This window comes from Acartia tonsa, chromosome 7, assembly GCF_053477335.1.
Source record: "Acartia tonsa isolate MP-2025a chromosome 7, ASM5347733v1, whole genome shotgun sequence".
Taxonomy (NCBI): domain Eukaryota; kingdom Metazoa; phylum Arthropoda; class Copepoda; order Calanoida; family Acartiidae; genus Acartia; species Acartia tonsa.
Genome location: NC_137266.1, coordinates 28,354,500 through 28,476,395, shown reverse-complemented (window position 1 = coordinate 28,476,395; position 121,896 = coordinate 28,354,500). Strand labels below are relative to the sequence as shown.

The 121,896-nt window shown below is 33.1% G+C and overlaps 7 protein-coding genes across 11 annotated transcripts in view; 3 read left to right on the top strand and 4 right to left on the bottom strand.

Moving 5' to 3' along the window:
* Positions 1–708: 708 nt before the first annotated feature.
* LOC145324249 (proton-coupled folate transporter-like) lies at positions 709–3,580 on the bottom strand. Its single transcript, XM_080166869.1, has 6 exons — positions 3,451–3,580; positions 3,082–3,155; positions 2,737–2,773; positions 2,261–2,390; positions 1,413–1,493; positions 709–928 (listed from the first exon to the last, which is right to left on the bottom strand). Exons 1-6 carry the CDS (start codon positions 3,562–3,564, stop codon positions 744–746), a joined length of 621 nt encoding a protein of 206 aa, XP_080022995.1. The 5' UTR covers positions 3,565–3,580; the 3' UTR covers positions 709–743.
* Positions 3,581–9,189: 5,609 nt separating this feature from the next.
* On the top strand, positions 9,190–26,401 carry LOC145325199 (putative peptidoglycan muropeptide transporter SLC46). Its single transcript, XM_080168084.1, has 16 exons — positions 9,190–9,249; positions 9,789–9,862; positions 11,189–11,262; positions 11,799–11,835; positions 13,075–13,204; positions 14,011–14,091; positions 16,304–16,419; positions 19,658–19,679; positions 19,987–20,090; positions 20,360–20,480; positions 21,226–21,326; positions 22,101–22,164; positions 22,653–22,693; positions 22,912–23,066; positions 25,163–25,261; positions 25,849–26,401. The coding sequence occupies exons 1-16, from the start codon at positions 9,198–9,200 to the stop codon at positions 25,991–25,993; spliced, it is 1,416 nt and encodes a 471-aa protein (XP_080024210.1). The 5' UTR covers positions 9,190–9,197; the 3' UTR covers positions 25,994–26,401.
* A 1,687-nt stretch (positions 26,402–28,088) lies between these two features.
* Positions 28,089–53,591, bottom strand: LOC145324248 (hemoglobin-3-like). Its single transcript, XM_080166868.1, has 11 exons — positions 53,533–53,591; positions 49,042–49,104; positions 47,907–47,990; positions 47,510–47,533; positions 46,572–46,634; positions 33,828–33,894; positions 33,275–33,382; positions 31,417–31,493; positions 30,827–30,921; positions 30,173–30,227; positions 28,089–28,403 (listed from the first exon to the last, which is right to left on the bottom strand). The coding sequence occupies exons 1-11, from the start codon at positions 53,580–53,582 to the stop codon at positions 28,364–28,366; spliced, it is 726 nt and encodes a 241-aa protein (XP_080022994.1). The 5' UTR covers positions 53,583–53,591; the 3' UTR covers positions 28,089–28,363.
* Positions 53,592–62,895: 9,304 nt separating this feature from the next.
* Positions 62,896–94,330, bottom strand: UGP (UDP-glucose pyrophosphorylase). Of its 3 annotated transcripts, none has more exons than XM_080168111.1 (16): positions 94,189–94,330; positions 91,339–91,508; positions 73,285–73,407; positions 72,564–72,671; positions 72,147–72,262; positions 71,230–71,349; positions 69,965–70,099; positions 69,191–69,287; positions 68,768–68,872; positions 68,469–68,552; positions 67,781–67,931; positions 67,080–67,264; positions 66,802–66,875; positions 66,069–66,153; positions 63,699–63,812; positions 62,896–63,204 (listed from the first exon to the last, which is right to left on the bottom strand). In XM_080168111.1, exons 1-15 carry the CDS (start codon positions 94,202–94,204, stop codon positions 63,705–63,707), a joined length of 1,677 nt encoding a protein of 558 aa, XP_080024237.1. In that variant the 5' UTR covers positions 94,205–94,330; the 3' UTR covers positions 62,896–63,204; positions 63,699–63,704. The 3 variants fall into 3 exon arrangements, with proteins under 3 accessions (XP_080024237.1, XP_080024240.1, XP_080024239.1); XM_080168114.1 differs by having other exon boundaries at positions 73,166–73,407; positions 94,189–94,322; XM_080168113.1 differs by lacking the exons at positions 91,339–91,508; positions 94,189–94,330 and adding an exon at positions 82,655–82,716.
* A 10,958-nt stretch (positions 94,331–105,288) lies between these two features.
* Positions 105,289–108,655, bottom strand: cni (protein cornichon). The gene is made up of 6 exons (XM_080168115.1): positions 108,240–108,655; positions 107,831–107,902; positions 107,372–107,481; positions 106,803–106,887; positions 106,582–106,640; positions 105,289–105,533 (listed from the first exon to the last, which is right to left on the bottom strand). Exons 1-6 carry the CDS (start codon positions 108,318–108,320, stop codon positions 105,506–105,508), a joined length of 435 nt encoding a protein of 144 aa, XP_080024241.1. The 5' UTR covers positions 108,321–108,655; the 3' UTR covers positions 105,289–105,505.
* Positions 108,656–109,239: 584 nt separating this feature from the next.
* On the top strand, positions 109,240–118,345 carry LOC145325198 (syntaxin-1A homolog). 3 transcript variants are annotated; one of them, XR_013881414.1, is made up of 10 exons: positions 109,240–109,454; positions 111,592–111,948; positions 112,298–112,371; positions 112,598–112,718; positions 112,886–112,952; positions 113,532–113,630; positions 113,996–114,124; positions 114,450–114,487; positions 116,289–116,347; positions 116,673–118,345. XR_013881414.1 is itself a non-coding variant. In XM_080168082.1 (9 exons), the coding sequence occupies exons 1-9, from the start codon at positions 109,401–109,403 to the stop codon at positions 116,820–116,822; spliced, it is 1,110 nt and encodes a 369-aa protein (XP_080024208.1). In that variant the 5' UTR covers positions 109,268–109,400; the 3' UTR covers positions 116,823–118,345. The 3 variants fall into 3 exon arrangements, 2 of the variants coding, with proteins under 2 accessions (XP_080024208.1, XP_080024209.1); XM_080168082.1 differs by lacking the exon at positions 114,450–114,487 and having other exon boundaries at positions 109,268–109,454; XM_080168083.1 differs by lacking the exon at positions 114,450–114,487 and having other exon boundaries at positions 109,427–109,539.
* Positions 118,334–121,896, top strand: part of LOC145325197 (beta-1,3-galactosyltransferase 1-like) — a 6,485-nt gene continuing 2,922 nt past the window's right edge. Inside the window, exons 1-5 of the mRNA XM_080168081.1 lie at positions 118,334–118,404; positions 118,831–118,866; positions 119,188–119,259; positions 119,674–119,791; positions 120,296–120,397. Coding sequence (XP_080024207.1) covers positions 118,842–118,866; positions 119,188–119,259; positions 119,674–119,791; positions 120,296–120,397 — 317 coding nt within the window. The 5' untranslated portion in view covers positions 118,334–118,404; positions 118,831–118,841. The remainder of the gene's footprint in view (positions 118,405–118,830; positions 118,867–119,187; positions 119,260–119,673; positions 119,792–120,295; positions 120,398–121,896) is intronic.

Sequence of the window (121,896 nt, the reverse complement as noted above, 5' to 3'; positions counted from 1 at the left end):
CTGATATAGAGAAAACTTGAATATAGCTGGTAATTATTCCACCTAACTGTATACCTATTTAATATTTATATCAAGAAACTATAATAATTAAACGGAATGAAGGGATGACAAATTAATCAATATTATTTTCAAAAAACGATTTTTATTCGTTAACATAAAACTCTTACTAAATCTTGACTGATTGGTTTATACTAGATGTCAAAACTTTTCAATTGTATTCTGCAGATAAGATAATTTTCTTTACTTTCATTTGGAATATACATAAAATTATCGCCGTTTGTTTAAACTCTCAATTTCCCATCTTTAAAAATTAAACTATGAACACATTTTACATCTTAGTGAGACTTAAGCTTTACACTTCCCTAAAATTTGTATGAAGGGGTGTGGCAAAATTATGTGCACGCCACAGATTAGGAGGACGTAGAATGAAAATAAAAGTAATAAAGAATCAAACAATATGATATATTTAAATTATTATATTCAACCTATGAGAAATCCAAGATCAAAATGTCCTAGAATGTGTTTTAATTGTATTTTTGTATTGTATCCATTTTTAACTTAAATTACAAATATTACAAAAAAGCAGCACTAATAAGAATGTTTGCTATTATCAAACACTAAGTTACTAAGTTAACACTAAATTAGTATTACTTATAACATAATTTTATGGTATGGGTTTATAGAGTTAACTGAAAAACAAAACAGGTAGTGGTGGTTGTAGTTTTCAATAAACAATAATTCTCTCAACCATTTGCTTTATTTTGTCTGTTTTGTACATAAAACCTATTATTTTCTAATGCAATACAATTAAACAATCCTGTAAGTAGTGACATTCTGAAAGTCCTATCTTGTTCTGTAGTAGTATCTGCCAGGTAGGAAAAGAGTCCCATATTGAAACACATGGCACCTCCAAAGAACCCTTCAATGCCTAAAATATATAGATATTGAATCAAGGAGGTGCTTCTTATTCTACACTGAACTGGTGGAAATTTTCCAGTGGGGATAATTTAACCGCACTACCTACCGTTTCTTTGTTGGGAGTAAATCCTAATGTTTTTGTGAAAACCAAGGACATTAAATAATATGAACAACCAAAATAATTTTGAGTGGTTTCAGTGGTAATGGGGGATGTCACCTCCTTTCCCCCTCCCCCCCCCCCTCTACCAAAAAAACTTAGGGTAAAATTTTGTTGGCGAGTGTGGGATTAAATTTAAAACTTCATAAAGTGTAGGTTTTTTTATAAGATTTCAAAAAGAAAAGAGCTCAACACTTGAGAAAAAAGAAAAAGAAGACATAACTGTTTTTGACCTTATTTTAACTCTTCAATGGAGTTTAGAGCTGGTACATATAAATAAACAAGTATATTGCAACAGCTTTTTTAATGTTACATCCTTGTATGTATTTATAATTACCTATACCAAGAAGATATATTGGTGGGAAAGTATCCCACCATGCAACAATTATAATCAACCATATGGAACTAAGAAAGCAACCTAAAACAAAAATTATGTCACTTGTTTTTTTTTAAGAAATGTAAAAGTGTTTATTTACATTGTTTATGGAATTGGAATAATCTATTTTGTCTGCTAGCTCGGGGGTCAAGGAGAAGTGAAATAAGATGGTGTTAGAGTACACTCAAAAATTTATTGCGGGGTTTTATGCTATTCCCAGGTGGGAGTGAGATATGTAAGTTAAATCACCATCTTTATAGATGAACTTTTAATAATATGTATATTACCAAAAAAAAAATAAGAAGAAATCCACTATTACTCAAATTGCTTTCGAATTAATGGAATTCCTGAGACCAACTTTTAAAATGCATATTTCGGACATCCTAATAAGATTGTGCAGTTCTATGGTATGTTATATGTGTGATCATGCAGTTTCATCGGTCGTCTAATGGTACACAACAATAAAATCCATTGGTGTGACCGCCCTGAAAGGTTAACATTGAAAATTTCGGGAGGATGGGATAAAACACAAATTTTTATTTACTGTATGTCTGAACAAAATTTTGCCAATTAAGTGCATGGTTACCTCGCCAAACGTCTACAACCGACAACCAACCCTAAGATTATATGACCTTTGTCTTGAATTCCCAACTGTGCATGGTAACAAGTTGCACATCTTTTTAGCTAAGGCATTCCCCTTACTCTAATGCGTGTTGTTTGAATGAGATTCGAAATTATTTTAAAAAGTGTGGATGCGCTACATATGACGCCACAGTTGCCGGTTATATTTTATTATAAAAATTAAGAACCTACGAATGGAATTGCCATAAAAACTGTGCGTCCAAATTTATCAGAAAAGTATCCGGCCATGATTGAAAACAGGATGATTGGAAGACCGCCGATTAATCCACTATATACTTGCAGCCGTGAGACTTGTCTCTGAAACAGAATAATTTAGTCAAAAGTCAAAAATAAAAATAATAATAAAATAATCATATTGTTAGGTTAAATTACGAATATACAAAAGATCCCAGAAGGGGTTAGGCATTTAAAAAAAACTAAAAGTTGTTAAAAAAAGGAAAGTGAAGGAAAGGAAGCAATTTGCTTCCTAAAAGTGATCAACAAAATAATCTTTGTGTATGACAAATTATCAGTAAGCTAATAAATGAGAAATAATTATAAACTTTTAGGTTCCAATATAATTAATACTAAAATACTTCCTTATTAAAAACACAAACATTTAGGGAATCTAAGCTTCATAGAAAATTCTTTGAATGATTAAAACCTGAGTTTCTTCTTCTACTTCTTTGAATGTTTCATTACTAAAGAACAATCAAATTTAAGGTGTGTTCACTGTTCAGTAAGATCTCATATATAGCTGGATCAATAATAGATAATATGAAATGTTTGACTTTGCATAGGTTCAGTGCAGGATTAAGGTTATTTTACAAAGGGTTAGGACATTACTTCTTAGAGAGCCCCCCTTACACCACTTTTTGGATTAAACCTGTATGTAACAACATGACAGTCTTGAATCAATATTTTTAGATATTGTTGTTATTGGTCAGTCAGACAGAAATACAAAGGACTTAATAGTAGCTGGACTAGTAATTATTAATTTTTTGCAAACCTGGACATTATGCTGCATACTTCAGTGGTTAAATTTCTTTCAGACAGAAATGTATCAATCCCTAACTGACACACCTAAAAAAAAACCATTTCATCAACAACAAAAAAAAGGAAGGATGTTTGGTTTTTTTACTGGGTTGATTAAATTTCAGGGTTTGCTTGGAATAGGTCCAGGTCGGGGTTTTTCATCTATTTATCTATTTAGAAGAAGGAAAGGACAACCCTAAATAATGTTTTTAGAGGCCCCTAGTTAGAAACCTTTCCTAGACCTATAAGTAGAATCACTGTAGAGGCAACCTATATCGGTTCGGTTCAGCGGTTAGCAAGATCCATCGCTAAAAAAACTTACTACTTTATAAGAAATGATTACCTTGTCTATGTATATTTTGTCCTTTGGTACAATAACAATAGAAACCATAAGAACATTCAATAGTAAAACTGGTTCTGCAAATTCCCGCCATTTTGTGCAAGAATATGCCTCCATTTTGATTCAAGTACCTAAAGAACAGAAGACAAACATTGAAAGAAGGGTTTAATATATCTTTAAACAATTAAATTATATCTTAATTATAAATGTATATGATTTCTAATGTTTATTTTTTAACTTTATCACTTAGCTACTACTGTTTATGTATTTTAGAATATCTTTATCTTAGTTGTCAAGATGACAAGTATTTATCTATCTTATTCATAATTCAGTCTTCTCGAGTAGTAGAAGGAATTATGCTTGCATTTCACACAAGCACCAGCTTAAAAACAGATAGGAAATTAAGAATTAAAATAAACGTCTGATCGCTTCAAGTAAAGAAATAATAATAAGGAGAAAATAGCTGACTTACATTGGTATCAAATTTCATAATAAACCCCAAGTACAATGCCGTACACATTCAAATAAAAATGGAAGATGACATTTGGAATAAGGAAAGAAGTCCAATCATTTTGAACAAAGGCTTTGGGTAGAATAGCATTGAACCTACCAAAACAACATTAGAATGATCATTAACTTTAAAATAAACCCTAAATGTGCTCTACAATAAAATTGTCATGCAAAAGATTAAATCGTATTTTTGTGCACAGCATGTTCTATATGAATACCTGACACCAGAAGTATCAGATTTCGTTTAGATACCAGGGAATTTTTGATGGAGGTAGGGGACAATAGGCTGTTTATTACGCTTGTCTCCAAAGTTTTATAATACGTTTTCTTATTCGTTGACATAACAATTTTGTGGACTTTTAATAAATCTTATTGGTTGTTATTTGGTCTATAAGGTATAGTTCTTTTCAATAAGATATAAAACTATGTAGTAAATATTAGCGTTCTAATCCTGTTTCAAATTCTTAAAACTCACCCCTTCCCCTTTTTTTTGAAAGATTACATATATAGGTTCTAAAGTGATGAATGATGACAAATAAGAAAAGACTAAAGATTAGACAAATCAGCAAATTCCAATGAATGGACTTTAAAAAAATGTGATGTTTAAATTCTAAAACGTGACAAACTGTATTGAGGTCAATATTACTCCTTTTTTATTGAAACCAGGGGCGTGCGGTCGGGGGATGTAATGGGTGTCATCACCCTCCTTAAAAATGAAATTGGGAAAATCTGCTTTCCCCTTCTTTACCTTCTAATGTTTCACACCCCAATGGTAAATTGTTGTGCACGCCATTGCTTCCAATCCTGTTGAAACTGGCAATATTGTGTTATTATTATACAGATATATCAGCCCATTACAAATAAGGTAAGGGGCGTCGGCAAGGTTTAGAATCTACTATGAGACAATGTGCTTGAACGTGGAGCTTGAGCTGGCCCTGCTGGCTATACAAAAGTGTCTCGTCCTACTCCATGACTAATTATTTAGGTTAACACTAGGAAATTATAGCTTTACACACACACACAAACACACTAATAAGCGCGTTACTGAAAATAAACCACATATTTTAGAGCCTTCCACAATACAATAAAACAATATGATTAAAGTTGAGTAGGGTATAATCATTTTGTAAGGTCAGCTACTCTTAGGGGATAAATTGTTAATACAGCATATTCAATATATTTGTTTTGTACAGTAATATTTAATCTTAATCTTAAATCAAATCAACAAAAAATGATTTATGATCTATATAATGTATAAGGTAAAATAACTAGTTTGCCTCTACCTTACTCACAAAACAAAACAAACTCAAAAATTGTAAAAAAAAAATTTAACTAATAGTTAAAAACAATACCTTTTTTTCTTATGAATGACAATTTATCAAAGATCTTAAATTTTTAATCTCGGCGGCGGATTGGTTGCGGCATTGACCTCTTAGATGCAATTAGCAGCTATTTGAGAATACTGCTACATTTGCAACTGTTTGTATTTATTACAAATAAAAAAATACTAAAAATTAAGTCGATAGTTATTATTATAACCAGGGGAAGCTCTTTATATTACCTATAAAAAGAGGGGTGTATTAAAAAACTATTGACCGAGAAATCCCAAATGATGTCATATTATAACAATGGGCTATTCTAATTTGACGTCATTCGGGATACTTTAGCCAAAAGTTCTTTAATTAATTTCCTTTTTTTATAGGAACTATAAAAAGCTTCTTTACAGAGATGCTCCGCATAAAAAAAATTAACTCATATTATCACTAAGTACTGTAAAAATTAAATAAATTAATTGAATGAATTTTCCTTACTTGTTATCAATTTATATAACTACAAGTTAATAGATATCTATTGACAATTGAGGACGAACAATGTTCTATGCAAACGAGATAAAACAATGATGACAACATCCATAAAAGCGAAGCTCTGAAACAGTTTGACAGACGAACATTAACTCTTGTGAACTAAATATACAAAATATAAATGTATATGTTTTGACAAAATTATACGTTTTGTTGCAAAACTTCTTAAATACAGAATTCTGTTTAAGGACATACTTACAGTTTTAGGACTTGATTATAGAGATGGTTCGCTTATAATATTTTACCTTATTGCAATAGGAATCAGTACTCCAAAAATCAGATCAATCAGATTATTATATCCCATACAAAATTGTTGTTAAAAAAAGTTAAAATGAACGTACGGACATTCTTGTAACGATTATATAGTTGCTACACTTTCTTAATCGTACCTAACTACTACAGGAATCATCATGCAAAGTCTAAAATCGATAGGATAATTCTAACATGCTTAAATTAACGAAAAAGCTTTCGGTTACGGACGGACGGATCGACCCAAATTATAGAAGAGCTTCGGCTCTAAAAAAATATTTGGAACTGGAAGCGAAGCTACTTTTTAACTCATTTTGACAGTCTTTAAGTATGTCAATAACTCTGTTGGTTGAATGCATAATATGTTAGCCGCACATTCAGACGCGCTGTTGCGGTTACGGACGGACGGATCGACCCAAATTATAGAAGAGCTTCGGCTCTAAAAAAATATTTGGAACTGGAAGCGAAGCTACTTTTTAACTCATTTTGACAGTCTTTAAGTATGTCAATAACTCTGTTGGTTGAATGCATAATATGTTAGCCGCACATTCAGACGCGCTGTTGCGTCTGCGGCTGATGCTAGATGTTAGTAATTGTGGCTTTCAGTTTGGTCAGCGGCTTCTAGTGGCTAAGGGTGGCTTTAGCTTCAAATGGCTTATTCTTCCTCCAAGCCTCTTTCTCTTTTAAACTCATATTTTATGTCCTTTAAAAATAAATCATTAATAAAAAAAATAAAGTTATTGCGTGTACACAAAAGTTTAACATTTATAAACACTATATGATTACAGCAAAATAAGCAAATTTGCACAACAATAATGACTTTTAGAGAACCTACGCACATTGAAACACCTGAATTATTACTTAATCTTTTCTTATTTTTTAAGTTACATCTTACCATATTATAAAACAAACAACAAAAGTCAAATTGTTTAGGAAAAAGTTGCTCTATAAATTAGTTTTGTTGCTTTCAATCTTATCCGTAGTTTATGACTAACCACACTGAACTATTACACTCGCACAATAAAAACAAGGATGACAGCATCCATAAAATCGATGGTCTGAATTCAATATTTGAAACTGAATAAGCAGACTATTAAATTATATAAAGTCATAAACAAAATAGTAAATAAAACTTGTTGCACTGATTTTTATGACTATTAATTTGATGCTTCTCTTAATCGTGTACCTTGTTGTCCTAGGAATCATTGATTTAAAAAACAGATAAATAAAGTTCACTAAAAAGGTAAGCTGATTTTGTTTTAAGTTTTCTTGAGACCAGCAGAACATGGACCTGGAGAATTTTGCTAATCCTAAAATTTAAAAGACACATGTTTTCTGCTTTTTACAGTAAAAATGATAATTTACATTAAACCTATATAAACCAGGGGCTGCTATTCAGCCAATTAATTTCATTTGAAATTGCCGAAAATTATATATTTTGTTAGAGTAAAGTTGGAGTAAAACTTGTTTTATGTGTAACTGAAAGAGAAGTGGGTAAGAAGGTGAGAAAAAGGGAAGGGGGTTGAGGGAAAATTTTCAGTTAGAATTTTTTATCAGAATCACATTCACCTTTCCCTGATATAAAAAAGCAAGATTTGCTGGTCGTAAGGATAGTTTTGTATTTTGTTTTTAATTTGTCTTCATTGACAACGGACATTTAACATTCTTGTTTAAAATGTGAAATCAAGACTTCATAAAAAGTACTTTAACAATATAAAGTTTGTATTTATTTTTGTTAAGTAATAAACAAAATAGACAGGGAGCAAATAAACAAATAATTTTATAATCTTTTTAAGTAGCAAAGCTTCTTTATAACCTATATGTGTCTGTCTGTAGTGTTATGAGCCCCTCAAAATTCAAAAAAAAATATTTAATAATCTCTTTATTTTAGACTAGCAGCTATGCCCCATAGAGGCCTCTAGGGTCAATTGAGGGGGGGAGAGTCAAATTTGTTAACCCGATTTATCATTTTGTATTTTAAAAGAAAAAGTAAAAAAAAAATTGGTGGGAGAATTTTTTTTTGGTGGGGGGTGGGGTTCCCAACCTCCATTTTTTTATTTTTTTTTCTGGGGGGGGATATTTTCATGGGGCGATTTCTTTTGGGAGGTTGGTGGTACCCTAAACCAAAATAGTTATAAACCTTCCTGGGACCTATGAGAAGCTACCCTGTTAAGGATGACCCAAACATACAAACACACAGACAAATAGACAAATAGACAGACAGACATCCCGTTACTTTAGTATAAGGATTTACATATTTCATTGATTTAAAATGAAAACATCTAGGGAGGCCCATCGACTGCATGAAGTGGGAATTTGAAAACTGTATTCTTGTTGCGTTATTTATGAACATTACCATCCTTGTTAATTTCTCTGGACGTATCAATCAGAATTGACATTGAAAATGCAAGATAAAAATTCTAAAATGATTCAAATTTCCAAAATACTTTTATTGTTTATCTTTTTATGGCAGTAAGCATTTTACAATCGTATAAGCTTTAATATATTGTCTTTTATTTGATAGATATGTGAATTTCCATCTATCATTTTAAGATAAATAGTTTTCTAGAAATCTAGCAGACTGAAAATTTTTCTAAATTTGGTTTGATCTCATATTGTCAGAAATGGAAAAGGAATGTTTTTACAGAAAGTCTTAATTTTTTTATAAGGTATCTAAAACTTCTTCGCGAATTTGTTTACAATTTTAAAGTAAAATCCTTTATTAAGGACTATCGGCTACGCCCCTAGAGTCCTGTAGGGGCACTAGAGGGAGTTGAATTCGATAACCCAATCTATTATTTTAGATTTTTTGGGAGGGGGGAATTTTTTTATAATGGCGATTTCTCTTGGGAGGGTGGTGTTACCAATTATGTTGCTTAAAATAAATGGTCGAAAAGTTTTGACAGTTCTAGTTAACCAACTAATTTGGGTTTATTAAAAGTACCAACAGTTTTAAAGCCAACTAATAAAAGAACGTGCTTATAAAACTTTGGATAACAGTAAAATAAACAGATTAATATTCCCTCTCTCCCCGTTTACATAAATTTTATAAATGAGTGTAACTACATGTTAAAAATGTTTCCTTGAGACTTTATTGTATAAACATCAATATATCAAAAGGCGGAAAAGATGGAACAAATTGTAGTTAAGAGAAAGCCCTTTTGTTGGCGAGAATATGCAGGAATTTATCCTATTCTTATGCTGTAATAATAATAGAGTAGCTGTACTTCTTGGAGACAGAGTATTAACTATAAGTAGCAAAACTATTCCTTAAAAAATATATTATTCTTTTTTAGAAACTTGAAATTTATATTATAGTAAAGGAAACTGATATACACAAAGATACCTAAAGTGTCAAATTTTGTTGCAAAATAACAATAACCTATAGCGTTAAAAATGGGTATAAAACCACTGAGGATAATTATAAAATTGCTAGGCTTTCTTGGCACTACCTTAAAGTTATAGTAGAATCTAAATAAGGTCCAAAATTACTATAGTTATTTATCGCATTGTATGATAGACAAAATAAAAAACTATATGGTTAGATTCACTTTTGTTAGCACGGAAGGGCCGAAGGGCCGGGCTAACAAAATTAGTTTTAATTTTAAGATTTAAGACTATAATACTTTTCTAATATCTGTTCTATCTATACAACCTACGAACCCCGACACCAAACAACTTAAAATCACGCAATATAAAAAGGATAATTATATTACACAGAGCCAGTTCAGCTGATTTATGTTCTCATGGTATCCACAGTTATAGTTCCTAAAGATAAAATTTACATTGATAAGGTAAAGTGTTTTTTAATTGCCCATTTTTGGGTCTATTAGTAGTTCTATGGTTGTTGTTTTCTCCAATATATTAAAAATATCATAATGATCCACAACTTTTTTGTTCGGTATTGGTTATTTTTTTCGATAAGCCGTAATGTCGGGCTGACAGTCGAACATTCTCCAATGTTATACACCAATTTTTATCTATTAATTCAAATCCTTGTTCATTTAAGTTTTTCTGTTTTTTTTTGTGTTCTTTATAAGCTTCCCTGCAATTTCGATAATTATCATATCAAAAAGTAAACTACGCAATTATTCTTTTTTTGTGTTTTTTAAATCTTTTGTAGGTAAAAAATCTGAATATTTTTCTCTTTCATTTCATTGAACTATAAAAGCTCTTTGACTTTTATTAAAACAAAGAAAAATCATGTTCCTAAGTAGTGCAGCTTTAGTAGGAGTTGTCAATAAATCACTGATCAATTTTATTTATCACTGAACTAATGTGTTTCAGTCTCACTTACCCCTTCCCAAAATATATGCAGGCAAGGGGAAACTTAGCGTAGTTGAACCCAACCTATTCATAGAATTAATTTTATTTTGTATCTAATTTTGGTAAGTATATTTCTTTGTCTACTTATTGAAATACAATGTTTTGTGATTTTGTATCTCAGAAGCGATGCTTATATGACTATTGGGGTGTCCGTCTGTACGTCCATCTCTTATCGTTGTAACTCGAAGACCGTCTTAAATGAGTTGACGAGATAGAAAATGAGTGAGAGAAAATCATAATAAAAGGGTGAATTGCATCTAAGAGGTCAATAAGAACTTTTTGAAAATGTGAATTTCTATTTTCTTGTTTAATCAAAAGAAATATTTCACCTAAACGTCAAATTATACCGAAACAAACAAGGATACTAAGTTAACAACAAATTGGTAATATTTTATAGAATGCTCATATTTTGAAGTATAATCTCACCTAATTAATTATGTCGATGGGGTTGGATTCTCCTTCGATTCAAAGTTATCATCTTGACAAGCCAAAGCATCATCCGCTTGCGAAAATGGAATGTGTATAGTTAGCCCATTATAGGGTATTAGTTTGATTAACATCCAACAGACAACCAAGACTATTGTCTCTGGATGATAAAGATTTGAGCCTGTTTATGAGCCAAAATATTCCACTATTCCAACTATTAGTGTCACGTGCCAAGCATAGCAGAAGTAAGTTTAAAAATTTAACGTCTTTAGTATGGTTTAGACTCAACACATCCGTGAAGTCATGCAGCCATTAGTGCTTCTTAAATAACGAATCTTTATCTTCAATTGAAGTTTTTATGTTTATAGGTGTGTAAGATAGATTTAAAAGAATATCTTTTCGAGAGAAATCTAACTACAGAAGTCTGTGACATCATGTCCAAGTAAAATCTATTTTATAAGTTCATCTACTCTTTAACTTGTATCTAAGTATGTCAAAGTAAAATCTATTTTTTAAGTTCATCTACTCTTTAACTTGTATGTAAGTATGTCCAAGTAAAATCTATTTTATACGTTCATCTACTCTTTAACTTGTATGGAAGTATGTCCAAGTATTGGCAAAATGACGGCAACTTGAATATTTACCGACGATGCTTAAATCAAACAATGTATCAAACAAAACAAAAAGCCATATGAATTTCTGAAATATTTGTTAGCTTTTACATTTTTATTTAAAGTTTTAGTACTTTTCTCCTACTAAACTCAATGAGGACTTAACTGTGCTACTTATCTTGATAAGTGCAGCTTCTATTCATAAACTTAATAAGTTGCATATTTGGTTTTTGATTATGTTTTTAATATTCGAAAAAATTATTAAAGTTTTTTTTTTGCAAACGATTTAAAAGGTCTATAAAAAGTTCAAGAGAAGATGCAAAATATGAAAACTACTTTGAAAACTATTAACTTTTTTTTATTTTAGTGATGATCAATACAGTTTTGTTGAAGAAGAAACACAGGTTTTATTTTTAAATATTTTAAATGTTTGTGCCTCTAATGATTTATGTTATAGGATATTCTTATATAAAACTAATAGGATGTTTGTCTGTACAAAAGGATCAATCTAAACCGATAATGTTCTCCTTTACAATTTTACTTCTAATATGGGTCCAAGGAAGGTGTATATCAATTTTGGGGGAAGATACCGCAACCATCCGAACAGAAATTGCCTCTAGAAAAATTAATTAGATGGTATAATTCTATTAAAAAGTATGATTTTCTTTTCTCAGTTGCTTTTAAATGTATGTAGATTTAAAATATTTAAGTTTAAGATTTTAATTACCAATAAGAATCTATTCTTTAACTCACTTTGTTCGTTTGAATTTCATTCAAGTTTCTTTAGCATTTTAATGTGTTTTCCTATTTAAGGATGTTATTATCCTTGTTTATTAAATATTTACCTACTGCAAATATTTGTTTGTTTGCATATTAATCTTTATCATAAAATAAATAATTTTAGTGCAAATAATTATTATTAATTAGTTATCCTCATTTTTAGTTATTATTCAATAAACCAAAATACACAGAAAACTAAACAAGCTTTCTTTCAAACAAGGACAAAAATGTTTATAATAAGTTCAGCAATAATTTTTTTTTCTTTAGATTATCTCCTAAAGATCAATTTGATGCACAAACAATTTATGATCACATTTTTAAAGTAAGAAGAAATATGTCCATTGAAACTTGAACATTCTAAGCAATCAATATTTTATATGAATAATAACATGTTAACATGACAGGGGGGAGGGAAAGGTGAAGTTGAAATTCATTCATTTTTTGCACTACTAAAAAAATTGGGCAGTCATAGCATAAAATGAACGAGAGGAGAGACAGAATTTAATATAATAGCTTTGATATTGTAAAACATCATCTTTTTTCTTTTTTTTAATTTATCTTAACAGTTTTGGTATCCTATCAACCAAAAAAAAAATACGGGAAAAGTTTTTACACAAATATTTAATTAGTCTCATTTGTCCTCTTTTATCTTTTTCTAATGGAAGACTTATGTTGTGGTATTTTTAAATAAAATATCATAACTTTATCCTATACATTCAAATAAAAATAGGGGTTATTTGTTTATCATATTAGAGGGGGGGGGGGTGTACAGAGTACATCAATTCAATATCCATTGTCTTATCCTTTAAGATCTCTGACTTTCTGTCAAACTATCAAAATTAAATTAATTAATTTTATTTTAGAGACACGTAGCGCAGCTGAAAGTGTACGAGGGTCTGATTCTTAACCTTCCCAGTATGTTGTTTGCACTAGTCGCTGGCAGCTTGGCTGATTCTGTGGGTAGAACTGTTTTCATGGCCATACCTTTCATGGGTAAGCTAATTGAAATGCAGCTGTTCTAAAACTAAAATAGGTCTTTTATACAATACGCCAATAAGAGTAAAAATACAGCATTGCTCTAGTAATGTTTTTATTTTTGACTGAGCATGGTGTTAAAAGCTATCTGTCTGAATGAAGGCCTGTCTGCTTGTCTTTTTTTTATGTTTTATTACAAAAAATCCTTATTTTTATGTGGACGGAATATTCATAATTCACAACGTATTCACACATTAAAGTAATTAATAAGCAAAATTTAACAACTTGCAAAAATTTGACGAAATTTTAAAAAAGTATAAATTGTAGTCTAAATGTATTACAATTCAATTAGTTTTTTGAACACATCACGTATAAATTTGAATAATAATGTAAATGTAAATTTAATAAGATTTCTTAAAAATTTTTATCAAACATTTATCTTAATATAAGAGAAGATTTTTGTTTTGACACTTACATTTTCATTTTTCCTTACATTTAAAATAAGATAAGGAAAATTACATTTAGAAGAAGATGCAATGCAATTATATATATCAGGGATCTAAAGGGATAAGACAATGGCCGATAAATGTACATCGCCAGTGATAAACACAAAATTGCCCCTCCTTTGGATTGCAATGAATGGATAAAACATCTAAACACTTAACTAAATGATCCAAATAATCATATTCAATATAAGTCCCCAAGGTTGGTAAGCCAACGAATAAGAAAAATTAATTTTAAGACTTTGGAGACAAGTGTAATAAACAGCCCATTGTCCCCTTAATCCCTACCATATATACTGTTTAAAAATATGTTATTTGTAGGCGGTGTTATAAGCTCAATCTGGTTGATGATTTGTGTCATTTGGTGGGATCAATTCCCTCCCGTTTACCTTCTGCTTGCAGGTAATTACACATTTTTTCTGTTTGGGGGGATAAGTTTCCTTCCTTTACCTTTTTTAACAGGCAATTATGGTGGATTATTTGTATTTTTTGGTGGGTTCTTATTTGTATCTTTAGTTGAAAGTAATTATGGAATTATATTTTTGTGATTTGATTCAATTAATTTTTCTTCCTAACCATTCTAATAACAGGTAATCATGCAGAATCATTGTTTTTTTTGTTGGAATAATTCTTTACCTATACATTCTTACAGCAGGTAACCATTGTTTTTTTGTTGTGGGATAGATATCCTTCCTGTAACTTATTTTAACAGGTAATTATACTGAGCTGGATCTTTAAATCATTTAGTGGTGTTAACAGGTAGTTATACTGGATTATCTTTCTACCTAACAGCAGGTAATCATACAGAATGTTTTTTTTTTGGTTGGATGAATTCTTTACTACTCATAAACATGACTATCCTTGTTTATATAACGATCCATTTCACTTTGGTGGAATCTATAAATCTAAATATCAAAAGCATGTTACAAAAGAAATCTTATTTTTATTCTCTACAGTTGCAACCAATATTAACATAAATATTTCATTTATTGAGAAAGAAACATTGCCAAAAATACACATAAACAAAATAATTCCAATATAATTCCAATATACAAAAGTATTTAGCTGTATGTATAAATGTATATGTAGTGTTGGTCTATTGAGATCTCTCCAATGAAATCGAATGATGTAGATATAAAGGGACTCAACTACATCACCCCCTACTTAAAAAAACCATCAAGAATAATCAAATAATCAGCCACTAGATTTTTTAAAACCAATTTTAACTAACCTTATTTCAGGGGGAGGGGCCGTGCTCCAAATAATGACTATTTCGGGAATGCCATCGAGATATCTAAGAGATATTAAGACACCAATAAAAACAAAATTTGAAAATAATTTTAAGAATCGTGTCACCACTATTTACCAATTCAAACAACGATAATGGTAGAAAATCTAAAACAGTAAAAGAGGTGCATACAGGGATCAGGGATGGGAAACCTGACCGAAAATTAGGTCTCAGCCTCCTTTTAAAAGTGATGGGGCAACTTTTCTTTTTTGCCTATAAAATCAACTCATTTCCCCCAGTTCCTCATTGGCTGAAGGCCAATATCCAATAGCCTGAAACTTGCTTTTAGCATTAACCAATTAATTAATAACAAACGCATCCCCAGTTCATTATTGGCTAAATTAATTCAAGCAAACATAAATTTCTGCTATTAGAAAGACAACAATGGAAACTTTCTGCTATTGAATGACAACAATATATATGACGTTCAATCACATCAACTTATTATTAAATTTACACATTAATAAATGTCCATATAGCAAAACATAAATTGAGAGATCGTTTTTTGAAGACTGAGTAGGATTCAACATTTTATACTTTAGAACAATGTGAAAAACTCATGTCTTTAGACAATTTAAAAGTTACATTTCATGTGGAATTGATAACCCATCTAAATGATCACAAATACAAAACTAGTTCAATATGTAAATAAAAGTGTACTGTGTTTTGTTAAAAAAAAAATTTCATTAATTTTGGTAAAAATTATTGCACACTTAATTGAACTTTTCTGTTAATATTTAACGTAAAATAAATCTTTTTTTTAAATTCTTAATTTATATGTTTGCTATGGAACAATTAGTTGATAGAATGTTACCCATGTACTTATTCAATTCTACTTAATTTATTTATTAAAGCTGGGGAGCTAAAGCGGTGTTTATTTCTATATACAAATTTTGGGATGAAGTAGATCCCCCCTTAAAATGTTTGAAAATAAATCAGATTTAACCATCTCAAAAAAAAACTTTTTTTTAAATGGGGGGGGGGGGTTGGCGAAGTAATAACGGGATTCTACTTAAAGCAACTAACATATTGGTTCTTTGAAAAGTTTTTATTATATTTTACGATAGGTGAAATCAACTACCTGAATTCTATTCTATACTTTTTTTCTTTGCATTCATATAATAGCTATTTCATCATTGTTCATAGTTTTCAAATCTAACTACTGCGTCATCCCGAAACTAGTTTTTTAGGCCTAGTTGGAAAATAGGCCTGGAATAATATTTTCTTACGTTTCCCATCCCTTATCCCTGGGTGCATAAAAGAGGGTTAACAATATATTTATTAGTTATCAATTTATTTTTATAAAATACTAATGATTTTGCCCAGGTATTGAGGGATGTTTTGGCGGATACATGTGTATGAACCTGGGTCTCTACTCCTACACAGCTGATAATTCCAGTGATGAAAACAGAACTTGGAGGATGTCGGTTCTTACAGGAATCATTCACTTATAAGACTTAATACAGATTAATATGAATGCCGAAACGATGTCTTGCAACCAAGTATTTTTTTAAAAACGTAACATTTTAAGCCTTGACAGTTTTATGATCATTTGTCCTCTCACAAAAATTGCCCGATGATCACTTATTTTTGAAATAAATTAAATTCTAGTTCAAAGTTTTTTTTCCTATGCCAAACACCTATGCCCTAACCTTGTTTATTTACCAGTAAAAAATATTAACCTAGCTAATCTGACCTAAAGAAATAAATAAACAATCCAAAAATTACCCCAAAAAATGTTGATTAAAGCTCAAAATACACTTTGTGTAAAAAGGCCGGATCATATATATCTGATAAAAATAGTATATTATGACAAGCATTTTTAGGGAGGCAAGATAAACACCCTTGAGATTTGTCAACTGTAGTTCTGTTCTTTTCAGAATTGAGAAAAAAATAAGAGGATTGAATAATAATTGAAAATTTTGGGTTGGAATTTTTTTCTCCAAAATTGTTTAATTTCCAGAGGTCTGTTTTGTACTTAAATAAAAATAGAATTAGAAAGGAAAACTGTACATATTATACAGATAAATCTGGTATTTAGTTATTGCTAAAGTTATACAATAAGATCAAACGGTATTTTATACCTTTAATCTGCAGTGAAATACATATAACTTTTCCCTTTTATAACCAAACATAATTATTTCGTAAGCATCATTTGCAACAATTAATATTTTGGAGTCATATATTGCAAAAGAAATTCTAATTTCTGGCATTATTTGCAAATATACATACAATTAAAGTTATAATAATTGATATATGAAAAAAAAAGTAAGAGTATTTCCTAAACTTACATGAATGTAGTTACGTTTTATCTTTAAGATAAAAACCCTATAGGCTATAGACTATAGAGTTGCTGTGCTACTGAATAAATAAATAACAATATGGGGGGGGGGGGCGATTAATTAAATCAAGTTGTATAAAAAGGAATTTTACCAATGAGAGTAATGCAAAGCATCTCTTTAATATTGGTCATGCAATGTTTAGATATATAGAACACATCATTATATTCTTTTTTAGTTGTGCAGCTTTTATAAATCTGGAACAGCATTATTTCCGTCCATTCATGTCAAAATGATACTTTGACTCTCTTGTTTAAGGTATTTTTTAAATAGATAAGTTATCTTTAAAAAGGACCTTGAGGGATAAGACAATGGACGTTAAATTGCTTTACATATCTAATTATGGTAATAACAAAATTACCCCTGTTTATTTAAACGCTTCTTACTCCCTTAATATTTGAGCTATCTTAGAAAAATAAAAAGTATTTGGCAGTTTACTATTGATCATTTTATAGGATAATGATGAAAAATCCACAAAATAAACAGGAAAAAATCTACGAGGTATTACATAAAAGGTTCATTTTATTGAATTTAGACTAACCCACAAGAAAATATTTGCTTTGTGAACTTTAAGATTAGTTTGGGTCCAAACTGCTGGTCGCTCAGACTTTCTAAGCACAAAAATAGAACAATCTTGACATGGCATACTAGAAATTCTCAATATTCAAGAATCTAAAGTGTAATATAAGTGAACAATATGTAAAAATAGGCATATTATTGATCTTCTTTGTTAATTTTTCATGTGAGCTCGCTTTAAATGCAAACAAGATCCTGAAATATACCAGATTTGTTAATTAGACTACAATGCCAGCTCTTATAATGTCAGAGTAAGTCTTTGTGATCCACCGTTTGACCACCAGCTGCTTTAAAAGTTAACTAAGGCATATTTTTCTTGTGGATTAGTCTTATATTTACAGAAATCAGCCTGTTATGTATTACCTTGTAGATTTTTTCTGTTAACTTTGTGGATTTTTCATCACTATATCATTAAATGGTCAGTAGTAGGCTGCCAAATACTTTTTAGTTTACGAAGATAGGTCAAATATTAAGGGAGTAATAAGCGTTTAAAAACAAACAGTTTACGTGGGACACCCTGTAGTAAAATAGAGTGTACTTTTAAAATGAATCAAAGATTAATGGTTTTTAAAAGAATTGTTTGTCTCCAAATAACTAAAAATATTTGTGACGTTTTCTAGTTTACAAAATGTTTAAACAAATTACATGCAGAAAATCTTAAAAATAAAATGTTTTATAACGTATTTTACGAGTAAAGGGGTAGTTTCACGTAATGCATTTGAACTTAATTTAGTGAACCGCCTATTTTTTGCTATTGAATGGGTTAAACTATATTTATATGGCATATAATTGAAAAAATTTCAAATATCTACCACGTAGTTTTGAAAATATCAAGACTTGAACATCGTCTTTTTGTGATATATGCAATTTAAAAAGACGATTTTCAAGTCTTGATATTTTCAAAACAACGTGGTAGAAAATTGAAATACTTCCAAATAAATGTCATATAAATGTAGTTTAACCAATTAACCAGGAAAAAATATGCGGTTCACTAAATTAAGTTCAAATGCAATTCGTGTTACTACCCCTTTGATAATTAATTTAATGTTAGTAAAACAAAAGCTTTGTTTTAGTCAAACTAACATAAACTGTACTTTTGGTGCTTTCCCTCAAATTTAGTCTTTGCCACAGAAACCCATCTCCTTTTTATTAAAAAATATAAAGTAGGAGAGGGGGCTAATAAGAAGGTAAAATAACGAAAAGGATGTGTATACCCCATTCAAAGTTACGACAATTTTTTAACTGAGCTGTTAAACGTCAATTTTAAGGTATCCGTTCGCTTGAATAAAAAACGTTTCTTTAGCTTTTTAAAATTAATCTACATTGATATTCAATGGGTTATTACATTTATTTTTTTCTTTAACAAATTATTCTTTTTGAAATAAAATATAACAATTAAGATATTTAGTTTGAACCAGCAATAACCAAATATCGCATGAGAGATTAACAATTAATTATTCTTCTTTAAGGAGATACAACCATGAATCTTAACAAAAATTGCTAAATAAGAGATTAGAAATAAAGTGATTATTTGAAAGATTTTTGTACATACACACCCTTATACTTCAGTTTAGAAATATATTTTCCATCATGGTTTTGAAACCGATTAGTATCCACTGGATAAGAACCGGTTCTCAGCCATTCTGAAAACTCATGTATAGCATCGTATAACTGACAATTTTCCACGAATATTAAAAACTGTTTCTGTTACCCCCGATGAAACTTTTAATAAATAATAAAGTCAATGATTAAATTTACAGGAATCTTCAATGTTGGATATCTTTTAGGTAAATAATCTATTTAATCAAATATAATATTAAAAAAGCAATAATCCATAAAAATATGGCCATATTTATAAGCAATATTCTTTTAATTTACTTTAGATTGCCTACTTTTTTCCGCAATTTATGGATACGACAGTCCTTGTTTATAATAGGCATCAAGGGACTCTGTATTCAAAATGGGAGATTAGGGCTAGACTTTAATCGGAAAATGAAATAGCCTAAAACCATCATAGGATCCATGTTAAATTTGCCTAAAAAATCAGTAGTCTTTGATATAAAATTGTATAATAGAATAATCTTTTAATCTTAGGTGTTCAGTTGGGAGGTTATGTAGACAGCTATATATTTGTGTTTGCCTTCACTGGTGGGTTAGGTGTTCTAGGCATTGTATACTCTACTTTTGTTCTAAAGGAATGTTTTGGAGTCTTTCTCATAGGTTTTGATAGAATAACTACAAACTAGCATTTATCCGTGTTTTTTTCCTTTTTTAAAAGAAAAACATAATCTTATATGTTCATTTTATTACTTTATGAAAAGTCATTTAAATTTTTTTAGGAAGAAAGTGCTTCATAGCCTGAGTAAAAAATATTTTTACGTAAGTTTGTTTGTGGTTGATTTTCAATAAAATTATAAGTAGCCTCGCTAATAAAATTATCTTCTCAACGACCCAAAAACATTAGGAAAGTTTGAAAAAGCCAGAACCACAACTAGACGAATTTTCAAATCCAATTGGAGAACTTGAAAAGAAATCTTTGCTGACAATTCTTATTGATTCTGTTTGGGCTCTCCTCAAATCACGACCAGGTATATCGTCTTCATATCATTGTGTGAGGCTCAGTTTATTATGAAATATCCAAAGTAGGACTGTAAAAGAGGATTCCAAAAAAGATGGCAACATTCATATACCAAATATACCAGACAGACAAATGTACAAAGTGAGCTAAAGAGCAGATGTTCAGTAGCTGTAAAAGGAGAATAATGAAAAAGATTTAGATAATAGAAAATCACGAAACCTACTTTATATCAATATATATAGATGTCTTATTTAGCATTACCGACGAGCTAACAAACTAAGCAAGTAGCATACTGGATGCTTTTTGGTTAGGGGTAACATAATAAAAAAATCAGCAGTTTATCTTAAAAAGCAGCAGAAAAATCGCATTTTCCCATACTGTGATTGAGGGACGGATGGACAATAGATCTATAGTATAGATGTATAACTGACAACTACCTGCCCCCCTTTTCCAAGGGACTTTTTCGTCTGCTAGCAAATTATTTTCTGCTACTTCGCAATGTTAATATTTTCGACACTATTAGTTGATTTTCAACGACCCAATTGTGAGTTGGCACATGGTACGTTGGATGGGGACATACAGGTAAATAACCCCTTCCCCCTCTTGTGTTTTACTCTAATGGATGGGCAGACAAAATGAATTCTAATTATGAACTATAATATTTTTCTTGGGAGGATGCGCTCTAAAGGAGGACCATATCGGCTATGTGGTTGTCAATCTATCCGACCATCTATCTAGAATATTTATCTATCTAGGATTTACCAGAATGCTGGGACTGTTGGCTTTTCTAGAATTCAACACCTTGATGTTGTGTGTTAATACTCAAGAATATGATTATTTGATGACCAGAATAAAGGTAAAGTTTTGTGGCGTAGCCACTCTCAAATTACCGTATGGGTTTGTCACATCTTATGGCCGTCAGAACAATTGTCACTAGAAGTAGGTTGCCTAGAATATTCTTGGCAATGTACATCTAGTTTATAACTTACTTAGATCTGCTATTTCTATCTCATTACATGCTAGTAGGGATTGGGTATCCTTTTCAGGAAGGCTTTATTAATGTATTAGGCTTGTGCTTAGATACTTCCCTAACCTTCCGCGCCCGTCCCTTCCTAGAAGTGGCGAAGCGAATATAATTATGACACAATAATCATGCTTTGATTTTTTTTTGTATTTTGATAGAAATTTATCCATTAATATTTTTCTCGATGTGTACAGGATGAATTATTTGATAAATGTCAAATTCGAGACAAAAACAAATTTTTTATATTATTGAAATATTTTGTATTTGTAATATTTGTAAACGTTCAAAACATCCTGGTTGGTTTGTGATAAATTCTTGTATAATAGTAACCGGATGTTTATATCTGTCTGACTGTTCTGAATTATATCGCTTAACGTTGTACCGATATTTTTCTCCTTTGCAATATAGCTTCTCATGGGTCATGGGAAGGTTTATAACTATTTTAAGGAAGGGATACTCAACCCTCCGAGAACTCTAGGGGCGTAGAACAAGATAACAGCCCAATAAAAAGAGAAAAAAAGATGTTCACAATGATAGGTAGACAGTTATACTACACAAGTCTTTAAAACACTTGTAATGAATGTTTTCATCCTTGTTTTATTTTAGTTTAATTGGGACAGAGAGGACTATAGTTTGTATCTGACTGTTCAAAGAGTTTCCAGAATCATAGGTAAGAATTGAGCATTTTCTTTGAAAGCATTTGGAAGTCTACAAGGACATCCTAGGGGGTGAAAGGAGACTTATCCCCCAAATATATTTTTGAAATCCAAAACCAAATATCTCACTTGTTAAATTGGACTTAACTAAACACCGTTTTACTCGTTATAAAACCTTCAACTCCACCTTTAACGTTCTTGGATGAATATATATCAATTGTTGGAAAACTTCAGAAATATTATGACAGAGACTTGTATTTAATACTAACAACAGCCAAAGGCTATTTCCATTTCTTTTAAAAGAACAGTTATTTACAATATATCTTTTTTTTTAAATTTTGTAAGAATGAGATTTATTTATAATTTATCATTATTTTAGGTCAAATAAAGATATGATGTAACAAAAAAATAGGTCATTTAATGAAAAATATTTTTTAAGAAGCACTTATTGATATTATTGTTATATATAATCATTGTTTTTATGTAAGTTATTTAATTTTAGGTTTATTCATCTTGCTACCAATCATATCCAGATTATTTAAGGTAATTTTTTTTCCTCCTTTATCAAAATATTGCACACATATTCCTCTTTTTTTTATATGGCTTCATATATGAAAATTCCTCTGATTAAATATTATTTTTATTCTTAGAGTTGATTGTAGATATGTTATTCTTATGTCATCTTGCCGAGTTTTTGAAAATATCAAATAAATTAATGTTTTTCTTTGTTTTTTTTTAACCCATTGCCTTTATTTCCTTAGATATCAGATGAAGTTGTAATCTTCCTGGGAGTGTTGACAACCTTGTTGAGCTATGGCATGTTGACGATAAGTTCTCCAACCTGGGGACCTATGAGCTGGCCAGTCTACCTGGCTGGGGCCACACAGATGATTCCTGTGGTCACCTCTGCTATTAGGTTAGTTATCAGTATAGATGGATCAATAGATGGATTGATAGATGTATCGATAGATGGATCAATAGATGGATCAATAGATGGATCAATAGATGGATCAATAGATGGATCAATAGATGGATCAATAGATGGATCAATAGATGGACCAATAGATGGATCAATAGATGGATCAATGGATGGATCGATAGATGGATGGATGAATTGATGGATCGATAGATGGATTGATAGATGGATTGATAGATGGATTGATAGATGGATTGATAGATGGATTGATAGATGGATTGATAGATGGATTGATAGATGGATTGATAGATGGATTGATAGATGGATTGATAGATGGATTGATAGATGGATTAATAGATGGATTGATAGATGGATTGATAGATGGATTGATAGATGGATTAATAGATGGATTGATAGATGGATTGATAGATGGATTGATAGATGGATTGATAGATGGATTGATAGATGGATTGATAGATGGATTGATAGATGGATTGATAGATGGATTGATAGCTACCTAAATTCCTTTCCACCATCGTACGAGTTATAGATTATCTCCACTACTAAAATCTTTAAAGATTATGATTTGTAGGTTTCAGTTTAAACTTTCTAATTAAAGTTTCCAAGTTTCTACAACATAAATGTCAAAAGATAATTAAAATAGGTCAAATTAAAAAGATTAATTATTCCATATTATATTGTGCAAATATGCTATAAAGATCAGCACATCATAGGCGGCGCTGGTATTTTTTGTGATTTCCTTGGGAGAGTGGTGGTACCATCTACCAAAATAGCTATAAACCTTCCCAGTAACTATGAAAAGCTACACAGAAAAGAAGAGCCATATCGGTTATTAGATTAGCAAGATCCTTTGGTACACAGAGACAGACAAAGATCCTGTTACTTTTTGTAATACAGGAATACTGGTTCATTTTTTGAAAGGAAATATTAGTAACTTTTGGTAACATCCAAACTACGTACCTAGTCAAAGAGATGCTAACAAGATTTTTATAATACCATATTTTTAAATGTTTTAATATATTTAATGTCATAGGGAAATAATAATTCAAAGATAACTCAATAATGATAAAAAAAATTATGTTATTAATCTCAACTCTTTATTGATTCTTGATAAATTCATATTGTTCATCATGCAATCTTAATATGGGTTATAGCCAATTTTCATATAATTAATATATAGATAATCAAGATAATTTTATCTAATAACGAAGCAATGAATATAAATTGTTTAGTGTTTTATTTAAGAGTTGATAAGTAACGTTGTTTTGATAGGTATGAAATGGCCTTTCATGAGTAGAAATACCAGAAAAAACATTCAAAAAGCAATTAAATCAAAACCTTACAGTTAGAAAAATATTATGATAAAAAATATCTTAATAGTTATTTCTTTCATCGTATTATAAACGGCTTTCCGCGGATATAGAATGTACAATTATAAGATAAAACCAGTTTTTTAGCCCCGAGATGCCGAAGGCACGGGCTAAAAAACTGGTTTTAATCTTATGATTGTACATTTCTATATTCGTAGAAAACTGGATATAATGCGATGCTAGACAGGGGCGTCCAAGCTTTTTTTTTGGGGGGGGGGGGTAAAATTTGTTTAAGGGGGGGTAATTTTTTTTTTTTGGGGGGGGGGTAAAATGGCGCGCGAAGCGCGCCGCGAATTTTTTTTACCCCCCCCCCCCTCCCTAAACTTTTTACCCCGGGGGTAAAATTTGCTTGGGGGGGGTAATTACCCCCCCTGAAATCTGTTGGACAGAGTTTTTTGTGTTCTAATTATCCGTTTGATCTGATTTTTGGTATATTGATTCCTGGGACAACAAAGTACAATATTATAAGCGAAGCAACTCTATAATCAAGTCCTAAAAATGTATTTCCATAAATATTATCCTGTATTAAGCAGTTTTTAAAAAAAAATACTTACAATTTTACTTCGACACTTAAAATTCTGATTATTCAGTTCTGACACCTATAGGTGTTAATGTCCGTTTTTCCTACCGTTTCAGTGCTTCGATTTTATGGATGTTGTCATCCTTGTTGTTATATTTTTGTCACATGTATATCAATTGTTTTAGATCTGTTATGAGTAAGCTGTTCGAGGCTAGTGGAGATATTGGAAAGATCTATGCTTTGATAGGCATTGGACAGGCAGCTGTTGCCCTTATGGCACATAGGTATTTTTTTTATTTTAGGGTAAGGGATAAACAAACAGAATTTAAATAGAAAAATCACCAAACCTTAAAAGAAAAAAAACTAAGATGAACATTGTAATAACAGATGTTTCCCTTATGGGCTATGTTAGAACAAATCTATTTATAGTGCCAATTATAAAAATGTCAGTCTAAATTAACAATGGCAAGCCAGTACACACTTTAATTGACCAATGGTAGGCCAGTATGACGTCATTTTTATAGACACTATAAAAAGTTTTTTCGGTTAGAACGAAGAGAGTACTATCCTTATATATAAAGGAGTAAGCTTTTTTGTTTGTAGCAAAGGATCACGCTAACCGCTGAACCGATATAGTCCTCCTTTACAGTGAAGCTTCGTATAGGTCTCGGGATGTTTTTAGACTATTTTATTTTTTATAAAAAGTACGGGTAGATAGGTTTTAGACTAATTTACTACCCTTCTATATTCCTTAGATATAGAGCCCCTAGATGCTCAAACCATTTGATTAAATCTTTGTCTGAATGTCAAAAAAATAGAATTTTAGATGGATAAATAGATGTTATTTTCATGTTTTGTTTTATATTTTCAGTTTGCTGGGAGTTATCTACAAAGCAAGTTTGGATTATTTCCCCACTATGTATTTATTACCAGTAGATATTATGTTAGTTATTTCATCTATTACAGCATTAATTGCCATATTCAAGTCAAAAGTTCAGTTCACTGATGATTTTTAATAATTTTGTATTTATTTATATTTAGCTAGGTATACGCAGGAAGGAAGGGAACAATCTATCTAAAATTAGTTACTCAGTGACTCACCCCTCCGATCCACCTCCCAAAGTATACTATAGCCCAAATTTCATGCTTAGACTTTAGGGTTTGATTTATTTATCTTTTATTGCCCAATCCCTTAAGAATTCATTTAGTAAGCATTTTAGTTATTTTTTCAGTGATTTTTTAATAAACCCACCAATAAATTCTAGTTGTGAAGTATTTTTACTATTCCTTTATGCAATCTATTCTAAACAACAAAAACCAAAAACAATATAAATGTTTTTTACTGTTCTTTCTTATCAAACTACTGTCAGCTTGCTAATGATGCGCTATCTATACAAATTTGTCCTTGTTTTTATCAAAAGTATCTGTAAAACCAAATTTTTAAAAATAGTAATCTTTATTCATACATAATATACATTTCATTTTTATAAATAACATTATATTTGACATAAAAATAAAATAATTGAAAAATTTTCAGGCATATAGTTTATTTGTCAATGATTACAATTTTATTTTGAAGATACATTAATAGTTATTTATCGTATTTTCGTAATATTCATCATGCTATTATGAGTATTCCAAATGTTCTGTAATATTTGACCACATGCAAAACTTGAAACTTCTCAGTGCCCTTCGGAGATGAAATAGGTAGAAATTAATATTTTTCCATTTGATCACTAAAATAATTTTGAAACCATTTTCCCAAAAGTGCAATATTACAAAAATACATTACATAATTTTGTCGTATTTTAAGCGAAAATGTATGAGTTACAGTCTACAAAACATACTGTAATTGATTTATTATCGTTTAAAATACAATATATATATTTCTATTTGTAAAATTTCTACTTGAAAATCATACTCAATTTTAAAATATGCATTCAACAAGGAATAAAAAAAGATTAGGCTCCACTACATTATTTTATAAATAATTTAAATTATATATTTAAAACTTATTTTTAAACTTTTTTTAACTTTGGTAGTTTGTAATAGTAAAACATTTTTAATAATTAATGAATATTTTTTAAAACTCTTACATCTTTCACAAATAAGCTTTAGATTTTTTATGTTTGTACATTGTGATACTGATTAAATAAAATATAAATAAACATATTATTAAATACTATATAGATATCTTATTAATAAATATACATATATTACTTTTTTTAGGATAGCCATTAATTTATTAATAAAATTCTTCATAAGATGTACATAAATCTTAAAGACAGTCATGCCAAGTAAATAGAGAAATGCGCATCAGTCAGCCATATCTTGACTGAAAATATCAGCCTATTTAAGTAAAAATAGACAGACACAGAAAATTCACCCATCTTTACAATTTAGCAGCCGAATACAAAAATCTTTCTTCCAGAAATCTATAGTTAGAATATTTGACATACCATGTAAATTATATACTTGATGCTCATTAGAGATTCCTCACAAGAAAATTCAGCAATCTATCTTGAATATCATAAGGTGTTTATTTACGTTTTCCCTTGCCGTTTGTTACGAGCGGACATTTCGAATCATAGAGTAGCTTCTGCTTCAAAAAAATAATTTAAGAGGACTCAAAATCTGGAGTCTGTGGAAAGCTAGTAAAAGTGGCTGACTCAGATTATGACGTCAAAAAAATTAACCAATGAGAGGCCAATATACACTGTAATTGACTAATGGTAAAATTGATAGTGGCCTCTCGTTGGTTATTTTTTTTTTTGACGTGATAATCTGAGTCAGCCACTTTTGCTAGCTTCGTCTGTGGTTATTTATTTGTGCTTTGTTTAGTCATTTGTCATGTTTTTATTACGAAGATTATGTCAAAATAATCCAATTGATGATAAACAAAATTACAACTTCTGCAGATTAAAATTAATGGTAAAATTAAAACACTACAGAAACCGACCAAATAAAATTCAATAAATACCCAAAGTTTTTGAGCCAACAAAAAAGATAAAACATTGGGTACCAGTGTAAGTCTATATACAATTATAATGTTTATGTCTACATTATGATATAAAATGACATAATATCGACTTATGATAATATTTATGTCGACACTATGGCATTTTATAAAAGTAGTAATAGCTTACATATTAGGCCAAATTTGGAAGTGTGGGTTTCCTAAACTTTAGCCTTATTAAGTACTTTTTATCTTTGTAACGCTCAGAAAGCCTTAGGCTAGTCTGGGCAATTTTAAGAGATTGAACAATATTTTAATGACATTATGACTTTCATTATGCTGATAAAATAATTAAACACAACTAAAACAGGTATTCATTTAAAAAAACGTATCTTCAGCCATCCTGTGCAAAATTAACGTTGAATTTGTTTCAATCGCACGTGCAGTTTCCATCGTGGGCCAGTATTCCTCTGAAAAGAATATAGATCTATGAAAGAAAACAAGGATGAAAAGATTCAAATTTAATATACAAAAATCGTCATTTTATTTTTGTTTTCGCCCTGCAGTAATGATATTTTTATAAGGAAGTAGGGTACATTGAACAATAAATATAAACTCGATCTCTCATTAACGTGTTGACCTCTATCAAATCCGGATTTATTGTCCATTGTCTTATCCCATAGGATTTATGAATTGATAATCTTATTTTGAGTTTCTTGACCTTAAAGACTATAATAAGCAATTAGTTGGCTCTAATGGCTCTAATAGCTGCAAACCTTGTTTCAATTTCAATTTAATTGTGAAACTTTTATTGATATTTCGTTTGGAAAAAATCTACGGACATTCACTAAACACCTTAAGAGTAGCTTTGCTAACATATTAATTTTTCTTTTGATCAAATAATTTATAATTTCCTTGCAACAATTAAAATGCTGACCTATATTTTTTCTTTGAATTCAATACATCAATAATAAAAGAAAATTTAACTTAACAAAAGAAAAATATGACAAAGTAAATATAGAAGCTGTAGGAATAAACATTCTTAATACTATTTTGTACTAGAGGTCGCGGGCTATAATCATCCCGCTATTGGCTAGACATATTTAATGTTTTGTTTACTTTTTTGGTTTTATAATATAAAAAAACTGATATTACTATAAAAATCTTATCTAAAATTGTATTTTCATCATGATACCCGCATTTTTTACAAATTATTAGAGATAGCTCTTTTTTCAATGCTCTCGCTCTTTGCTTTAAAAATTTGCCTTAAAAAAGCTCATTTATAGACATTTATTTCCTATATAGATCTGACATCTATCTTAAAACAATGAAGCAGGACGTTTTGTAAATGTTAAAAATTGGAATATTCTTGTATAAAACATAAGTTATCGCGAATATAGTTTAGAATAAGAAGGAATAGAAAAAGAGAAGATAATTATTATCCCTAAATCTATTAAAACTGCCATCCCATAGCCACAATGGGTATAATAGCTAACCTTCTTACGACCAATAAAAATCTTTTCCAAAATGAAAAACTTTATTAGTTCAGTCGATAGTGAGATCTCAATGGACAGACAAAAAACCTATATACTTGATATTTTAGGTCTAGTGGTTGCGATCTTATTATCCAGGGGCTTTTTTATCTGCATTTAAAGGAAAGGGAGGTAAGAGAAAATGTCCTAAGTCTTTCCAAGACTTAAAGCTAAAACATAAAAATCCTAAAACAATCCCAGAAATTTTATAAAACTTTCTGTACAAATGGAGAAATTATCGAATCACTTGTTTATCGAGATCTTAACGGACAGACAAAAAAACCCTTGCTACTTAGTTTCATAGGATTAAAATTCAAAGAATACATATTCCATATCGTTGAATAAAACAGGATCATTGATCTTAATAAAAATACTGCGTAGGTAAATTCTAGATTTTTCTTTTGCATTATAAAAATTCTGAATTTCTTATAACAATGCTTAAAGACTCTAAGACTAAAAATTTACTGTATCGACTTACAAAAGATGATAAACTTTCCTAAAATAAAGTAATCAAAAATGGCTTGAAACTTTAGGTATTTTTTTATTACATTTTATTGGATGTTTTAAACATTTGAAGGGATAATTCAATTTAGTATAATTGGGAATGTACATCACTTTATTGTACGTTGTCTTATCACTTAAGATCTCTGATTAAAATGAAAGTGTAGAGTAGCCACTATACTAAAAAAAAGTTGAACAAAACCTACCTTACTCCGTTTTTGTTGAAAAGTGCTGTCAAAAACTCCACCGATTTTTCGATAACTGAAATTAAACAAAATATTAATATAAAAAGTTATATATGTTATTGTTATGAATTATGGCTTATAATTGTAAATCAACTTTTTTCAAAGCAAGGATGACAACATCCACAATCATAGCAGCTCATAATATGAAACAATTTATTGATGTATCAATAATAAATAAATATAAGAGAGACAAAGAAAGTAATACAGAGAATGGGATAAACTGACGTCTATCTCAGATAACAGCCGAGAAAATCGCATTTCTTGTTTCAACCCACGACAATATTTTAGGACAACCAAAAAAAGTAAGTGAGAAGGTACTTGTGGGCCAGGAGAATCGGCACAAAAAAATCAGATGTCTATCTTAAATGTTTAGTGGGTAAATCTTCTTTCTTCTAACGTTATGAAAATGAATATATAGAATATACCTGGATATTTCACAGGGGAAAAAATATTCGTCAATTTGGGTTGCTAACATTAATATCATTTATTGCTCAGTTCGGTCATCCAGAAGGAAGGGAGGGGGGGGGGCAAATTTTTTTAGCGCAAGCTACAAGTTTCAAATTGATAGAGTACATGCTAATCTGGACCTTATCCGCTAGTGAATATAAATTATACCTAACACAATAAGAGCAACGGCCATAAGCTTTAAATTTTTCTTCATTTTCTTAATTCTTTTCTCTCGCTTCTCCCGAGATTCTTCTTCATCTTGCCTAAACATTGTCTTTTTAGAGTTCCGCAGGGATTAGGTATGGGGGCTTTTTCAGATTTCTTAGAGTTCAATGAGTATGGTAATGGTTGAAATCAGTAGCGTGGTAAAAAGGGTGTAAAATAGCTCTCTTCCCCTTTTTTCAGGACAAATCTCATAAGGGAAATGACACAATCCCCCATAAATAGCCTAAAACATTCCAATAGGCACCAATACCAAACTGTCTTGGATTTAGAAGAATTCAGTAGTACCAGATATTTTACTGGACCGACACAAACATCATGTTACTTGATAAAAAAGGATAGATATTATATCAAACTAGATTAAATTTGGAGATACAGAAAGTGTCATGTGTGACGTCATAAAAATACGTCCAAAAAAAAGGATGACGGGAGAAGTGGGAAAGAAAGCCCCTAAAAAGAGATGGATTAAGACTTTTTTTATGACGCCATTCATAATACTTTCTGCATTTCCATCAAATTTTACAAAAATTTCTCACTTTTTCTCAATATATCTGAGGAACTGGGCAAACATCTTTCTATAGGCTCGAGTTGCCTTCTCACTTAGTCCTCGTTCCTAGGTGGATAGATATATAGATAGATAGGTAGGTAGATATGTAAATATGTAGATAGATAGATAGATATAAGCTTATACCAACAACAAAATTGATTTTTAACTTTTTTGATAACAAATTTTTGTAAGTTATTATTATTCTATTCATCTGATTTTTGGAATACTGATTCCTATTACATCAAGCGAAGCATCCCTATAACCAAGTCCTAAAAATGTATGTATGTCCTTAAACAGTATTCTCTTTTTTTGCAACAAATTTGCTTACAATTTTGTTTAGACTTATGCATTAATATTCTGCTTACACAGTTCTGACACTTTAAGTGTTAATGTTCGTTTGTCCTAACGTTTCAGAGCTTTGCTTTTATGGATGTTGTCATTCTTGTTTTATTTTCGGATGAATTTATCACATCAAAATTTGTTGTTAAAAAGTAAAAAAATCAACTTATTTAATGATTATAGAGTTGCTACGCTTTCTAAATCGTACCTAACTACTACAGGAATCACCATGCAAAATTTGAAATCGATAGGACATATTGGGCGCTTGTCCAATATTATGGTATGGAGATCGCTCTTCTATGAGTACTACTAAAAAAAACCTACTTTTACTGCAATACACATAGACATTCTCATCGTCGGTTCGTCAGTTTAGAATGCTTTTTCTTTTACTCCCACAAGTATAATACGAATTTGGTTGAACCCGTGGTAGCTCAACAAATACCCACGCGAAGTATTATATTGCTTTAAACTACGAATAAATGGCTGGTTATGGTGTTCGATCTATATCATATAAGTATATTAAGCACTTAAGAAGGAAGATGATTTTATAAAGTGTATTTACATTACAAGTGAATAAGTTAAGTATGAAAATATTTACAGGATAAGTGATAATAAACATAAGTAGTGTAGGACAGAAAATGCCCTAAGTCCAAAGCATTGAATTGTGCTAAGTGTTAGATCTCTAACATAAGACCTAAGCACAATTCATGCTAAGTACTGAGGGACCTAAATTTAAACTACAATGCATGCCAAAACAACTAAGTCATTACCTTTAAGCCAGAAGAACTTGATGGTTTGAGAGTCAATGAATAACTGAGATATTTTAAGAAGTGCAAGTTATAACAACAACTATTTATAAGGATCTAAGCCCTTGTCTGTTTAATAAAGTGTTTGTATGTTAAACTTGTGACGTAAATGAAACTATGGTTGTAGGCATACATACTAGTACAGGATGGTTACATGGTTACTTTAACAATAGACATAATGTTTTAATAAGCATATAACAATATTCAATCACATACAGTTAAACCATGATTAGGCTAGCATTACCCATATAAGGTATTATATAGGTAAGAATAGACTAATAAATTCGTAAAAACATATAAAAAGTGCCTTAGGGCTAGCCAGAGTAATTGTATCTTGTGCCTGAGTTACGCGCGATAATTACCATGGCTTGTCAATCAAATATTTAGATCAGAATTTTATATGGTGTAAAATTTATAGTAAATATAGGTAAGTGGACTAGATGCGAAGCATTTCTGTAAAAGTCGTGTTCGTACGTTCAAAGAATTTTGAAATTTGGGGATCGCATCTCCATAATCTAGCCGATCAGGTAAAAATTATTAATGGGAAAAAAACTACCCCTCCCCTTTTATTTTCAATTTATAACAAAACAAGGGAGGTGGTTTTTCATGGTCGACTAAAGAACTCGATTATAACTCAAAAATAGACTGACAGACGGACATAGTATTTGATAGCGTAGCTGCTCTATAATAAAGTTTCCTAACCTGAAGGTACTCGATGACAATGGTGGTTAAAATTTGAACATTTTTGACCCTTACTCCCCGCTTGTAATGGCCAGCCGCAAACTTTTCTGCTACGTTCTGTACTACCAACTAAAAAATTATAATTTTTAGTAGCAAAGCTACTTTGTGCTAAGCCTAGGGTCAATCTCTGATAATTCAAGTTCTCTATTTGTCCAAAGCTAAATCTTTCAGACGTTTTACTCGTATAAAGTGCAAAGAACAAGTAGTATTGACCCCAGGTTGTGTAGTGTTATTTGTAAAGCATGCCAAGATGCTTCTAACTCATACCTAACACATCTGAGGTCAAACCTTTTAAAGGTAATGCCTGCCCTTTTTGAAAAACTCCTTCTTCTTTACATGACCCAAACTGTGTATCGCATCGTTTAATTTTGATTTGTGTCACTTTGACTTTAGTAAAACAGTTAACTATTTTAAGATTAATTTTTTTGTGAATCTATCATCATTTTTTCACGTACTGATTCATTGATACCTAATCAATCTATCCTATTAGTAAGACGACTAGGTATTATTGTACCTCATTTTCAAGTCCATGTATGATATGAGTGATACCCAAAACTACTCCACTGGCATGAGAATTCAATCTAAATAAAATTGATATTATTTTCTTCTGCTAAATTTTCAAATTATCATAGATTGCAAAAGTATAATCAATTTATCATACCCATGGAGGTAGAGGATATTAGGCTGTTTATTACACTGGTCCCCAAAGTTTTATAATGACGTTTTCTTATTCGTTGGTTTCACAACTTTTATTGAACTTTGATTGGTTGGTTCATAGAGTTGAGTGTATAAACTTTTTATCCACTAACTGTGTATCAAATTATCGCCTATTGTCTTATCCCTTTAGATTCCTGTAATCATAGGTGCTCAACGTTATAAGGAATATGCACAAAAAAGTTCATCTCCTTATCTCTAATAGCAACTGAGTAAATCATATATTCAGTATCCACCATTACCAAACAACCAACAGACAAAAAATTTGCATAAAATTTTGCAACTGTTCATCTTAAACAGCAGCCAATTAGCGGGGGGTTTTGAACGGGCAGACGGACATTAAAAATTATAATTAGAATAAGGCTCAATAAAAACAAACTCGTATAAATTAAGCGGTTTTATCAACCTCTACAGACCTTATTATTATTATATAATCGATATTATTTATCTTTATTCTCATATTGATTATATATAAATTGAGGGAGTGCACTCACTTACGCATATCAATATTTTAGCATTTAGTTTCATTTACTGAAAAAAGAACCATTCCTTATATGAAAGTAACTGGATGTTTACGGGAGTGGCAAAGTTTTGCTAACCACTGAACTTATATGGTTCTCCTTTACAGTGAAGCTTCTTAAAAGTCTTGGGAAGGTTTACGGCTATTTTTGGGAATAATACCACAACTCTACTAAGAGAAATCGTAAAAATATCCCTCTCCCCCCCCCTCACCCCCCCCCCCCCTACTTCACCCAAGTGCCCATTGAGGCCTCTATGGGCGTAGTCTCTAGATGTAAATAAATAAAATAGGTAGGAGTATTTTAGTTTTAACAAAAGAGAAGAGTATGTTTGTGCTGCTATAATAATACGCGGTTCTTAATATTTGATCATTTAATACATGTGCGAAATTGAATTCACACCATAAATTGACAATAATAGCTAAAAACATGGAAAGAAGGATAAGTAAATTGCAGGTAATTTTTTAACCGCATGATTATAATATTATTGTTTAATATGTACATTTGAATGTAGTATAGATTTATAATTTAGACATGTTATAATCTTATAATGAATTTTATGGATTTTACTAGAACAATTATGGATAATCTAAAAAAACTCTAAAATCATAATTTAACCAATATCTAAAAGTTAATCCTTAATCTAACATTGTAAATTGTTTTTAAGATGTTTTACTACAATGTTAAAAACGGTCAGCGATATTTTCTGTATAAAAGCACAGACACACAGGCAAGCACACATCCTGTTACTTTTATGTAAATAAGAATAAAAGAACACATTGCTGATTCCTTTGCCTTAGATAGACTACAGTGGGGGTGTTAACCTTAACAATCGAGACAAAAATATAAAAATAATAATAAGAAGTAAATAACAAATTATAGACAATATATGTCATTAACCTAGGAATAATTTCTAACATATAATCGTACATATTAAAAAAGATAGAAGATAGAACAATACCAATAAGTAGAGGTAAATTTCAATAGAGCTAGGATGACAATATCCATGAAAGCGAGGCCTTAAAATCGGACGGTATGACAAACATACATACTTATGGAGTGACAGAACTTAAAAGCAGATGTAAAAGTAATCTGCCGGCTTCCTGAGAAAAGAATGGTAGAGACTAACAAAAAGTACATTTTGAGACATTATGTTTTCCATTTGAATCCTTAGTTTTTGGTAAAATACAGGGATTAGGTAATGTGATTCAGACAAAAATTCTAAGTGAAAATTTCCCCTCAACCCTTATTTCTCCCCCCCCCCCTTTTACCCTTTTCCCTTCAGCTACATAAAAAAAACATGTTTTATGCCAACTCTACGCCAACAAAATATTTAATTTTCGGCAATATCAAATGGAATTAATTGGCTGAATAGCAGCCACTGCATTTATCTAATTCAATCCCCCCCTCCCCCCTATTAATATCAACTTTTAATAGGGAGGGTTGGGACGTTGGGCTGTTAATCACACTGGTCCCCAAAGTTTTATAATTAAGTTTTCTTGTTCGTTGGCTTAATAACTTTGGGGACTTTTGTTGATTTTTGTTTGGTTGGTTCATTAAGATGTCCATATGTTTCAACCACTGTTGTAATCTAAAACAAGCATGAGGATGTAATTCAATTTATCGGCCATTGTCTTATCCGCTTAGTTCCCTGACTTTTAAGAAAAATTACTAAATCATACAATCTACAATCCGGGAGGGATGGGTCATTAGGCTGAAAATCACAATGGTCCCTAAGGTTTTATAACCACGTTTTATCGTTTGATGGTGTAGTGGGGCTTACTTGATATACTTATACAATAAGCAGAATGGCATTTTCGATATCCTAAACGAGTGGACAGATTTTCATGAAATTAGTAGCATTTTAAAGCATTTATTTTCCTCTTTTGATTTTACTTTTATTTGCATTTTTAAGCCCACAAATGACGGATCTCGAGTTAAAATTATGAAACATTTGTACTTTTTATATTCTGTTAAAATCGTATGATATCATCATGTGAGTCCTAGAATTTTCCAAGAAATCAATATACATATTTAGCTGCGCATAAATATGTATATCTGACCTTTTTATAATCTACGCGTGTAGGTTTTAGGCAATATTTAACTTATGTACTTTTATTAGAAAGGCTCCAGATATCCAGGGATACGGCATCCTCAATGCATCACGGAGATTTCCCCGGCACAACTGAACGTGACTAAACGGGAAACTCAACATACACTCCGGCCTGCTTCAATGTCATGTGCAGACCTACGTGTATCCCTAGCCATCCCTGCATGATCAGAGAACGCCCTCCAATACTCTGTAATTTTCCTATATGTATAATATTATAATATGTATTCATTAATTTGTGTAAACTATACTTGTCTATTGAAAATACAGCAGTTCCGCACAAACAGTTGTTAGTAGAGTATCAACTCCAATTTTTATGCAGCTATCTCTAGCTGCCATTAATTATCCAGAAACTTATAAATCCCCTGTGGGTACTTGCGAATAGTTTTGTTCTTTAACTTATCGGAGACGTCCAACCAAAGGGAACGAGTCGCTTCGCTCTTGAATCGTTTCAGCCACAACGTTACCAACTCAACGCGTAGTGCCGCCACACCGCTCGAGGTGGGCTATATTGGTTTTTAAAAAGATAATAAGAACGTCCGATCCGGTACAGTCAAACTGGTGTCAGCTGTGTTTGGATAAACTAAAGTGCTCAACAGGAGATTTACGTGGAAATTACCCCGAGGAACTACGGTAATTTCGGACGATTGTGTGCAACCAGACAGTTTTATGAGAACTGAGGCCAGAAAGGACGAAGATCACTGTGTTTGGAGACCAGTGTGGGACCATTCTGACGCTTGGAGCACCAACTTGGTAAAGTCTTCTTTAAATTTTGAAGAACTTTCGTTAAGTTTCAACGATGGCGCAAGCTGCTGACCTAGAACAGTTGAATTTGAATCGTGCGATTCACGAGGCTCAGCTAGAAGGAGCGCCGAATGAGCAAGCTCAGCTCATTGCGCTAGGCAATACTTGGTTGGAGAACCAGCGCAGGAAGCTTAACAAGCAGAATTTCCCTCGGTTTTGCAACCGTGCAGGAGAAGATTGGGACGGCCACAAGACGAAGATGGCCAATGCGTTTAGAATTGCCCGTCATCATCCATCAGATCAAGAGGGCAGGAAAGGCCAATACATCATGAGTCTCGACGGAGAAGCGTTCCAGATGGCCAGAGAAGTCGCCGACAACCAAGATTCGCTCAGCTATGACCAAGTTATGGAGAGGCTGGACGCTATCTTCTTAGCACCTTCAGATTCAGACATCAACAAGGATGCGTATAAGCAGTTGTCGCAAGGCAAGAACGAGATTCCGCAGACTTACCTCGCTAAGAAAGAGCAGATGTGGTTGAAAGCCTATTCCCCAGACAACCGCGACCCGGCACAATTCCGGAAAGAGGTAACTCTTGGTCTACGCCATCGAGAGGTACGGAAAAGAGTTTTCTGTCAGTTACCTGGGATTACCAGTATGGGTGTCCTACGGAATGTCATTATGAACAAGATTGCCACGCAGCGCCAACTTATCCACCATGGAGATGCAGAGGATACTTCCATGGATGGCCTCGCCACGTCCAACCGAGTGGTCTATCGCAACGACGGCACAGAGGATATGGAGGTCAACGCTGTCGGAGACGGGAACAGTAGCGTCAAGTGCTATAACTGTAACCAGAATGGCCATTACTCGCGTAATTGTCCTAAGAAGAAACAGCAAGCGAGTAAAGGTACGGGCGGTGCCACCAAAGACAAGCCGAAAGGCAACTGTCGGCGGTGTGGCACGCCTGGCCATTGGCAGAAGACGTGCACCATTCCTGAGGACCGACTGGCGAACGTGCGCAAGAGGAACCAGGAGAAGAACGCCAGCGGCAACGGACGCGGCAGGCAGCAGCAAGACCGTGCCCGCAACGCCGTGCAAGAGATACGTGCCAACGACCCTGGAGACAACAACAGCGGCGTAGGAGATGATGACCAGGCACAGTTCTATGGAGATGTCAACTGTCTGGAAGCAGTTGGCCACCGAAGCAAGACTTCAAAAAATGTCAGAGAGGGCTCCCGTCGGTAGGGCGGAGTTCCTCAGCAGCTGTAGACCCTACCACCCTCCATCAGATGCAAGGACGACGAGGCGCCCGGGCCATGGTCAAGATCAGCCTGCGTGCAAATGGACCGACTGTGCGGACCTATGGTCTCATCGATACCGGTAATAAATTGCACGAAGGAGTCGCCGTAAATGAGGAGTTAGCCCGGAAGTTACAGCTGCCGATTGTTCCTTGCGATTTAACAGTAGGAACAGCGGCGAATGGCGGGGATATGGACGTCATCGGCCGTGTTTACAACATCAGTGTCATCTTGGGAGATGACTGTCCTAGCTACATTCGAGAGGCCTTGGTTATACCTGAGCTTCGCACCCCCATCAACCTTGGGTGCAAGTGGGTCGAGGAGATTCGTGGAGTTCTAGATTATTCATCACCGACGCAGGCGGCGTTAGTCGTGAAGCAGACGAGAGTTCCGCTTGTGCAGTCCATCGACTCCGAGGCTCCAAGTGCCTCAGAAGACGAAGAGCGGTCTGGAAAACCGCCAGGGGAGCACTCGCCCCCCAACCCTCAGATAAGTGTTTCATTACGAGCCTTCGAGGAATTGAATGCAGAAATAAGTAGCTATAGTAGTGCCTTAAATGTTTGTAAACCCACTGTTAAAGAATTATGTAAAGCAGAAGATAATTTTGCGAATGGTAATGTGCACCATTCACGTGAGTTTTTAGCACTTAAACCGGATTCCGTTGAATCATATGTTGCGCAACTTTCTTTTAAGCACAAAGCAAAAGTAGATTTTGAGCGCAAAAACGTTTGGACTCGTAATGTCAAGGGACCGCTTCGTAATTCCCAAGGGCCGGCCGTTCGTTTGAAAACCGTCGCAGTAGGTAAGCGGCCGCGTCCTGTCCGTTTGTCCGTCCAAGCGACTAGGATTCTCGCAGCAGAGTCAGTGTCTGTCTTGAATTTTCTTCCTAGCCGAGAACTCCGACCGCAAATGACTGTCATGGTAGAAGAGACCGTTTTAGATGATAGTCCAGTGCGTGTGTTGGAAGGAGTATACAGAGCTCAACAAAATGGGATTGTCCGCATACCTGTTGTGAATCTACAGGAGCAGCCGTGTGTCGCATCGGCCGGGTGTGTGTTCACCGCCGAGATTTGTGAGGACAGCAGCATGGTGATCAACACCGACAGCTTGGTGTTGAGAGAGCCCCACGAGTATATACAGTCTATGTCCAAGACCAACGCGAGCGACCCCAGCAAGCCCATGATGAAGGAGCAGATGGAGAACCCCACGTTCAAGGAAGTGTGGGAGGACCTGGAGATGGAGGACAACGAGCTATTGAACGAGCATCCCGACGTCAAGAAGCAAGTCAAGGAGCTTATTTATGAGTACAGAGACATATTCAGTCGAGAGGCCCCTGGGCACACAGACCTGGTAACTATGAAGTTGAAGCTCAAGCCAGGCACGGAGCCCATTCGGCAGAGATACAGGGAGTTGAACCCCAAGATGTTGAAGGACCTGGAGGCGCAGATGGCCGACTGGCTCAACCAAGGAGTGATTGAGCCGAGTTCATCACCATGGGCGAGCCCCCTTGTTCCTGTGCGCAAGAAAGATGGGAAGATCAGATGGGCAGTGGACTTCCGCAGGTTAAACAGCTGTCTTGAGCAAGACAGCTACCCGCTGCCGAGGATACAGACTCTATTGGACCATGCAGGAGGGCACCGTGTGTATTCTACGCTAGATGCCACGGCCGCCTACTTCAACATCTCCATCGATCCAGCATCCAGGGAGCTGACGGCTTTTGCCACGCCAACGGGTTTGTGGCAATTCCGCCGCATGCCCTTTGGCATCAGCACAGCACCAGCGGTTTACAGCAGATTCATCAGCACCGCCATGAACCCGCTGGGGAGCGAGATAGCGCAATGCTATCTCGACAATGTAATATCATATAACCTGAGAGTTGCTGATCATGTGCCACAGATGCGACAGGTTTTTGAGGCCCATCGCAAGGCTGAAATCAAGCTGAAGGCGAAGAAGAGCAAGTTATTCCAGAAGAAGATACAATACCTTGGCCACATGCTGAGCAAGGAAGGTATTGGGATGGTGCCTGAGTACGTGGAGCGTATCAAGAACTGGCCGCCGCCGAAGACAGTCGCCGAACTGAATAGTGTTCTCGGTTTTTACGGGTACTACAGGACCTTCATACCTGAGTACGCCGACTTGACGTGTGAGATGAACGCACAGAAGAAAGCCACGAAGCTGGAGTGGACTCCAGAGATGGATGAGCAGTTCCAGCAGTTGAAGGACAAGTTCCAGAACGCGCCTATCCGCGCTGTGCCTGATTTTGAAGCGGATACCCCGTTCCAACTGACCACCGACTATTCAGGACGAGCCATTAGTGCGATATTGAGTCAGGTTCAGAATGGCGCCGAAAGGTTGATCGCCGCCATGGGACGTAAGACGACGGGAGCGGAGCAGAGATATCCCTCGTGGAAAGGGGAAGCCTCCGCAGTTATTTATGGCATCAGAAAGTTTCGGACGATCCTGAGCTTCAAGCCGTTCCAAATAAATACGGATAACAGCGCCCTCAAGCAGTTGAAGTCACTGAAGAAGAACACTGGCATGATGGCCAGGTGGACAGAGGAGCTGGCTGGTTATGAGTTCCGTGTGGTTCATCGGCCGGGAAGACTCAACACCAACGCCGACGCGTTAAGCCGGCGTACCGATGCTGATATGCCAGACCCGACAGCCGAGGAGGAGGCTGAGCAAGAGGAGAAACGACGCAGGATAATGGTTCCTTTGTCCCTGAGAGAAGAGGTGTTCAATCACTGCCACAGAACTACCACTGGAGCGCACTTTGGCATGCATTCCACGATATCAAAGTTTTTGAGGAATTTCTACTATGTGGGACATCAAGCAGACATCCGCCTGAGGATCGCCGTCTGTCACGACTGCGTTCAGAAGAACATCAAGGCCAACATCAAGATAGGAGCGCATGTGCCCATCCAAAATGGGTATCCTCTGCAGACAATCTACATGGATGTGGTAGGCAAGTTCGACACAACCCCAGAAGGATACAATTTTATCCTGACGCTGCAGGACGGATGGTCGCGCTTTGTTCAAGCGTACCCCTTGAAACAGAAGACCGCTGACGAGGTCGCTACGACGATAATGGACAAGTTTATCTGCACTTTCGGATGCCCGCAGGCATTCCACAGCGACCAGGGGAAAGAGTTCTGCAACACCATCATGAAGAAACTCTTGCAGAAGCTCGGTGTCAAGCACGAGCTAGGCCCCGTGGCGAACCCCCAGAGCAACCTCATAGAAAGGTGGCACCGGACCATGGAAGAGACGCTGAGAACCGTGATCCAAGGACGGGAGACTCTATGGCCAGAGTATCTACCTGGAGTTGTCCTGGCTTACAACACAAGGATCCACAGCAGCACCGGCGTGACCCCCTTTCTCACCTTCCAGGGTAGAGAGGCTACTCTACCCGCGGATTTGATTTTGCGGTTACCAAACCCCGACGATGACAAGGATATTCCCACAGCAGTGAGAAATTTGTTGGATAGATACACGACCATGTATGAAGCCATGGCGAAGAGTCAAGCAAGCACCATTCGAAGAAACGCTTTGCAGTATCACCACGATCGCGAATTTAAAGTAGGCGATAAAGTTTTCTATTTGGCACCCAACCATGGTAAAGCAAAGAAAAAGATGACCAAACATTGGAGTGGACCATACTTAATTACCGAGAAGTGTGCCGACGTTTTATATAGAATCCAGACAATACCAGCGGGAGAAAAGGAGGACTTGGTTGTACATGTTGGTTGGTTAAAACCATATTACCCCCCAGCAATGACAGACGGAGACCCAACTTCTCCCCCAGAACCATTTGAAGAAGACGGAGATGAAGCAGGGGAGCAAATTCCCTTGAATCCAGAAAAGCAGGCGAAGCTGCCTAATCCAAGAGTTGATTTCTCAAATGGGGATGACAGCGATGAAGAGGGAGGACCACCCAACCTATCGGGAGGAGCACCGCCACCACCACCGCCCAACATTGACCCCCTCAACCTTCCCCTACCGGACACACCACCACCCAGATCACCAGCGATGCAGCGCACACCGCGCAGAGAGCAGAGTGAGAAGAGAGGGAGAGAGAGAGATCAATCTTGCGAGCCGTCAGGTTCGGGCATCCAACGGAAAGATGCCAAGCGAACCCCCGATAGAGAGAGAAGCCCGAGAAGAAGCTCGCCCCCGCAGACACCGCGCCGAGATAGAGAGCGCGAGCGAGCTACGTACACATACCCTTCCACACCCCGGGTAGAGAAGCGCGCTCTGAGCGACAATGAGGAGCCGTACACGGACTCACCCGAAAAAGGGGAGAGGGCTAAATCCGGAGGAAAGAAACAGAGGAGTGGGACACTTTGGCAACAGCAAGTGGAAGAGAGCAAAGAGGTGTTGGACAGCTCGGACGAGGATATGGACCCGCCTGCAGTGGCGACACTTGCGCGGACAATCAGAATCCCCGTCAAACGCGGAGCAAAGCTGCCACACAAGGGTACGAGAGAAAGTGCGGGCCATGACATATACTGCCCCGCCCACACAATCCTTCCCCCTGGACAGCAGACTTGCGTCCCTCTCAAGCTACACACTCGTGTACCCCCCGGATATTTTCTCAAGTTATTCGGCCGTTCAAGCATAGAACGGGAAGGAGTAATTCTACTAGCAGGATTAGTGGACAGCGACTACACCGGCGAGATACAAGCAGTCTTTTGGAACCTGAGTACCGAAGCAGTGGAGTTCAACAAGAATCAACGAGTGTGTCAAGCGGTGATCCTAGAGACTCGCGAGGTGGAATTTTATCATGTCGATAATCTTCCTACCACTGATCGCGGTGCTAACGGCTTCGGTAGCACCAACTAGTGAGGCTTACTCACTCGACATTATAGATTGCACAAACCCTTCAACCATCAAGAAATTCAACAAGGAAACAATATGCAGAGCAGAGGAACCTACAGAAGAAGTTCCAGTGAAGGAGCGCTACACAATTCTACAGAGGCCGACCCTGACTAAGGTATATGGATACTCCTGCGAAGTGAGGGTATCCCTATACCATTTTAAGTGTGGAGTTTGGGGCCATCTCAAGTTGCAGCAGGTACCCCAAACCATGAGGCACGAGGAGATTACTGCAGAAAATTGCCGCCGCATGTCACTGGTCCAGGAATACCAGATTTCTGGCTACGGTGACCCGATCAAAGTAAAACTTAACCGCCCGACCTATGTTTCGGCAACCCTAGCCGGATCCCTGAAGATGGAAGATGACAAGATCACCTGCATTGGGCAGACCATCCGCATGGGCGACACTATCCACTACAACACCCTGAAGCTAGCCGAGTATCAGATCCTACTTAAAGAAGAAACATTCCTGGTTAGCAACAACAAGGTAGAGAGTGAGACCGACCATTTATCTCTACCATGTCCATATCATAAAGGGGAGTGCATCACTGGCGCCGCGACCTTCGTGTGGAATATCAACGACAGTTCCTGCACTCTACAGATGGTCAACACCATCAACCCCCTCACCACCATGGACACCTACTTAGTGGACCACCAGCAGCAAGTTTTACTCAACACTACAGGCGCAATGAAGCTAATGCATTGCCCCTTTAATGTCCTGACCACGGACCACGAAGGGATCTACCTGGGCAAGACCAGCAAACTCAGCAGACTCGCCACCATCGACCCCGGACAGATAGATGTGAACCTTCAAGCTGCAGTACATTTAAATTATTTAGCCTACAGTATGCGCCAAACCTTCAGCCAATTAGATGTTACACTACGGAAGACCATATGCGAGACCCATTACCACGGAGAGTCAGACCAACCAGTGCTGCTACACGAGCAGACCTATGGACTCTTGAAGGGAGATCTGTTGATGACCTTCCAGTGCACCAAGAGGACTCAGAAGATCAAGGATGACGTCAACTGCTATCAAGATATACCTTTGGATCCTGATGGCTATGCAGATGCTGCAACTAAGCATTATAAGTTGCATTCTACAAGGGTAACGTGTTCTGCGACTTTCCCCCTAACTGTCAAGTCTAAGGAAGGCTGGGTTCAGCTGACCCCCGCCATCATCAATACTCAGGCCCCCATGGAAATGACCATCGACACCCCTCTGGTGAACTGGACGGATTACAGCCATGGAGGAATCTACACGGAAAGAGAGAGAGCTGAATGGTTACACACCCTTACCTTCCCCTCCTACACCGAAGCAAGCCTGAAGGAGATCACCTACGGACTCTGCATTGGAGACGGAAATTGTAACCAACTTTCTACCAACAACCTACCCCTGTACACCCTTGATAATCTAGTGCCTGACATGGAACGTGAAATTGACTTATGGAGCAGCGTCAAGAGCTGGCTCCATGAATACGGCGATTTAATGGCCTTCGCATGCCTGGTCATCCTAGGGCTAAAATTTATTACTGATCTGATATGCATCACCCTCACCTTACTACGTGTAGGACCTGGAGCCGCCATCGCCCTAGTTGCCCACCTTTATCTTTATAACAAGCATTCCTACCAGAAGCTTATGAGAAAGAAGAAGGCCGATACCAGAACTGAGAGGCGAGAACCTACGACAGCAGCAGAGACAACGTCGCTATTACCCACGACATCAACCCCGAAGATACAGATGACAGAGATACAGCCCACCATTCTGGATCCTGCATCCTTGCCATCATACAACACTGCGACTAGATCACCTAGGATATCAACCTTAATACCATGACAGAATAATAGGTATAATTGGCCGTCTAGTCTATTGTCTTTGCCAATTTGAGCGTTATGTTATCTGGCATGTCTGTCTAGCCAGATAAAAAGGGGAGAAAATGTAGTGGGGCTTACTTGATATACTTATACAATAAGCAGAATGGCATTTTCGATATCCTAAACGAGTGGACAGATTTTCATGAAATTAGTAGCATTTTAAAGCATTTATTTTCCTCTTTTGATTTTACTTTTATTTGCATTTTTAAGCCCACAAATGACGGATCTCGAGTTAAAATTATGAAACATTTGTACTTTTTATATTCTGTTAAAATCGTATGATATCATCATGTGAGTCCTAGAATTTTCCAAGAAATCAATATACATATTTAGCTGCGCATAAATATGTATATCTGACCTTTTTATAATCTACGCGTGTAGGTTTTAGGCAATATTTAACTTATGTACTTTTATTAGAAAGGCTCCAGATATCCAGGGATACGGCATCCTCAATGCATCACGGAGATTTCCCCGGCACAACTGAACGTGACTAAACGGGAAACTCAACATACACTCCGGCCTGCTTCAATGTCATGTGCAGACCTACGTGTATCCCTAGCCATCCCTGCATGATCAGAGAACGCCCTCCAATACTCTGTAATTTTCCTATATGTATAATATTATGATATGTATTCATTAATTTGTGTAAACTATACTTGTCTATTGAAAATACAGCAGTTCCGCACAAACAGTTGTTAGTAGAGTATCAACTCCAATTTTTATGCAGCTATCTCTAGCTGCCATTAATTATCCAGAAACTTATAAATCCCCTGTGGGTACTTGCGAATAGTTTTGTTCTTTAACTTATCGGAGACGTCCAACCGAAGGGAACGAGTCGCTTCGCTCTTGAATCGTTTCAGCCACAACGTTACCAACTCAACGCGTAGTGCCGCCACACCGCTCGAGGCGGGCTATATTGGTTTTTAAAAAGATAATAAGAACGTCCGATCCGGTACAGATGGCTTTAAAACTTTGGTTTATCAAACAATCAGTGTCCAAACTTTTATCCAATAATTGTAATCTAAGGAAAGGGTAATTTAGTTTCTCATAAAGTTAGTTGTTCATCAATTTATAGTGCATCGTCTTATCCCTTAATATTTTTGCCAAAATGTGAAGCACCTACCTTGGGCTGACCGCAAGTTCTTCTTGACTGAGATTTGTCAAAAATGTGAAATAGCTACTTCTGTTAAAAAATACACATTTCATCCAAAGAGTCTATGGTGCTTGAAAAATAATTTCCTTATTAAATCAAGTAGGTGTATGTAAGTCTGTGATTTACTTAAGATATCTTAAAGTGATCGAACTGTGATCTACATTATAAATATGTTGATTTTTAGCTATTTCGACACCAATTTAATATCAAATATTTTTTTTAAATTTTGAATCCTAGAAAGAGTACACTACTATAATAAAAAGTTGTTGGTGTCGATAAATATCGAACCGATTGAGTTCTCCATTTTAGGGTAGCTTAACGTCCAGGAGTTGGTTTAGGTTATTTTTTTTAGAACTAGGTCATGGGTTTTAATCTTTTTTCTCGTATTCATTCGAATCCGGTGGATAGGAGCCAGTTCTCATCCATACGAAAAAACTATGTCTAGCATCGTATTATATCTAGCTTTCTACGAATATAGAAATGTACAATCATAAGAATAAAACCAGTTATTTTAGCCGGTGCCTACGGCACCTCGGGGCTAAAAAAACTAGTTTTAATCTCATAATTGTACTTTCTATATCCGCGGAAAGCCGTTTATAATACGATGCGAGAAATAACTATTCTTAATCTATATCAATATAAAGATATTATTGAATACAGAGCCTTTATATAAAATGGGCGTATAATCTTAATAATTAAGTATTTAAGAGTCAGACCTTTCTTAGTATAACTCTATAAGTGTTGTTGATGTTTGTTTGTCTTCGTCTGTTTATTGATATTAACTGGTATTAATTTTGCCATTCTTGCTCATATTTCACTTATTCATTTTGCTTTAAAAGGTTATATAAAGTTTTGTTCAAATTTAATAGATATGAAAACAATTTTATTATGAAATAATTGCATTCCTGATTTCTGGATAATGTTTGAAAAATCTGAAAATATACATATTATATAATTTTGAAGATTTAAAAGAATTTTTTTGTAGATTTTAAAGTTTAACTATTTTTGTGTGGCTTTTGATGTTTTTTTTCTAGCCTTTAATATCTTGTGATTTAAAAGAATGAAATCAACTCCCCCCTCCCCCTCTAATTTTTGTTTTTATGTCTAACCCCGTGTGGGGGGTCCTTGCCCTGCTACAATGCTATATATATTGAACGCAATGTAACCTGTTCAAAATTAAAACATAAACACATGAAAAACCACCTCCTTTTAAATTTTTTTAAGGGGATAATGCGGATTTCTGTGCTCTACTAGGCACTTTGGGGGAACCGCCTGCAATGTTTTGTGTAGGACTAGTTACTGTACCTGAGAAAGATGTTAATCCCATGTTCTCCAGATTTGTCTCCGATTATTTGGGACCAGGACACTTTTATATCTTGGATTTCATCACTAAATAGATAGATAGGGAGATAGATAGATACAAAGAGAGGTAAACAGGTAGACAGATAGAATTATTTGGGACCAGGACACTTTTAAATCTTGGATTTCATCACTAAATAGATAGAAATATAGTGAAATAGATAGAAGGAAAAGGATATGATTATAAAGATTGAAGGATTGTTTGAGACCAGGGCCCATTTTTATCGTGGAATTCATCACTAGATAGATAGATAGAAATCTAGATAGATAGATAGAAATAAAGATAGATAAAAAAAAGAATTATTTGATACAAGGACATTTTTATATCTTGGATTTCAACACTAGATAAACAGTAACATCAAACGTTTTACTTAAGTCTAAGTGTAGTAAATTAATCCATTTTGATATCTCAGATGAGACAGCGCAAAATGGCACCATAAATGACGTCATAAAATAAAATAGCCAATGAAAGGAGAGTATAAATTTTACCATTGGTCAATTACAATGTATACTTGCCTCTCATTGGACAACTTTGTTTTATAACTTCATTTTTTTGGTGCCATTTTGCACTTTCTCATCTTAGATAGTTAATTGTAAAAAAAGATTGAATACATCTAGATAATATTTTATACTTATCCAAAAATAGAAAATGTAAACCATATAAACTTGCATCTATTTGTAAGCATTAAAATTCCCTTGTGTATAACTTTTAAAGCAAATATGTCTGTAGAAATTAGTCTCAAATTTATTTCTAAGACAAAAAATACAACGAAATATTCATGAATGCACATTTATAAGCGCAGCTACCCTTCAACTATTTTAACATATTTGTTTGCTTGTTAATAAAGTATGCTATTTAAGTTCCATTCTGTTCTGTAAAATAGGCGTATCATTTTTTTAGTAGATTCCATTATTCATAGCTCTTTCACTATTCTTTCTACTTATTTTGTTAGAATATAAAAGTAGAGTAAAGCAATATACAGTAAAAAAGGGATAGGGTAAAAGTATAACTAGGAACATTAGTTTGATACGAGTGTTTCATAGAGTAACTATGCAAGGTGCAACCAATAATAATACTTACGGTGTTAAAAAGTGATCTTTGAAAAGGCCATATTCTGAGTATATTACTGAATCTGACCGCAAACTAAAACAAAAACAATCCTCTTATATAAAGTAGTAAGATTTTTATTTGTTTTCCCGTAAAGATCTCGCTGTCCACTGATGATGATGATGACTCATTGGTGTTTGGTGTCGCTTCGGGTTCTAGACTTCTTCACGCATCTTGAAACATACTCCGCGTTTTATGATCGCAATGTAAAGCGTCAATTTGCCCATCAAGCAACCAACCCTTTGATTACATAACCTTTGTCTGGAAGTCCTAACTGTGCATGGTAATGAGTTGCGCTTGTTTTGGGCCAAGACATTCTCCCTTTTTTTAACTATTTGTGTCGCGCACCTAACATATTAGCAGTTGGGACCATTTTAACGTATTATGACGTGGTGTCGACCGAGATTCAAACCTATCACCTTCCCGACGACGAGTGGATGCGCTTCATGTTACGCCACAGTCGCGGGTCATCGCAATCCACTGAACCAGATGACCTCTAAATTTTAAGGGTAGGCTCTTATGCTATTATGTCGCCTTTCCTTTCAAGGAAAGATTCACTTAGTCCAAGGGATGGTTAAGGTAATTTTCTTTCTGCATTAAAATCTTGTACTTTAAGATCTCGCAAATTACTGAACAATACCTATAGGTTTTAGGGAAGATTTCCTTTCTTCTTTGTTGACCCTATGTTCTAGGTGCGAAGCCACTAGTATCAATGATGTTATTAAAGCAATATTATTTAGATATTAGAACAGCTCATTGTGAGATTGTGATCAAACTGAAAAGTTTAAAACCTGCTAAAGATATTTATGAAATTAAAATTACATTAATTTGAGATAATTGCTTAGAAAATATAGGGTCAAGTAGCATCCTACATGAAATTTTTCAATGTAGACATCCTTTTTAAAAGCATGTCTTACATATTTGTTATGTTTTACAATGAAAAAATCCCGCTGTCATCCGATAAAACAAATTCTTTGCACAGTGGCTTAGAACTTTAAACAAGGGCGATTACTTCCAATAAAAGCATTTTTAAAATGTATTAATTCAAACATAGCATAAAGATAATTTTATTTAGGAGTGTATAAAAAATCAAATTCAAATCTTTCCTTTTTTGATTATATTGTTTAATTTAAATTCAATCTGCATGAAACACATTCTTGAAACTGTTTTTGTAAATATCTTAATTATTTTCAGTAATTCGAAAATAATAATACATAATAGTTTATATAATAAGCCATAATAATCTTTAATTAATTGTTTATCACTATCTTGTAAATAATAACACAGAATTGATTATAATATGCCATAATAAGCTCCATTTACAAAAAAATATATATAGACTATTATATGAAAAAAGGATATTTAAAGTTTTTAAGTACATTTCTACAAATTAATCCATCCATTCGAATCAAAAAGAAAAACTTTAAAAAATGATAATTACCTACCTATTTAAAATTTGTTTTTGTCTGTTTTAGTGCCATAGTGTTATTTGTACCTTAGTTAATTAGTTAACCTGATTAAATACTGGACTAAGATACTTTAAGGGAGACAGGGATGAGACCAGAGAGGTGCAGAAGGGGGTGATATACTTTGTTATCTGTGTATACTATACAGGAGCTAATCAATTAATTTTAGTTTAGGATTTACTTTGTTTAAGCAATGGTAATAGCACTGGGATTTAGTAAAATCAGGCAAATTTAATGCAGATAAAATTGTATTTTTGTGTGTGCTTTTATATAATTTTACTATAAGCAACAGCTAATTTTTTAAATAGCATCTTAACTATACTATGAAAGTATAAATCTTTGATAAATCGTGTAGATGATAGCTAGCCATTATCTTCAAATAAAATTTTTGAATGACAGACGCTCAGTAGACCGATAATGTCCCCAAAAAGTAGGATTAGTCAATACTAGCTGAATTAATTGATGGTAATTTCTTGTACATTTCAGTTTATAAAACTTTCAAGAAATATTTGTAAAATGCCTATCTATAGGCACAAAATCAGTCTCTAAATTTGCTCCCAGCCAAGTTTTCTTTTGTCAATTGTCTTTTTTACGTAGCCTGGTTTATTTTACATTAGAGAAGAAATATGAAAACGATGTGCAATTACATACACATTTATTGTACTTTTTTATCTTTTTATTTTTAACTAGGGGCCTTGAAGACGGCGGAAGGGAGGGGAAAGTTAATCCACCTACCCCATGTCGTTTGTCGTTTTAAAAATAAAAAGTTTCGGCATCCTAGCGGCATGTGCACTTTTTACTATTTCTTGGGAGGTGGTGGTACCCTCTCCCAAAATAGTATAATTACAGACAGACGAAGATCCTATTACTTTCATAAAGATGAACCAGCCACAAAATTAAAATGCAACACCCTTCAGCCGAAGCCGCCAGATCCATAGATTTACTCAGCCTAAGTCGCATTCCGCTGTAACCACTTTCAGCAATCCACAGCAAAATCCACCCTCACAAAATGTAAAACCTTACGCATCCTGCGTGGCTGCTGAGCCCTAATTTTAATTACAAAAATAATCGAGAGAATTAAAAAAAAAACTCAAGGGCAAAATTTGAATAGTCACAATGAAAGTGAACTTATAAGCTTTCTTTAAATCTAATATTAACTTCACCACACAATTTTGCGTTTTCTGTAAAATTTTCAATTGTTTGATGTTTTCTTTTCAGCATTTTTACACAATTTTAAGATGTAATTTCAAAATGGTTTTCAAATTTATCAAATTGCTTCTTACATAACTTCATAAACTTTAGAAATAGAACTTTATTTCCTAGTTTATGAGCAAAAAACACATTTTCACAATTGATTTGTAAATTTTATTAGCGCGTTAAATTCCCCTTCTGAAACAATATCTTACTTCATTCTCATTTTCCCCACCTAATGGTTCCCCCCCGCCCCCCCCCCCCTGATGAATAGCTGTGCACGCCACTGGTTCACACAAAAAAAAACTACGAAAACGATAAACTATAGAGTAGCTACTATTCTAAGGTTTATTTCAAAAGTAGAGAAGATAAAATAACAAGGTTTTTCCATTACCCTTTCTTTTTAATGATATTATATTTATATTATTTTTTTCTTATGAAATATCGTTTAACGACCTTTTCCTGTTAAAACTCTTGGTTGTTGAAACACAAAAAAATATGTTCTATATAGCTAACTTCCCTCACTCCATATGCCTGTTCTGTAAGGTTAACTTTGAATAGATTTGTGATATAAGCATAATTCTAAATGACAAAAAATACCAAAGGAAGTATTTCTGTTGAATATTAAAATCTACTTAAAATATAAAAAATTTTGATAGTTATTTTTTTTATAAGATTTCAATAACTTCTTAAATGATTGAGTTCTCCTTTTCAGGAATGTTTTAAACAGGTCCCTGAACGGTATATTTTTATATTTAAGCCATATCAAGGCTATTTTTCTGCCCCCTTCTTACTTGCCCCTATGAATACAGAACCCTTAGATGCTAGTGGCGCAGGAGCTAGTTTATATAATAATATCCATTCAAATTTTATATCACTATCAAGAAATAAAATTATCTTATCTTTTAATTATTCATTTCAAAGAAGTAGGTGTAAAAATATAACAACAAGTAAAATTTTAATCTTAGTTTTACATAAAAAAAAAACATTTCAATATTAATAAGACTAAAACTTACTTTAGAGATTTTTTGTGATACAATTATTTCTTCCCAAAAAAGTAAGTTTATATTGAGTGCTGCCATTTTTACAAGCAAAAATACGGTGACTGTGTTTTTGGTACTCTTTATTTAAAATGGTCAGTAAAATAGCCTATAACCATCCCACGGCCTAAATCTAACGTGAACGAATTCGCTTTGTATTATAGGTCAGTGCATCTACGTTTTAAAAATATAGTCAGACTAATTAAATTGGTTCACTTGTAAGACTTCCCTTTTAGCTTTATCAACAACAATAGAATAGTTATTTCTCGTATCGTATTATAAACGGCTTTCCGCGGATATAGAATGTACAATTATAAGATTAAAACTAGTTTTTTTAGCCCCAAGGTGCCGGAGGAAACGATATAATACGATGCTAGACATAGTTTTTTCGTATGGATGAGAACCGGTTCCTGTCCACCGGATTCGAATGAATACGAGAAAACTCTTTATTAATTTCTTGGATTCTGATTAAAAATAAAACATAAAAAATCTTTTGTAATATGACACATTTTTAAAAACGTTTCACGTAGAGCAGTTACCTAAAATCTAAATGTCTCTTTTTGGGGGGCTTTTGGATATTCAATAATAAAGGGAACTAGTAAATTAAGAAAGTACTTAAAATACCTAGTTAAAATGGTATAAATTTTAAATTTAATAAAAGCCAATGACCTAACTAGACTATTGATTGTCAGCTATCTGACATATCAGCAGTAAGTATGATGTTAAGAAATTGCCAAATTATCTAAACTCTTTTTTTATTGTCTCACCTTCTTCCATTGGCACAGTTAAGAACTTGAAGATTTGTCATGTTCGACATTTTTATCTGAAAGCTACAAAATAATATGTTGGACGATAATATCCACCTAATATTAAAATGTTGCATACGGTCACAAAAAGTAATTTCTCACAAGCATAAATATGTGCATTAATAACCTAAACAACAAGCTAACACATTTTGAGATTAAGAAATTTTTATTGAGGGTGTAAAAGAATGAAGTTTAAAAGGGAGGAGTAGGTTGCGCTAAAAATCCGTAAAGGTGTGAGTTTTAAGGCTTAAAAATAGTAGTAGAACTATAGAAAATTTTTTATAGTTAACCCATTAGTGCCGAACTTCCCCCCTGTCGTCAGAATCGCTTCAAATTTTAAACACAGCTTCCTTAAGGGATTGTAAGACATTTGTATTTTTAGATTTTTTGATTTGTGGCATACCAAAGAAGTTTTTTTTTTGCGTCGTTTCCGACGCATTCGGACTAATCATTTTACCCATGCGTCTTTTATGTACCATATCGGACTAATCATCTTAGGCTTTTACTGTATAATCTATTAGTTGCTTCGCCCCTAACCTCTAGGGTGGGTGGGGAATGTCAGAAAAATAGCATAAAACCATCCCAAGAAATTTATAAAGCTTTCCTGATAAGTAAAACCAATTCAGACCCGAAATTTCTATAATCTTTAGCTTCAGACAAAAACCTTACTACTTTATAGTATGGAACACTATACTAGCAGCGGTTACGCCCCTAGAGGCATTAAGGGACCCTTGGGTTGGGGGGGAGTCAAACACCCTCTTTTAATTACAGTTTTTAGAGAAAATTTGATAAAAAATTTTGAGAGGGGTTTATTATTTTCTAGGGGTGATTTCTCCTAGGGCGGTTGTGGTACTCTCCCCGAAAATAGTTATAAACCTTACCAGGTCCTATGAGAAGCTACCATGTAAAGGAGAACAATATCAGTTCAGTGGTTAGTAAGATCCCTTTGTACACACAGACACATATATATAGAATGTATATCCTGTTACTTTATTTTAAGGATGTACATAACACAGATACTTTACAATCAGTGTCTGTCTGTACGTCCATTCGTATGCATAAAACAATTCAGAATATAATTATTTGGTAATAGTAGCTACGCCCCTAGAGGCCTTTAGGGGCACTTGAGATGGGGAGAGGTCATTGAATTCAACAACAATATTTTTTTTAAAGATTTAAAAAGAATTAATTTAATTAAGTTAATTCTATTTTTTTGTGTTTGGGATTTCTCTTTGGGTTTTTTTTAAGGGGCGATTTCTCTTTGGAGGGTGGTGATACTCTCCCCCAAAATAATTATAAAGCTTACCAGGTTCTATGAGAAGCTACCATGTAAAAAAGAACCATATCGGTTCAGTGGTTAGTGAGATCCCTTAGTACACACAGACACATGTAGAATAAATATCCTGTTACTTTATTATAAGGATACATCACACAGATACTCTACAATCAGTGTCTGTCTGTACGTCCATTCGTCTGTAAAAACAATTCAGAATATAATTATTTGGTACCAATGGCTACGCCTCTAGAGGCCTTTAGGGGCACTTGAGATGGGGAGAGGTCATTGAATTCAACAACAATGTTTTTTTTATTTTAGATTTAAAAAGAATTAATTTCATGTAGTTTATTCTATTTTTTCTTGTGTTGGGTTTTTTTTTTAAGGGGCGATTTCTCTTTGGAGGGTGGAGGTAACCTCCCAAAAAATAGTTAGTTAAAAACCTTCCCAGGACCTATGAGAAGCTACAAAGTAAAAAAAGAAGCATATCAGTTAAGAAGATACACAGAGAGATATCCTTTCACTCTATTACAATGCTTTAGCTAAGAAATATGATTTTGTCGACAATTATATTGAACAACTCAATACATGACAAACCCTCGCCCCCCCCCCTTCCAGCCCCTGTTAGTCCCCAAAGTTTTATAATAACTTTTTCTTATTTGTTGTCTTGATAACTTTGGGGAATTGTATTTGTATTTTGATTGGTTGGTTTATTAAGTTAAGTGTCCAAATGTTTCAACCACTAAATGTAATCTACAGAAAGATTTTATGGTATAATAGCCCTGAGTAATTACATCAATTTATCGGCCATTGACTTATTACTTTAGATCCCTAACAAATACATTTCTTAGTTGTAGTGTAGTTGTTAATTAATTGGATGCAATTGTGTATATACAGACGGACGTATATACAGACAGACCATAATTGTAGAGTATCTGCGTTATTTTCATGAATCCCTTAACAGCTAGGCTGCAATAAAAATTGCAGAAGTATAAACATATTTACAGTCATTAATTGGCTGTAATTTTGATATATAGACAGACATACATACATTCCCTAGTTGTAAGGTAGCTATTATTTATTTGGATGCAATTATGGAAATACAGACAGGTGGACGTACAGACAGACCCTAGTTGTAGATTATCTGCGCTACTATTTTTATATCCTTAAAATAAAGTAACAGGTTATTGTATGTCTTTGTGTGTGTACCAAAGGACCTTGCTAACCACTGAACCTAAATGGTGCTCCGTTACATGGTAGCTTCTACTAGGTCCTGGTAAGGTTTATAGCTATTTTGAAGGAGGGTACCACCACCATCCCGAGAGAAATCACCCCTAGAAAAAAAAAAAAAAAAAATTTTAAAAAAAACTTGTTCTTTAAAAAATTGTAATTGAAAGAGGGGATTTGACTCCCCCCGCAACCTAAGGGCCCCTAGATGCCTCTAGGGGCGTAGCCGCTGCTTGTATTGTATTCCATACTAAAAAGTAGTAAGGTTTTTTGTCTCAAGCCAAAGATTACAGAAATTGCGGGTCTGAATTGGTTTTACTTATCAGAGAAGCTTTATAAACACCTTGGGATGGTTTTGTGCTATTTTCCTGACATCCCTCACCCACCCTAGAGGTTAGGGGCGAAGCAACTAGCAGATTATAGGAGATTATACAGTAAAATTCTAAAATGATTAGTCCTATAAGGTCAAAAAGGACGCAATGGCTAAAATGATTAGTCCGAATGCGTCCAATACGACGCACAACAAATTATCAAAAAAAAGTATGTAAACTAACTAAAATTAAAGAAAACTTAGCAGAAACTAAAAATATATAATAAATGCTATAATTAATTATAAATAAGTATGTTTTAATTCATTGATAGAAAAAAGTTAGACCTGGTGTGGAATTTTTTCCTATTTTTTCCACCTCTGCCATGAAAATATGATTTCATCTGGTCATCGAATTAAGTGAGAGCCCAAGCAATGTAGAGGACAAAACTTGAAGCTCTATTCAGTTATTTACAAACATTTAAAAAGGACAGCACAAAAAAATAGAGTGATAGTATAGGTTTGAATTTGTGCGTCGTTTAAGACCCTATTGTCATTAATGGGTTAACATAAATGTTTTTCCTTCTACTACTATTTTTAACTTCACTTTAACTTCACTTTTAAATTCACTCTTTTACGGAGGTTTAGCGCAACCTACTCCTCCCTTTATTATAAAATTAAGGATTTAATTGAAACATGGCCTGAAACCTTTTAAATTTTTAATAGGTTTTTAAGATTTTGTATGGGTAAAGGAGGGCGAGTTATTTATAAGGACTGTCAAAAATCCTTGGATTAAACAAAAGCCGTTGAAAAAAAGGTATGTGCATTTTCTTTCGTAAGATTCCTAAATATAATTAATAAAATTTGTTGTTGCTGCGCTCATAGGCGTCCAAGGGGGGGGGGGGGAATGGGGCGATTACCCCCCAAAAAACGAATTACCCCCCCCCCCCTTCCAAAATTTTTACCCCCCCCCCCAAAAAAAATAAAAAGCTTGGACGCCCCCAGCTGCGCTACTTATGAACAAATTTGTACTTGTCTAAGTGTCTTTGAATAATCTAAGTTGTTGGTATTTATGTATAAATGTGTGTGTGTGTATTCATGTATGTGTGTGAGTGTGTGTGTATGTATGTGTGTGAGTGTGTCTGTGTGTGCGATTCCGGATATTAAAAATAGATTAAACATTCAAATATTTATGGGTTTCTTTTTTGGTGACAGAATCTAAATGAAAACAAAAGATTTATTGCAGAATAGTTAATATTAAAAAGAAAGATGTTAATAACTATATTTTTTGGAGCTTTGAGTTTAGCCAAATATTATCAGCAAACAATACCTAAAATTAACTAGAATGGAAACTCTTCTCAGTTTATATTTATCATTTATTTAAAATAAGGGATGTAAAGGACTTACCGACATACTGGAGTTATATAGTAGCTGCGATACTAAAAATGTACCTTATAGGATAGTAAAAAATCACAAGAGAATTATTCTCTATTATTGTATTTCTTCCTAAATTAATTGTCCAGAATTATATTATAGACAAGATAACAGGGGGGAAAGGGACATTGGGCTGTTTATTACACTAGTCCCCAAAGTCTTATTATAACGTTTTCTTATTTGTTAGTCTGACGACAATCTTGGGGACCTAAATTGAATTTTAATTAATTGGTTTATTTAGTTGAATGTTCGAACGATTCAACCACTAACTGAAATCTACAGATGGGTTAATTTTGTGTATCATCATTGGGGATGTACATCAATTTATCAGACATTGTCTTATCCCTTTAGATCCCTGTGTAGATATACTCCTAGATGGACAATAGTACTAAAAAAGATAGAAAAACAAAGGGTAGTCAAATGTTTTGAGGAGAACTTTGGAATTGGACATTTATAAAATAAACCTAAAAAAACAAGGACAATTATTTGCATCGGTATCAAACCAACAACATATTCATTAATTACTCGTTAGTTTTAATTTTTAAAAGATTTCTATACTTAAAATCAATCAATAAACAAGCTGATATACAAAATCATAATAAAAATAAGGATGACAACATCCATAGAAGCAAAGCACTGAAACGGTAGGACAAACGGACATTAACACTTGTATAGTGTCAGAACTGAATAATCAGAATATAAATGTATAAGAGTCGAAGCAAAATTGTAAGTAAATTTGTTGAAAAACTGCTTTATACAGGATAATGTTTATGGACATACTTACATAATTAGGATTTGATTGTAGAGTTGCTTTGCTTATAACGTTATACTTTGTTGTCCCAGGAATCAATATACCAAAAATCAGATCAATCTGAAGATAAGATCACATAAAAATTTGTTGATAGAAAAGTAAAAAAATCAACATGTTTAAAATGGACGTACGGAAATTTTGGTAATGATTATAGAGTTGCTACGCTTTCTAAATCGTACCTAACTACTAAAGGAAGCACCATGCAAAATTTGAAATCGATAGGACAATTCTAACATGCCTAAATTAACGAAAAAGCTATCCGTTACGGACGGACGGACCGACCCTAATTATAGAAAAGCTTCGCTTTTAAAAATAATGAATATGTAAAACAATATGGATGCCTTTTTTAGGTTACGTAAAATAAAAATTGCCTCAAGGAAAAGACCACGCATCGCAAAACCCCCCGTAGGGATAAACAACAGATTTTTTTTTAAATTAAAAAAATAAGGGGGAAGGGGATTTCTCAATGGTCAAAAAAGTTTTTGAGTGAAAGCACATATTCACCATAATATAATCTATTTATTTATTGACAAAGAGACAGTTGACATAAAACTAGAGTCCGAACAATGAGACATCACTTCACCCTCCGAAACTAAAAAATCTCCGTGAATTGCTCCGAAAATCTCGCTACCGCGGAGATCTATGGTAGGATGGATTAGTTTTCTCTCTCGTAGAAACCAAATAAGATTTTATATACATACCAAATATATGTATGTATATTGTTATGAGAAATATACAAAAACCTGTTGATTTTTTTCGGAGGAAAAAAGGTTACAAAATTTTCTGACTTTGTCCGTCTGTCTGTCCAATCGAATTACGCCATTTGAAAAATTTAAATTTACTTGTATACTACTTAAGATATGCTTCTCAAATTTAATATGAAAGATACACTGAATATAAAACTTTTAGATTATAGCTCCCTTGGTTCGTAAGACTGACTGTCTATTAAAGCCAAAACAGAAATAAAATTCCTAACAAATGGATGTTGTCGTCCTTATTTATATCAGACTCTTTACTGCCGTTTAATCTTTCATTAGAAGTTTCATGTCCAAATTATTTTTAACGTGCTTATTCTCAAGAATGTACTTACTTTTCAAACTAATTGTTTATAAGAATAGTTTCTTATCAATTTTTTGTTAAAACAATTGAATGACAACTTTCATAAACAGAATCTCCATAAATCATATGCACAAACAGACAATTTTTTAAAAAACTAAATCCCACAAAAAACTTTAAAAAAGAAAAAAAAACAAAGAAGACAAAGTTCTCATTATATGAAGAAAAAAAACTACTTAGCCCCTTCCTAGGGCTCTAAACCACCTTATACCAACAACGAAATTAATTTTGAAAAAACACACGAAACCTTTACGTAATTTTCAGCTGTTGTTGGGGGGGGGGGGGGGGGGCGGCAACACTTAGTATCTCCGTAAGTGGAGGTAAAACAAATGCATTATTATTCAAAACATTTAAAAGCTACAGTTTTATTGATTGATTTGGCATTAAGAATTGGAAGGTTGCTCAATATTTCCACTTTATGTAATTAGTGTTTCTTTGACGTTAGCAAAGCGTTTGACAAACTCTTTTAGTAATAAATTGCAATGTGCCTGCTTGCAGAGTTGTATATTTTAAATCTGGGCCAAATCGTAACCTAATAGAGTACCGAAATTATACATGAAATTCGTGAGATCGTCTTTCGTTATTTTGTTTTAATTCTCACTCTATCTCAATTTATCTGTCTACATGTAAGTGTACAGTAGGAAAAGAGGAAAAGGTAACTTTTAAAGAATTTTTTTTCAGAGTGAAACGAACACCCTAAAACAAAGAAATCCTATAAAAAAGTAGCAGATGAAAAGTATACATGAAAAGAAATTAGGCACTTTTTATTTTATGAGAATAAGTTAAAAATAAAAAAAGATACAACTAAAACTTTTAGGAAACATCAACAATTTAAATGATTTTTAGGGTCTCTTGAGTAATATGTATAATTGGGCGTTCATTTATTAGGTCAAGGTAGCGCTAATCCTTTGGTCATTAGTGTAAATTATGGAGGGGTTTATTCAAGGTCAAGTTATGAAGAAGGGATTATTATAAATTATATTATATGGGTATTAGGAGAAAAATGCATTTGTTAAGATTTTGAAAAGTAATTTTTATGTGTAAAAACAATATTTTTTAATACAATAAAAAATGTATCAATTGTAAACTTGCTATTCTTTCTTATTTGTTTTTAATTTTAAAATTTATAATTTACTAATAAAAAACTAAGAAACATTTACTAAAATCCAGTTTTTCGAGTACTTTTTCCAAACTTTGGCCTTAAAATCTCTGCCATTAATTGATGTAAAACAAATTTTTTGATATCCTCTGATGTGGAAATGTATAGAGAACAAGGACAAATACATCTTTTAATATTTCATTGAGAAATGTGGGCTACAAATGATAAAAAATACTTTTTCGTGAGTCTTACTGTAGGAATACCCGGATGTTTAGCTTTTTGTCTCAAAAACCTTCGCTACTATTAGAAGTAACAAATATTTATCCTTGTTTCTTTTAAACACAAAGAGAGAAATAGGAAATCAAATAATTAAAACAATTTAAATTCTTTTCAACTTCTTTAAACTGTCTTTTTTGTGTCTTTGTTAGATAATCTATTCAGTAAACTATTTTTTATTTTATTCAAAATTGAGAAATTCATAAAATTTTTTAACCTCACTAAATTGCTCTCGTGACCTTACTTACCAAAATAAGCATAATAAAAATATTTCTCGTATTCATTCGAATCCGGTGGATAGGAACCGGTTCTCATCCATACGAAAAAAACTATGTCTAGCATCGTATTATATCCAGTTTTCTACGAATATAAAAAACTAGTTTTAATCTTCGGCACCTCGGGGCTAAAAAAAACTGGTTTTAATCTTATAATTGTACATTTTATATCCACGGAAAGCTGTTTATAATACGATGCGAGAAATAACTATTATTCTAAATCACAGCTTTCAGTGGTTCACTTCAGGTGACACACATTTCATTATTTATATTTTACCCCCCTATTTTAAGAAGTTACTTTAATGCTATAATTATTTGCATATTTGCATCTTATATTTTAAACCAAGATAATTTTTACGCTGAACTTAAATAATTAAACCAAACTTTGTTAAAAATATACTTTAATTACATTTATTCCAGAAGGGGTCTATTCTTGTAATATAGCGTTTTAGAGTTAATAATAGCTACTTATTGCATAGTTTTAATGACAACTTTTTAGGATATTAAAATGAAAAAATCATAAGATTAATATAGTGTTCTCGGGGCTATGACCAAACTGATAATTTATTAATCGTCGACAACTAATTTGAATACGGCGGAGAACCGGTTCTAATCCAGCGGATATTAATCGGGTTCGAAGATATTCTACTTAATGCAACAGACTTTCTAACCATTTTGACAGAAATTAATCATTATCATCTTATTTTCTTTATTGCCTTGTCTAGGGAAGTTTCATACCAATAAATTTTTTTATTTTTTTCAACAAATTATTCCTTAAAAAATTATTTTTGCAAAGTAGTGGACTTTTAGAAGCGAAGCTACTCTATAATTCGAAGTGTTCGTTTATCCGTTATGGACATAATGTATGAAACTTGATTTCCTTTGCTCCTTTTTAATGTAGACGACTGAATTAGGTTTCTTGTCAACATGCCCTTTACTATGGAGCATGATATTGATTCACTTACAATCGTTCATGGCGGTCGGACTGCTTTAAAGCAGCTTTTATTTTACACATTTTCCCCAAATCTTTAGTGACTTTGGTCCAATTTAAAAAAAAGTATTTGTATCAAAATTATATGACACTTTGATTTTCCGGACAGCTTCGCTACTTTTGGATACTGTCACCCTTGTTGAACTATTGATGGATCGAGATAAAATTACAATATAAGAACCCCCCCCCCAAAAAATAAAAAAAATACAACTAGCTTCCAAAAGGCTGGCAGTACAAGCTCTGTCCTCTAATAATAGAACCAGAAATTTTCGAGTATTTTTTGGTTTTGTGCACTTCTCGTGCATTTATTAGTAATTTATCTTCCAGATTTTTTTATGACCCTTCAATTCCGGTTTTGTTTTTAGCAGGGTTAGGTCACTGCAGGTATAGGGCTCACCGCAGGGGTTATGCACAAGGGAAAAATTAAAGGAAATGTAGCTTATAAGAAAACTGAATCACAAAAACAGACATCCAGTCAGTTTTAAACAAGGAATGCAACGTATTAAAACCAATAATCAAATTTTAAAAATCTATTTCATATTTAAACAAACACTAACAATAAAATGGATAAAAATTTTAAAATACGTATTATTTAGGTATTTATTTATACACAGCTAAAAATCCAAAAATAGGACTAAAATATTTTATTTATTAAAAATGTAAATTCATTAAATATTTGTGCGATTGGGTTAAAACTTTTTTGGATAAAAATTGAAGATTTTTCAGATCATAAGAGATAAAGGTAAAAGAAGAATTCTTTTGTTGTATTATTATATTTTTCCATTTAAAATCATAAGAATCTTCCGTCTTTTATTCAGCAGAACCTAGAATGAGAATAAAAAAGTTAATAAAAAGTAATGCTTAGAATTTCAATATATGTCTTGGTGTTATAAGGGAAACTTCATGTTAGTGATGGTCAGGTTTGAAGCTATTTTAGAGGGTGTATCAATGGGGGGGGGAGATAAATTGCCTGTAGAATAGTTATTTATCGCATAGTACTATAAACAGTATTCCGCAGATATAAAAATGTACAATTAAAAGACAAAAATACAAGTTTGTTAGCCCCGAGATGCCAAAGACAAGGCCAATCAAAACTAGTTTTAATATTATGATTGTACTTTTTTTATTTCGTAGAAACTGGATATAATACGATACGATACATTACTTTTTAGTGTGGCTGAGAAATGGTTCTAAATAGTGGATATTAATCGGTTTCGAAGCCATACTGGAATAGATCTTATTTATTGTAATAGGACAATGAGAAAAAAAATTATCTTTCTAATAGTATCTCATTAAATAGGTAAGCTAAAAAATATACCTTTTTCTAATGATCCAAGATTCTAAGGTTGCCAGATACAATTTTGTTTTCTAGAATAGCTCCAGCAGGGATGTCTATCCTATCTCCATGGTTGGCAATGATGATCACAGTTCCCTAGATACAGATAGAAAGTTATTTAGATAGATAGACAGATAGAGAACTAGATTAGTAAGATAGTTTCATTTATTGAAAGTTATATGGATAAATACTAAATATAGATGTGTTTGTCAATATATAGTCAATCCTACGCACGGTTAGACCCTCAGATGTCAAAACTTTATTTTAGTGTTTGGCCAAAATGACTTAGCAATTGTATCTGTAAGTACGTCTAATAACACCCTTTGCTATTTTTAAAATCCTAGAAAATTTTTTTTGCAAGAAAATTGCATAAATTCGCAACCTTTTTTAGAGCCACTACATAACTCGAGTTTTAAAACTTTTTATATAAAATCCTTTTTACAAAAAATATCAATAATTACTTAAAATTAAACCTGAAAGAAAAAAAATCTCATTACACGTGTTAATTTGCATGTTTTAGGTCTTTTTTTGAGGAAAGTACAACTTCCACATTTTTGACAATAATATATTTTTTTAACATTTCAAAGTAAAATATAATAAAACTTAAACGATTTTTTTTGAATTATCAGTTGAAAATTTCATCAAACATGCAATTTAAGTGATGAAAATTTAATAAAATCATTTTTTGAATGTTTAGAATTACCAATTTTCTACATTTAAAACAAAATGTTAACAAAATTTAAAAACATTCTAATATATAACTTTAAAAATCAATAACATTTTATAAAATGATGTTTTAAAAAATAAATCATTAAAAGGTATTAAAATGCATTTTAAGTTGCTTAAAATTAAAACGAGAATATCTTTTTACACTTTATTCTTTGTAATAGAGATTAATCGTCATTTGCTGAAAATGAAACATTTAATAAACTAATTGAATCTTTTTGTGACCATGTTTAAACTTTTTAATTTTTACACTAAGGTGTTTTTTAATGAAAATCTTTGTTGAATTCTCTTTTGCGACAAAAAAAGAAAGGGATTTTTTTACTATTTCTAGGTTATCTTATGTAATTTAAACTATATAATATGAAATAATTTTTAATTGTCTTTCTTTTGAGCAACAAAACACTGTAAAATGTAACATATATGCAAAAATAACAATTTTTTTAATGAATATTACAATATCCTTATATGACATTGCGTCAGAGCTTATTCTTTAGATCATATGTTCATGAAAAGTAGTCATAAACTTGGAGGGTTGCGCTATTTATTAGAATATTAAATAAACTTGAATGGTAAAAATATTAGCATAGCCTTTGTCAATTCAAATGCTTTATGTATATTATTCGGAAAGTTAGTTAAAAAAGAGAGAATTTGCTGTGTATACTGTTGAAAGACTTTCAAAAATGTAAATTACAAAGCAATCCTAAAAGATCGGGTCGTAGGCGAGTCTTAGTCGGGGGTTTTCTGATAGCAAATATTGCGTTATTGGTATACAATGTAAAAAAAAAAACATTTTAAAGAAATTCTTTAAATAAAACCCAACGTGTATTGACAGAACAAACATCTTAATGCTAGCAGACATATGTTTATCAACATTTGCAGAAAACTATTTCCACAAGAAAAATTATTCAGGTTTCTACTTCACAATTTTAAATATTTCTTTCTGATAAAATGTTTGACATATATCGTATAATCATTTACCAAAAAAAACATTTTGATAATTTAGATTTCAGAGAAGATTAATCCTTTCAAAAAACTAAGACGACATTTTGCATCTTCTGTCATGACATTTTAGAAAAAATATAAAAAACCAAAATTTAGTATGAAAACTATTTTCATCGATTTTTCTGAAGGTATTATCGTATTCTGTGGCTTTGTTATTATCATTTACTTATATCGAAAGTGCCAAACATTGTACCCTAACTTATTCATTTAATAAAAAACCAAGCGTGTACGGTCTATATGCTTATCTTACTATCCTTATATAAAAATAAAAGGATGTCTTTGTGTCCATTTGTAGCCTAAGATCTTACTAACAGCTAAATTGATATGGTTCTCCTTTATATTGAAGCCTCTTATAAGCTCAGGGAAGCTTTATAACCATTTATAGGGAGGGTACCTCGACCCGACCAAGATCATCGTTTCTGGAAAAAATATCACCCCACAAAATTTTTTTGTGGTGAAACTTTTTAAATATTGCTATTTATTTATTTAACAAAATCCAATATAATACAAATTCTATTTGTCTGTTAAAAAATTATCAGTTTGTCTTTTCACAAGTCTGTCTGTCTGTCTGTCTGTCTGTCTGTCTGTCTGTCGGTCGGTCGGTCGGTCGGTCAATTTACTTACCCTGAGACTGACTCCTCTACCAAAGGTGACGTCACCAGACACAGTAATATGATCAAGCTCTAACATATCAGGAATAGATCCAAATCTTAAATAGAAAGATTTTTTTTAGGATTCCATTGTAAATCCATTTCACGGGATTAGACCAAGGTTCTAGCCATTATTTGTAGGGGGAGGGGATCTAAACCCTGCAGAAGACTGATTATTACATGAAGCTAAACTAAGCACAAAAAACATAAGTAACCTAACTTAACCTAATATTGCCTATCTATTTCGGAATTTTGTAAAATGTGTTCATTCCCGATTGTGTTCAATGTCATTCAGGGGTGTATATTCTGCACAAAATTCATTTTTTTCTCCGGCTGCAAATTTTTATATTTTTTTCCCCTCCTAGTTTTTTACCAGCAAGGAAGGGGATAGAATGGAAAATTTTTTATTTTATTCATATTATGCCCCCTTCCACATATTTTTAAGTTTTTTTTCACCAAAGAGGGGAGAAAAATAGAAAAAATGCTATCAGTCCTCCTAATGTTTACATTTTTTTCCCCCCAACCACATATTTTTTATTCCCCCCCCCCCCTCAGCAGGGTCAAATTTGAAAATATACACCCCTGTGTTCATTTTTAGGCCAAAAAATGAAGAATAAGTGCCAAGAAATATATTTATATGTCCTACTTGAAGAAGTAAAGACAACCAAAAATAAAATTAAGAGTTATTATAAAAAATGGGCTCGAACCTGCCAAGGAATGCGTTGACCTTCTTGAAGTGGTTATCTCCCAGTTTAACCAGAGGTGTAGAGGGGAACATTCTCTGAAAAGTAAAAGGACTTAATATCTATTGAATTGACTAAGTAAATGTATAAGTAACTATACTGTGTTTTTTTATAAGAAAGGTCTAAGCTTTAAATCGCCAGTTTTTACTTCTAAATTGTTATCTATTTCTAGCTACCTATCTATCCTTTATATCTGTCTGTACCAGCTAACTATCTTGCTATTTGTATATCTATTTAAATACCTTAGGGGACATAATAAGAGATCCATGGTCTAAGCTATAAAGATTTGACATAACCAGAAGCAAGTCACTGGTTTTCTTCACGGGCAAGAATCTGGCACGAGGTACGTTGATACCGACAGCATTGTCGAAACACTTCATGGCAGCACCAACAGCTGTTTCCAGCTGGTACACGTTCAGGCCGTTGTCTGAAATACAAAGACGACACTCAGACTGAAAACTTTGGGCGGGAAACATAATTGCAATCATTCTGAATGTTATCAGTGCAATATTGAATTTAAAAAAAAAGGATTTGACATATACTTTTTATCAAAATTTTCATTAAAATCAATCACCATTTCATATTTCAATTGATATATTAATTTATAGTTTTAACAGAAAATCAAAAGCTTATTTCCCCTAGTCTAATATTTAGTGCTCCTCATCCTTATATAAAAGTAACAGGATCTTTACAGTGTAAATTCTCATAGGAACTGAGATGTTTTTGGGGGAGGACACCAAACAACAACTTCCCAACAGGAACCAACTCTAAAAAAAATTACCTCCCTATTTGTTTCTACTTTTTCTTTTTAAAATCAATATTAAAGTAGGGGGCCGACTTACACTCTCCCCATTCCCTCCGTATTCACCTCAAGTGCTCCCAAACGTCCCTAAGGGAGAATTGGCTAGCATTGATATAAAACAACTGTCCAGTGATAACTTACCAAGAGATTTAGGATTAACAATAATCTCCATATCCAGAGTTCCCTCCTGAACATTCTGTTGAACAGTCTCCAGCTTCATCCACAGATTATTTGTGTTGAATACATTAAATTTCTTCACGGATTTAAAGTCCTCCTCGTGTTCTTTGGGTACCTAGGTAAAAATGGTTGTATAGAAAATCATCTTAGTGGAATAATCCTTAAATAAAAGTAACAGGGTATCTGTTTGTGTCTGTCTGCAACGTAGGTCTCGCTAACCGCTAAACCGATATAGTTCTTCTTTACAATGTAGCTTTTCATAGATCCTGATAACTTTCATGGGAGTGGGGACCACTACCCTTCCAAGAGATTTAGGGATACAATTACACAAACACAGACATTTTTTGTCTAAACGTCTTGTATTATAAATCAGTACGTATTATTTATATTATCTGTCTTTTATTTATTGCCTGTTTAATTTATTCCAACTTTAACTGTCTGTATGTTTATTTATATTTGACTGGATCAGTTTTTTTTAAACAGACTGACTTTTCCAATTCTTTCTACCAGCCTATTTTTATAATTATGTACGAATACCTTTCATAATCTGAAGCCCTTCCATGATCCATATCTATCTGCCTATTTTTCTATAAATCTCTCTCTCTCTCTGTCTACCTTACTTTATATCAAAATATACTCTATTATTGTATACCTGTGCGACCTCAAGTAGCCTAAGTTTTCCTCCATAATTGATTAAGGTACCACCCTTAACGTCAGCTCTGGTTTTCTCTGTTACCTGAAAATAAAAGATACTTTTTGGAGGATTTTTAAAAATAACTATGATTTTAAATTCACTAATTGTAAAAAATGACAGTTCTGATCGAAAACAACTTTTACTAAAATGTCGACAAAATTGAGAAAATACATGTCTCAACAAATCATTTAATATGCATAACACCATTCAAAAAATACATTTTAAGAATAGCTACTGCATTAAAGTAGCACGTGTACCTCCATAATGAAGTCATAGCCCTCTGTAAGACACTGGCCAAGAATGTTCAAGTCCACAGTAGCGCCCAAGTTGTCAATGTTAGAGATAAAACACACTTTCTTTCCCTAAAAATTAAAATGATTTCAATAACCTGTATCAAAGTAACTGGAAGTCTAACTGTTTGTTTGTCTGCATGTTTGTACCAAAAATTCTAACCACTTGAGCGATGTAATCACCTTAAAAGTGAAGCTTCTTAGAGGTCCCGGGAATGTTCTTGTGAGAAAGAAACCTCCTTTTTATCAAGAAAAGTAAAAAAATCAAACCCATCCCACTCCAATGCTTTTTTAAAAGGTTCAATCTTAGGTAGTGAGTCGAACTTCCCACCCCCTTTTGTATCTGCGAGATTCGATTATAATTTGATTATATGACTAAAAAACACTTACAATCTGAATAAATTCATCTAGAAGTCCACTATTTGAGAATGATTGATAGAAGTCACCGTGACCAGGGGGATACCATGCTTCCATATCATCTTCTGGCCTAGATAGATAGATAGATAATAGTCACGTGACCAGAGGGGTACCATGCTTCCATATCATCTTCTGGCCTAGATAGATAGATAATTTAATAGTCACGTGACCAGGGGGGTACCATGCTTCCATATCATCTTCTGGCCTAGATAGATAGATAATATAATAGTCACGTGACCAAGGGGGGTACCATGCTTCCATATCATCTTCTGGCCTAGATAGATAGGTAGATAATAGTTACGTGACCAGGGGGGTACCATGCTTCCATATCATCTTATGGCCTAGATAGATAGATAATAGTCACTGTTACCAGAGGGGTACCATGCTTCCATATCATCTTCTGGCCTAGATAGATAGATAATATAATAGTCACGTGACCAGGGGGGTACCATGCTTCCATATCATCTTCTGGCCTAGATAGATAGATAGATAATAGTCACTGTGACCAGAGGGGTACCATGCTTCCATATAATCTTTTGGCCTAGATAGATAGACAGTAAGATATCTAGCTAGATAATGGGATAGATAGATAGATAAAGGTTAATGTACCATGAATTTCTGTAAATCCATATATTTATCTAAATCTGACTGTCTAACTAATTAACTACTCCATCCTACCAAACATAATTGAATCTGCCCATATATCTATCTATTGATAATAAATATCCATTAAACAACAAACAATACCTGCAGCTTTTAGCAATTGGCATGAGTGATTCCTTATTAATTCTAGGGAATCTGGACTGATTGAAGGTTCTGATGGTAACTTTGAAGCCACTGTACTTCCGGATTATTTTCATTGTTTCTTCGTCTGTGTTGAAACTTAAATAGAATATGAGAATGTTAGATCCATATATTTTCTGGCAAAAGTTGTTTAAGATCCTTACCATATTAGATAAATGCCAAGGCATGTGTAATACGAATTTCTCATGTCTACTTCAAATACAATTAATCATTTTTAACAGCTCAAATCGATTTAAAGACCAATATGTCAAAATAGGACGTTTATTGGATTATTCCGTCTTCTAGGATAACGAAATTAGTTCGAAATAAAAATCTCGAAACCTATACGTGTTTTTCAGCTGTCGTTGGGGGGCAACACATCGTAAAATTGACGACCTCTTCATTTGCCCCCCAAATATTATTTTAGATTTATTTTGTTTGTTGGTTATACCTATTCCTGGGATTATTCAGATATCTAATTGAAGCATATTTATCAAGTCATAAAGGACAAGTATATGAAAACTAGGGTTGGCAATCCGAATCCGGAATCCGTCCAATTTTTGGTCAATTTTGGAATCCGTATCCGGAATCCGTTTTTTCAATAGCGGATTCGGATTCTTAATTGGTAGGCTAAAATTAGCGTCTTGAGTTTTTTCTTTCAACTCCCGCTTTTTGAAGGCAAAGATTATCATCATTATATATAAAATCTTTTAAAATCTGGTTCGATTCTCGGAAGTGAATTATAGAGAACACCAAGAACATTAATTTTTAGGACATATGTAGCACTTAATTTTTAAAATTTGTTTAAAAAGCCTTTTAAAATATTGCTAGAATCCGGAATCCCAATCCGAAATCCGCCAAAAAAAAGAATCCGGAATCTGCGGGAATCTGCCATTTTTTTGACGGATTCTAGTAAGAATTCGAATCCGGTCCAAAAATTTGAAGGATTGCCATCCCTAATAAAAACCACATGGTAGAAAATTAATGATTATAACTTACTCCATAATAGACAAAACAAGATAGGTTCTAGTTTGATTAAAAACAAGATAGGATTTTTTAATTCTTATCAATAAAACTAAGATATTAAATGGCAGGTTTATAATTGGTTAGCAAGACATTTTAGTAACTATTCATCAATATCAAAGGAACGTTAGTATCATATTTTATTTTAAATTACTCAATCATTGGAGTATTAAAATAGTTCAGAAGGATATCAGACATTTAGGTACCTGTTCATTAAGACCAAAGGAACATCAGCATCATATGTTTTGTTAAGGTACTCAATTTGTTGGACAGTCAGGTCAAGGAAGGTCAGATCATTACGCACTGGGATCACAGATTTGGGTCCGCTGAAATAATGAATTTATCATTATTACTTGGATGTTACACCAGATTTTCATGTTCTCTAATAAAGTGAAAATAACGATTCAAATAAAGACCTGGCCTTGTTATTAAATTTCATAATGGAAATATGATATGAAACCTTACTAATCACATTCCAAGTACATTTGTCAATTTTTTTGGGTATTAACATTTTATTGTTTTTTTTTGCAGGGCTCGGCAGCAGCGCGTCCGCCGCCTATATGCCTCAGGGAAATAAAGCTTTTACAATTTCAAAACTCAGTTGGAAGTCTAAACCTTCTTCAAATATAGAATTTTTTTTTCAAATCATTCAAAAGGGTTTAAATTTAAGTCTTAATCTCGGCTGCTGAGCCCATAGGACCTGCATATGTTATTCATAGTTAAAAGTATGTATTTTTTTAAAGATATTTGTTTACCATCATAATAATATTGTCTATCTGTCCGTCTATATATCTATTTTTCTGTTCATCTATCATCTATCTACCTATTATAATATTTCCATTAATCTATCATCCAGTTTCTTTATTATAGAAGAACTCAAACCAATATAATACTTTTTAACAACAAGCTGTTTTAGAAGTTCCATTATTTGACTTTTGCTGTCTATGTATGACGTATGTCTGTCTGTCTATATATTTACCTGTAAATACCTGCAACCCATATAAGTACCCAGACCACCATTAAGCTTGATAACAACCAGCTGAACCAGAAGTTCCATAGAAGTTTACTTAAGCTTCTGTCTATGTATGTCTGTCTGTCTATCTATATATCTACCTGTACATACCTGCAACCCATAGAGGTACCCAGACCACCATTAAGCTTGATAACAACCAGCTGGTTCAGGAGTTCCTTTACTTGAGCTTTATCTGTTACTGAGGGAAGGTCGTTGTAGTTCTTAATCTAAAGAAAAATAACATTATCTACATATGCATTTATCTATCTATGGACCAAAAAAAGGCACCTAATATTTTTCCTCATTAGGTATTTGTCAATTTCAGGAAAAGTCCACACTGACAGATATTTTTCTAAATGTTCTTTGGTATCCTTTCCTCTGTCTATTTTTTAAAACTGAGTAAGTCTCAAAGGTGAATTGGCTAAGGTTCATGATAATAATAATTGTATATTTTAACAAGCATATCATTTTTCTACTGAATTATTTTTACAAACTAACGAGCAGCTATGCTACGAGTAAAGTACTTACGGCATCTTTTGGGAGTCTCTCAATTTTGTCCCAATGAACAGAGGGTCCAGTTTCATTGATAAACTTGCTGAACAGACGCTGGAATCCTTCAAAATTCTTCTCCATCATCTAAACAAGGACAATTATGTCTAAATTATGGCCGCAATTGTATAATATATTAGCTAGCAAACTATTACAATGTACTAATAAGGAATTAATTTAGATTTTTAATATTTTTTTCAAGCTATCCATCTTAAATATTAAATGTTCTGCTACTTTTTAGGCTCCTTGAGCAATTTAATTTGGGCATCATAAATATCAAAATACAACTTTTTCTCAGCAATATTACGCCCTAATCTACTTCTCTCCAACCTATCTATCTCTATGGTTGTCTAGCAATCTGTCTTCTTCTTTTAATCCCTATTAGATGTCCTACCTAACTTCTAAAATTCCTAGGCTAATGAATTCTGGGCTCCCTTATTTAAATCCAACTATATATCTACCTATTTATCAGCCATATTGGATGTCCTAGCAAGCTTCTCAAGCTCCTGTGCCAGAGAAATTTGCACTCACTTATTTCTGTGCAACTATCTATCTCTCAAGGCTTTAATCTATCTATCTACCTCTTTCTCAGCCATATTGGATGTCCTAGCAAGCTTCTCCAGCTCCTGTGCCAGAAAATTTACACTCACTTATATCTGTGCAACTATCTATCTCTCAAGGCATCAATCTATCTATCTACCTCCTTTTCAGCCATGTTGGATGTCCTTGCAAGCTTCTCCAGCTCCTGTGCCAGAGAAATCTGAGCATCCTTCTTTGTAAGCTCTTTGAATTCCATGCTGGGAGTTCTCTGATGGCCAAACAACTAAAATAGAAAGGATAAATCAATAACTATTAGAAACAAGATTAGCTTTCATGAAATATAAATATAGTTTAGGCTTAATTGGTGGTTCGAAGTGTCTTTTATACTTTCAGGGTGGCCACAGACTTTTTTTCAAAATAGCATAAAATAGTATGCAAAAAAAAAGTAAATAGTATGCAATAGTATGTAAAATTTTTAAAAATAGTATGCAATAGTATGTAAATTTTTTAAAAATAGTATGCATTTTAAACAAAATAGTATGAAATAGCAAGCATTTAAAACACTATAGGGCCTTAAAATGTTGGTTAGCTATCAGGAAACCATTACTTTCTTGTCTTCTTATTAGATTGAAAAACATAGTAACAAACACCAACATTCTATTCCTAAAAATGTCACTGAGGCAGTAGAATTAGCAGATCACCAGCATGGTTTCCGCAAAGGTCGCTCTACTGGTACAGCCCTCCAGAGTATTCTGGACCACATTAACAGAGGCCTAAACAGGAAAAAACCTGTCCACAGAACCGTAAGTGTTGCCATTGACCTGTCACGTGCATTTGACACGGTGGACCACAACATCTTACTGGACGACATTAAACATCTGAACCTAAATGATTACATAAAACGGTTTTTATGTGCATACCTGAGAGGCAGACAAACCTACGTTGTATTTAGAAATTCAACTTCTTCATACAGGAAAGTTAAACCCCAGGGTTGAGTTCTCTCCCCCATGTTGTTTAATTTATATATGTCATCTATGCCAGGAATAAGGTATAACCAACAAGCAAAATAAATCTAAAAAAATATTTGGGGGGCAAATGGAGAGGTCGTCAATTTTACGATGTGTTGCCCCCCAACGACAGCTGAAAAACACGTATAGGTTTCGTGACTTTTTTCCGAATTAATTTCGTTATTGGTATGAGCTGCATCTATGCCCTCCCCCCCCTGGAAACATCAGACTAGAAACATATGCAGACGATTCCAACATCCTGAATTCCGGCCCCAAGATAGAACCAATTGTCGAGGAAATAAATCAATACTTGGCAACCCTGAACATCTGGTTTAAAAACAGGAACCTTGAGATTTCCCCGTCAAAATCTTCAGCTACACTTTTCACAACATCTTCAATTGAGTGTAACTTAGATCTAGATGTTCAGATTAATGGTGAACAGGTACCAACAGTCAAGAAACCCAAGTTCCTAGGGATCACATTTGATAACCTACTTTCTTTCAAGCAGCATGCCTCTGACCTTAAAACCAAAGTCCAGTCAAAGACGAACATCCTTAAAGCCCTGACTGGCTCAGACTGGGGCAAAGAAAAGGAAGTGATAGTTAATACATATAAAGCTATTGGTGTATCCCAACTGAACTACTGCTGCCATATCTGGACACCCTCACTAAGCAAGACATCCTGGCAAGGCCTTCAAACAGCTCAAAATGCCGCTCTTAGAGCTGCCACTGGCTGCCATAAAATGACCGATATTGACCATCTACATTCGGAAACAAAGGTCATGAAGGTCCAAGCACATTGTGAGATGCTTAGTAAGCAATTTCTGCTGGCGACACAGAAACCGAGCCACCCTAACAAAGTCGACCTCTCTGCTCCCCCCCCCCCTCCCCGTCAGATGAAGCAGACTCTGTCCTCCAGATTTGGACCTGAAATCAGGCAGATGTCCCGACCTGATATCCCTGAGGAAGAGTATAAAGGGAAGCTCAAACTAATTCACACCAAGTCTGTCCAACAATCAATTAATGAAATGCTGCCTAATAAAGTCCTAAACAGCATACCCCCACCCATCCATGCATCTGAAAAGGAGCTCCCCAGATGCACCAGAGCCACATTAGCCCAGCTGCGCTCTGGATACAGCAACTACCTGTACAGTTACAAGGCCCGGATCAATCCAACTATACAGGACAAATGCCCACTCTGTTTAAACCCTTCACACTCAACGACACACCTGTTTGATTGCCCAAATAACAGGACCGACCTCACTGTCTATGATCTATGGAACCGACCAATGGAAGCTGCCAGATTTCTGAACCTGGCCACACGTGACAACGACGATAATGGATGAGTAGAAATGGGCTAAACAAACAAACAAACTTGGCTTTCTTTTCATGATAAAAAAAATCAGTTTGTTTTAGTTACCTAAAATTTGAAGATTTATCTGAAATCCAAAGAAATAGTGGAAATAGTATGCAATTTCGGACAATAGTGGAAATAGCATATTTTTTTGGAATAGTTTGCATAGTATGCAAAAATAGTGGAAATAGTGGAAATAGTATGTTTGTGGCCAGCCTGTACTTTTGATCAAAAAATAGAAGCAAATGATAACTAACTAAGTATTTATATCCCAGGCTTAAATGAGAGAAGTTGCATTTTATCCATCAAATCAAGTCCAGAAAGCCCAAATAATGGTTTTTATATTGCCTTATCACTGTTTCCCAGTCATTTACCTAAATAAATCCTCTACAACAAAGTGATTAATCAATAAACAACTACTCCAACATAAACTTAATTTGTAGATTTTTAGCACCCCAACCCCCACTTTAAACTCTAAGGGGGTATAGGCAGTCTAATTCCAGTAAACAGTCTTAATTTTCAAAACTAGCACAGATGTTCTAAATATTCTTAAACTATATAACATATACAAGTGTTAATTAGTGTTAAGCTAATCAAAACATAAAAATTATGTATTGATTTCATGTAAACAATTTCATACCTTTTCTAACATTAATGTTATTTATTTATTACAATCTTATAAAGCCAGTTAGTTAGATTATGGGGTATGTTTGAAAATTATTTTGGAAGTATAATAAAGAGAGTTCCCAGTTCATATATGCCCTACTACCGACTTCACCCCGAGAGGCCCCTATGGCTGGGGCAGCAAATGTAAGTGAAGGGGGGAGTCGACATCTTCAAATTTTTAATTCTAATTCTTCAGTTTTTTAGGAGGGGCGCTCATATTATAAGTATTATTTTCCCTTGGTTGGAATTACTATAACGGACGGACAAAAATAACCTCTAGATATAGAGATGCTCTACTAAATTAGTGTAAATACTTAACATCTCGTCAACAAAGCTAAACATATTTATTTATTTTTGCAACTAATAATGATAGATAGATAATTCACTTTCAGTCTAAATTTTAATTTACTTCTAAATTAGTTGACGTCTAAATTACAACTAAATTACTTTAATTCAAAATTATCTATAAATTTCAAAATCATTTGTGTGTGTGTGTGTAAAGAAGTAAAAGTGAAATTTTGTTTTGGACAATTCTAGTAAGTTGAACCTAAATACAAAAAATCTAAATATCAATTCAATTTGTATAATTTTTCATAATAGCGAAGCTTTACTGTAACTTTTACTGCCCGCCAAAACCGCCAGTCCGTCCTTAATCGGCTGTTGTATGAGATAGACTCTTTAGATTAAAAAGAATTTCTCTGACCACAGACCATCTATCATATAACTGTGTCTGTTAATTAGACTTTTAGGCACTGGTGTCCTGGATAGGAAACAGGTTATTTTTGAGTTACGTATGACAAGACCTATATTTCTATGACCGGGCGTGTATGACGGTTCAGCACATAACTTTCATTAAATCACAGATGATCATTTTTGTGGATTTTTTTGAAAATTACTTTTTAACCCATATTTTCATAGTTTTCCCCAAAAAACAATCACAATATTCTCACATTTCCAGCTTAGTTATTCTAAATTCATGCAAAAAAATATAATAGATGACAGCTATAACAAGATCAATAACCTCAATTGACTATTCTAAGATTTGTAGGTAAAACATAGATCCTGGATGTGATACAAGGTTCCTCTGAGGTTCCACCAAAAAAGTTCAAACAAATCAGAACCAGCAATGATTTTGTACAATGTTTTCATTGTAGTATTGACAAGTAAATCACTTCTAGACACCAAGCATATGGAAGACTAGTAAAATTATTTCATTATTGAAACCAGGGAAACTTGACAATTAGGGTTCCAGCTACTGCTCTGGCTCACTTCTTAATCCTGCCTGCATGATTCGTCCTTACCTGAATCATGCTGTTACACTTGCAGACCAACATTATGGCTTTTTACACAGGCAGGTTCACCACCACGTATTAAAACCTTAATCAACAAAAGCCTGAACACTAAGAAACCAGTTATCAGAACAGTGCCAGTTGCCATTTATCTTTCAAAGGCTTTTGACACTGTAAACAATGAGGTTTTACTGCATAATATTAATGCACTAGACTTGAATGAGTACATGCAACGTTTTTTTGTGAATACCTTAGAGGTAGACAACAATTTGTTGTTACCAGAGGATATAAATATGCATACAAATCTGCCGAACAGGCTGACCTACAAGGAGGGGTCCTATACCATATACTATTTGAACTGTAAATTTCATAAATGCCAACACCTCACTCTAATTACATCTAGTTTCCTCTGCTGACAACTCCAACAGCATAGGTCCCATTATTTATCCTTATGTCAAGGACATAAAAGCTTACTTGGCAGTTCTTAATGATTGGGTAAAAAGGCAGAACCCATTCATTTCTTCAGCCAAATCATCTACAATAGTCTTTACCACCTTTTCGAATGAAGCAGGCACTGTAGTCATAGTTGAAACAGTACCATAAGTCAGACATCCAAGGTTCTTAGGTGTTACATGTGACAATCATTTCTATATCGCCCAACTTGTTAAGGAGCCTAGAAACAAACTAAACCACAAAAACAAAATGCTTTAAGCTCTCTCCACCAGAAGGAAAGAAAGTAAGTCATAGTAAAACATAAAAAGCAATTTGTTAGTCCCTGATATTCTACTGCAGTTCCATAGTTAGTAATGCCAGCTGGGACAGCCTACTGTTTGCTGGAAAAGCTGCTCTGAGAACAGCCATCTACTGTCACGTCATGAACCAGAAAGCATTCGTTATCAGCAATATTTTACCATGAACTGCAGTAGATCCAAACTCATTACCCAGAACAGCTAAAACCACCCTGTCCCATTACTTTCAGGTTACAATGTTTACCTGAATACCTTAAAGGCCAGAGTAAACAAGAATCTGGTGCAGTTTGTGTCTGACACTGGCAAGAATTTCACACAACCACCATCATTTCAACTGCAACCACAACCCATCAAAACCTTTAAAAGCAGCCACAATACTGAACTGACTGTTTCCAATGATGATGAGCTGGAACAAGCAATAACACAGGAACTATTAAGACATCATGTCAGCAAGGAACCAATATTGAGCAAGATAACTTGTCAATATTACAAGGAAAACTTTAAACAGAATCATTGCTGATTCTGAAGCATGTTAGTTTAAACTTCATTGGTCGAACCTCAGAGGGACATCTTATTACAGCCAGGAACTATGCTATAACAATTCATGAGGCATGCATGAGGGACTTAACAAGTGAGTATTTTTTTGGGTTAACTACCAAAACAAACTTAAGTTTTGTTTAATTGTTTAGATATTAATTCAAATAACAACTTCAAATAACTTTTACCCACCTACAAGACTACAAGTCTTAGATTAGTTAATTAAATAACATAATCTTTGGTTCAGCTGTCATCTATTATACTTTTCTTTGAATAAATTTAGATTAATTAAGCTGTAAATATGAGAACATTGTGATTTTTTGGGGAAAAACTATGAAAATCTGGGCAAAAAAGTAATTTTTAAAAAAACCCAAAAAAATGATCAGCTGTGATTTAATGGAAGTTATGTGCTGAACCGTCATACACGCCCGGTCATAGAAATATAGGTCTTGTCATACATAACTCAAAAAAAACCTGTTTTCTATCCAGGACACCAGTGTAGGGGAAAATGTGGGCTATTTTCTCGGATCTATGGGTATGGAATAGGCATCTTAAATGTTTTGTAAAGATTCCCTTGCCAGGAAGCATCTATTCTATAAGTCAATGAGTCCTTTTATATGTGTCACAATACTTAAATTGTAAAATTAAAATCATTTTTATATCTGAATTTCATGGACTTTTTCCCACTATCCTAACTTACCAGAACAAATTTTAAAGCTTACAGTTGTACAGAAGAAAACACATTTTACTTAGAAATTATAACAAAGCATAAGAAAATTAAAATGATACAAATTTGATATACGTTGGTTGGTCGGTCTGTTGTCGATCCATCAGACTCGGTTGATTGTTTTCCCTTCTTATTACCTTTCTTTCCTTTTTGTTGGTTCGAACTAGAAGAGTCCAAACTTTTCCACCAACAATTTTAATTCACAGACGGGGTAATTTGAATAAAATTGGACGTAAATGTATTTAAAAATACTCTTATTATTATCATCATATGTTATTTACCTTTTCCTATTTCTCTATAGTTTGCTTTCATTAATGAAATATAAAAGCGTAAGAGTAAATGATAAATTACAACGAGTAATTTTAACAAGGACAACAATGAAAATAAGTAGCGGAGTGAATCAAATATTTTTTTTAGAAATTAAACAAAAGAATATTTATATTAGCCGGCAATGTAATAATCATTAATTTCTTAAATTTTCTTTTTATTGCATGACATAATTGCTGTTTAGAGACACATTGGAATTGTAAATTTCCCCTTTTCTAATCAAAACTATTTTTAGATTTCTTCCTCCCTTCTACTAAAATCTATTTTCAAAATTTTAATGTGCACAGAATGACAAACAGACCGACACACATGACTTATAGTGTAGCTACTCTGCTTAAATTAAGCATTACAAAAAACATTTTAACAAATGAAGTAGGAGCTTTGCGCCACTATAAAAGCTAGTCATTGAGATAATAACAAATCATTCGAGTGAAATTTTGCCAACGTAAAATGAATCAACAAAAAAGAAAAAATTTACTATGTTTGTTTTATATTAAATGTGTTTGTTGTATTTTTAGTAGCGAAGCTACTCTATAATTCGAAATGTCCGTCCGTCCGTCTGTTAGAGACAAAGTGGGGGAAACGTGATTTTCTCGGCTCCTATACATATACATGTTTACAAGGTTTCGTGATTTATTCCATTTATGTCTTTTTAACATACTCAAAAAAAAATTCCAGATGTCTATCAATAAATTTTGAGCTTTGCTACTTATTGATGTTGTCATCCTTGTTTATTTTTTACGTAAAACATATTACTATGATAATCAAAGGCATGCTCAGGAGTTGTGAAATCAATGTTAAGTTTTAACCCCCCCCCCCCCCCAATATTATTTTATAATTGTCAGGGGGCTATTTACTAATTTTTTGAATACCAGTTCCTATCCAAGTCTTTCAAAACAATATACTTGTTTTAACGAAAAATATCAATGCAAGGAAAAGATAAAAAAAAATGTTCTCAATAAATATATTAAAAGTATAACTAGAAATTTTCCATAAGTAAATAAAAATGACACATTACAATTAAGTCATAAAAAAGATAATAAATAAATTCAGGAATCTGGAAGGATATGGCATCAAAAAAATGTTTCGTCCAAAAAGCAACAATTTTAAAATATTATTATTTCACCAATTATTTTGAGATATACCAAGTTCTTGTATACTAGCCAATTCGCCCCTAGCATAGCATCAATAGGAGGGTGCAGTGACAGAAAGATATCCTAAAACCACCCCAAGACTTGAAAAATAAATGTGCTCAAAGCCATCTGGGAACCAATATGAGGCTTTCCTACAATAGATAATGACATCGGTTGAGATCTTAACAGACAAAAAGAAAAACCTGTACTAAAGATATTAGGATACAATTTTGCTTTAGAATATTTGAGTATAGGTCTTTTTGTCGGTTTATCCTTTAAAGTTTTATCACTGACCAATTCATTTGTACGGGACGGGTTTTCAAATTTATTTTGGAAAATCATTATTCTACCCCTCCCCCTCCATTCTTTTTAAAGATGGCATATCCCTTATATTTCTTAAGTATACTGTTAGGCACACTTTAAAATAACTATGACGTAAACTTTATACTTAATTGAGGTAAAAGGATTCGAAATTAAATTAGCTCTTTAATATAATAATTTCTATAATATAGACTAATATAAGTTTTAATTGTTATGAAAAAAGTATGTATTGTATTGTATAAGATAGAATATATGCTTAAAGGTCATAAGACAATATTATACATAAACGGTCTAGTGGTTTGGTAAACAGACCCATACACATCCCATTCTATACAAAATATACTGGTTAAGAAAGTTAAAACTAATTTTTTATTAACAGCTGATAAAACAGATGTAATTTTGAATGTCAAATCTAGCAGCCTTCGAATTAATTGCACTTATGTTCACATAATTCTTTATTGAATGATATGAAAACTACTTGATAATTCACACTAGCAGCTTCGACACTAACCTTTTAGGGCTCTGTATTTAACAGGGTAGAAAAGAGCAGAAAAAATACCTAAATCCATCCCAAGACTTAAATAGAAAAATAAAATTACCTAAAACCACCCCTGGAATGTGAAGGTTCTCTAAAATAAAGATCCCGATCGGTTCAGTGGTTAGTTAGATCTAAAGCAACAGGCAAATTACTTTACTACTTTATAGATCTCATTTCAAGGCTTTACATAGGATAGTGGGGTCAAATCATTCCTCCAAGATAATATTATCCATCGACATATGTAGAGCTTCCATAAAAGATTAAATATATATAGTACATCTATCTACCTATTTCAAAAAGAAAATAAGAGGGAGGTCATTTTCTAGTAAATCCCGTAAAGGTGTGTGTTATAAGGCCTAAAAATAGTAGTAGAACGATAAGGTGCTCTATATATTTGTATTCCCTATTGAATAGAACAATAGGGAAGAAATTTTTTTTTTTTTTTTTGATAACCGTACCTGGAATATCAAGAAATTTCTATCAAACGCTTTGTTTGGCTCAAATTGACACAAATAAAAAAAAATATAATTATAATAAATCAACCTGTAAAGAATGGCTTCTTTCTTTGTTTAATGGTATAGATTGTTCTTAACCTTTACCTTGTACCTATAGAAAACATTATTATTATAATTATATTTTTTTTAAATTTTTGTCAGTTTGAGCCAAACAAAGCGTTTGATAGAAATTTCGTATTTTTCAAAGATATTCCAGGTACGGTTATCAAAAAAAAAAAAAAAATTTCCCTATTGTTCTATTCAATAGGGAATACAAATATATAGAGCACCTTATCGTTCTACTACTATTTTTAGGCCTTATAACACACACCTTTACGGGATTTACTAGAAAATGACCTCTCCCTTTCTAAAAAAAATTTAGATCTTACCCTTCTTCCAAACTTTTTATCTGCTGCCGCGGTCATTATCAAAGATTTTCTGGATTTATTTGATTATCAAAATTTAAATATTTTATTTATCATACCGTATTATAGACAGCTTTCCGCGAATATTAAGATTAAACCAGTTTTGCTAGTCCCAAAAAGGTGTTAATTTTATGATATTTATTTTAATATTCGTGAAAAAATTTCTATAATCACGATGCTATAGATTTTTTTCAGTATAGCTGATAAGAAAAAAACATCTACATTTAAGGAAAATGAAACAACTGTAGTTTGTTTTTGTTTAAATATTTAAATACTTCCACATTTTAATATTTATAAAAAGTACAGTTAAATAAAATCATTTACATAGATAGGTAAAGAATAAGGAAAAACTGTATAATTGGTGTACTTTTAATGTTATACCATAACTTATACCTAAGTAACTATTTTCAGAAATGAGCCAAGAAATCTTGCAATAATGCTTGTTGTCATAAATCCTACAACCATCATATAAATAGTTCTTTGACGGTTTATTAGTGTTTTTGGGGAGGAAACCACCACCATCCCAAGAGAAATCTCCCCTTGAAAATGACCACCTTTCGTGAATAGTCCTTTTCGTGGCAACGCCCCTTAAGGGGCCATTCGTCGTATTTTTAAAATGGCTTTTTATAGGTTATTTTAGATTAGGTTAGATTGGGTTATGTGATTGCCCCAGAGGGTTAGGCAATTGGCCCCGCAGGGTCTAGAAATAGGAGAAAACCTACTTAAAAAATACGAAGAATCGTCCCTTGCCACGAAAGGTACTATACCCCACCATTCTTTTAAAATATAAAATTGGAAATGGGGAGGAGGGGTTGATCCCCAACATCTAATGCCCCTAGATGAATCTAGTGGCGTACCTGCTAGTAATTTACTAAGGCCATAAGTTGTGTTCTAAAATTTTTTTAATGTTCACTAATTCTCAAGATACCTAACTTTTTATTAGTCCTAGAAAGGTTTTATACTATTTTACAGCGGGGTGAGAGGAGGGGTTAAAGTTTATTTTATAAAAAATCTTATTTACCTCAAGAGTTACGGGCGAAAAGATAAATTGAATTATAGAGTAGCTTTGCTAGTGCTACTAAAAAAATATTCTACCAAATTATTCGTTTCCCTTTCAAATATAAATTCTATTAAATTTATGACCACATGAAAGTATGAATATCTATTATGTTCTACTTATCACTATTTGTATAATACTAAATAGGTATAAAAATATATATCTATATTATTATATTTTTGCTAACTCAATAATCAATGTTAACTTTCCCTTTTGTTCAAAGTAGCACAGCTACTCTATGATACTAAATTTGGGCATTTAATTTTAATTCAAAGAGAGGAAATAACCTTATTAATAGGAACAATGGTTGAAGACCTTTATTTTTTCTAAGGACTAAAGAAAGATAGCTATCTGAGATACTATGAATTATGGACATTCACGAGACAACCAATTATTGTTAATAAGCTTCTTGCTAAGAATTTTAATAAATGTTAACACCCCCCCCCCCCTCACCCTGAGGGCCACCAGCCTTTCTCTTTTTTTACCTCTTTAAGAAATACACATTACACACCCCATGGAAAACCCTATACACGCCGCTAATTAGACCTGTTTATAGGTAGAAGCATTCTAACTAGGTCCTGTATTAGCATAAAATGCAGTGGATTTTTTTTCCAATTAAAAAAATATTGAAGGTACCTACAGCTAAAAAAATGTCCTTGTACTGTACTAACAAGTATTGCATAGATCACACTAGGGTGGCTCTATATATTTCAGAGATAGAGTGAACATTAGATTATAAATAACACTGGTACCCATAGTTATATAAACATGTTATCTTATTTGTTGACTCAAAACTTAGAGTATTCTTATTGAATTTTGATTGTTTTTGTTACAAACAAGAAGTGCCCATACTTTTCAACCAATATTTTTAAGAAGGGATAATTATGCTTACTTTAATTGAGGCTGTACATAATTTTTTTCCATGTCTTATCCTTCAAGGTGTATTTACTTTATTGGAAAACCTATTTAGTTATTTTAAGTGGTGTGAATTCACTTCCGCAAAACATGAAGACACAATATCAAATAGGCAAACAAGATTTAAATTAGAAAATGAAAATAAAACGAAGGAATATGGGATTTTTTTGCATATGTGATGATATTTATGCGAAAATAAGTAGCAAAGTAAAACCACCAAAAGAACCAATTTAAGAGTTCCTTTAACGACAAAATTAAAAAAGTGAATACAAGCTTCAAGTATATACTTATATATAAAATATCATTTATAAAATAAGTCCACCCAATTATATTATGATAAAAAGTAAATAATAGAAAAAACAAACATTTGCTTATTATATATGTTTACTTAATAGTCATTTGATATTTATTTTTATATTAAAGAATGCGCTAACTTGTTAATTTATTCATTTTAATGTATATTATTACTGATCATTTTAAAAATAAACACGAACAAATATATGCATAAGTAGGGCGTTATAAACAAACGTCTGAAGGCCATTTTAAAGTCAATTTATGTGAAATTCGGCGATATTACACAAAGTACCTTCTTGAGCACTACCCCCCCCCCCCCCCTCCCCCTTTAAATCAGGTATAGGCCCCGCAGGCATAACATACACGAACGGAGTGACGTACGTATGAACCCTAATTATACAGTTGCTGCAATTGTGACAGCTAAAGTGTTTCGTTAAGATCTCTAAAATGGTTCAAAACCTAACCCGGACCAATAGAAAGCTGCCTTCAAATTTGAAACTGTACAATTTGCTGTTAAAGAGATAATATAGTAAAACATCAAAAAATCAACTTCTTTGGTATGTGGCGTATTTTTTTGATTGCTTTAATGGCTTATAGACTTAAAACGTCATTTTATCATGTGATCAAATCAAAATTTAGTTTAGTTAGTAACGAAATAAATACAATACTGTAAAATGCTAAAATATATCAAATATAAAAACTAAATTTTAAAACAATTATAATGATATTATAACAAATCGACATGATATTAATAATACAAAAAATCTTCTAATTTTAAGCAACTAAAAAATCTTCCAAAAAATGAACACAACACACGAAAATGTACGACTCACTTTTGCCCACTATTACCAACAACTACTATTAGAGAGACGGCTTTAAAAACTATTGAGACTTCAAAATTTATGCTCTTTCAATACTAAAATTTTTTCCAATTAGCAAAATTAAGATTTTTTTTGTAAAAACACCTAAGCTGATTGGCCCAAACAATATCATAAGTAGGGATATTAAAATTATGTCTACTGCTGCAATGTCAGACGTATTTAATATCAATTAATATTTAATAATATTAGGGGAAATGTCTTGGCCTACTAACAAACGCAAATTATTACCACTAAACAATATGATTTTAAGATCAAATCAGTGTAATACATTCTATTTGTAGGTTTCTCGTACTTTTAAAGCTATTTTTTCATAACTTTTTAGCAGTTCCATAAAAACACCCATACCCAAAAAGGGAAGTAAAGATAGAAAGAGAAAATTGTAAGTGTGTAAGCAAAACTCGTATGACGAGATTTTTATATGCCCGAAAAGATGACTAAGTGTGCGTACAACGACGCCAAATATATTGCTTATTAAAATAGCGATTGTGCAGGGAATTTAAAAACAGAGTAGATAAACAAAGATATTATTATCATCTAAATAAGATATCCCTTGTTGAGGGTTTAGTTAAAAGTGAATGATTTCGGTGCATTGTATTTTGAAACATATTGTAAGTTTTAATATTTCATACCATGATGCATTGAAAATATTCAGCATATATAACACTATACAATAAGATTCAGTAATATCAATAAATAAATACATAAGTGATGTTTTATCATTATAATTTACTAATCAACCACTTGATTCGATATTTTTTGCATTTGTAAATTGAAGTTAAGCAATAAACTTTAATTAACTGCATTTCTAATAGAAAACCAAATTATGTTCTATCATTGAACTATTCCTAATATTTTTCTAATATGTTATATTGTAAGACAACTCTATGGATAAAATGCGTGTCTTTTTTTCTCCAGACTTGGGACCACGATTACAGGGATAGTACAATGGAAGATGAATCAAACCTATCATCATAATCTATAAGTCTAACAAGGATGACAACATCCATAAAAGCGAAGCACTGAAACGGTAGAACAAACGGACATGAACACTTATATAGTGTCAGAACTGAATAATCAGAATATAAATGTATAAGAGTTGAAGCAAAATTGTAAGTAAATTTGTTGAAAAATTGCTTTATACAGGATAATGTTTATGGACATACTTACATATTTATGACTTGATTATAGAGTTGCTTCGCTTATAACATTGTACTTTGTTGTCCCAGGAATCAATATACCAAAAATGAGATCAATCGGATGATTAGATCACATAAAAATTTGTTGTTAAAAAAAAGTAAAAAAATCAACATGTTTAAAATGGACGTACGGACATTTTGGTAATGATTATAGAGTTGCTACGCTTTCTAAATCGTACCTTACTACTAAAGGAATCACCATGCAAAGTTTAAAATCGATAGGACAATTCTAACAAGCCTAAATTAACGAAAAAAGATATCCGTTACGGACGGACGGACGTACGGACGGACCGACCCTAATTATAGAAAAGCTTCGCTTTTAAAAATAACATAAAAATACTAGGTATATTTATCTAATATGCTCGTAAACCAACAATTCTGTTAGTCTGAAGAGATATATAAATTAATTTTTCATAAAGATTATTTATGGTCTCTAATTTACTTATCCCTGCATTCCTGATTTTTTTTAAATTCACGTTTTCAACTGACTTGCGTGAATTATATAAGTAGTTTTCTAGTGTAATGAACGTACTAGGTTTTTTTAAAAGATATAAGACAATTAGATTGATAATTATAAATGTAGTATTGATATGTTCATTATTATACATATACATCGATAAATGAATCAAGATATTCAAAATTTGATATATATAGAAAGATAGTTGGATTATTATGAATAGGTAGATCATTGGATAGATAGACAATGATAATATGAATATCAAAATTAATATGGAAATAAATGAAATTATAAATATTAGAAAATATATTTGACAATGGGAAAAATGTAAAACGTAAAGATTTAAAGAAGACTCTTAAAAGCAAAGATCTTGGCCTAAACTTACATACAACATAAAAATATAACAACTGAAATGTTGTTATTTCTTTATTTCTTTATTTTACTATTTTGTTATTTCACTTTACCATGATTATATTTGTATTAGGGTAGGTAATTATTTTTCAATCGAAGCATTTCTATAATTAGGGTAGGTCCGTACGTCCGTCACAAACGGATAGCTTTTTTAGTTAATTTAGGCATGTTAGAATTGTCCTATCGATTTTAAACTTTGCATGGTGATTCCTTTAGTAGTTAGGTACGATTTAGAAAGCGTAGCAACTCTATAATAATGTCCGTACGTCCATTTTAAACATGTTGATCTTTTTACTTTTTAACAACATTTTTTTTGTGATCTAATCATCCGATTGATCTGATTTTTGGTATGTTTATTCCTGGGACAACAAAGTATAATGTTTCAAGCGAAGCAACTCTAAAATCAAGTCCTAAAAATGTAAGTATGTCCATAACATTATCCAAAGCAGTTTTTCATCAAATTTACACTTACAATTTTGCTTCAACTCTTATACATTTATATTCTGATTATTCAGTTCTGACACTATATAAGTGTTAATGTCCGTTTGTTCCACAGTTGCAGTGCTTCGCTTTTATGAATGTTGTCATCCTTGTTACTTATGTAACTTCATATAAATAGAACGATATAAAATCAGATTTTCTAAAAAAATAATCCAACACGACACGACAAGTTATATTATGAAAGACAAGTTTTAAGTTATAAAATGAAACAAATGTGCTTTATAGAACTCCTTAGTAACAAATCAAATAAAAATCCCATTTCAAATGAGTACAATAAGATTTTCTAAGATGTTTTATTTTGTCATGTTGCTTTTTAATTATTTTTCAATTATTACAGAGCGCTGTCATAATTGAATATATAATTCTAGCGGCTACGCCTCTAGAAGCCTCTTTTGAGGGGGGGGGGGCGCAAGTCGTATTCCCCTCTCCCATTTTTGTTTAAGTTTTAAAAAGAAAAAGTAAAAAAATATGGGGGGGGGGGGTTATTTTAGTTGCGAGGGTGGATATACACCCTTCCTCAAAATAGATGACAAACTTTCCTGGACCCATAAATAAGAAGCTCCACTGTAAAGGAAAACCATATTGGTTCTGCGGTTAGCGAGATCTTACGCAACAGACAAAAAAATCTTAGGTACTAAGTATTTTATATAAGATAAAAAAAAACTTGGCTTTTTCATCTTAGCAACTAAAATAGGCGTTTAAAAATACGCAACAGATGAGAAAAAAGTCATGTGAAAATTTTTGTCTTTTTATCTAGGATTTTACTTTTATTTTTTTTCTCTTCAATTCATTTTTTCGCTTTTTCATTCGTTTACTTAACAGCTTTGGGGAATTTAGTGAATTTTGATTGGTTGGATAATCAGGTGGGTGTTCAAACGTTTCAACCACTAATTTTAATCTACTGAAGGAGTAATTTTTCTATTATAATTGGGGGATGTAAATCTAATTATCGGCCATTGTCTTAGCCATGAAGATCCCTGTTTCTCCCCTGCACTGATGTTACAAAATCCTAGATGAAGTTATCGTAAAATATTGTGTAAATATCTAAAATTGTCACGTGTAGACTTGATGTAGACACGAGAGAAAGGAAAGTTGCTCTGCGTCGCAACGAAGTAAAGTGAAACGCAGGGGATAATACAATGGCCAATAAATTGATGTACATTACATCCACAATGATTATACTTAAACTATCCCCTAAGTAGAATACAATTATTGGTCGAAGCATTTGGACACTCAACTTAATGAACCAACCAATCAACATTAAATTAAGTACCCAAATTTGTTGATTCGACATTTAAGAAAACGTTACCTATTATAAAACTTTGGGGACTAGTGTATTATAAAACTTTGGGGACTAGTGTAATAAACATTCTAATGTCCCCAGCCTGCCTGAGCAAAACGAGATTTTTCTGACCATAATCGGGGGATAGATTATTAGATATACAGATAAAGAAAACCAAGGACAATTATGTCTAAAGTTTTAACAAATTAACTGATTATTTGATAAAATAAGGCGAAAAATGTCTACAAGTAACGCATTAATAACCAGCTACCAATATTTTTAAAAGCGAAGCTTTTCTATAATTAGGGTCGGTCCGTCCGTCCGTCTGTAACGGATAGCTTTTTCCGTTAATTTAGACATGTTAGAATTGTCCTATCGATTTCAAATTTTGCATGGTGATTCCTTTAGTAGTTAGGTACGATTTAGAAAGCGTAGCAACTCTATAATCATTACCAAAATGCCCGTACGTCCATTTTAAACATGTTGATTTTTTTACTTATTTAACAACAAATTTTTATGTGATCAAATCATCGGATTGATCTGATTTTTTGTATATTGATTCCTGGGACAACAAAGTATAATGTAATAAGCGAAGCAACTCTATAATCAAGCCCTAAAAATGTAAGTATGTCCATAAAAATTATCCTGTATCAAGCAGTTTTACAACAAATTTACTTACAATTTTGCTTTGACTCTTATAAATTTATATTATGATAATTAAGTTCTAACACTATACAAGTGTTAATGTCCGTTTGTCCTACCGTTTCAGTGCTTCGCTTTTATGGATGTTGTCATCCTTGTTCATATATAAAAGCATGAGCTAGTACCTCAAAAGCTCAGCTTAAAAATCTGTCTTTTTAAAATCTACATAACAACAGTACCTACCTAAGGAGTCATGAAAAAAATAATAAGCAGATTTTTGAAGTCTTTCTATCTCAAGCCCATAACCTTTTCCAAAAACAGACTGAAACCTTACTATTACACAGCTTAATCAAAGGATTTAAACTTTTCTAAAAACCAAAACAATCTGTCTTTTTTGCAAAGGATATCTTTAGTTAAATGTATTTGTATATTACCTACCTAAGTATTTTACAATTTTATTTTGAGAAACCTTATTACCTTCCCCAAACATTACATAAGGTATTTAAAAAAGTAAACATTTTAGCTATTTATTTCTGGAGTTATCGCATAACTACCATTATAAAGTAACAGGAAGTATGTCTTTTGGTACATGTATGTATAAAAATAGCATCACCCTAAACTTATTTTACTTTTCCAAAATCAAATTTAAAGTGGAGGGTAAACTTACTAAGATATGGACAATTTACGGATCAATATCTATAATACAAAGTAGCTTGATGTCTGACTGTCCGTCTGTCCCTTAAGATCTTGGTAACCACTGAACCGATTGGATTCTACTCTTCAGGGAATATACCTAAGGGTCCTGTGGTGGCAGTACCAGAGGTACTTAAATCTTTTTTTTTATTACCTCTTGGGGCAAAACCCCTAGATGCTAGAGGCGAAGCCGCTAGTTTGTAAATGAACTAAAAAAAACAAGGATATAACAATCTTTAAAACTCGCTATGAAGAAAAAATGTACGAATATACCTACTTACGTTGAAAATTAGCTGCTCTACTATAATAACTAACTTACCCTGCCTCTTGGGCTTGTAGGGGTGACTTGTGTGCCCTTGTTGCCCATCCCCGGCATGATTGGGGTTGTCTGGGGAGACTGGGGCACTGCTTCCTTTACAACACTTCCAGGGGCAACATCACCCCTCTGGGGAGCTGTTGGGGGTGGGGTGCCCTCCATCTTTGGTGTACCTGAAAGTAAAAAGGTAAATTAGAAATAATTTTTATGTTCAAATAAAGACACTTAAATCTAGATGAAAACTACCTAGATAATTTACCATGATATTAAAATGTACAATATTTTCCTACTTATATAAAAACATGGGTACCTAAACTATTTGATATTGCAATTATGTATAAAAAAAAAGATAGGTAGTATGAAATGTTCCCTCTCTTTCGATCAATAAAATCATCCTTCAATTATGCATTAATATATATCATTAATCTTTAAAGAATGCATAAGTAAGGTAGGTACTAGAATTTATACAGTGAAGAATTCAAAACAAAAACATTTCTTTAGCGCTTGGAGTTTTATATATTATGAATTATGAAAAAAACAATTTATATTAGGCATCATATTTTCATAGCTTATGGATAAAAGCTCGACTTCTAATGTTTTTTCTTGAATAAGTAATTAATAAAAAATTCCACTTTAAAGCAAAATGAGTATATTAGAATTTCAAAATGTATGAAAACATAAAATGTCAATATAGACTAGGCATATAAGAATTGATATATTTGGAAAACTACATGGTAAAAAGTTCTAAGAATATATTTTAATTGTGTGATAAGAGGAAAAATCCTGGGAACCTCTTGTTACACACTTATATTAACTATCGTATCCAACTTTAGTAAAACGCACTTTTTAATTATATTATAGGAGTATTTTACATATTTATGTCCGTTTTTAATCATGGCATATAAGCATTTCAGTAGATTTGACCTTAGAAGCATATTTAATTATTTTCTTTAAACTTAACTCTAGCTTTATTCTAAAGATTTTTCTGAATCCAACTCAATTTTAAATTTTCTTTGTCCGTCATTAGTAAGCAATCTTAGTCGGTTGATGGACCGACACACCATAACTAAATGGTGGTGCCGGTAAATCAGCCGGACAATTCTTAATTCTTAATTGATTTTCGTTTTGCTGGCGTTCTTACCCAAATCCCCCCGCCCACCCACCCCAAACCAGCCTAAAGATCAGCCGTCGGAACTCGTATTGCCCTTTGATGCTTGGATCAGCTACAATGAACTGGTTCAGGATAAGGACGGTAATCGAGGGGACGAACATATACGGCATGTCGGCCTTAACCGGCCACAATCGCATACGTGATTGGGGGAGCTTTACTATAATAAGCTCTCCCATGACATCATCTGTAGGATTTTGGTAAGTCAATAGCATTGGAATTAATCTCTCGTCTAATGATTAGGTATTCATTAATAAATATTGTAACTAGTTAAATGTAAAATGGATGGACTAACAACATCATATGTTTTTGGTCAATCCATATAGTCAGTGGACTATTTTAATCTTCATGCAATATTGTACTATTCCAAAATCCGAAATAAATATTATTATTATTATTAAAATCTTCTTCGTCAAAATGGCTAAATTGTACATTAATGCACAAAAAAAATAATATTTTTAATAATGCTAAAAATATTTGTTTTAATTAGAATTAACATGTGTAAGCAAATTAAATGACATTGAAATTCTTTAGCAATAAGGTGTTTAGTTTATGGTGCCATTCAATATACAACAAGGATGACAATAGTCATAAAAACGTGAATATATTAAATGTATAATCAACTCTGAGTAGAAAGGTTGGTTCTTAGAAGTGGATTCTAGATTAATTTAGAGTGGTAACAACATTTTCAGTATGGCTTAGAAATCGATTAATATCCACTGGCTTAGACATACTGAGAAACCATGTAATAGACAATTTTTTCTAGGAATAATAAAACAAATCATACATGTATACATATATATATATATAATATAATATATATACCAGTTTTTTGGCCTGGGCCAGGGGCCTTCGCCTATTCGGGGCCATCAAATTGGGTTTAATCTCTATTTTTTTTATTTTACTATTCGCGGAAAGCTGTATATAATACGATGTGTTAAATAATGTAATATCTAGTCTTAATAAGAATAACTGACAAATAACCTATAAATACTTGAAGTTTAGGTAAATATTAACATTTTTCTATCACAGTTGTAACTCATCCCTATTCACATGAAAAATATATTAAGGAAGACAACATCAATAAGAAACAAGGCTCTTAATTGTAAAAGTAAGAATAGCAAAGCAAAGAGAAAAATGGAGATCGTAACCGACAGACGGACAGCAAGAAACGATTATCTATGGTATTTACGAATCTTTACACACAATTTCAATTGTCTATCTTTAAAAGCAGAATAGAAAATTGTATTTAAGAGTAGTACCGATAGACCGAATGAAAATGTGATTAATAGAGCAGACGTGCATTGGTACATAAAGTTTTCAGAAAAAAAACCACCTTTCTGTCTTAATTACCTAGCAGAATAAAAAAAACATATTTCACCTATAAATATTTTATTATATGTCATCTATAGCATTACAGACAATCAAAACTGACAAACTTATAAGAGCATCTTAGAAAATCATATATTTCCAACATCACTTAAATTGCCGCCTGGACATTACCGAAAGACTGACGGAATAAGAAAATTATACAGTAGATGATCATCGGTATAGGGAATTTTTTTAAGCAGCCGTCACTCTTAGAAAGTCGTTAAGAAAATCACGTAATCGACAGACGGCATTTTAAAATTATAAAAAAGCTTCGTCTTTATCAATATACATAGAAAGATGAGGAAAGAACTCACCTTGTTGCTCAGCCATTGTAAAACTAAACTATCAAAAACAGACAACACACAAATACAATATCACAGTTACGAGATACAATGAGAAATAAAATCTCCAAAGTTTTCAATTTGACTAGAATAGCATAATAAAATCTGAAAAATAAAAAAGTCACGTCAATAGTGGGAACATTTAAAATTAAAATAGAGGTGTTACTCAAAATTTTAAAGGTTTAAGGTCTAATAAATAAATTAGGTAGGTAATGAGTTCAGAGTATTTATTTTTGCTATTTAGCATTTTTGCTTAAAAGTAAAGAGTATGTAAAGGAACGTAAATATTTAAAGGGCTACTGCAGAATTTAAAAATCTGAAATTAAACTTAAAATGTAAAATGTGCAAAAATACCAGAAAACTATCCCCAATCTTTAGGTTGAAAATGAAATAGCCTTAAATCATCACGAAAATATATCTAAAGTTTCCCTGAAATAGATATCTTAATCGGATTAGAGGTTAGCGAGATCTTAAAGAACAGACCAAAAACATCCTACTTCATAGAATCATACCTAATACATTTCATGTGTGTCCTTTTTTGAAATATAAGTTGGTTCTTTTTAAATTCATAAATTTTTAACAACTTGACTGTCCCTTTAATTTAGAGAAAGTCAAGTCTACATCTTTTGGGTACCGTATGATTTCTAACAATTCAGCCAGATTCATAAGCAGCATATTTCTAACCTAAGGTGAATTCTTAAAAAAAAAGTTAGAGTTGCTTTTTTCAGTTATCCCTACAATAAGAGGGAAGATGCCTCTCTAACTTCATTCTAAATTGTTAATGTTCTTATCTGTCTGAATTTGACAAGGTACAATCAATGTTTTTTAGATCAGAGGTGGATTCTTTAAAAAAATTAGGGTCGCTAAGTGTAAAAAATTCTCCAAAATCACATAAAAATCTTTAAAAATTAAACAAAATTTTATGTTAATACCTAACCCTTTTATGCTTTTATTTAATTTTTGTAGATTTTTTATGCGATTTTGGAGGATTTTTCACAAAAATAATTTTGCCTCACTTAGTGACCCTCTTAGAGTAGGAATAACTAAAAAAGCAACACATACAAAATATTCTCTCTATTTTATTCTAATTAGCTGAAACGCATAAATACTTGTAGGAGGCGAGGCTAGACTTAGTGAAAATGAAAGCGTCAATTTCTGTCTCTAAGGGCATTTTAAGTTTTAACTTTTATCATGCCTATAAGCTTTCATTAAAGTTCTTCGATATTTACGGAGTTCTTTATACGATTTTTAAATAGCTTTATGACTCAAGCAGTTTTTTTCAGAGGGTTGTTTTGACAGAAGCTAGAATAAAATAGCTTTACAAGTTTCCTTAATTTAAGTCTTTACATTGTTTTATACCTAATATTACCCTAAATACACATTTAAAATATGGCCTTTAATATTTCAAGAATTTTCGGACTTTCTTTCTGTATTGATTGCATAAAAAAAAACGCGCGAGTTAAAAATTCTAAAAATATCTGAAAACATTACTATTATCACGTGTGTTCTTTTTAATTGTTTTTTAATGAATTGTCCATTTCTTTTATGAGTTAAAAGTTAAAATAGTCTTAAAGTAAATCTTGGGTGATTCTAGACTGTTCAACTTAATTTTCAAGAAAAATATTCAGTCTTTCTTTTTACAAGCTCTTATTACCTATTCGAAATTCTATTGAAAACGTGCAAATCAAAGTACTTTTGCATAAAGAGTACTTTGTGTCGTCAATTGATTAAGAGTGTAGGTATGCAAAATGAGAAATCTACAAGGTACAAAATACTTGAACAAAATATGAAAAACATTTATAAATTGTGAAGAAAAAATAACAAACTAAAATAAAAAAAATATTTTTGTTTAGGTATTGTTTATTATTAAATGTTAAATTAATAAATCTTTCAGTCAATAAAAATGAGTAGGTACCTAGGTTAGTAAACAATTTGGAATATAAAAAATTAAATTTGAATTTTTGAAAAACCTATACCTATTACTTATAAAAAAAAACGCATGTTAAATAAATAAATAACATGTATATAATCAAAAACTTTAAAAACTATTGACTTATAACAATTTTACGATGCTTAAATCTTTAATATTGTGCTCTACATATAACAAATGAAATTAATTATGATATGCCTAATTGTAGTTATCCTTTATTAAAATAAATTGCTTTTACAAAACGATAAAAAATTAGGGGAAAGTGAAGGGGTTATCTAGCGATTTTAGTTGGTTTTTAGCATGTAATGATTAGATTTACATCTATGGTCTTATAACTACTTCTAAAATCTTTTTCTTAGTCACAAATCACAAACATTAAATGATTAAAATGACTGAATCGCCTAGGTACTCTGAGGAAAATGAGTTAATCTACAAGAATACTGTGAAGAATTAACTGTATGCCTATTTAAGGTAACAACGATACCAAGGGTGATTACTAGAACGATACCAAGACAGCCAGTGAGGAGCGGACGAGCTGGATGGCTATGTGCAAATTCATCCTGTTGTATAAAAACGATACCAAGCTGTTTATAGTTATAACGATACCAAATACATTCTTATGCTGATTGTACATATGTGTTATTCATTATAGTAAACATTTAAGATGTATATTTTTACAGATATAAACTGATTCAGGGCTTAATCTATTATTCAATATAAAACGATACCAAGACCTTTGATTGTTTCAGAGAGAGATGTGCACATGCTTGTCCTAGTTAAAGTATTGGCCTGGCGATAGTTATCACTGCGCTACCACGTATAGGTAATTTTTACAATGGTAGCACAGTCATAAAAGATCACGGACCTCTATTAAACAGAACAAAATAAACACATCTCACTCTATGCTCTTGAAGTGAAAAAGTCAGTCCATCCGGTGGGATCTAAAAACAACTTACCTACGGCGTTTAGGTACAGAGAAGTATATAAATAAGAGGGCGCTAACGATACCAAAACTGATCGGCGGGTCAAACGGCGGTATAGCAGAGAAAACCAGGCGGGGTTAGGACCAGTGTGTCACTAAAATTAAGATTATAAAAAGCCCTGAGTCAAAAATGAGTCAGAAAGAAGATGATAAAAATGAGAAGGAAGAGGAAAAAGGTGAGAAAATGAAACAACAATGGTATGGATATGGTAAAATGGTTCCAGTACCAAATATCGACGATTATTCCGACTTTAACTTGTGGACACGTTGTGTCACAGCGTGGAGCAAGACCACAAATATTCCAAAAAGCGAACAAGGGTATATTTTATGCCAAGAAATTCCGTTATCCTCAAAAACGTATGGTAATTCGTTGCGAGAAGATATTTTTAAACACTGCCCCCCAGACGAACTTATTGATGATGAGGGGGGAGTGACCAAAGTAGTAGAGTTTTTAAAAACCAGATTTTACGTTGATGCCGAAAAAGATGTCTACGACACGTACGCAAAAATCAAATACATACAACGAAAGAAAGGGCAAAGCCTAAACGACTACATTTTAGAACATGATAAATTGTTTACAAAAGGAAAACAATTAAAAATAGTGCCAGATGGAGAATTGTTTGATATGTGTATGGCCTTAGATTTGATGATAACAGCTGATCTTACGTCTCACGAATTTATGCTTATAAGATCGGTAGCGGATGTTACAAATGGCGACGGCAAAAGATATGAAACAGTGAAGCAAAAAATGCGGGATATTTTAGGAAAAAAACGATATGGCTTCAAATACTCCAAAAGAAGAAATTTTCCTTACACAAAAAGAACCCGTAAATGCAGAAGACGACATTCAGAAGAATGACGAGATATATCTCAATAGAGGTTGGAAACCGCCGCCAAACTATAATCAACGATACCAAAACAACAGAAACCGATACCAAAACAGAAATAATGGCAATAGAAGCTTCAATGGGACAAATTACAACAAAGACAAACATTTTATTAGACTAAAACCAAGAAATCCACTTGGAGCTGATGGAAAACCGATGAAATGTCTAAGTTGCAAGTCCGAAACGCATCTAATAAAAGAATGCCCCGACACCATTGAAAATATAAGAAAAAGAAACAGTAAAAAGCTGCAGACTGCATTGCTTGTTGACAAAGAAACACAAGAAGAGCAAGAAATACTCATAGAACTGTCCGACTCAGATCAAGAACAGGGCAAAGAAAGTTCAGTATATTGTTCAATCTATTGTGCAGAAAAACAAGAGGATTTAAGTGCATTCACAATCGAAGCATTGAACAAAGCAGCACTTGATACATGTGCCACAGCAAGTATTGCAGGTGAAAAGTGGTTGCAAATTTACTTAGGGGCGATCACAAATGAACAAAGACGAAAAGTGAAAGGACCGTTTAAAAGCAATCGACATTTCATGTTTGGCAATCAGGGGAAACTTAAGTCTAAAGGCAAATATATCATACCAACAAAAATAGGTGGAGAAGAGAAATCAATTGAACTTGATGTCATATCTTCAGATATTCCACTTCTTTTGTCAAAAAGTGAAATGAAAAAGTTGGGTATTGTGCTCGATATGAAAAATGATAAGGCATCAATGAACGGAAAACCCCTAATTCTAACAACAACAAGTGCAGGGCACTATGTGATTGATCTACTAGACAACAACGAAGAATTAGAGGAAGTATGTATCACTGAGCTTGATGAGAATAATGAGGAAACGCAAAGGAAAGCGCTTACAAAGATACACCGTCAATTCGGTCACCGTTCAAAACATCAATTTGTAACAATTTTGAAAGAAGCAGGCAAGTGGCAGGAGAAATTCTCAAAGATGATAGACGAAATAATGGAAGGTTGTGAAGCTTGTATCTTAAGAAGAAAGACTCCAGATAGGCCAGCAGTGGCACCACCATTAGCTAGTGACTTTGGAGAGGTAGTAGGATTGGACCTGAAAGTATGGGATAAAAACAAGAACATTTATATCCTGTACATGATTGACTTGTTCACCAGATACCAAGTGGCTACTGTAATAAGAAGCAAAGAGCCAGAAGAAATAGTAAAAGCAATAACAACCAAATGGCTACCGGTTTTTGGAAGAATGCAGAAAATCATAACCGATAATGGAACAGAATTTCAAAATGAACAAATGAGAGAGGTAGCAAGTCAACTTAACGTAGAACTTCTATCCACAGGTGCAAATGCACCGTGGATGAACGGTTTAGTTGAAAGAAATCATTACACAACCGATACCATAGTGAAAGCAGTCAAGAGAGACTATCCGAACATGAGCCTAGAGGTGGCACTAGCCTGGGCAATTACAGCAGTAAATTCAATGTCCAGTGTTAGAGGATTCTCTCCATACCAATTGGTCTTTGGAAGATCAATAAAACTTCCAAATATACTAGAAGACCCACCCCCAACATGGGAAGAACCCAAAAAGAGTAAGACTCTTGTTGACACACTAAATGCCATACATGCAGCGAGAGTGGAGTACACCAAAGCTGAAAGGTGTGAGAGGATAAAGAGAGCCTTGAAAGCCAAGATCAGGGTTGCAGACACAATTTATGAGAGGGGGGATATAGTGTATTTTAAGAAAGAAGGTGAAGATACATGGAGAGGACCAGCCAAAGTTGTTTTTCAAGATGGCAAGGTGATCTTTCTCAGAATAGGATCCATTTACTATAGGGTAAGCGCAAACAGAATCATCAAGGCAGGAGAAAGACTATCTAACGATATCAAAGCCAAAGAAGCAACAGAGGAGGACAACAAACCAGATCAGGAGGGTCATAAAGGAGCACATGAAGAAAATGAACCGACAAAAATGATTACAAGAAGCAGAGCACAAGCAACAGATGAACCAGACTGGTATAGACTAAGAATGGAAGACAAACAACCAGAGACAAATGAAAATCTAGAAATTCCAACAGAACAAGATGGAGAGTTGTTAATACCCATTCCATATCAAACAGATAGTATTGACAGAGAAACTCCTTCAATAGAACAAGGAGAAGCTGAAACGGAGCAAGAAGAAGGAGAAGACAGACAAGGAGAAACTGAAAATGAGGCAAGAATGGAAGCGGAGAGAAAAGGACGGAAGAGAAAGAAATTAAATCAGAAACCGCTCCCAGAACTCAATGAAGATGGAACTATCAGGAATGCAGCAGACATACTTAAGAGATATGACAGGATAGAAATCATGGAGAATGGTAAATGGGAAAAGGGCACAGTTCTCGGACATGGAGGCAAGGTAGGAGGAAAGCATAGCGGATGGTACAACATTCAACTTGACAATGGGAATGTTTTTCACGATGAAATGTCAAGGAGAGAAGTTCGTTATGAAAAGGACGAAACTGACCAGATAGAGGAAGAAGAAGATGAAATCCTGTTGATTGTAAGATTAGATGCAGGAAAGATTGTAGGAGTCAAGAAGAATGATCCGAGAAAAATTTGGCACGAAAGAGAAGAAGACCAAATTGCCAAGTTAGTTACAGAAGAAATACTAGCGGTTTTAGTTCCCAGAGAACAAAGCAACACACCAGAATGTCTAGCTGCCAAGCATGAAGAACTAAACAAACTGATAGCCTTTGATACGTATGAGGTGGTCAAGGATGAAGGACAGGATAGGATAACAACTACCTGGGTATTAACAGATAAGGGGACGGAGAAAAGAGCCAGACTGACAGCCAGAGGGTTTCAGGAAGATGCAACTTTTCCTACAGACAGCCCCACTGTACAAAAACATTCCATGAGACTACTCTTAGCAATTGCTGCAACAGAGGGATGGGACATTTGTACTACTGATATTTCAAGTGCTTTTCTTCAGGGATCAGAGATGGACAGAGAAGTTTACGTGAAACCTCCGAGCGAAGCAAATCAAGCAGGATGGTTATGGCTTCTAAAGAAGTGCTTGTATGGGTTGAAGGACGCCAGCAGAAAATGGTATTTAAGAGTGCTAGGCAAGCTGAAAGAGCTGGACTTTCAAGTGAGCAAGTATGATGCTGGACTCTTTTACCTGATTAAGGATGGTAAACTAGTTGGAATTGTGGCATTGCATGTGGATGATTTCCTACATGCTGGAAATCGCTATTTTAACACTGTTGTTTTGCCACAATTGTTAGGATGCTTCAAGGTAGGCAAATCAGAAAGCAGAGAGTTCATGTATACTGGATTCTATCTAAAACAGGACAAGCAGGGAATCAGATTAGATCAGAACAAATATGTTAGAAATGTAGTGATTCCACCAATAGATGTCAAACAGATGAAGGACAGAACACGAGATATGAACCAGGAGGAACTGACGCTTCTGAGACAGATAACCGGCATTGTCAACTGGACAACTAGATCAACAAGACCAGACTTGTGCTTCGAGATGATAGATCTGTCAACAAAATTTAAGGGAGGAAAGGTTGAAGATCTCATCAAAGCCAAAAATGTAGCGGCAAGACTGAAAAGGGAGGAAGTGTCAGTGATGATTTCCAATCTGTCAGATCTCAATAAGTGTGAGATAATAGTTTACACAGATGCGGCATTTAGGAATCTGAATGACAATACGGATAGCTGTGGAGGCTACATTGTGTTTATTGTCAACCTACAGTCAGGTAAGGTAGCACCCCTAGAATGGAGAAGCAATAAGCTAAAGAGAAGGGTTCACAGCACTCTAGGGGCGGAGACACAAGCTCTATACAACGGTCTTGACGCGGCAGTAGGACTCAAATTACTTTTAAGGGAGCTTTATGATGGCAAAGTAGATCTCAAAGTGAAAGCCATTACAGATAACTATTCTGCAAAAGTTTCGGTATACTCAGAATCTGAAGTTGGAGAACGCATTCTAAGAGGGGATATTGCTGTAATCAAACAAATGATACAAAATGAAACTGTATCAGAGATCAGATGGGTGACAGGGGACAACATGCTCGCTGACATCCTTACCAAACGTGGTGTAAACAAACAACCACTCTTAGAAGTGCTAGAAGATGGAGAAATGAGGATGGAGACTCTGGATCTGGTCAGATAGAGGCGAAAAGACCTCCAAATATACCAAAAACACTGTACAAATAGTACACACATACCAAGAATATCATAAATATTGTAGTAAAGTATATTAAAATAATATATAGTATAAGAAAAATCACAAAAACACCCAAAAACAAGCAAAAATAATGAAAAACACCCAAAAACAAGCAAAAATAATGAAAAATACCCAAAAACAAACAAAAATGATGAAAACCAAACAAAAATACGAAAATTTACACTAAAAAACCAGAATGACCCGACAAAAATCCGAAAAATCAACAAAAATTTACATGCCGCCCCACAGTGAAAGTCAAACTTTATGGTATCGAGCGCCACACCAGATTTGGCAACATAGCAAGAAATACGCGTGTATAACAAATCACGGCATTCAAAGCGCATTTAAAGAGTGACCGGACCAATGTGAGAACTTTCTTCAAATAATTATACTCAAATTATAGAAATTTAATTGATTTTGCGTTAAGGGGGGGGTTTTTAATGCAACCATCTCGTAATCAGTGAGCAAATGGCACTTAGAATTCGAATTTCCATCTATAATTTTGCATGAGTAATCCTTGGTAGGTCTATTTTCCCTAAATCGAACAAAAAGTTGGAAAAGTAACGGCTAACGGCTGGCGGCTCAGCTATTTTGCCATTTTCTTGATATTTATACTGCAAATTAGTCACGAAACCTCTCTCAACATAATACTCTTTTCTACTCCAAAACGCTATCAAACGGTTCTAGACGGTAGCTGTTGGTACTAGAAGTTTTAAAATTGGTTATTGCTATCATTTAACATGAATTAAACCAAAAATATGTTTTAAAAAGTCGATTCCTACGTAATTGATGATGGATTTACCCTGAAAATAGGCAAAAAAACGGCTGAACGGCTGAGCTGCTAGCCGTTACTTTTCCAACTTTTTGTTCGATTTAGGGAAAATAGACCTACCAAGGATTACTCATGCAAAAGTTCAGATCGAAATTCGAATTCTAAGTGTCATTTGCTCACTGATTACGAGATGGTTGCATTAAAAACCCCCCCCTTTGAAAGTAATTTCAAGCGTATTCGTAGTAATACACATATTTCAAAATTATTTTGTACAGTGAATATTGTAGAATTAGTGCAGAAAACAGTAAAATATTGTTGCCGGAATATTGTATTTTTATCTTGTTTTAATTTAAAAATTCAAGCGTAAAGTTTGCTTTACACATATATCAAAATAATCGACAAGAACTTGAAGGAGATGGTAGACGCAACCATCGCCACCATAAAGGATCAGAATATTCCCAAAAATCTGCTAATAATTTTCTTTCAAAAATTCATTGGAGGATGCGACATCAATCTCATCAAAGATTATATGAGACAAATAGTAGACACGGCAAAGGCACAAAGGTGGAATAAAGTGTGTTTTGGCACCTGTTATTTTCCACCACAACATGAAGTTGTTTGGGGTATAATTGCGTTGTACAACCGCGAAGCACATCGTTGTAACGAGGCGCTTGGGCGTCCTAGAGTAAACATACACAGAGCAATGATGTCTCAAGTCTCTGAGACTGACAAGACTCTCAGGACTAGACCAAGCATGTGGGCAGAATACCAACTTGGATTGCATCTGGGACTTCATCCTAGCTACGAAGGCTTGCGCAATATTGTTAATTTAATTAACAAAGTTTTGGATACAGCATTTAAATACCAGAGCAGATCCAATAATAGTAGGCCAAGTGTGGAAACTAGAGTTGTAATCCCTCCAACCCTAGCAATTACTCCTGGATATCCAAGAAACACCTTCATGAGGCAATTACTGGTTGACAGGGGAACAATGCAAGCAGATCCCAGCATGAGGGGACAGCGCCGACTCCACATGTCAGAGCAGAAGCTACCAGGCTGGAGATCCTGGCAAATTTACAAGAGAAATGGTCCTCTGAGGCGATTCAATGAAAGAGAAGGCTTGCTGGCAGCTATTGACTATCTTCAGAAGAGAGCTGACCCTGTACCTACATGGTCTAATGAAGATGAGGAGGATTTTGTTGTTGTTAATCATGAGGACGATGATGAGGGCAGCTGGACCAGTGATGAGAACCTGGAGATCAGAATTATCAACTACGAGCAGGAGGAAGACGAAGAAGTGAGCCGTCAAGTCCGTGAAATGGATATTGAAGAGGCCTATGATACAGAAGATCCTGTTGTTGATGATTTTGAGGAATTGCCAAGCGTCGCTGATTCTGCCGACAAAGAAGACACAACAGAAACAGAAGTGGAAAGAAATTGTAATGAAAGGCAAGAATTAACTATGGCAGAAGCTTTAGCTAAGATTGATCTAACAGAAAGAATCTATGTTGTGGAGCAGGAGAAAGTCAAGACATATCAAGCCATGATTGAGAAGAAGGAGGAGAAGATTGATACACTAGAGGCTGAGGTCAAGGCCAAGAAAGAAAGCATTGAATCCCTAGAGGCAACTGTCAAGTATCTCAAGGGAAAACTAGAAAGTGATGTGAAGGCCAAAGATGAAAGGATTGATTATCTTGAATCATCAATCAAGTACCTAAAGAACGTCTATAAGGCTAAAGCATCAAACGGTGGAAAGAGGTCTTAAGGTTTAAAATCAATTAAAACATTGAACAGATTAACACATACAATATTAATATTATTTGAAGGACTTTAAAACACTTACAAAATCAAATAACCCAGAATCAACTAACGAAAGTTTAAAGTTAAGCTTTAACAAATAAATATTCTTAATTCAAAAGAAAAACAATCTTAAATAAAAAGTAGAACAAAATCGACTAATAAAGTAAAAAGGAATAAGTTATTATTTATTTGATAAAAGTTCTGCTTTTATTTCCCTGATTAATTTCCTTTGAATTTATAATATTAAAAACCTATAATATCTAAGTAATGGTACAAAATAATGATAAACTCGTTGGGATACATTTCACCAAAAGAAAACATGAAGTTTAAACAATTTAAACAAAAATTTTATAATTTTGTGTAGTTCAATGAATAGAAAAATGATTCTTACAAAAGAGAAGAAACCTGTGGAAGGTAAAGTAGTTTTTTTAGATCTTAAATGGATTTTCTTTTTTAAAAAGTAGGTAGGGAAAAAAACTTTGCTATGATCTACATTTGAGAAGAATCATTTTTCCTGTTTTCTGAGTAGATGAAAAATGACGTAAAAAATCACTAAAATTGCACAGAGCAAACTTTTCGACACTTAATAACATTAACACATCACAATTTTTCTGTTTTGAGTTTTATTTTAGTTTTGATACAAAATATCTTTTATTTTTTAGTTTTTTTCCCGAGGATTTTGTTCAGAATTATTGGTGGATTTTCTTAATTCAGACTTTTCTTGTTTAGTTGGATATCAGTGAGTAAATCATTCTAAAAAGTAAAAAAATATGTATTTAAATTATAGTGATTTGTGTAAAAAACAAAACAAAAAAACAAGGACTACCTATGCAATTTTGAATAATATTATTCATAGGTAAGGGGGGGGGGGGGGAAGTTCTGACACATTTGCGTAAACGGTGAGTATAGGCTTTATCTTTGGACTGAGAGGATAGGTTATTAGGGATAAAATAATTCTTATATGATGAATTTCCCCCAGATTTAATATTTTTTGGATAGGCCTCCAGGTTCTGGAGCTCCAGGCCTCCAGGTGGTCTCTGTACAGGTAAAATTGAAAAAAAAAAAATTTTTTTTTAAAGTTAAAAATCAACTTATAAAACAAAATATGCATATTTTTTCATCAAATATGTGAATAATATTAAAAAAGATGCATATTTTGTTTTATAAGTTGACCTGTAACTTTTAAAAAAAAAAAATTTATTTTTCATTTTTACCTGTACAGAGACCACCTGGAGGCCTGGAGCTCCGGAACCTGGAGGCCTATCCAAAAAATCTTAAATCTGGGGGAAATTCATCATATAAGATTGATTTTATCCCTAATAACCTATCCTCTCAGTCCAAAGATAAAGCCTATACTCACCGTTTACGCAAATGTGTCAGAACTTCCCCCCCCCCCTTAATATTATAAGAGAGGATGTGGAACTTTTTGAAATCAACAAAGAAGTGTTTGTGGCAGTCTCAGACAATGTTGGTAATAATAATCGACAAAAAAATCACTCAGCGAGTTCCGACGCTCTTTTTAAAGTTTCATGATGACCACATTAACGCAACTCACCGGCAAGGAAACTACTGGTGCTGCAACTACTTTTTAATGCTAAGTACAAATAAACAAAGGTACATAATACATATATCAAGAGAAAAAGAATTGAGATAGAAAGAATATGTGTGAAAACTTGCTATAATATTAATTAAAGAAAATGACATGTTTCTTATAACCTAAGTAAGGTAGTATCTTATTCCTATACATGAAAAATTACCTAATCAATAAAACTTATCAATATGCTATTAAAATTGCACTTACCCATACAAATAGTAGAAGAATGCCAACAGATAGAATGCTAGCTTGATCCATCCCTCTTTCTAAAATTGAAAAAGTAGTTATTTCGAGACAATTTCAGTAGAATCTATGCAAAATATTATTAAACATTTGCGGAACAACTTTTTTTCGAAATATAAATAGGTAAGGTAGATTCATCCTAAAATCTCTGTAGCTAAGTTTCATAATTAGTAGGGAAGCCTCACCTGACATTTGTTGAGTGTGTCTGCGTTCATGATGGACGTAGGATCATACAATCCAGGCCCTGACATCACAGGTCTGTGCAGGTACCTAAAAAAAAATAGATATTGGTAGTTGATTTAAATGTTTATAATTAAAGTAACAACTTGGAATAGCCTAATACGAGTAGCAAATAGGTTAAGATAAACAAATTTTATAATCCATAAATTCAATTTAAATAAGGTGATCTTTAAATGATTAATACATATTTTAAATATAGAATCCTATAAATAATCTAATTATCGTAAAATTCTTCACGTAAGAATCAAAATGTAAGTACGTTCATCTTCAGTGATTATACGTCGGAACGACATTAAACCCAAAGCAGCTATATATAAGTAACTAAAACCAAGTTATTTATTACCTATTACTTTAGGTCAGGTTAGTTTGTACTGACTAAGCCCACAGTGTTAGGGCATCGCAGGTGTTGGGCATAAGAAAAAAATACCTTAACCTTCTTATTTTGTTATTTTTTTCCAAAAAGCAGTTGAAGGGGTAGATGGACACTTTCAAAAGTGAATAAGTAAAATTTTACCTGTGCACATGATAGGCTATGAGTGGAGCATTGAGTAGCAGGGAAAACCATTCACCAGCGAATAGAAACAGAACATTGAACAGCAGATGCATCAAATACTCTGGTAATACCTAATATAGACAAAATATTAATATACTTAACGATAAAAAATAGGTACCTAGAAAGAAATTAAATTTGATAGATAAGAGGCAATTCAAACCTCTAGGTAATTTTTAAAAAAATAAGATCCCTGTCTTTCAAAACTGCTAATAAAATATTATTTTTTAATGGAACAATACAAAACTGACTCGGTATATAACATAAGTTTAGAGCTATAATTTATACCCACAACATAATACATTTGAATTGTATTTATTTTAAAGATTTACATGAATTAACTTTAAAGATTGATCTATTCTTCCTTATTATCATTTATTATCTAATTATTAAATTTCTCTATCTATCTTTCCGTGTACTTACCAGTGGATTAAGACTGTTACATTGGTCTATGGGATTCTTGTAATCTGTTTTCAACTCGTCAAAAGAAATTATCTAAAAATACAAAAAAAATATTTTAAGTAGGTACCTAAGCAAGATCGAAAATGCAGAGCACATGCACAATAATCATTGTTGGATCACAAACGGACAAAGTCAGCTATAATGCAGATATTCATTGGTCATATAAAAAAAATCTATAAAATCATAAAACTTTTATATACCTACCTAAATAGATATGTTTTTTGCAACCTGACCAACAGACATATGTAAACAAAATACTAGTTCTTCCTATATAGCTAGTTTAGGGAAACTTTACAGTACATTTATTTCCCTATATGTACTGTTTTTACAGACATTTCAAATAATATAGGGAAACTAAAAATTAACTTACGTGGAAAATAGCAAAGAAGATGAGGAAAGCATCAATGATTAGCGCCACAATGTAAGAAAACGCAGCAAACGTGAATGCCATTATTTTGCTTTAAATATGTATCTGAAAAATAAATCTTTAGTCTGATAATAAATACGCACTGATTTTTAAAAATATGAATACGAGGGTTTAAAATATGTTTCGTCATCAAATAATTCCAAAAAAAGAACTTAATCTTTATTTAAATTTTTTTAAAAAAGAAGAAATTTTATTTCATATAATTTACCCTCAAAACATGAAAATGTTTATATATTTCTTTCAACTTCTAATATTTTCTAGCATTTCTTAACAGTAATTACTTAGAAACACCTCGAAATTAAATACATTAATTAATCATTTGATAAGTCAGCAAACAAATTCCAAATCAATTCATGAATTAAAATAAACTTTAAGCAAATACAGGTTGTCAAATATAAAATTCGGAAATATTAATTTTCTATGAAATTTAATTTTTGGTTTACAATTTGTAACAAGAAAGAAAATAATTGAAAAACATTGTCTTCTGATATATAAAAGTCGTAATAAAAATATATTTGATAAGGCTATTAAGCTTGGATTTAAAAAAAATATTTTCAACAGAGTTTAAATTTTGGCAACGCTGTGCGCACCGAACCAGTAATGCCGCAAACTATTTTCAGAATTAAATATTCAACGACGACATTTATTTAACTAATAGTTCTCTGTAATAAATTTTTCTCAAATCTTTTATCTTTCTTTCTTTTTTGATTTATATAAAAAAAAAAAAAAAGTGGATATCTACGCATACCCATTTAACTTTTATTTTTATTTTTGCTTCATACAATTTGAAGAAAAAACTATTTTGTCCTATTAAAATTAAATCAAAATACGGGGGAAAATGAGTAAAGAAGAAAAACGACAGAAGCCGAATTAAAGGTGTCTGCAAAAATACGCGGCTTCAGTACACAAAAAAATGATTCATAAACAATTCCGGCCTTAAAAAAAATAAATTTAAAAAATAAAAATATGAAAACTTATATGTATAAAATGGTTAATATTTTAATTTTTCAGATATATTTGGAAATGTAAATTTTGAAAAGTTGCAAAATAAACAATAAAAACGCCTTTCAGTGCCATAAAACCTCAAAAAAATATTATTTAAAAATGCCAATTAAAGACAGATTAGGGGAATTACAGAAGGCTTCGAAATATCTGAAGGTAAATTTCTAGTTTGTAATTTTGTGCAGTTTTATTAATTTTTAGGCTTGCATTGCAAATCTTGATAATGATTCGCAAAATTTTGGTAAGTTAATTGTTCGTAATTAAACTATATATTAATTACATTGCGGTTCATCTATTTTAACTATTCATTCTATTAAATATATAACACTTGTTTAAAAATTTTGTAAACAAGTGTTTAGTAAATTGCATATATCGGAAATACACCTAGATTGTTTATTTTGTTTGTTTTACAACTGATTTCTTATATTTTTGCGTGACCCATTTTTTATTTTATTACATATTTTCATATAATATACAAGAGCTACTCTATAATTAACTATTTATGTACGTCCATAGATTTCATAATGTACTACGCTTAAATTATTAAAAATAAGTATTTTTGGCATTAATTTATGTTCAATTGGAATTTTTCAGACAATTGTTATATGAGCACATATATCTTAGCAATTTATGTTGACTACTCTGTATCTACTGTGTTATTTGTTAATTTTATATATATACGCTTCCTGTGGGGTTTTTAATGCAACCATCTCGTAATCAATGTATAAATGGCACTTAGAATTCGAATTTCGACCTCAAATTTTGCATGAGTAATCCTTGGTAGGTCTATTATCCCTAAATCGAACAAAAAGTTGGAAAAGTAACGGCTGGCAGCTGGCGGCTCAGCCGTTTAGCCGTTTTTTGCCTAATTTCAGGGCAAATTCATCATTAATTACGTAGGAATCAACTTTTAAAAACAGATTTTTGGTTTAATTCATGTTAAATGATAGCAATAACCTTTTTTAAATTTCTTGTACCAGCTGCTAAACGGCTAGAACCGGCTGAAAACGGCTGGGAGCTGCCAAGAGTATGAAGAGTTGATAGGGCATGTGACATGTCTATGGGTAGGTTTTTATGGTTGCTGAGCTCAAAAATACTACCAAAAATAGTGGCAGCTCAATCATATGGCAGCTGGGTAACGGCCGCTGCTGAGCTGGGAGCTGCCAAGAGTTGAATGTGTAGATAGGGCTTGTGACATGTCTAGGGGTAGGTTTTTATGGTTGCTGAGCTCAAAAATGCTACCAAAAATAGTGGCAGCCCATCAATATGGCAGCTGGGTAACAGCTGCAGCTCAGCTGGTAGCGGCCAAGAGTAGAATGGGTATATAGGGCTTGTGACATGTCATGGGGTAGGTTTTTATGGGTGCTGAGCTCAAAAATGCTATCAAAAATAGTGGCAGCTCATCCATATGGCAGCTGGGTAACGGCCGCTGCTCAGCTGGGAGCAGCCAAGAGTAGAATGAGTAGATAGTGCTTTTGACGTGTCTAGGAGTAGGTTTTTAGGGGTGCTGAGCTAATAAATACTATTAAAAATAATAATAAAAACTATCCGGCCGGATACCCGGCTCTATAATTTTTTATAATTTACACCAAAAATCTCTGCTTTTTAAAATCTTAAATGGCTATAATTTTCTTATTATTGAAGCTAGAAGAACATTTTTTCTGAATAAGTTTAACTTTATGTAAATTTATATAAGATTTCTGAAGAATATTTTTTTTTACTACTTTAATATCTGGTAATTTGGCCGGTTATCCGGCCGGATATCCGGTAATTTGGCCGGATAACCGGATATTTGCCGGATATCCGGCCGGTTACCGGATATCCGGCATTTGAAATCAGCCGGATATCCGGAATCCGGTATCCGGCCAAAAAAGTATCCGGCCCAACCCTAGAAAATACTTGTTTTTTGGTATTAATTAAAGTCTAAAACACATTTCAAAAGAAATTATGACTATATACTAATTGAATCTACTGTGTTATTTGTTTGTTTTATTTATCTACTCTAAATGTGAACATAATTATTCTTGTTTTTCTTAAGACTATCGATATCATTGGGTGAAGTGACTTTCCATAAGTTTAAAAGAGAAATTACTTATTATATAATTATTATCTATTAGTCATATAGAAAGTAAAAGATAAGAATAAAAATAGTACGCATTGTCAAATCTGATACTTTTTAACTTACGTCTAATTTTCTACCTACTAGTATTTATGCACGCTTAGGTATTTAAAATTACTTAATTCTTTGATGTTAGCTCAAGTTTGCTTACTCAGTCAATTTTTCTAATTGTAGGAAGGCGAAGACACAGTAACAACCGACACAGAAATTGAGATGAAGCCTTTGAACGGCACCTCCGACCCCTCGGACTTTGATCATTTTCTTGCCACGGCTCAGGACCTGGCAACGGATATCGGACAAATCAGCCAAAATGTCGGAAAAATGCGATTGCTGCAAAAGAAAATTTTCAACACGCCAATTAAAAGTGAACGTGAAAAATTTCAGGCCGAGTTGGGTGATATTGTGAATCAAAACAAAAGTATTGGTAAAAAAGTGCAAAAAGTGATAAAGGATGAAAAGGATAGAAATGAAAAGTTGTCTGGAAAGAAGAATCAAACCTCAAAATATCAGTCTGAAATGCATATTAGAAAGGTTAGTTTCTGTTAAGGGCAGGGGAAAATATAGTGATAATAAAAAATTCTTTAATATTTAATTTTCAATTATTAATCTTCATTAATCAAACTGTTGAGATTCATTGTAAAACGTATAATTCAAAGTTTTTCACTTATCCAACTTTTAGTAATTATCAAAGCTGGATTAAAAACTTGCATTACTGAAAATACAGTTAAAAAATACACTTAGATCTATGTCGGTAAAAGATTATTTATTATTTTGAAAAAAATGGTTTGAAATACCTACCTAATATTTTTTTTATTTTTCTTTTATGTATAAAACATTTTTGTTTAGCTATGTAAATAAAATTAAACTTTGATTTGTTAAGGTTCAAATAAATACACATTCTCAACAGTTTCTGGATATTTGGAGAGAATTCAATAATCTACAAGAAGAATATAGGTACAAAATATAAAGCAAGGATAATTATATCCATAAATATATCAGCAATAACAATCAAAACAAATTCACAATATTTTGGTAAAAAGAAAGAAATGTGATAGTGAAAATGGTGAAAGTTTACTCTTCATTCTATTATTAATGACGGACGGTCAAACAAATTCATAATTATGTTTAGAGTAAAATATTTCTCTCTTCTTTTTATTTCAAATGTTCTTCTGTATTCTAGGGACAAAGTAAAGCAGTCATTGGTGACGAACATAAAAATAACTGGTTGTAATCTGACTGATGAACAGATTGAAGATAAAATTGAACAGGGAGATATGACTGGTTTCTCTTCTATTTTAGAGGTAAATTTTATACCTACTAATAGTTATAACGCATCCGGTGACTCTCGGGTTCGAGTCTAGCTCTTTTCAATCTCATTTTAAAAGGAACATTTTTAAATATTTCCGTCAGTTTGTCTATTTTTTTTATTTATCTTTCATTCTTAAATTGATTTTACATTTGATTTTAGGATACAAACAAAGCGAAGGAAGATTTAATGGCCATTCAAAATAGACACGAAGATTTTATCAAACTTGGTATGTACCGTTTTAATGTGCGTTTGATTACAGTAAAAACTTTTCAGTACTATAAGTTTTAAACAGTTTATGAAGATTTCTGTAAAAATATGGTATTATCTGGAAAGTTAGTAACTCTTTAAACATTTTAATTTTCTACAGGGGTGTATATTCTGCATGGGATCCCCGGCTCAGGGGGGGGGGGGGGAAATAAAAAATAAGTGGTTGGAGGGAAAAAAAATGTAAAAATTAAGAAAACTGAAAACATTTTTTCCATTTCGCCCCCCTCCTTGGTTAAAAAAGCTAAAAAAATGTGTGGTAGGAGGGATAAAATAAATAAAATATAGAGTTCTTTAAATATTTTTCTATTTCCCCCCCTACTTTTTAAGAAAAATCTAGGGGGGAAAAAAATAAAAAAAATTTGTAGCAGGGGAAAAAAAAATAAATCTTGTGCAGAATATACACCCCTGATTTTCTACCTTTTATCTGTTTACAACGGATTTGTTTTGTGATAAAGTTGTCTAATGTATGGTTGGACCAACAGTTTTAGATATATTTAGTAACACACAACTTCTAAAATAACAAGTTGATTTTATTTAGAGAAGGGAATAGTTGAGATCCACGACATGTTTATTGAGATAGCCAATCTTGTTAGCTACCAGGGAGAAGTTATTGACAGAATTGAAGATAATATATTAGGTAACACAAATATTTGCGTCAAACAGTAAGTAGATTGAAGTTTAGGTATCTTTTGTTTAAAAAAAGAAGAAAGGTTTTTTCACTTAAACCTATATCTCGTGTCGTCCACCTAAACTCTCTTATTTTAAGAAATATTTTTCAAGCCTATAAGGGTTGCTACTATGTATTTTATTTTAAAAGGTAATTTACAGCTATACTACAAAAAAAAACATTTGTACATAGGTATCAGTTTTCATTTAAAAAAGAATGCAAAGATAACATTGATAATAATTGCTAAATAACACCAATAAGTAATCCCAAGATCCTATTGACAACATCAACCAATGTTGTCGAACCGTTTCAGAGAATTTTTGTGTTTTTTGTAGATGCTCAGCACCAAGTTGAACAAGGACGAGATAATTTGGGTAAGGCGAAGGAGAACCAAAAGTCAGCCAGAAAGAAACAAATATGTCTCATTGCAACTGGAATCATTGTTCTTCTCATTGTAATTTTAAGTAAGTAGTAAATGTTCTTTTGTTTTGTTGGAGGGGGGGGGGGGCGTTTGTACACTTTTACGCAATCATGTTATTTGGTAAGTTTTAAAAACCATGCATCTTATTTATTACCTAACACTTTTTATTCTAAACATCTTTTTTTCTTTTAAAAATTTCTTCAAAATAGAAGTAATCTACCCCCATCTTACGTTTTGTTGTTCAAGTTATAATAGTATAATTTTTGGATTGATACCATTGTATGAATTAACGTTGTATTTAGTGTTGTAGCTTAGTTTAGTTTAGTTTTTATCCTATTAATTTTCATTTTTGTTTCCCTTTGTTTTAGTTTTGATATTACAATTTAGCTAAGTAGTAAGGTTAAAGGTAAGTTCAATATTTGTTGTGTATGGACAATTTTTGTTGAGGGGTGGGGTTTTTTAAACAAAATTATGGAGGGAGATAGAAAAAAGATGAAGGGCGAAAGTGACACTGTTTAAGATCAATAGATAAAGGATCTAGCCTAAGAAAATTTTACAGCATTTTGTCTTAAAAAATTACAAGTAGCACTTTCCCCTCCCCCATTTGTTTACAGTGTTTTTGTAAAAAGCACCAAATATCAGTCAGTTTTGGGCTTCAGTATTTATAGATTTTCTCTTACCATATTTATTAGTCATTATTGGGAAATAATGAGGTTATTTGTTATAAGAATGATTATTTTGGATTTCATTTAATTGTTAAATATTATGCTGCCCTTTTCTGCACTTATTTTTTTCTTGTTAAAATCACAGGTTAAAGGTTTATATATTTCGTGATGTGTTTTTTAATTTTTTGTTGTAAGCTTTTTTGTGCTTTGTTGTATACCTACCTATGTAATATCGAAACATCTATATTTTTTAGCACCAAAAATCCATCATTTTATACCTACCTTACCTATATGTTTAAGTATATATTATTGAAGCCACCTAAAAATATATTTTCGCTTAGAAACATTTTGGTGGTGATATGAGGAAAAATGTGAAAAATAGCCAAAAACCTGCAAAAAGGCAGTCTGATCGCCATTGATGTTTTTTTGAAAAGACAGGAAATTTTATTTTGATATCTATAGCTGAAAAAATTTTGGAAATCGGTCCATAAACACCAAAGATATGGAGAAAAATGTGAAAAATACAAAAATAGCCTAAAACCTGCTAAAAAGCGGTCCGACTGCCATTGATTTTTTATAGTTAAGTGTGCTCCTTAATAATGTGAATGTTGTCAAAAAATTTCAGCCTTTTATCTTTTATAGGAGCCGAGAAAATCACGTTTCCCCCAAACTAAGACATACGGACATACGGACAGACGGACATACGGACAGACGGACATTTCAAATTATAGAGTAGCTTCGCTACTAAAAATGGGAAGTGGAATCCCTCCAGTGACCGCCAGGAGCGTAGCCGCTAGTTTTATAAATAAAGTGCTATGTATCTTTTAAACTGTTTCCTTGATTGTATTATAGATAGAGTATAGTATCTGTTTTTTAGTAGCGAAGCTACTCTATAATTTGAAATGTCCGTATGTCCATCTGTCTTAGTTTGGGGGAAACGTGATTTTCTCGGCTCCTATAAAAGATAAAAGGCTGAAATTTTTTGACAACATTCCAATTATAAAGAAGCACAATTAACTATAAAACATCAATGGCGATAGGACCCCTTTTTAGCAGGTTTTAGGCTATTTTTGTATTTTTCACATTTTTTCCATATCTTTGGTGTTTATGGTCCGATTTCCAAAATTTTTTCAGTTATAGCATTAAAATTAAATTTCTTGTCGTTTCAAGAAAACAATTATGACGGTCAGACCTCCTTTATCAGGTTTTAGGCTATTTTTGTATTTTTCACATTTTTCTCCATAACTTTGGTGTTTATGGTCCGATTTTTAAAATTTTTGTAGTTAAAAATATCAAATCAAATTTCCCGTTGTTTTGAGCATCCAGTATGTAATTTACTTTGACCGTCAGTCTGTTAGTCATAGTACTGAAATATAAATATTAAGAAATTTAAAACAAATGTTGAAAAGGTTTTGTGATTTTTTTCCTAATATACATGTTTTTGACAACTAATCTTTAAATTCTTATAAATATTTTTTGTGCTTCGCTACTTATGGATGTTGTAATCCTTGTTTTATTCATTAACTATAATTTGTTTTTCAGTTATACTTTCGGAGTTTGGGGCGTTCTCTGGAAGTTCTAGTAGTACCGTTGTTAAAGAGGTAACATATTTTTAAAATTTTCCTTCTAAGTGACTAATGAGCGCAAACCCCCCCACCCCCCTCCATGGTGGGTGGGTTAGTTAATTTTTTTCTGTGTCTTTGGGCTCTAACCATACAGGACCTATACCTGCGGGGCTACCCAATACTTGATATAACATAACCTAACCTAATCTTTATTAAAAAATAAAACAAACGAAAAAAATCTGCTTTTAATCTCATGTTATCCGTATAACCATCCATAATTATCTTTGCTTCGCTGCTTTTGTATTTTGTCATCCCTGTTTATTATAGCAGGTGTCCAAATTAAATTGATCCTACTTTTCAGATTCACCATTACCACATGCCCGGGGATAAAACTATTGTCTCGGATGAAAAACTAAATATTGATGATTTAATTTCCACAACAACAACCACCACCACCACAACTTTATCCACAGCTTCTACAGAGTCTACAACAGTTGAAATAGTGCCATAAACTTCAATTATTTATAGTAGTCTTGTATTTTTCAAATTAATTGTTAAAAGATAGAGTTGCCTTCTTCATTTTATGATTATACTATTGTAGATAGTTGTCCACGGATAGAAAAATGAAAATTTCAAGAATAATTGGAACACCACTTGAATATTATATTTTTTTCTTTAGTGGTTACAACTTAACATCTGTTTTACATAAATTAAAGATATAGAAATGCAATTGGTCTCTTTATTATATGTAAATATGATCTAGCCATAAAATCTCTTTCAATATAATTAATCTGTAATTCAATCTATGTCCTGACCTATTCTACTGTATGTTATTTTTTATGTCAACTAATTTTTAGAATTATAATCATCAAGAGAACGGGGCAACTCTATATAAAGGCTTATAACAGGACATTATAGCCGTGAATTGATTGTTTTCAAGACAGTTTTGTGATATTATATTTTAAGTAAAGGTTGTATCTATCTATCTATATATTTATAGTTTATTTGTAGTTAAAGGGAGGGGGAGTGACCTTCTAGAAAATATCTTGAAATTAAGTAAAGTACCATTAAAAGTAAACATTATGACGTGAGCAAAACATTTGACTATTATTCACAAAGATTAACACTTGGATAATCCTTTCAGTTGCACTTTTAATGGCACTAGAATAACCTTTTAAGAGGTATCTACATTCTAAATAGCTCTCCCCTCTCTACAACTTCTGTATGTACCGTATATCTCATGCTTTACGCTTTTGTTTTTGCTTATTTTTAGAGTACCGTTTCGTAACAAGTATGAAAAATATGCAAGTAGCGAAGTCTATCCTACTCCTATTCTCATAATTCATGAAAACTCTATTTAATCGCAATTATATTGATTTATATAGAGTAGAGCTACCATACTAAAAAATCTCTTTTCCACCCTAAAAAAGCCATAACTTTTAAAGAAATACTGCCTTTATGCTTTATTTATACACCTTTAAATTGTAAAGAGATACCTAGTTCCATGTATGATTCAGGCCATATTTAAAGAAAAAACAAAAACAAATATGATATATGATGTCAAACGAGATCACCAAAACAATCGAGCTAATTCTTTTAATACTATAGGACTTATGCATATGCATGGAACTATTTTAAATGAATTAATTAAAAAGTTTCAGCATCATGAAATCACACCTCATATTGTATATATTATATTTAATTTATTATTTAGTCCATTCATAAATAATGAAATGTAAAAGAATGGTTAAGTGTATTGCTTTATTGACATTGTATTGCTATTTGAAATTCTCTCTTTCACAAAAGAAACAACGAAAAGTTCTTAAAAGTATAAAATATCTAAAGGAAAAAATCTTTTAATTACAACTTTTTTACCATTTAAAATCAATAGGTAAATGACTTTCTTTAGATTCAATATCATTTAAAGATCAATTTAATAAAACTCTTAACATTTACACAAACTGCATAAATACAGTCATAGTTGTATAGAATTGATTATTGAAACAGTCAAATTACGTACCTAGGAATTTCAGATTGTGAAATGTTTAAAAATGCATTCAGAAAATGATGCAGATTCACAAACAAAGAATCAGGAATTTTAATAATTTATTTAAACACCTTAGATATTCTTAAATATAAATGGCCTAAAACATGCCATGACTACTATGAGTATAACAAGAAATATGGATGAGGAATAACTGGGCGTTACAGACAACCAACCATTTACTTGCACAACATTTGTTTACTTACTTACCTTGGCAAGACACTTCATAGAAGATTACATAAAGAGGTTGAGAACAATGGACTCAAAATGTAATGGACTCCCAAGTATTTTTACCCGCCTTTCTTTAGTGTAGAAACTTTAGGTGTCTTAAATGAATCTTAAAAAATAAAATCTTAGGTATCAATCTAAAAATTTTACTGTATAGGTTTGAAATCGATGGGATGATTCTAATATTTCTCAAGTTGTACGTATATAAGTCACGAATTGCTTTTAATGAATATTATTAAAATTGTAGAATAATTCTTGATGTTTAAATCTGATGAAGAAAAAGGTAGGTGTAGTACCTAGTAGATGATTTTTTGTTCTCGTGTACAGGAATGATATACAACAATACAGGGAGGAAGGGGGTATAGGGCTGTTTATTACACTAGTCCCTAAAGTTTAATAATAACGTTTTCTTATATTTTGACTTATGAATTTTGATTGATTGATTCAAGTTTTAGTTAGTTGAGTGTCAAGACGTTTCAACCTCTAATTGTAATCTATAAGAGGGGTAATTTTGTGTATTATCATTGGGGATATACATCAATTTATGGGTCATTTTCTTATCCCTTTAGATCCCCGGTTATTTTTGTACATTGTTCTTCTTAAGGCTTGCAGGCTAGTTTGAGTGGTGACAGCACTGGTTCAGAACACAGTGAAGAAGGATGGTCCAGTAACTCAGGCACAGGGACAGTTGTTCTGAGATAAAAAAGTGCAAATTGTAAAAATATTATCACTTATCATTGCTAAAGAAGGAAGGCTTTTGTATAAAATTAGAGATGGTATAAATTAATAGGTATTGTATTAATGATCTTAATGAAGTTGTAAACCTACTGAAGATTTTATTTCTCAAAAAAAATGATAAATCGACTGGTTAACATAATGATATGATCATAACCAAAGATTTTTTTTCCTCATTAGATTATTAGTGTATATCTTTTGCTTTTATCGGATTAAATACATCATAACTATATTCTGTTGCCTATAAATCAAATTTAAAATGCACAAATATGTCATCGGTTTTTGTAAAAACTAAGATCACTTCTTTTTGAATCTGTCATGATATTGTTTCTTTTCTCAGAATAACTTTCTATAGAAGATTCAGAAAATGAACAACTGCTAATCAAACATCTGAATAAAAAGTCCAAAAATGTCAAAACTGATGAAAATTATCAGCTAAGAGGTCCCAACAGAAAAACTGAACGCTGGCTAAGGTAAGACCTGTGGAACTTGACTATAAAAGTTAACTTAACTCTTCACACCCATACATATTCATCAAATAAAAAGGTTTACTGCAATGAATGTATGTGTATTGATGTATAACCCAGACAACTAACTGGCCCCTGTCTAGTCAGCCAGCAAATTGCTTTCTGCTCTTTTTAGCAACTTGGCTGTGTTGTTATTTACGATGCTATTTGCTGATATTTAATTATCCAATTGAAAGTCGACACAGGTTCCACGGTTTAGGGATATACAGTTATTTAACATCTATTGTGACTTTGGCTGGTATTTGATTTAATGTGGTGTAGTAATGTAGAGAATTAAAGAAAGAGCGGATTTATATCATTGTACAACATTAGAGCTATTGTTTAAATTGTATTGTCCCCTTCACACCCCCCACCCCCTCCCACTCCTTTAGATATTATACTCTATGTTTTTTTAGATCCTTAGGTAATCAACTTTAGATCCTCTATGGAAAATAGTTGTTCTATTTTTAGATCCTCTATGAAATTTGAGCTTGGTAGTGGTGAAGAACCTCAGCGGACACAAAGTGGCGAGGGTTACCATCCTGCTACTACCAGCAGTATTAGAAACTCCAGGTTAGAAACTCAAGGATCTGAATGGATAAGACAATGGCCGATAAATTGATGTACATCCCCAATGGCGAGTACCCCTTCTTTACATTACAATTAATAGTTAAAACATTTGGACACTCAACTTAATTAACCAACCAATAAAAATTCTACAAAATTCGCCAAAGTTGTTGATCAACGAATAAGAAAAAGTTATTTTGAATCTTTAGGGACTAGTGTAATAAGCAGTCCAATGTCCTCTTTCTCCCTGGGTGAGAAATTGCGTTGATTTTATCAAACTTTTCAGCTATAATGTTATATAAGGGGGGGGGGGGGGGGTAATGCAACCATCTCGTAATCAGTGAGCAAATGGCACTTAGAATTCGAATTTCCCTAAATCAAACAAAGAGTTGGAAAAGTTACGGTTAGCGGCTGGCGGCTCAGCCGTTTTGCCATTTTTTGGATATCTATAGTACAAATTAGTCACGAAACCTATCTCAACATAATACTCGTTACCTCTCCAAAACGCTATCAAACGGTTCTAGACGGTAGCTGTTAACCCCCCCCCCCCCTCTCCCCCTTACTGGACACTCTTAAAGTGGCGCATTAATACCTAGTAGACTTTATTTAGCCATTATCAGATTCAGTAGGTAGGTGTTTGTTACATTTTTCATTGTATCTCTATAAAATTTGAATTATTTTTTTATAGAGTAGCTGTAGCTGTGTTACTAAAAATTTTGAATTGATTCCAGGGAGAGAAAGAAAGAACAATGACGGACAAATTAATCTCTATCAATTTTTCTCCTCAAAAATTGAAAAACTTTCACAGACATAATTGTATTTCTGAGTTTTTGGAGAGGGGAAAGATGAATTTATCGTCCCACTGAATCCCTGATCAAACACGGATGATGTAATGAATAAAAAAAAATTTAGATGACTTTTAGAAGCCTAGATTTTCTGCAAGCGTATGTAGAGTCTGTACTTTTAATAAATATTTATTTCAATTAGTTTAAATGAAAAGGAACTCAGCAAAAGCATACGTTTCAACTTTATAGGGTATTTTTAAAATGGCAAACCCAGAATTATTAGGAATAATGTTACAATGTAGCATCTCCTTAATTGCATTATAAATCAATTTTACGACAGATTAACATCGAATTTTTGTTCAGATTTCTTATTATTTATAATCTTTTTCTCGATTCTATTTGCGATGTTTGTTAAAGATCGTTTGTCTTATTATTTGAGCCCTCTTCTTTTGAAGTTACCATCCTTAATTCAATATGTCCTGTGGCTATGTATAACAAAAGTTAATTTAAAAAGAAAGCCCTTTTGCTAGGGATAAATTGTTTTTTACCATCCTAGTTATTTTGGCTGTTTGATAATCTTAAAAACTTCGTGGTATAGTTCATTTTTTTCTTTGATGGTCTTCATATGAACCTATAGGATATAACCAGGGACTGTGGCATAACAGGAAACGCATCCGCTCATTGTCGGGAAGATGATAGGTTCGAACCTCGGCCAAACTC

Bases quoted from the DNA above. Each gene is read 5' to 3' on its own strand.
- LOC145324249 (XM_080166869.1), bottom strand. From the start codon at position 3,564: ATGGAGGCATATTCTTGCACAAAATGGCGGGAATTTGCAGAACCAGTT. The intron at 1,494-2,260 runs GTTCTTAATTTT...TTTTTGTTTTAG, and splicing joins TATGGCAATTCCATTCGTAG to GTTGCTTTCTTAGTTCCATA. The intron at 929-1,412 runs GTAATTATAAAT...TATATATTTTAG, and splicing joins AATATATCTTCTTGGTATAG to GCATTGAAGGGTTCTTTGGA.
- LOC145325199 (XM_080168084.1), top strand. From the start codon at position 9,198: ATGGAACAAATTGTAGTTAAGAGAAAGCCCTTTTGTTGGCGAGAATAT. The intron at 19,680-19,986 runs GTAAATAATCTA...TTTTAATCTTAG, and splicing joins CAATGTTGGATATCTTTTAG to GTGTTCAGTTGGGAGGTTAT. The intron at 23,067-25,162 runs GTTAGTTATCAG...CAATTGTTTTAG, and splicing joins GTGGTCACCTCTGCTATTAG to ATCTGTTATGAGTAAGCTGT.
- LOC145324248 (XM_080166868.1), bottom strand. From the start codon at position 53,582: ATGTCGAACATGACAAATCTTCAAGTTCTTAACTGTGCCAATGGAAGA. The intron at 47,991-49,041 runs GTAAGTATTATT...CTATCTATTTAG, and splicing joins AAAGATCACTTTTTAACACC to TGATGAAATCCAAGATATAA. The intron at 28,404-30,172 runs GTAGGTTTTGTT...TATTCTTTTCAG, and splicing joins TTCAACAAAAACGGAGTAAG to AGGAATACTGGCCCACGATG.
- UGP (XM_080168111.1), bottom strand. The intron at 72,672-73,284 runs GTAGATAGATAG...GTCCTTGTTTAG, and splicing joins CCAACATGGCTGAAAAGGAG to ATGATGGAGAAGAATTTTGA. The intron at 68,873-69,190 runs GTAAGTGTTTTT...TTTAATTTTTAG, and splicing joins TAGATGAATTTATTCAGATT to GGAAAGAAAGTGTGTTTTAT.
- cni (XM_080168115.1), bottom strand. From the start codon at position 108,320: ATGGCATTCACGTTTGCTGCGTTTTCTTACATTGTGGCGCTAATCATT. The intron at 106,888-107,371 runs GTAAAATTTTAC...ATTTTTTTTTAG, and splicing joins ATAGCCTATCATGTGCACAG to GTACCTGCACAGACCTGTGA. The intron at 105,534-106,581 runs GTAAGTGCAATT...TTTACTTTTTAG, and splicing joins TTCTTCTACTATTTGTATGG to AATGATTTACTCACTGATAT.
- LOC145325198 (XM_080168082.1), top strand. From the start codon at position 109,401: ATGCCAATTAAAGACAGATTAGGGGAATTACAGAAGGCTTCGAAATAT. The intron at 111,949-112,297 runs GTTAGTTTCTGT...TGATTTGTTAAG, and splicing joins CTGAAATGCATATTAGAAAG to GTTCAAATAAATACACATTC. The intron at 112,372-112,597 runs GTACAAAATATA...TCTGTATTCTAG, and splicing joins AATCTACAAGAAGAATATAG to GGACAAAGTAAAGCAGTCAT.